Raw genomic sequence first — 120,369 nt, 5'->3', positions numbered from 1 at the left:
CAGGGCCACGCTACCTTGTTAAACTGGAGGAGAGCTGCTTCAGCTGTACGCCGGTCACAACTGCCTGCATACCATGCTGCGTTTTTCATATCAGGATCCTGCAGAAACATAACAGAGCCGGTGAAAGTGATCAATTGAAGGGTATGGCCAAGGAATGAGCGGTGCCTCTCCTTTCCTAAGAACCAAATGGACACTTCTGCTACGCCCCATCACTTTCCAACTTCACCGCAGTCCCAATCCATGGGATTCAGATTTTGATCCAGGAGTGAGGATCAGAGAAGAAAGCACCGGACAATGTTGTACATGGGCACCCAGCAACCAACCACGCTGTATCTCACTCTTTGCCCTTGGAGGGTGCCCAGTGCAAGTGGGAGGTCTATGCTCTCTCCCTGCATTTGTGAAATGCATCGACTAAAGCCCACTTGGGTCCTTCCAAATCTTAATACAACTTAATAAGCAGCAGCATCTACTGGAAGACACAAACCTTTTGCTTATTTAACAACTCGAGGCAAGAGACCGATCTGAATGGATCGCTAGAGATTGGGGTGGTTTGCAGCAGATCCACAAGAATTTCCAAGTCTCCATTTTGTCAAGACTGACAACAGCATAATAAGAGTTGGTGTAGTGTTGTAGTGGTGTTGCTGGTTCAGAATCAGGAAGACCCAAGTTTAAGGTCACCAAAAGCTCTCGTGATGGCTTTTTCTTTTCTTTTCTTTTCTTTTCTTTTCTTTTCTTTTCTTTTCTTTTCTTTTCTTTTCTTTTCTTTCCTTTTCTCCTTCCTCCCTCCCTCCCCTCCCTCCTTCCTTTCGTTCTTTCCTTCCTTCCTTCCTTCCTTCCTTCTCTGTACCTCTCTGTCTCTCCCCCACCCCTCTGGTCTGGCAGGACTGTTATTGGTGAAAATGCAGGAGGGAGACCACATGTGCTGCTTAGATGGAGAAATGGTCCCTTAAAAATCTAACTACCGTAATAAATAAAAAAATGTCACAATCCAGTCCTCCTGTTCCATTAATATAGACAATTAGTCTTTCTTAGATGGATCCTTGGCAAGGGAGGTCCAAAACTGCACAATAATCAAAGAGTTGGAGAGTAGCAGTTGGCTGTCCTGGACTGCATCCAGACCCACCAAATCTGAAGCCAGCCCATCCATACTCTGCAGTGATGTCTCTCCACAAGTGTTTCTCAATCTTGGCAACGTTAGTATTAGACTTCAACTCCCAGAATTCCTCAGCCAGCTATGCTGCCTCCCTCCTTCTGTTATGTTTGACCATCCAGAGAGTAGAGAAGTTCAACTTTCGAACATTCCCTACAATCAAGGTAACAGTAACCCAGCCAAACATTTATATGCTCACCTCTGGAAGGTTATCAGTTTTGAGACACCTACCTGAAAAATAAAAATAAAAACAGCATTTCATGGGTTCTGCAGAGGTCAAAACTCCACAGCGTTTCAATGCCAGTGCATTGAAGGTAGTCCACACTAGAAGCATACCCAGGTGTACCACCTCCATCTTTATTGTAAGGTTTCCTGAACAGAATGCTGGAAGTCTGAAAATACATCTCTCCCCCTTCACCTACACAGCCCAGGAATCTAGGCAGGGTCTCTTCTGAGACATTTGCCACGCCTCCTTCCTTCTGTGGGCTCAGCTGCCTCTTATCTGATGGCTCCTAGTCTGATCTTCCTCCCATCTCCCCAGGCCATTCCCCCATACTATTACAGGCCAACCGGAGGTCGTGGATTTTCAAAACAAATGAGTTAAATGTCAAGAGGGCAATTGGAATAAAGTCCATCTGGAAAGCGATATTTCTGCAATTCTGCAAAAGTGGAAGAGGCTCCCCAGATAAGGCAGACCTTGTAGTAACAAGTATGATTTTTGCTTTGATCTTTCTCCTCCGCTAGTTGTGCCCACACCCTCCCATGGAGAACCATAGGCCGTTTACCCTCAGTGTTGTCTTCTGGACTGCGCTGGAAAGAGAAAGAATGGAGAAGAGAGTTATTTTCCTATCCTCCAACCAGGATGACTCAAGACATTCCTCTGCCTGAGACATTCTCAAGGCATTCTTCTGCAGAGAAGAGCAACTAAGATGATCAAAGGCCTGGAGACTAAAACCTATGAACAACAGTTGCAGGAACTGGACGTGGCTAGTCTAGAGAAAAGAAGGACTAAGGGTGACATGATACCCGTATTCCAGTAGTGGAGGGGCTGCCACAAGAAGGGGGGGTCTATTTATTTTCCAAAGGACCAGAGGGCAGGACAAGAAACAATGGATGGAAATTAATCAAAGAGAGAAGCAACCTGGAATTAAGAAGATACTTCCTAACTGTGAGGACAATTAACCAGTGGATCAATTTGCCATCAAAAGTTCTGGGTGCTCCAATATTGGAGCTTTTTGAACACTGGAGCCACAAAATGCACGTGATTCAAACTTGTTTGTCTTGCAAATGTGTTTTTTTTTAAATGGGGTCAAGGAAAGAGTTGTAAGCACCTAGCAGGCCCCAATATACGTTTTTTTTAATGCTTTTATCTGATCCTTCCAAGAAGCTGAATTAGGCAAAGCTTTCCTTCCCAATATGTTATCTGCAGAATGGTGGTGTGTTAGGTGATAGCTTGAGCTTGCTTTGGTGTAATATAAACTCTGCAACCAAACTATCCCATAAATACACAAATAAAAAGTAGTTTAAAAACATAAAACACAGGCATTTTAGTCTTTCCCCACAAATCCTACCTTACTGGTCCTTATCTCATGCTTATCCACTCACCTGCTGAGATCCCAAAGAAGAAATTTTGGACCTAATAGAAAGGAAAAGAGAGAGGATTGTGCTACAAGGGATCGATCTATACTATGAATATTTATTGACCATGGCAACTTTAAGATATGTGGACTTCAATTCCCAGAATTCCATAGCCAGCACACTGTGCTGGTTTAAAGTTATTAAGGTTGAGAATCACTGCTGTAATGTGTAAGAGATAGATCTTATATGATGCGTTCCACCAGAGACATCAAAGGTTGATGACACATTTGGAAATTTGAGAACACGCTAGGGTGCTAACATGTTCTAAGCACCTGCCACGCAAGATCACTATGTGTGTATCAGCCCCCTTTATATAGAACAATTGACTATAGTGGCTGGGGAATGCTGGGAATTGAAGTCTAACTTGTTAAAGTTACCAAGTTTGAAAAAAAACTGGTTTAACCCATAATTTGCTGCAGGCCTTTCCAGAAGCAAAGACTCTGACGTCATTAGATGTTTGGATCCAACCTGACACCAATCCAGCATTACGTGGAGCTCTCCTTGGTCCTGATTCCCTGTCTGAACTCTTGCCTCACCTGCATGCTTGTCCTTAATACAGGTAGTCCTTGACTTACAATCTTCATTTAGTGACTGTTGGAAGTTATAATGGCACTGGAAAAAGTGACGTATGATTGTCTTTCATACTTATGACCATTGCAGCACCCCCACCATCACATGAACAAAATTTGGATGCCTGGAATTGGTTCAAATTTATGACAGTTGCAGTGTCTCCAAGTCATGTGATCACCTTTCGCAACTCTCTGACAAGCAAAGGGGAAGCCAGATTCACTTAACAACCACATTACTCCAGAACTGAACTGTAGCGATTCATTTAACAATTGTGGCAAGAAAGCTCATAAAGTGGGGCAAAACTCACTTAACAACTGTCTTGCTTAGCAATAGAAATTTTGGACTCAGCTGTGGTCGTAAGTCAAGAATTACCTGTATTCTTGCCAAATCATTGTCCACACAACAGACTCATGAATTTCTGGACTGGAATTACTCATAAGTAGGAATGACCCACACGCAGTAGCCGTTGCTTCCAAACTTCTGCATGGAACGTTAGGATAATTCTCAACCTTCAGCATCAGAACGAACCAATCCTTCAACTGTTGTGTGCCCTAGAGATTAGGTTCATCCAAGAATAGAACTAGTTTCCAGACCACGGGGCCTTTAATTCCAGGCCACCAAATCTGGAACATTGATGGGTAAACACAGACCTCCATCTTTCCTGCCCTCCTTCCGTGGATATATCATACTCACTTGGCTTGTTTCAAGAGGCAGGTTAGAGGTTCCAAGGCTGGAGAAGAAGGCCCTTTGCAGGGCACCACGCCTTGTAAGAAATGAAAAACAAATCAGGCCTAGGAGAGAGATGGCTTGCAAGAAGCACAGGACCACTCTCAGCAAGTCTGGAGCATCTTGTCTCTAATTAAGTTTGTAAAGGGCCAGCTTACTTACGAAAATACCTCTTCTTGATTACATCTGCCTGGCCCCACAGGTCCAGCAGAAGCAGCACATTACAGGTCCCGTCCACTGACGAATGTCATCTAATGGGATCCAGGAGGAGAGCCTTTTCTACTGTGGTTCCTGCCCTTTTGGACGTCATCTCCCTCAGGTTGGATTGGCTCTGACCTTCTTGGCCTTCAGACCAGGCCTTCAGACTTAGAACCATAGGAGCGGAAGGAACCTTGGAAGTCTTCCAATCCAATCCGCTGCCCATGGCAGGAGAGCTTATACCAGTCATGGCGAACCTTTTAGAGACCGAGTGCCCAAACTACAACCCAAAACCCACTTATGTATCATTGGGTGCCCGGTGGGCATGGCCGATTGGGTGGGCATGGCCCATTGGTTGGGCATGGCTGTGGTGGTAATGGTAGACTGGGTGAGACTAAAAAGTTCAGTCAATCAATTCCAACTTTGCGAGATCTTTTTTTTCCCCGCAAGAAGTTGAAATTGATTGATTGATTGAACTTTTTTTTTTGCACATGGCAGCGGAGGCCTAAAGCAAAAAGGTTTTATAAAACCCAGCAAAGGCCTAGGACTGGGGCAACGGCGCGCGTACCCACAGAGAGGGCTCTGCGTGCCACCTGTAGCACGCGTGTCATAGGTTCACCACCACGGGCTTATACCATCCCGGACTAATGGATGTTCATTTTTTTTTTGAAAACCTCCAGTGATGGAGCACCCACAAGTCTGAGAGGCAAGTGGTTCCATGGATTAATTACTCTCAGTGTTAGGAAATTTATATGGGGATCTGTAGTGGTGATACGGAGCCAGCAAAATTACTAAATTGTTATTAAATTCAGATTTTGTTTTATCAATAAATGAGAATATTCGTAGATCAGGGTTGAAATGAGGGGTCCTAGGTGCTCTCTGAGCTTGGTGGTTTTCTTGCAGACATTTCATTACCCAACTAGGTAGCATCATTAATTAAATATTCCACCGAATAGCTTGTAACGTATCCATAGCCAAAGCATACGAGGCTCCACTGAGCTCTCCAAAAGTGCTACCTTGGAGAAGATAAGGCACCAAAAGAAGGAGCTTCACCTGTGCTGGCCTCACATTCCAGATAGATAGGTTGATCTTGAGGTTCATCCTGCAAAGGGAGAGAGAATTTTGAGCCTAGTAGAAACTGGTGCACTGTGTTGTGTTAGAGTAGGAGTACAGAACAATAACTGGAATGTTCCAGATCAGGGGTAGGCAACGTTGGCTCTTTTATGACTCGTGGACTTCAACTCCCAGAATTCCTGAGCCAGCATGTCCACGAGTCATAAAAGAGCCAAGGTTACCTACCCCTGTTCCAGATGAACTAGAATGAATTTGCCATTTGATGTAAACTTAGTTACCTTGTCATCTTTTGAAGCCAGGAAAACATCTGTAAAGAAGTTCAAAGAATAAGAATGAACAACACCAAATGAAGAACTGTCAGAGAGATGATGTCCACAGGTCTTAAAGTAGCCAAGATTGGACAAGCCTGGGCTAGACCACACAGTAGAACCAGGGATGCTAAAACACCTTCTGATTTGTTACATCTTCAACACTGCAATGTCGGTCAAGGATTCCAGTGGACCCCAAATAATTTTTTGGGTAAATTAAACTCACCTTAAAGTTACAGGGAAGATAAATAACATTTAAAAAGATGCATAACATTTAGGAAATGGTTAAAATAGCAAACTCCAATTCTCTCTTCAAATTTCTGGTAAGTTGTCACCATTTATTGCAGTAAAACTTTTTAATTGCCAATGCAATTAGTTGGTTTAGTAAAGTTCATTAAAAAAAGTTTAATATGTCCCAAATCCTGGAAATTTCCAAAGGTGCCAATCACCAAGTAATAGACTTTGCTACACTTTTACATACTGTTGTTTATGGCCACTTTTGATTGATGTCCAGAGAAGGCCGAGGCAGGCAAAGACACCCGTCGAGCTGAGGGCGGAAGAGAAGGAGGCTGAGGAGACTTCATCAATCCCTTTTTCAGTGCTGTAAAGAAGAAAAAAAAGCTATCCAACCTTCACAGCATTGGAGAATCTTCAGCTGCTCAACAGAAGCTGAAAAAAGTGGAATCTATAACATATTGAAATATACTAGGTATATGGTGCTGTCTTGTCCTTCTCTCACATTTCCTGTCATTTCCTTTCCCCCAGAAGTTATTTTTTTCTCTTTCCTTTGATTTGAGGTGGAGTCGGGGCGGCTGAATGGAGTTGAGCATTTACTAGCCAGATGCCCTTCCTGACACCTATGCAGAGTTCACAGCAGATTTTTTTTTCTCTGCGCCCAGAGAGAGAAACATCTCTCAATGTCTAGGATTCAATTCTTAACCCTTCAAGTGGGAGGCGAGTGTCTTCACCTCCAGGTCACCAGTCTGCTCTCCCCCCACTCAAAATTAATGATCTATCAAAAAGCTCATGTCAACGCTGCTAACATCGGATGTTTTTGCATTGACAACAAATGGAGATGTAGCCATTTTCTTCCTTTCGCTTTTAGAGTTAGATGATGCTGGGGATCGGGGGATGTGCATGAGAGTTCAGCTAGACATAAAAAAACTGAACCCAGCGTGAGAACCAAGGTTGTTGAAATAAAGAGATGATAAAGAATTGGCGGGCTGGAGAGCTGGAGGGGAAGCATTTCTCACAGACATAAATTGGTCAAGTCCTTGGAGAAGTCAAGGTCCCTTCCAACTCTGTTTGTTCTGTTATTTATCCAGATGTATGGGAAGAGGCATTAGAAGGCTAAGAGAATTGGTGTGGTATCAGACTAGGAGATCTACTGTAGATACGTAAGTTTGGTCTGCTAGCTGGAGAAGGGAGGAGTGTAGACTTCTGGGAACTGTAGTCCCCACTTATCTGGATACCTGCACTGGATAAATCTTAATGAGATGGCAACCTTGGAGGCTCATGTCTCAGCAGATGGACTGGCACCTATTCGGTAATGGAGGCATCTCTTTCTGCATGGCGCCACTTTCAGATTGCTGAACATGACTTACACATTTTTAGCATCCAAGGAAAACAAGGTGTTGAAAGCTTCCTTTTGCCTGGGTGAGGGAGAGGCTGGGGTTTTAAAAGTGGACAGAGGATGCAAGTACAGGATATCCCCATCAGCATTTGAGGGTAGCACAGTCTGGCTTTGGCCCTAGAGTTTGCTGGGTGTTATCTATTCCAGAACTACTAAGAAAATTGGGTGCTTCAGAAAAGGAGGTCAAGATTGACTCATGCATTTGACTCAGGCTCAAGTCCCAGACCAGCCCTGCTGCTAAAGGGCCAGCCATGTCACCCTGGATTCTCAAAATAAATTCATGTCCATGGTATAGACACCAAAGCCATGAACCTCCCTACAAATGTGTTCGAGTTTTTCTTCTCTTATGAAAAGTGTCAGCATCTGGAACTCCAAACCCAGGCAACAGCCCCAGAAGAGCCAGTGTGTTATATGAAGACAGCTTATGGTTCAGTATAGGCCCTCCGCATTGGCTGAATTAGATAAATCATGGTTTTGTTAGCCAAGGATGATACATTCTGTATGAACACAACAGGCTTCTCTAAAAATAATTCTAGTGCTTTGAGGAGTGTGCTTTAGAGAGACTGTCATCGACAGGGGTCTCCAGACTTGGCAACATTAAGACTTGTGGATTTCAACTCCTAGAATTCAATTCCCCCTGCTGGCTGGGGAATTATGGGCATTGAAGTCCACAAGTCTTAAAGTTGCCAAGTTTGTAAACCCCTGGTCAACATGATGCTCAAAGGTCCCAACATGCCTACATAAGCTCTCTTGGTGCCCAGCCAACTTGCTGCCTACACCATTGTGTCTTTCCCTAGCCAAAAGAAAAGCAATGGCTAGAAATCTGGATTAGGCCACCTTAAAAGATGCAAGCCCTCCCATCACAGAGTTGCCTCCCCTACAAGCCCATCCCTCCAATAGTCCCACAGGCAGCCCCTTCCTCTGACCTTCCTCAAGGGCTTGGATGTTGATTCTCCCTTCATCACCACTATCTTCAGCTCCGGGCTTTGTGAGCAACTGTAAGGCATAAGAGGGGAAGTTTGGTAGGACAAGCAAGAGAACTGCCCAGAGGCTCTTCCAGATGTGGTGGTACCCGTTGCTGTGGGCCAAGGCCTCAGTGAGGCGCAGAGACATCAGTTTCTCTTTCGATGGTCCAATCCTACATGTACAGTATCAATGAAGCTTATTCCTACTAAGGCAGGGATAGGCAACCTTGGCTCTTTTATGACTCGTGGACTTCAACTCCCAGAATTCCTGAGCCAGCCATGTTTTCCAGGAGAGACTGGACAGCCATTTGTCCATAATGGTATAGAGCAGGGTAGGCAACCTTGGCTCTTTTATGACTTGTGGACTTCAACTCCCAGAATTCCTGGGCCAGCTGGCTCAGGAATTCTGGGAGTTGAAATCCACGAGTCATAAAAGAGCCAAGGTTGCTTACCCCTGTACTAAGGGGACAACAATACACCCTGTTTAATTGTTTAAATCAGGGCTGTCCAACCTTGGCAATTTTAAGACCTGTGGACTTCAACTCCCAGAATTCCCCAGCCAGCCAGGGGAGTTGAAGTCTACAGTCTGCAGGTCTTAAAAAGTTGCCAAGGCAACCTGGCTTAAATTATGTGAGCAGAAGCAAAAGCTGGCCGCAGGGATTGCATTTGCAAGTTATCGAGCTTCTTTTGAAGAGAAGACCAAAAGGACTTCACAGCTTGCTTGCTTTCTGCCTTCCAATCATTGGCTTGAATAAGCAAAATATCCACAGAAAATATGTTCATAGTTTATTCCTTCACCTTCACACCTTAGAATTTCAGGGGCAATATCTGCATTCGGCCCATAAATCTCCCTGCCTCTGCTTCTAGCCTTCCCTGAGTTGTTACAGTTGTAAATCTTGAAATCTTGGTTGCAAAGAGAACTTCAGACGAAAAGCTGAAAGCATCGATTTAGCATTATCACTTTAGTTTCCCCATACAGTTTGTCCTCGACTTACAACCGTTCATTTAGTGACTGTTTCAAGTTACAATGGCACTGAAAAAAGTGACTGAGCATTTTTTACACTTACGACCATTTCAGTATCCTCATGGTCACGCGATCAAAGTTCGGCCGCTTGGCAACCAGCATATACAGAGAGTCCTCAAGTTAGAACCACTTATTTAGTGACTGTTCGAAGTTACAGTGGCGCTGAAAATAACTTATGACCGTTTTTCACCCTTAGGACCGTGGCAGCCTCCCCATGGTCACGTGATCAAAATTCAGAGGCTTGGCAACTGGCATGTACCTGTGACTGTTGTGGTGTCCCAGAGGCCACGTGATTCCCCGTTTTGCAACCTTCTGACAAGCAAAGTCAATGGGGAAGCCGGGTTCGCTTAGCAGCCGTGTCACTAACTTAACAACTGCAGCTGAATTCATTTAACAACGGTGGCAAGAAGAGCCATAACATGGGCCAAAACTCACTTAACAACCGTCTCACTTAGCAACAGATGTTTTTAGCTCAGTCCTGGTCATAAGTTAAGGGTTACCCCAAATTATATGAAAAAGTTCATAGTTTCAGGAATAGGGGAAAGAGGAATACTCAACTGGTACAATGCAACGAATAAAAGCAGATTTGGGGAGGAGGCTATGAAATCATTCAGTGCAAGGTTGTAGGATTCAGCCCTTTGGCTTCACTGTTGAAAAATATAGTAGTTGAGTGATAGATAATTAATCATCATCATTTTCATAAACTCTGACAAGTCTCTTACCATGCAGGGCTTGGAATGCAAACTGATCGGCACAGAGGAGCGCCTCAAATTTGGACCATCTAAGGACAAAGAAATAATCTGAGACAGTATTTGCTCCTCCTCGCTCATCATTTTTCTCTGCTGTCCCTTCTCCTTCTTCTCCTCCTCCTATCCCACCTTCTCCACCCATGAAACCCCTTTCTCTGGTTACACAGAGGTCCTCCGTGGATTATTTAGTCCTACCTTGCAACATAATAATTTACGTATCTTCACTTAGAGATTGCCCTTTTTCTGAAGGCATCGTTTACTTCACCCCTGGGCTACCCAACAGCTGCAACCAACATCAAGCCAACTTTATTCCCAATTCCCCCCTTTTTGACAAACCTGGAAGCTTCCAGGTTGCCCTGTCAAATACCAGTGATAAGATTTTCCATCAGGTTTCAGTAAGAACACCAGGAAGAGAGTTGTGTTACTTAACATATTGATCTTTGTTAAAGAAAAGAACTTCCCCCAAATGTGCAAAAAGAGATCTATAGTCCATCTCTTGCAGGGATGTGACCGAGTTATTGCCCTGCCCCCTGTAATCCTTGACCCCAGAGAATGAATGGATGAATGAACACAACAAAGAATGAATGCTGAGATGGATCACTCGTGGTCATCCTTGCTAATATGTGTCCTGTTTTATTTAAATTATTGTAATTCACCTTAGCTCACTGAGCTAATGTCAAGTTTCAAGGTTTATTGCCCCTAAATAAGGATCACAATGCAAGCAGGTAACCTCTTGAATAGAGAATTGAGAAAGAATCAAGCGGTCAAGAACCCCAAACCATCCAATCAAAGTAAACTCCTGATGACCTCATGGATATAGCTGCATGGGGTTGGCTGTTTTTGTTTTTTTAATTTTTGCAACAGTGCAGAAGTAGTTTGCCGTTGCCTTCCTCCTGATCCAACTCTGTGATTTCTCAGAGGTCTCCCACCCAAGCCCAGCCCAAACCAGTTGAAACCTATTTAGGTTTTTGAATCCGCCAAGGGCAGCAACTAAAGCACAAATGGAGACCGCAAAATACTAAGAATTTGTTGCATGTCTCTTTATTTCAATTGACTTCTCGGGGATTAGATCAATGAGCCAAGTCTGTCTCTCTGCTTCTGGCTCTGTCTGTCTGTCTCTTTCTCATTCAGTGTGTGTGTGTGTGTGTGTGTGTGTGTGTGTGTGCGCGCATATATGAGAGAGAGAGAGAGAGAAAGTGAAAGAGAGAGAGAAAGAGAACAAAAGAAAAAGAGAAAAAGAGAAAGAAAGAGAGAGAGGAGAAAGAGAGAGAAAGTGAAAGAGAGAGAGAAAGAGAAAGAAAAAGAGAGAGAGAAAGAGAAAGAGAGAAGAGAGAGAGAGGAGAAAGAGAGAGAGAGAGAGAGAGAGAGAGGAGAAAGAGAGAGAGAGAGAGAGAGACTGGTTTCCAAAATCTAAGGTAAAGGTAAAGGTTCCCGCACACATGCGTGCTAGTCGTTTCCGACTCTAGGGGCCGGTGCTCATCTCCGTTTCAAAGCCAAAGAGCCAGCGCTTGTCCGAGGACGTCTCCGTGGTCATGTGGCCGGCATGACTAGACGCCAAAGGCGCACGGAACGCTGTTACCTTCCCACCGGAGTGGTCCCTATTTTTCTACTTGCATTTTTACGTGCTTTCGAACTGCTAGGTTGGCAGAAGCTGGGACAAATAACAGGCGCTCACTCTGCTACGCGGCACTCGGGATTCGACCCGCCAAACTGCCAACCTTCTGATCGACAAGCTTAGTGTCCTAACCCACTGAGCCACCGCGTCCCTTTTCCAAAATCTAGCATGTGCCAAAATATCTCTAGTATAACATCATGATTTGGTCTGCCAATAATCCAGCAACTAAGGATAAAGGAAACTTTTCCATTATTACGACCAGCCCTGCATGCTTCTCTCATCTTTGCGCCTTACCAAGGTATATGCCTTCCTCAGGCTCTTGCGGCTGGACTACAGACCCTTCCTTAGTCGGTTCTTCTCTTGGGGGAGGTTCGTAGATATTCAGAGCTTCCTCCTCCTCCTCCTCCTCTTCAGCAAGGGTGGGGGGAACCTAAAGGAGCACCCCAAGAAGACTGCATGAGGTCCTGATGCTTTCCCAGGCCAGGGCTTCCAAACAGGTGCAGAGAAGCCAGGAAGAGACCCAAACAGAGGAAGGAGGGCAAATATCATATGCGGAAATTCAAAGTGGCAACCCTGCCAACTCCAGATAAGAGAAGTTCCTTTGTAAAGATCTGGAGCATGGAGAGCAACTCCCAAGCACTTCCAGAGCCAGTCTTCCCCCCGTGAGATTTGCCAGATGTGCTGGGACTACAATTCTCATCCCAGCTCAGCTGGAGAGAGTGGTGTGGTAGAGGGGAATGTCATTGAGAGGAGCGTAGAAATGACCTTGGAGAAGGTTTTCATACCTTTAAATCAACCACCCTTGAGCCTAAAATTTCCATTGTTAAGCGAGGCTATTCTTAAGTGAGTTTTGCCCCGTTTTACAACCTTTTTGCCACTGTCGTTAAACCAGTCACCGCCGTTGTTAAGCGAATCATGCAATTGTTAAGTGAATATGGCTTTCCCTACCGATTTTGCTTGTTGGAAGCTAGGTGGGAAAGGTCACAAATTGTGATCACATGACCGCAGGACAGCGCAACTGTCATAAATACACATCAGTTAACAAGTGCCCAAATTCTGATCACATGATCACGGGGATACTACAAAAGGCATTAAGTGTGAAGACCAGTCATAAGTCACTTTTTTCAGTGCCATTGTAACTTTGAACAGTCACTAAACGAGTGGTTGTAAATCAAGGACTAGCTGTAACTAAAACATGAGCATAGGCCAGGAAAGCAAGAAAGAGTGAGAAAGAGGCTTAACATTGCTCCACTTTGAGTCTCTTTGGTATAAAAGGCAGGAAAGGGGAACTCATATCAGGCTTTCTAGATTCTGTGATTCCAGTCTGTATCAATAGAGTCCTACCATTTTTGGTAGTGTCTATTTCCTAATAAGGTCTAGCCCAAAGATGACATTCGCACCAACCCTAATCCTCATTTTTAAATCAACCTACTTTACCCAAGGCCTCCATAACCTATCCCATAAACTTAGGCCACAAGGAAACTCCACAACAATAGTAACGAAATGCATCTCCAAGAGCTTTTTTTTTTTACTTTTTACAGCATGTTTATTTATTTATTTATTTTATTTTAATTCCATTTATATCCCGCCCTTCTCCGAAGACTCAGGGCGGCTTACAAGCTTAGCAGTAGCCTTCATTCTATGTATATGCCTGCTTATTAGGGCTTTCACACACACCCCAAGCGGCATTATTACAAAGACAGCTTAATTGCCCCCAACAATCTGGGTCCTCATTTTACCTACCTCGGAAGGATGGGAGGCTGAGTCAACCTTGAGCCTGGTGGGACTCGAACCTGCACTAATTGCAGGCAGCTGGGAGGAGACTCTGCCTACAGTCTACAGTCTGTCCCTGATTCCCTCCCCATTGCAGGAGAAAATAGAGGCCACTTTGCTTTCTTGCTATTATGAATTTAAATAGCGCACTATTGCCTCCATTCAATATGCTGAACCCCGCTTAATTAAATACAGTTCCTGTGTACTCCTGTCACAATGCCTAAGCAAATACAGCTTAATGTGATTGCTAGATTAACATGTCAGGACAATGCCTAGGTTTTCACAATGTCCTGAACACAGCTAACCATCTCATTTTAGTCTAGTCTAGCATCTTGTATAAACCCAGCTGTTAAGTCTTTAAATAACCTGGCTCAGCATATTGTGTGAGCAAAGCCATAAAAAAAGAATTTAAAAACATCTCTTACAGCTATGGCAATCCTATACTTATTTACTTGAAAGTCACTGATACAAACAGAGATACATATACAGCATTATATCCTTAACAGAGCTTGAATGACTGAAGGAGAGGAATCAGTACTCTTACATTTTATTTGAGGCTGCATGAAAAGGGCTACTATCTACCCAACCTTTGTGGAAGAGGTCTAGAGAGAGGTTCCCCCTTAGCTTGTACTAGATCAGTCCTAAGGGTCTCATAAAAGGATTGTCTCTGTGATCCCGAAGACTATATAACAAACTTTTCTCAACTGGATGTCCTCTAAACGTAACTGGATTACAGTTATCATCTATGAATCTTAACAATACAGATCCAGGGACTGAAAAAGTTCAGGAGAAAGCTGACCACAGGGTGTGGCTAACAAAGTCAATTCAATGGTGTGTTCAAAGCCAGGGCTTTTCAACCAGTGGTACGGGTACCACCTGTGGTACATTGGCACCTGGCAGGTGGTACATGACCATCCTAGAAAAGTGGTAGCGGGAGAGGGGAATGAGCTGAACCGGTGGCAGCACTGCACAAGCCTAAGTGAGAGACGGCTGGAGCTGCAGGGCTGTCAGGGCTCAGCGGAAGGGCCAGGATAAGCACCAGGCTCCAGCTGGAGCTCAGCGCTGATCCTGGTGCTTCTGAGCCCAGAAGAAGCGCCGATCAGCTAGAATGTTGCATCATCTCCAGGGTCTTGTGATTTACATTCAGATGCTTGGCAACTGATTCATATTTATAACGGTCACAGTGTCCCAGGGTCATGTGAAGTGACCAAAACCTGCTGCAACCACCCAGCAGATGGGGGGAATAAAAACCAAACACCCCCCCACACCCCACCCCTGCTGCCAATCCTCAACAGAAATGCTCACAACAATGAAAATCTTGCCTGGGTTGGCAGGCAGGTGTCTTGCTCGGCTGTGGCTTGGGGGGCACTTTTTTCAGTACCATTGTAACTTCAAACAGTCACTAAGTGAACTGTTGTAAGTCGAGGACTACCTGTACTTCATCACTTTTTTCCTTTTTTTTTTTTGGTCATCAAGTTTTTGACACTTTGCTAGGCGACTGGTGGTCCTCGGATGTTGCCATATCCTGAAAGTGGTACAATGGGTGAAAAGGTTGAAAAGTCCTATTCTAAGCTCTACCCATTAAAAACAGCTTTGATTGCAGCCTCATAGCTGCTATCTTGACTTTTTTTGATTACACCCTGGGACATTTCTGGTTCAAGGGCCCCAGGCAGCTTGCAATCTTGATTCTATCACATGAAGTGTTAATACCACTTTACAATGCCTTGGTAAGACCACACTTGGAATACTGCATCCAGTTTTGGTCACCACAATGCAAAAAATATTTTTGAGACTCTGGAAAAAGTGCAGAGAAGAACAACAAAGATGATTATGGGACCGGAGGCTAAAACATATGAAGAATGGTTGCGGGAATTGGGTATGTCTAGTAGTTTAATGAAGAGAAGGACTAGGAGTGACATAATAGCATAATGGCAGTAGTTCAATATCTCAGGGGCTGCCCCAAAGAAGAGGGAGTCAAGCTATTCTCCAAAGCACCTGAAGGCAGGACAAGAAGCAACGGATGGAAACTAACCAAAGAGAGAAGCAACCTAGAATTAAGGAGAAATTTCCTGACAGTGAGAACAATCAACCAGGGGAACAGCTTGCCTCCAGAAGTTGTGGATGCTCCATCACTGGAGGCTTTTAAGATTTTAGATTTAGATTTTATTAGATTTATATACCGCCCTTTCCCGAAGGACTCAGGGCGGTTTACAGGGCATTTTAAAATCATGCCAATACAAAATACAAAGTTAAAAGACAAATAAAAGATTAAATTATCCCTGAAAATAAAACCCAGTTAAAATTCTCAGCCTGGGTCAGAGAGCTCAAAGAGCCAAGTCTTTCAGGTCTCGGCGGAATGAACATAGGTCAGGGGTAGTCCTGAGCTCCACGGGCAGCTGGTTCCAGAGGGCAGGCGCACCCACAGAAAAGGCCCTCCCCCTGGGTGTTATCCGCCGGCAATCTTTTACCGGCGGCACCCTGAGAAGACCCTCTCTCTGCGAGCGCACTGGACGAAGGGAGCTTGATGCTGACAGCATCAAGATCAGACCTTTTTAGTACTCCAATAAAATCTCAGGCTCGCTCATTTGGGAAGCTCAATCTGGCTCTTGCAGGCTGGGAAGCTAAGGAGGGACAAATAGGCAGCAACCAACAACTTTTGCATCACTGCCAAGAAAGCTGCAAATATGTGTCTGTGTAGGTATCAAGAGGCGAGCTCAACAGGTGAGTACATTTTAATGATGGAGGGTTTGGGGGAAATCTATTTACTTACCACCTCCCCCTGGACATCTGAAAGACACAAAAAGAGTTTGGGTCAATTGCATTAATTGCCTCAACTTGGGCAACACAATGAGTTCTTTCACTCTTCAAACTATAATGACTGTACTCCACTTTGTTATGCTGGGTTATGTCTGTAATAATGCTTGTCTTGATATACCCAGATCAGAACAGGTATGCCTGCCACTCTATTCAGCTAGGAAAAAAATATATCTGGAGCTTTTATGTGTTAAACATTAGCAAGCAGGAGAACAAAATTAGCTTAAAAACAGAACAAAAGGCAGACAAAAAGAGGGGAAGAGAAAGCGTGAACAAAGCCAATGATTTGCATTATCTCTATATCTCTATATCAAAAAGCACAGAACTTTCCAGAACTACTGTAAACAATTCCGAAGTAATCAGCTTGGAAAATATTTCAGCCTTTACGTATTTCAGTTTTTAGCTCCATAAAAGCAGCAGAAGAGAGACAGAAGTGAGAACACAAAGTGATTATCTCCACTATTAAAGTCAGGGACAAAAGACCAGGTCTACATGTGAAAGTCTAATTAAACTGATTTATTGCTAATCATGTCCTCACACAAAAAACTTTTCAATCTGCTTGGATTAGATAAGGGTCCATGGAATTCAAGAAGTTGGACTTAATTCTTTGTGACTGTGTAAGGATTCTAGGCTGATCCCTCTTTTAACTCTACCCCAAGGTTCTTGCACTCCTATTACAATTAGGCATCATTTGAGAAATAATTTTGCTGGGTGGGTCTGGCACAATCAACAAAATCTTCCTTCATAAACAAACTGGATAGTCTGCTTTTTCATAGCATGCTCAATTTAGCTGTTAAACCATTTTCAGATGTGCAGAATGTATAAAGCCATAAAATAACCAAATCATTTCGCTTTCCACAACATGCTTAAACCTCAAAATAACAGACCCCAACTTAGAAGAAATCAGGCTTAACAGTTGCATGGATGCATCTGCTACATCCCCAGCTGATCTTGGTTAAGTGTGTGTGTGTGTGTGTGTGTGTGTGTGTGTGTGTGTGTGAAAAAGTCAATGGGGCAGTTTAAATACGAAGTTTAAATAAATTCAGAGAAAGGGCCCCTAAGGGGCCCCTTAGCACTACAGGTAGTCCTCGACGAACGACCACAATTGAGCCCAAAATTTCTGTGGTTAAGTGAAACATTTGTTAAATGAGTTTTGCCCCATTTTACAATTTTTCTTGCCACAGTTAAACGAATCACCGCAGTTGATAAATTCCTGTAGCAACCCAGTTCTTAAGTGAATCTGACTTCCCCCACTTTGTTGTCAGGGGGCAAAAGGGGATCATGTGACCACCACCCCCGGGACACTGCGGCCGTCATAAATATGCACAAGCCGCCAAGCATCTGAATTTTGATCATGTGACCATGGCGGTGCTGCAAATGTCGTAATTGTGAAAAATAGTCACAAGTCACATTTTTCAGTGTCTTATAACTCTGAACAATCACTAAACTAACTGCTGTGAATCGAGGACTACCTGTAACTGCATCTGACCTCCAGATCTGGTCTTGTGTAGGCAACCACTTCATCAAAGCTCTCCACAGGAACAAAGGTTCCCTTGTCACTTCCTGTACAAAGTTGTCCCAACCCTTGTGGGTTTGGTGAGCGGGATCGTCTTCATTCTTCAGAGGGCTTAGAAGGGTCCCACTCAGACTGCTGAGTGTATCTCACTCCTCACACAAAGGAATGAAAGAGGAATCCCATGGAGTCCTCTCTTCACCTTTTCTGGCGTCCAAGGGTAGGGTAAATCAAAAGTCAAAGTGGTAGCTATGATGAGGGTCTATCTGCTTTTTATGCGAGTTGCAGGCATTTCTGACTACCATCCCCCCCCCCAAATCCTGGGCTACAGAGGGCTTCCCGTAAGGTCCTCCTGGTCTGGTGGTGTCACGTAGAGAAATTCTGCCGTTTTGTTGGCTGGGATTCAAGCCCGCTTTTAGGAGGCCTCTTAAGTGGTTAATGAACATTGTGCTCTTTTCTGTAGGCTGAGGAAGATGCCACGTACACTACTTGCTAAGGAAGTTGAATTGTCAGTATTAAAAACCACAGGACCATTCCAATGTGATGGCATCCATAACCTACCTGGTCTCTTCGGAGGTTCTGGTGGAAGTTCAGACCTTTAAGGACCACAGACGAAGATGGTGAGTCCAGAGCCTTCCTGAAAAGTTCCTATTTCCTACGTTCATCACTAGAAATAGTTTGCAACCTTACTACCATCTCATTCTCTTGCCAGAGCAAAGAAAACCTGTCAATTAACCTGGGTTGTATTTTATTGGGTCAATTTATATCTGCAAGAGCTCCAGAAGGCATGTGTGACACCTCCTCCTCCTCCCTTGCCTCATTGGCCTCCAACCTGAAGCCATGCTCATCTGGCTTCCATAAAATTCTGGAACATTTCTGAAAATCTGCGCACAGACAGAATATGAAGAACACTAGGTGGCAACCAGCATCATCTTTCACAATAGCTTAATGGTCATAGAAGGCCAAAAATGGCCAAAATAATAGAACTGGACTTAGAATTAGAATCGATTGGACACACAAGGAACAGAATGTCTTGTGTGTCCAATCACACTTGGCCAATAAAGAATATAAAGAAAGAATATTCTATAAATAAAACAAATCAATAATTGGAATTAAGGCACATCCTGCCTCAGAAGGTAAAAATCAGCAAATTAATTATGGTAGCTGATTTTGTAGCTGATTTTGAACAAGATATCCTGCCCTTTCTTTTATCTCTTCTTTCTCCCTCTTTAGACCCTGCACCTAATGTCTACAGTTTATTCCAGTATATTTCCTGATCTGACTTTATGCCATAAAATTCCATAGAGATCGCTACTCACGGAGCCTTACTCTTCCCAGATATATTCTGTAAAGAGAAAGAGAAATCAGAATGAAAATGTCGTCAACATCTTCCTCTCCCAATCATTGATGGGGCCACATACCAAACTTTACTAGCATTGACAGTCTGGAGATAAGTGGAGCTAATTCGAACAAGTTCCCAACTGTTCTTTTGTTACACCCAGGTGTTTCCAAATATGCAGATGTATATGATACTTAAAGGGATCAGAAAAGCACACATGTATGTAAAAATGGCCAACTTAATTACAGTAGGTATCATGCCAGTTTCAGATTATAGTAGGACAAGCCAGGGTACGTACAGGTGTAGTGGTTGTAGAAAAGATATTTTTTAAAAACATATAGCTTAGTTATTACTTGGTGTCCCGGTATATAAATCAGAATACTTGAGTTTGCACAACACTATCTTTGAGCAGTGTGAATTTGGTCATTGGATGACTTGTGTACAAACAATACTGAAGTGGCCAGAAAATGGAAACTTCCAGAAGACACGAGTTGGTGATGTACTTGGTTGATCAGGAAAAGTTCCCAATCAGGGCTGCAAAAGTATCGACAACCACAGGATGAGAGAAATGGGACTTTGGACATCTTAACATTTGCCAAATTTGAAAAACACTGATTTAATGCGTTGTGTGAACCTAATTATGGGGACTTGTTCTCAGCACGATAGCCACTAAAATCCCACCATGATACAGACCAAGATTCATTCTCACATCAACAGGCAGCTAGTGAGGTGGACTTAATTTGAGGGATCTTCCTCACAGGAAAGTCCTTGTGCAATTCCACAAACATTCCGTTTCCTTTAGGAGTATTTCCTATCCATCATCCTCAACCCTTCCCCCCCAAAATAACGGCACGATCTCTTACCATGCTGAAGCAAAGCAGGTCCTCCGTGCTCAGTTAAATCTCCTGCACGATAGAGACAGCGAGCTTGTTTGCCCATTTGCATAGGCTTTCTGCGGGCACCGAAAGCGGAGGTGGGAAAGGGAGATGGCTTCAGATAATGGGTATGGCAGGGCTGGGTTGTTGCAAAGGTGTTTTTTGAAAAGGCAACTGTGCTTTTTTCTTTTTTTCTGTTCTGCCTTGCAAATGTTTAACTTCTCATTCAAGAAGCTTCACTGGCTCTGACAGGATGATGGGGGAGACGGAAGGCTAAGTTCTGACAGGATAGGGACGTTAAAACTTTGGAAAAAGTGCACAGAGGAGCAACTAAGATGGTTAAAGGCTTGGAGACTAAAACATGAAGAACGGTTGCAGGATTTGGCTATGGCCGGTCTAGAGAAAAGAAGGGCTCTCCCCACCCCATTGATTATATTCTAATCTCATTAAGTAAATGTTGGAGACTGGATTTCTGCATGCCGCGTACAGGTACGGTAGCCCTCAACTTAATGGCCGCCATTGATCCCAAAATTTATATTGCTAGGCAAAAAGTGCAAAGAGGAGCAACTATGAGGATTGAAGGCCTGGGGACCAACACCTATGAAGAACGGTTGCAGGATTTGGGTGTGGCTAGTCCAGAGAAAAGAAGGACTAGAAGTGACATGATAGCAGTCTTCCAGTATTTGAGAGGCTGCCACAAGGAGGAGGGGGTCAATTTATTTTCCAAAGCACCAGAAGGCAAGACAAGAAACAATGGATGGAAACTGATCAAAGAGAGAAGCAACCTGAAATTAAGGAGAAACTTCCTGACAGTGAGGACAACTAACCAGTGGAACAGCTTTGCCTCCAGAAATCGTGGGCGCTCCATCACTGGAGGTTTTTAAGAAGAGACTGGACAGTCACTTGTCTGAGATGGTGTAGGTTCTCCTGCTTGAGTGGAGGGCTGGACTAGAAGATCTCCAAGGTCCCTTCCACCTCTATTCTGATTCTGACTATCCAAGATGGGTTTCCCCTCCCCACATGCTGTCAGAATTAAGCCTTCCATCTCCACCATCCTGCCAGAGCCGATGAAGCTTCAACTCTCGTAACAACTGTCTCACTCAGCAGTCGAAATTTTGGTCTCAGTTGTATTTATTTATTTATTTATTTATTTATTTATTTATTTTTGGGACTTATATGCCGCCCTATCTCCCGAAGGACTCAGGGCGGCTAACAATAAGAAACAACAATACAAAAATTAAAGGATTAAATAACAGCCCCAAAATAAATTAACTACACAGTTAAAAATTAAAACATATTTAAAAACCCATCATCAATCCAGGTCAGCCTGATGGAAGTTGTAGTTGTAAATCAAGGACTATCTGCGTAACTTAGAAAGGAGATTGCTGGACACTTAAGTTTTGTTGCTCTTAAACCTTGGAGATCATTTCAATTGGCCTGAATGCTGCAGTTACGTTTGCTAGCATTTATCCCCATTTTCCTTTTCAAGTTCTCTTCAACCTACCCCTCCAGGCACTTCCCTATCAACAAGGTTTGTTGGTTGTAAACCATGCAAATAATTACAAACAAACCAACCTTTCTCCAAGGAAGTAAGGATTAGCTTTGACTTAAAATATTCTGCCCTGAAGAATTTTACAGAAAATGACCAGGCTCAAATTATCCTACTTCATGATGCCAAGACTCACCTCTCTGGAGAAGGCTCAAAAGCTGGGAAGGATGAAAAGAAAGAGAAGAAGACCACCAGCAGAAGGGTAGATGGTGGTGATGGGCTGCCGTTGGAAGTCTCCCGGGGCCAAGTTAGAGATAGATGATCATGGAGAAAACGCACAGAGAAAACAGAAGGAGCCGTGCAGGCGCCACGGTTAGAATGCAGTATTGCAGGCTAACTCTGCCCACTGCCAGGAGTTCGATCCTGACCAGCTCAAGGTTGACTCGGCCTTCCATCCTTCCAAGGTCGGTAAAATGAGGCCCCAGATTCTTGGGGGCAAGATGCCGACTCTATAAACCGCTTAGAAAGGGCTGTAAAACACTATGAAGCGGTATGTAAGTGTAAGTGCTATTGCTGTTGTTATCTATGAGTTGCTAAGCAGTCTTTGGTTGCATTCATACATTCTGCTAAGCTACGGTTCACTTCACAAATTAAACCAAGATAGCCAAGTTGTTGTTTAATGAGATGTACAAGCTCATCTTGCCGCAGTTGTAATGTCAGTGCCAGTGCTGCCCCATCTCTGCTTCACACCATCTGTGCTTCGCTGGTGCCAGACTGCCATGAGCCCCAAAGGAGGGAGGGGAAGCCAAAACAGGGGGGGGGGAAGGGGGAAGACCAGAAATCGAATCGGCTGGCTGACCCCAAGGCTAAAAGTGTGGGAATGGAATGCAGATCATCCCCGAACCTGCCAAGAATCAGACCAGTTACCAAAACAATTTGTTTGAATCCCATTGGACACTAAACAGATAATGGGGGGGGGGGGAAGGGTCTGGGAAAGTAAGTAGGCAGTTTTCACACGCAAATGTCAGATCTGGTTTTCCCTACCTTGTAACCATTTGGCTTTAGTAAAAGTACGTCTTTCACTACGAATGCACTCAAAGGGTCTTTTCTAAATGGCCAGTTGGGACAAGTCCAACGGTCAGGAGTCTCCATATCAGGGACGACACAAAAATGCAAGACCAGCTTTACTAATGAGAAAAATGCTTTATTCCATTTTTTTTTCACAGTATGAAGACACAAAGCAACTGCAACAATCACCACGGACTACACGAGAGGACCTGGTAAAAGTGTCCAACTAAGGCACAAGGATCGCTGGAGGGATGTACAGAGCCTCCAAGATCTCAGCCAGCAAGAGCAAGGAAGGAGATGATCACGGAGGTAAACCATCCCATGTTAATTCGTTCTGTGTTAATCAATGTCTAAACGGAAATAATCCTCCCCACACCTCATCTAACCAGAGCAGAGGAAGGTGGGGTATGTAGGCACAAAGGTGACAGTTGCTGCAGGATGCTGTAGCCCAAGAACATTCGGACAGCCTCAAATTGAGGTGGTCAGCCCCTGGCTGGGTCAGATATGTTCTTCACTCTGAAGTGAGACCTCATTGCCCACTGCCTGGCCAAAAGGAGACAAGATAAGCAACGAGGGGAGACAAGGCACTAGAATTTCACAGGGTGTCTTTTAGAGTTGTTACAGCAAGGGTGTGCAACCTTGGCCACTTTTAGACTTGTGGACTTCAACTCCCAGAATAACAAGGTTGGCCACTCTTGGCTGACAGCCTTTGCTCTTCACCCATATTTTTCCCTTCTGCTCTACCCCAATACTATCCCAGCACAGCAAATTCCAAACTTGGGGTTAAAGACCGAGCAATCCTAAATTAAAAGGCAGCACCAGATTGGCTTCAGTTTGGAGGCAGAAGGAAGCCAGGCCACAAAATCACAAGGAAAAGGGAGAGGCGTCTTGGATTCTTGGTCATAGCGAAAGTGCTCAAACCCTCAGGAACGGCAGCTGACACCGGAACAAGCTTGCAACTGTATCAACTTCTGGTTCATCTGCACAAGCACCGAAGGGTCCACGGACTTGGCTACATTAGAAAGCTGATGTGGGTCTGCAGTCAGATTGTAGACTTCCACAAAATTCTGCAAAAAAAAAGTAGGATGTGCAGTCATGGTCAGGAGGCAGAGTCTCCAAATGGAAACCCTGCCACAGAGGGGAGGACTTCCACTCACAGCCTCATTGAGAAGCCAACATCCATCCACACTGTCTCCTTCTTACATGGTGGCCCCAATTGCCTTCATACCTGGAAAAAGACTCCATCCACTTGGCAGAACCAACTTGGGAGAATCATCCCTTTGAACTTCTTGAAGTCACCATAAAAACAAGACTCGTCTCTCACTCCTGCCCACCTTCTTAATCAGGTCTTTGGGGACTGTTCGCTTCAGGATCAGGCTGGTCTTTTTTTATTGATCCATGAACCATTTGGGGAACACATGGTGTCTTACCAACCGCACTGCTTAATCACACATTTTTCAATCCCACTTGTGGTAGTGAGCTGAGGACTGCCCGCATGCCCCAGAGCAGAGGTCCCCAACCTTTTGGGGACCAGGGACCGGTTCCGTGGAGAGAGGTTTTTCTATGGACCCAAGAGTGCGTGGTTTTGTGTGCTGCCTGCATCCCACGGATGGGGCTTTGCTTGTTTATGCAGCCCGGTTTCCGGCATGCTGCAGCCTGGTGCCAGTCCATGGCCCGGGGGTTGGGGACCCCTGCCCCAGAGCACCTGCCCAACAGACTTTGCTAGCAAACAGAATCCTAATGGGAAGGTATTTTCCTGATGCCAGAAGCTCTGAGCATTACATGATCGTTCTTGAAGGCCACGGACCCAGCTCTTTGGACCTCTTGACACTACAGAAGACAACCACGGCTGCTTACCTCTTTATCGGCAAATTCACAGTATTGCATGTTCGCAGCACTCAAAGTACGCACACAGGCATAGGTGTTGTTGTAGGCGTCTTCACACACGCAGTCAGGGAAACATTGCTGTGCAAAATAAGAGTTGGAAAACCATTCATGAACTGAGCATCTATCCAAGAACTTGCATTCTACTGCCAAGAACAAACACGGCCGGTGGGGGCCGACCGATCCACATCAAAACAGCCACCAGGATCGAGAGTTATCAGAATGCTGAGATAACTGTTTGTCTGAGCTTTGCAAAAATGCAGGGCCTCTTTTGGACGAACAGAAACTCTTAGCAGAGCAGTCAGATGTCAATGCAACCTCACGGAGGCTTAGCTTCTTTCTTGGTAAAGAGGGCATAGCTAGCTAGATAGCTGGCTGGCTGGAGCAGTTCCTCCCCCCCATTTATTGATATAAGGGGTGGCACAGTGGCTCAGTGGCTAAGACACTGGGCTTGCTGGCTGGAAATCCGGCAGCCCCGGTTCGAGACCCGAGCTTCACATGTCGGGGTGAGCTCCGTCCTTGTTGCTCCCAACCTGGCAGTTTGAAAGCATGCAAATGCAAGTAGATCAATAGGTACCACTTCAGTGGGAAGGTAACAGTGCTCAGTGACATTAGGCTGTCCACAGAAATGTCTTTGGACAGTGCTGGCTGAATGGCCTTGAAACAGAGATGAGCACCACCCTCTGTAGTAGGCAACAACTGGCGGAGTAAAATCTGAAGGGACTCCCTTTATCTTTCCATTGATCTAATCAATTGATACAGCTGCTCATTTTTCAGCAGCAACTCTTACTGGCTTATGCACAATAAAGTTGATCTACAGCAAGTATGCATAGTGACAACCAAGAATAATAGCAATTGTAATAGCACAACCATCTCATGGGCCCAATTAACCTCCAAGTTGCCATAAATAAGAGGGAAAGGAGAAAATTCATTCCCCTCTCCATCCCTTTATAGCACATCCATTCTATTGTCCTCTATCACAGCAACTGTCCTATTCCTGCTCTCACACGGCAAGCTAGGTGCTGGTGGGGGGAACGGGGGACACCATGCCAACCCAGGCTTGTGAGAATGCAAGAAAGCGTCTCTCTCAACAGCCTTTTAGGCCCGTGTCAGCTGCCACCTTACGCTTGCCTGTGCTTTGCTGTTATGCCGTGACGGTCTGCCATGAACTGTGGGGAGGGGAAATGAAGGGAGGGGGAGGCTTGGGGGGAAAACGAAGATGGAGATGCCACTCCAAGGTCACCCAGCTGGAAGAAGGGAGCTGCATGCCAACCTGGGTTCCAACGGAGCGTTATGGAAACATCTTGCAGGAACTTGATTGGTGGGCAGCGAAAGGTAGACAAAGGTGCGGGGTAGACTTAAGTGATTTTGGCACGCGAATCTCAGTTTTGGCTCTGCATTGCTGAAATACACCTGACTTCTACTAAGCTGTATCTTTCTCAACAAATGGAGCCAAGGATCGTCTTTATGTAGAGGTGCAAGCTGTTGCAGTTCTGACAGCCTGAGTTGGACTGTAGGGAAATGATGGGGAGGGCTAAGCAAAGACCTGTTTTGCCTAGGCAAATGTGCCAGCCTGGTCTGGTACAGAAATGCCATTCCTGAACGGAATTGCTTTCGGGAAGGCGAAAAAGCCTGTTTCTCGGAAGTCAAAGGAGACAGTGTTCATTTATTGGATGTTTCTCCCATCCTTCCTCCATGATTTTGCTCTGCTGAGCACCTAAGTAATGGTCGGCCATTATGGGAAAACAGCATCAACAGAGATAGGGGTGCAACTAGACACAACAGGGTTTTTCTAAGACCTGTCCTCTTGCTCATAGAGAGGGAACGACTTTTTTAAAAGAACGATCACATTCTACTACCCAGAGCTTTCGCATCCCAACTCCCATAATCCCCTGCCACTGGCCATGCTGGTTAGATAGGTAGGGGAACTTTTAGTTTTCTACAGAACGGCCTACCATTTTTGTTGGGGTCTTCTGCAGCTACCTATTAAACCAGAACTACACATTGTCTCCTATTCCTAGAAATGTTTTCTTTACATGCAAAACAAATGGAAATTTAGCCAACTAAAATTACCTAGATGAAAGTAAGCAGTGTCTTTCAGAACTGAAATAAATATTTGTAAATGAGGGAGCTGTCTTCTGAGCACGTGTCATATGTGAAAATTAGAGAAGTATGGTCACTTACGGATACTCCTGGTCCCAAGACCGGACACTTGGGGTCCTTGGTTGTGTAGCCTTCTCCAATATATTGAACCAGGAAGTCTGACCGCCACCCAGATCTCTGTGTCTTGTTCACCTGCACGAAAGGAGACACATTTCAAGAAGCAGATGTGAATAAAAAACTCTCTCTCTCTTTCTGTAACAATTTCTAAATGTATTTTAGACATCTCCTTTGGTGCCCTATCAGGCTTCGTTGCCCACCTAACCTAATAGGGAAAGATTAAAAGATTCTTTAACAAACTAATTAAGTGGAAACCTGCCATACTATTGAGGAAATTCCAACCAACTTTTTGTTGGACGATCCAGAAAAGTCCCAATGAAGAGTCTTCTCAGAGGCTAATTTGCCTGCTGATAAATGGTGTGAATCAATAGTGGTTACAGTCTCTGTAACCCAGACACCATGTTGCTTTTTAAAGATATTATTGTAATATTGGAAAATCAATAAAAAAACTTACAAAAAAAAGAATAGTGGTTACAGTCTCAGGCTACAAACTAGGAGGCTGTGAGTTCTATTCCTGCCTCAGGCAAGTCAGCTAGGTGATCTTGGGCCAGTTTCTTTCTTTCTTTCTTTCTTTCTTTCTTTCTTTCTTTCTTTCTTTCTTTCTTTCTTTCTTTCTTTCTTTTTTTCTTTCTCTTTTTCTTTCTTTCTTTCTTTCTTTCTTTCTTTCTTTTTTTCTCTCTCTCTCTTTCTTTCTTTCTCTTTCTTTCTTTCTTTCTCTTTCCCTTTTCTCTCTCTCTCTCTCTTTCTTCCCCTCCCTCTCTCCCTCCTTCCTTTTCTTCCTTTCTTTTTTCTTTTTTATCCTATTCCAATTTTCCCCCCAGTCATTGTATGTTTAAAATACTTGGAAGAATATTTAAAGTTATGGAAATGGCACGGTGGTCTCTACCCATGCGGGACCCTCAAGATTTGTTTATTTGAATTTCTTAAGAGATCTGCTTAGACCCCATGAGTCTTGAGTTCACATTCTGCGGTGTGATCCTGCAACACATAAAAAGTGCCACATGCAGGTTCTCAGCAAAGCCCTCCGTTGTAAACACTGCAAGTGCTGAAAAAAAATCCCTCCTCTGTTCCTGTTTCTAACTGGACTCTCCCATCGGACTGTATTCCAAAGTTCAAGGCAACTTATTACCAAGAGGGACAAAAAGGAGACACCATCCATGTTGGTCTGAGAAGCATTGATTCCTGCAATGTCCAAGAAAGTAGGTCCCAGGTCGATATTCAGGATGGGTTCCTGAGAAGAGAAGACGAGAGATGTTTTGAAAGGAACTCGGGACAACGGTTCCCTAACCAACAAGTCTCATCCTCACCGGATCAGAAACTCTGTAGGAAGTGAATCCTTGACGTACAACGGTTCCATTAGTGACCATTTGAAGTTACAACGGCACTGGAAAAGTGGCTTATGACTGGTTTTCATACTCATGACCATTGGAGCATCCCCCTGGTCACATGATCAAATTCCAGACGCTCGGCAACTGACTCATATTTATGACGGTCGCAGTGTCCCGAGGTCCTGTGATCCCCTTTTGCGACCTTCTGAGGAGCAAAGTCATTGGGGAAGCCAGATTCACTTAGCAACCGGGTTAGTAGCTTAATAACTGAAATGATTCGCTTAACAGTTGTAGCAAGAAAGGCCATAAAATGGGGCAAAACTTAAGAAATGTCTCACTTAGCAACATAAATATGGGGCTCAATTGTAGTCGTAAATCAAGGACTACCTTGACTTTCCGTAACATGGCAGGAAAACTGCAGAGGTAATGTCCTCGGGCGATGAATTTCCCCCACGTGCCTTTCCTTCCCCTTTACAATTACACAAAGAAAGCTGTTATATAGAAACTCAGACCATCTAGGTCAGTAATGTCTATCACAGGGGTCCCCAACCACCGGTCCGTGGACCGGCACTGGTCCGTGGCATGCCAAAAACCGGGCCTCGCAAACAAGCAAAGCCCCATTCACGGGATGCAGGCAGCACACCAAACCACGCCCCCTCCGGCCTGCGGAAAAACCTTTCAACATGGAACCAGTCCCTGGTGCCCCAAAGGTTGGAGGCCGCTGGTCTATCTCATCACAACAAGATGCTCTCCAGCTTCCTGGTTCAGTTCCCTTGCTCTCCAGCCACATGTTGGCTGGGCAGAATGGAAGCTGCAGACCAGGAACGAGCAGCATCTGTAAAGCCTTAGAGCCACAAGGGGCCATTTCAGTTGCAGCCCTTAGAGCTGCTTCCAAGCACGTCAGCTGAAAATCTGCGGCAGAGTTTCTCTTCATTTTGAATCAGGAAACCTATCAAAGCGGTTGGGCCACATAAGCCTATAACCTGATGAAGCAATAAAGGAAAAGGTTACACCCAGGGGAAAACCAGGAAATGCTGGTCCCATCCTCAAGGATGCTGCCTTCTGCAAATGACCCCACAGGACACTATCATGTGGGGCTTCAGGACTGCAGACTCTGTTGCTTTTAAATCACGGGGGGGGGGAGAAGGGGGGAGGCACAAATGAAGCCTGGTTGGCCTCTGCTTTTTCCTACACTCCAGTTGACCTTCTACCAGCTGGATGATGTGGATAACATGGCTGGGTTTACTCCAGCAAAAACACTTTGCTACAATTAGCAATGGGAGAACCACAAGCAGCATTCTTGATTGGGGTGGGACTGGTCAAGGTGGAGAGACATGAATTGTGGTCTAGCCAAGCAACCTGATCTTCAGGTATCTTGGAGGCCACCAATAGCCCTTCCCTTGCCCAACACAATAGGGGGAATGTACTTCTCCAACCCAGAACTCTTCATGCCTCCCATTTTAACTGAAGATGCCCTCCACAAAGCCTGTGCTAAACCTTCAGTTGAGACCCTTCCTCTGGAACAGGGGTCTTCGAACTTGGCCCTTTTATGACTTGTGGACTTCAACTCCCAGAATTCCTCAACCAGGCAGGCCTGGAGCATGCCTGGCTGAAGAATTCTGGGAGTTAAAGCCCACAAGTCATAAAAGTGCCAGGCTTGAAGACCCGTGCGCTGGAACAAGTAAACCTACCAGGTATGTTTGATTTCCTTTAACACCTGGTCCTCGCACCAGCAATGGCACCCGGATATCAAACTCGTAAAGCTGCCGTTTGTCAATGGGCAGTGAGAATTGTCCTGCAGAAAAGCCCCCAAAGAAAGCAAAATAGACAAAAAGGGGGAGAAAATAAACATGGATGATTTGCAAAGATGAAAAGGAATCATTCTTTAGCAAGCACAAATATTCAGTTTGGAGATCTGATTCAAAGGCAATTCAATCCAATCTCCGAAGCGAATTTCCAGATCAGACTGAGACAAGAAATGGAGCAGTGGGCTAATGCCTCCTTAAGTAACACCAGCTGCCTGCAATTAGTGCAGGTTCGCATCCCACCAGGCTCAAGGTTGACTCAGCCTTCCATCCTTCCGAGGTAGGTAAAATGAGGACCCAGATTGTTGGGGGCAATTAAGCTGACTTTGTAATAATGCCGCTTGGGGTGTTTGTGTGAAAGCCCTAATAAGCAGGCATATACATAGAATGAAGGCTACTGCTAAGCTTGTAAGCCGCCCTGAGTCTTCGGAGAAGGGTGGGATATAAATGGAATTAAAATTAAAAAAATTAAATTAAATTGGTCCAGACAACTCACATAAGAAAAGATTGGACAATCATTTGACTGGGATGTGTAAGGGCTCCTGTAGTTAATGGCTTATTATTAAATCTAGTTTTGAATGTTGCTGCCTATATTCAGAACACTGATTTCTGATGGAATGATTATAGATTCCCAATATTATCTGTGGGCCTTTTAAAATAATTCCCTATCACTCTGCTTCTACTCACCTGTGTGGTAACCATGATCTGAGGTATAGAACACGTATGTGCTGTCCAGCAATTTAAGGGATTTCAACTGATCCATCACTTTCTGTACCATATCGTCTACTGACAACAGAGTTTGCCACCTGTAGATAAAAGAGAAACGATGGGTTGTATAAACAGAGGCATAGAATCAAAATACATGAAGTATTAATATTGCTTTATAAATCCTTAGTAAGACCACACCTGGAATACTGCATCCAGTTTTGGTCACCACATAAAGATGTTGAGACTTTGGAAGAAGTGCGGAGAAGAACAACTAAGACGATTAAAGGCCTGGAGGCTAAAACACATGAAGACATAGGAAGAACGGTTGCAGGAACTGGGTATGGCTAGTCTAGAGAAAAGAAGGAATAGCAGTATTCCAGGATTTTGAGGGGCTGCCATAAAGAAGGGGTCAACTTATTTTCCAAAGCAGCAGAAGGCAGGACAAGAAACAACGGATGGAAACTAACCAAGGAGAGAAGCCACCAGGAATTAAGGAGAAACTTCCTAACAGTGAAAACAATTAACCAGAGGAACGGCTTGCCACCAGAAGTTGTGGATGCTTCATTACTGGAGGTTTTTAAAAAGACTTGTCTGAAATGGTAAAGGGTCTTGTGTTACATTGACTAGAAGATCTCCAAGGTCCCTTCCAGCTTTATTCTTATTGATTGATCAGTCTATTAATAAAAGCGATCTGAATTATTACTGTGTTCAAGTACTTTGCTGGTTTTACTGATAGCCAGCTCAGGGTGGGTCAAGAAACACAACAGATAAATTGTGACTATTTTCTCCTTAATGATTGAGTTTCCATGTCCAGAGAGATTCTCAATCATCTGAGTCATGGTTGCCCCAAAGATGCTTTTTTTCAGAAGGCTATTGGTCTCGCTTCTCATCCAGTTCTTCTGGGAAGCGAAATATTTTCAAAGAAAAAAAAACCAAGAAAGTAAACCCAGTCGCCTTTTGGAAAAAGGACCTTTGGGGCAACCATAACCTGGGATGATTGAAAAAGCACCTGGGGGATGACTGGGCTCACATGTCACACTAAACCATCTGGTGGTTTGTGTTCCTTTGTGGCTTCACAGCTTAGGGGAATCCAATGACGGTGGCTTTGTAAACTGCACTTTATGGCTTATTGGGACCTATGAAAAGCCGTTTTAAAATTGCAAGCTATGAGTTTATGACTTACTACAACGTGTGAGCCACAATCAATTATGGACACTTCAAACCACAGTTAGGCCAACTTTGGCTTGCAGAAATGGGCAGACGGTGCTCCTGGTTTCAGATAATCTTTTCTTTCACCCCTTTTGGCAACAAGAAAGCAACATTTCCTTACCGGGCTCTATAAACGTGGTCCAAGAACTCAATGGAGCTGTTGGACATTGGCGTCTTTGCTTGTTTTATCAGCCAATGCTTGTCCTACAAAAGGGAAAAAAACCCAGGAGCAACTTCCAGAGATACCAAATGGCTCAAGGACGGATGTTAGATAAGGAGGATCTATAAAACGACCCCCCCCCCACCTTATTCAGGTAGTCCTCGACTTACGACCACGACTGAGCCCGAAATTTCTATTGCTAAGTGAGACAATTGTTAAGGTTTACCCCATTTTACGAGCCTTCTTGCTGCTGTTCTTAAGTGAATCACTGCAGTTAAGTTAGTAACATGGTTGTTAAGTGAATCTGGCTTCTCCATGGACTTACTGTAAGCTTGTCAGAAGGCCACAAAAGAGCATCATGTGACTCCGGGACACTGCGACCATCATAAATATTAGCCAGTTTCCAAGTGTCCGAATTTTGATCATGTGACCATGGGCCATAAGTCACTTTTTTCAGTGCTGTTGAAACTTCAAATAGTCACTAAACGTGGTTAAGGACCAGCTGTAGTAATCTAAATGGGGTGTGCAAATGTGGACCCGAGTGATACCCTCTCACAGAGCTTCAGAACTCCATCACTAAATAAAAAATGTTTTTTAAACCCTGGAAAAAATCTTTATGAGGTTGCTGATTTTCATACAGTGTGTGCATTATTCATTTATGCTATGAATATAACCACCATGTTCAAGTGATTCTCATGAGATATTAAACAAGAATGCCCAAAATCTCATGGGCTGACAGGATGTGTTTTAGCCGTTTTTATTTATTGGCTGATTGGGCAACCGGCACTTTTAAATGCTGCCAATCGACTCTGCAATAGATTAGGACTTTGACTCGTGGAAAAGCACTTTTGGCATGACTTTGTCTATGTTTGGAAAAACCCAACCAATGGTTTCCAAATGTTATTCAGGATACTGCTTATGAGCACCTATATGTGCTTAGAGATCGAATCATTGTCAGAGACCCCACACACCCACTTCACGGTCTGTTTCTGTTGCTCCCCTCTGGGAGGAGGTTTCGAAGTATTTACAGCAGAACTACTAGATTCTCTAACAGCTTTGTTCCTTATGCCATCCGTCTTGTAAATTCACAGGATATTTTTTTTGCCATGTATAGTATACATTCGAACTATACTGATGTTTCTCTGTGTCATATATGTGTGTGTATATGGGTATATGCATAATATTTATTTATTTATTTTATTTTATTTTAATTCCATTTATATCCCGCCCTTCTCCGAAGACTCAGGGCGGCTTACAAGCTTAGTAGTAGCCTTCATTCTATGCATATGCCTGCTTATTAGGGCTTTCACACACACCCCAAGCGGCATTATTACAAAGTCAGCTTAATTGCCCCCAACAATCTGGGTCCTCATTTTACCTACCTCGGAAGGATGGAAGGCTGAGTCAACCTTGAGCCTGGTGGGATGCGAACCTGCACTAATTGCAGGCAGCTGGTGTTACTTAAGGAGGCATTAGCCCACTGCTCCACCAAAAATAATAGTATTTTTGAGAGCTGAATGTAGCACAATTTCATTTTAATGTATGCTTATTAGGGTACATTTAAAGTGACAACAAAGTTATTCTATTCTATTTTATTCTAATTCTATTCTATTCTTTACTCTCTCCTATTCTATTCTATTCTATTCTATTCTATTCTATTCTCTATCTTCTATTCTAATTCTATTCTATTCTATTCTATTCTATTCTATTCTATTCTATTCTATTCTATTCTATTCTATTCTATTTATTTATTTCTAATTCTATTGGCATTCATGGAACTCAGATGAAGAGTTTGAATGGTGCCAGATTTCCAAGCTGTGTTTTAGTCTGCCTCAAAGGCCACCGAGGTCACTGACCACTTAGGATGCGCTGGGACTCACCTTCCCGTGCACATTGAAGCTGCCATCGCGAGGGGCCTGGAGAGTACTGTAAGCGGACTTGTAGTGAGGAGCCGCTGTCCAGGGCGAGTGCGCAGCAGGTGGGGCTAACACCATGAGAAAGGGAGGGTGCGACAACTTCCTTAGGAAATTCAGGCTCCGGTTGGTCTGCAACACAAGACGGATTGGGGAGGGTGGGAGAAGATGGCAAAGGACGTAAGTGGAGAAAACAGCTGTCCTCAGTCTTACTCAGATGCAAGGCCGGCTGTTCCAGGCCCTCACTTGCCCCCCCTCCCTCAAATAACCAAGACTTCCCCTCTCTCTTGATTTGGCATTGTAAAGCTTCAGCTTGACTTTGGACTGCCAGACTTGGAATCTACATTGCCCAGCTGTTCCTATCTACAAATAATTGCTATTTTCTGCTGGCTTGCAATGGAAGCTTTGCAGAAACAAGTTTTCCTACTGCGTGCCTAGGAACCGTGCACCACCAGAGACTATCGGAAGGAATCCAGCAGCACTTTTTCAGATCAACACTTTTGTAAAACAGGCACACATTTCACAAGCTGCACAAGCTTGTGTTATCATAGGATAATGAACTAGATCAGAGGTCCCCAACTTATGGGCCGTGGCCCAGTATCGGGCTTTTGGCCACAGAAAGTCCAGTTGGCTTTTGGAAAAAGCACCTGTGGGAAAACCATGACCTGGATGATGGGGAATCTCCACAGGTGCTCAGCTGTGACTGGCAAGGCTATTGACCCTCTAGCAGTCAACCATACCATCTAAACAAAGACAAGAGCACCCACACAGGTCATCCCCATTTAGTGAGCCCTTGTTGGTATTGGCTGGTGACACAAAACAGATATATTCAGAGCATAAGCAAGGGTTTTATCTCCTAATGCCCCAAAAAGCCTAGTTCTTTGCAGAGGGCAGCTGAAGATGTGGGACCAGCGCGATTTGCAGGGATTGGCGAACAAAAGTCAAGATGGCAGCCACAAAGCTGTGATGGAAGCTCCGCCTGTTCTTTTTTTTTTAAATGCACTGTGGCCGCCATCTTGACTTTTTGGAGCCTACCTTGTGGCCACCTCTGCAGGGCACCACAGTGAAGGTGAAGCCGAGGAGGAACTGGAGTGACTCACGAGCAGGTCCGTGAGATAGTCCTCTTCATAGTGGTCCCCGTGTTTCTCCTCATGCCCGTTCATTGAAAGGGTGTAGTTGTAATACCTGGAATTGCCCACCTGTGGGAGGATGCACACTGGCCTGTTAGACACCAGGGTAGTTATTTATTTAAAATATTTTTACATTACTTGGTCTTAAAAAAACCCTCACGGCAGTTTACATTTCTCTCAAAATGATGAAATGGCAGTTAAAACAAATTGAGATAAAGGCTATGTTAAAGCATTATATAACTTGGACAAGATAAATAAAGGTCATCCTTGACTTACAGCCATTTGTTTAGTGACCATTCAAAGTTACAACAGCATTGAGAAAATTGACAGGTCCTAACACTGCATTCCCCAGGGTCACGTGATTGAAATTCAGGCACTTGGGATCTTGTGATCACCATTTGTGACCTTCCCAGCCAGCTTCCAAAAAGCGAAGTCAATGGGGTAGACCAGATTCACTTAAAAACTGCAGTAATCTGCATAACTGTGACAAAAAAGGGTTGCAAAATGGGGAGCAACTCATTTAACAACTGTCACTCAATCAGAATAGAGATGGAAGGGACCTTGGAGGTCTTCTAGTCCAGCCCCCTGCTCAGGCAGGATATCCTATACCATTTCAGACAAGTGGCTGTCCAGTCTCTTCTTAAAAACCTCCAATGATGGAGCACCCACAACTTCTGGAGGCAACTTCTGTCCCCCTGGTTAATTGTTCTCACTGTCAGGAAATTTCTCCTTAATTCCAGGTTGCTTCTCTCCTTGATTAGTTTCCATCCATTGTTTCTTGTCTTGCCTTCAGGTGCTTTGGAAAATAAGTTGATCCCTGTCCTCTTTGTGGCAGCCCCTCAAATACCAGAATGCAGCTATGAGTCCTTCTTTTCTTTAGGCTAACCAAACCCAAATCCTGCAACTGTTCTTCATATGTTTTAGTCTCCCGCCCCCTAATCATCTTTGTTGCTCTTTTTCTGCACTTTTTTGCCTAGTAATGGAAATTTTGGGCTGAATGGTGATCATTAAGGACTTCCTGGACGTGGCACGTAGAAATCCAGTCTCCAACATTTTCTTAATGAGATGTCAATGTTATCAGTGGGGGGGCGGGGCGGGAAATCTCTCAGTGGATTTTGGAGATGCTGGACTGGACAGATCTAGTCTAAACCTAGAAGGAATCTCCCCCTATTTATATTCTAGCTACTAAATCTAATTTTTAGCATGTTTCTACCCAGCCTCAAAGTGTCCTAGGACAAGTAGTTCCCGACCTACAACAGTCCATTTAGTGACAATTCGAACTTACAACAGCACTGAATGAGTTATGACTGGTTTTCACACTTACAACTGCAGCATCCCCACAGTCATGTGATCAAAATTCGGCCTCTTGGCAACTGACTCATATTTATGACAGTTGCAGCGCCTGGAGTCACGTGATCGCCTTCTGTGACCTTCTGACAAGCCAAATCGATGGGGAAGCCAGATTCACTTAACCATGTTACTAACTTAAGAACTGCAGTGATTCACTTAACAACTGTGTCAAGACAGGTCATATAATGGGGCAAAATTCACTTAACAAATGTCTCCCTTAGCAACAGAAATTTTGGGCTCAATTGTGGCCGTAATACAGGACTACCTGTATTAAGGCAAATCTAACTTCTTTTTAAAACTTCTGTGGGTAGTTCTTCTAGCAACACTGAGAAGGGAGACTAATCTAGCTTTCCACGGTTCTCCATTCCATTCAGAATTCCAGCTCCTATTAATGCAAAAATCAGTCACACCAGTTGTGGTTGATGGGAGCTGGAATCCAACACTTGTGGGATGCAACTGTTCCCCCCAGTGGATCTGTCCTGCGGGATGTCCTTCAAGGATTCTCTTCCATGGGAAACCTAGAACAGAGGTGTCCAACCTTGGCAACTTTTAAGACTTGTGGACTTCAACTCAACCATGCTGGCTGGGGAATTCTGGGAGTTGAAGTCCATAAGTCTTAAAGTTGCCAAGGTTGGACACCCCTGACTTGGAGGAAACCGTGTGCTGTTCTACTCACCAGACCGAGCCAATATGTCCATCCCATGGGAATGTGCTGAATACCACCTGCTTTCGGGTGCCCGTACTGTAAGAAAGGAGATACGTTAGTGAAAGCACACCAGGCACATCTGCACAATCGCTAAAAGAAAAGTGTTTACAGGGAAACACGGAGCTCTACCTGGTTGAGGTATTTCCCAGCATAGAAGGTCTGGTAACCTTGCTTCTGCAGGTAAACCGGGAAGGTTAAGGGTTCCTGGAACTTCTGCCAGGCAGAGTTGCTGCAATTCCCTTCCAAGGAATTGTTAGTCACTAAGTGGTTGTGGGGATACAAGCCTGTCAAGAGGCTGCTGCGGCTGGGACAACACAGGGGGGTCACTGAAAACTAAAAACAGACAAATCAATAGCAATAGCACTTAAGTCTTACATACTGCTTCATAGTGCTTTACAGCTTTCTCTAAGCAGTTTACAGAGTCTGCATATTTGCCCCCAACAATCTGGGCCCTCATTTTATCAATCTCGGAAGGATAGAAGGCTGAGTCAACCTTGAGCAGGTGAGAATCGAACTGGTGGCAGTTGGCAGAATTAGCCTGCAATACTGCATTCTAACCACTGCTCCACCATGGCAATTGGACGAGGAGATTGATTATGTTCCCTGTCTACTCCAAAGTAGCACAACTCCAGAGGTTTTCCAAGTTTCTCTTCCAAGATGCAGCCTGGCCACCTTGAAGGTAGCTGGGACCCTCTAAAAATTAACCGAGTTATTTCCAAGAGATGGCAGAAGCTGATAAATTGATGAAGGGTTCAAATATCTCTATCCAATGTTAATTAAATGCACGCTTACAAGAAGTAAAAACGGGTTTTGCCAATGCAGGTAGTCCTTGACGTACGACAAAAATTAAGCCCAAAATTTCCATCACTAAGCAAGAGAATTGTTGAGTTTTGCCCCATTTTATGACTTTTCTTGCCACAGTTGTTAAGTGCATCACCGCAGTTGTTAAGTTAGTAACATGGCTGTTAAGTGAATCTGGCTTCCCCCTTGCCTTTGCTTGTCAGAAAGTCGCAAAAGGGGATCACGTGATCCCAGGACACTGCAACCGTCGTAAATATGAGCCAGTTGCCATGCGTCCGAATTTTGATCACATGACAGCGGGGATGCTGCAACGGTTCTAAGTGTGAAAAACAGTGATCAGTCACTTTTTTCAGGGCCGTTGCAATTTTGAATAGTCACTAAAGGAATGATCGTAAGTCAAAAACTATCTGCACCTTTGCATCCTGGCTCCAAAACCGTGACCTAGATTCCCAGCTGTAATGGGGCAAACAGGGTTTATGTCTTAAAAGCAGTAGCTCTTGGGGAATGGATCAGGTTGGAATTTTCAGTCCTGTTGCAAAGTCAACCCAATTCTCTAAATCAGCCTTCCCTGCTCTGTCACCCTCCAGATGTCAGACTACAGTTCCTATCCTCCCCAGAGGAAGGCTGTTGTGGCTTCTACACTACACTACACTTGCAAGAACCCTGAAGACAGGAGGAGATGCGTTTGCTATTCCCCTCCTACAGATGAACCTAAATACAAAGCAATTCCAAAACCACATTTTGGAGATACTTACTGCATTAGCAAAGGTAGCCCCAAACTGACCAATCAGCATTTGGGTCTTCTTCATCGGGGTCTGAAAATTGGAAGCCAAGAATCCAAATGAAGCCTTCAAAACAAGATTACTAAAAACAGCCCTTCCCATAGGAGAAAATCTACTCTTCTACCCTTGTGACATGTTTGCAAGTATCTAGCACAGGGGTGACAGCACAGAGCACTTTGAGATCTATTTTTTTAAGGGTAATTCCTGTATATTTCTTCTTTTTGTATTAATCCTTACAGGTTCCTTTACTTTCGTCCTCTTTTTTGGTAAATTATCCTGTGAAAACCTCAAGTGATGTATTCAAATGTCTTCTTACTCAAAATATTTTAAAAAACAAAGAAAATGTCAGATTAAGCGCCTTCAAGAAAGAGGGGTGGAGAAACATCTTGCCAAGGGTCCAGTACCATGGTGGTGAACCTATGGCACGGGTGCCACAGGTGGCACGCAGAGCCCTCTCTGTGGGCACGCATGCCATCAGCCCAGTCCTAGGCCTTCAGCTGGGTTTTATAAAACCTTTTCGCTTTAGGCCTCTGCTGCCATGTACAAAAAAAAAGGTTCAATCAATCAATTTCAACTTCTCGCGGGGGAAAAAAAAGTTCTCACAAAGTTGGAATTGAACTTTTTAGTCCCACCCAGTCTGCCTTTACCACTGCAGCCACGCGCACCTGATGGGCCACGCCCACCCAATGGGCCACACCCACTCAAAGGGCCACGGCCACTCGGCACCCGATGATACATAAGTGGGTTTGGGGTTGCCGTTTGGACACTTGGTCTCTAAAAGGTTTGCCATCAATGGTCTAGTACAGGGGTCGGCAACCTCGGCTCTTTTATGACTCGTGGACTTCAACTCCCAGAATTCCTGAGCCAGCATAGCTGGCTCAGGAATTCTGGGAGTTGAAGTCCACGAGTCATAAAAGAGCCGAGGTTGCCTACCCCTGGTCTAGTAGGTCTAATCCTGACACACACACCCGAAACTGACCATGATGTCTCAAGTGAAACTTCCCCCTCCCTTGCACCTCTTGGATGCTATGTGGTGAAAACTTGCATTCAAAGCTTGCTGTCATATGCCAGACCGTGTATTTATTTGAAAACACATCTGGCAGAGATAGTCATGATTTTTGCAACTTTAAAGACCTGCTCAAATCAGATAATGATTGGGAATGGATGGGAGAGGTGGCCAACATCCTTCCAAGTCTCTTCTAAGCCCTGAGCAGGGAAAGTATATGGACTTCAGGTTCAATCTATTCCTTTGGAATCTTCAGAAAAAAGAAGGTTTGCAGCATTTCTTGAGGGTGCTAAGAGGCCATCAAGCCAACTCATTACAGTATCACGCCTGGGGTCAACCTATTCTCCAAAGATCTAAAAGCAAGACAAGAAGCAACGGATGGAAACTAATAAAGGAGAAAAAGCAACCTAGAACTAAAGAGAAAGTTCCTGACAGTGGGAACAATTAATCAATGGAACAACTTGCCTTCAGAAGCTGTGGGTTTTTAAGAAGATACTGGACAACCATTTATCTGAAATGGTCTACGGCAGGGGTAGGCAGCCTTGGCTCTTTTATACTTGTGGACTTCAACTCCCAGAATTCCTGAGCCAGCCATGCTGGCTCAGGAATTCTGGGAGTTGAAGTCCACGAGTCACAAAAGAGCCAAGGCTGCCTACCCCTGGTCTAGGGTTGGACTGGAAGACCTCCAACGTCCCTTCCAAACTCTCGTTACTCTGGTAGGGTCATGCATCAGAAAAGGAACCAAATTGGTCTGTGCTTTCACATGGAGATGAAACATCCTTTATGACTGGAGAAAATCAGAACTGAAACGTCCTACACAGCAACTTGTGGTTTTTTTTCTAAACCGCACGATCCACACTAAACATTTCCTTCATCTGTTGGACCCTCAAAGCACTGCCTTCCAAAATCTATGAGCAGCAGTGATTAGAAGGGCCTTTGGATTAGAACTGTTTTCCTTTCTCTTGAAGTTGGGCAAGCATCCATGGAGTTACTGTTGAAAAGAGGTGGCATAATTTTTTCCCTCTTCTGCAGCAGAACACGTGCACAAAAGTGGGATGCAAGATCCTAAAACAATGTTAAGAGAATGGACTGATCTTCAAAGGTAGTAAGTAGCAAAGTAAGCTTGGCTGATCTTTACAAAGCCAAACAAGGTCAAAACTGGTAAATATATAAAGATAATAAGGGACAACTAGCATTTCAGACAAGAATAAAATTTAAAAAAAAATTCTGGAAGAAAGTAATACAAATGAGGAATCCTTGGTGTTCTCCGAGTTTGTTTTCTTGCAGATGTTTCATTACCCACTGATGTTACCTAGTTTGGGTAATGAAACATCTGCGGTGGGGGGGGGGAACCAATCAAACCCAGAGAATAACAAGGACGCCACAGTTCAAGGCTGAGCCACAAATATTTTCCTTTATAAGTAATTTAAAAAATGCCATGTTTGAACTGGACTCTGTCCAAAGCACTCAAAGGAAACAACATAACGTTGTCCTTTTAGTTACCAGAAATCAAGTTTGATTTTAATCTTCCTAAGAGACAAGGATGTTCCAGGGAAATAAATCAACAAGATAAATACTCTGCCAGTAAGCAGAGTTCAGTAGGAGCTTTTCAAGAAGCAATCAGCTTTCTGTGTTAAATCAAATGTTAATTTGCAGAATTTATTCTTTACTCTTTCCAAGTCAAACAGCCCTCTGCATCACTCACCTAACCTTTATATTGCTGTGTTCATGTCCTTCCTGTATGTATTAATATTAACATTAATGAATTATTTATATGAGTATGTTTTGGAGTATTTTTTCCTACATATTAGGTAGTGAGCAAGTTATCCTTTAATTGCCACTTGCCATTCGATATTATGGAACACTAATATAACTAACATTGACAATTTATTACTTTTAAATATCATTGACGAGCAAGTTGCCAATTAATGTTATTCATTTGCACTGCTATTAGGCTATTTGTATATGATTTCTATGCCGTGGAGGGGGCGGGACAGGTTTTCAAGGACTGTTCTGCTTAAAACCGCAGCAATGTTTTTTGCAAAATGTCACCCCTTTAAATTAGGCAGTGGCTCAGTGGGTTAGAAGGTCGGCAGTTTGGCGGGTCAAATCCCGAGTGCCGCGTTACTTGTTACTTGTCCCAGCTTCTGCCAACCTAGCAGTTCGAAAGCACGTAAAAATGCAAGTAGAAAAATAGGGACCACTACGGTGGGAAGGTAACAGCGTTCCGTGCGCCTTTGGCGTCTAGTCATGCCGGCCACATGACCACGGAGACGTCCTCTTCGGCTTTGAGCACCGGCCCCTAGAGTCGGAAACAACTAGCATGCATGTGCGGGGGAACCTTTACCTTCTTTACATTCAAAAACTACAGTGCTAGAATGTTATTGTTGCCGGGTACAATACACAAATCTCCAAAGGCAGATGGATTTTCTGTCTATTCCTCTTACACCCAAGAGCAGGGGGGAGGGGGGTGTCTCCAAACTTGGCAACTTGTCAGGCTTGTGGACTTCAACGTCTGGGGAATTCTGAAAGTTTGAACTCCACAAGTCTTAAAGTGGCCAAGGTCGGCGACCTTTGCCCAAGAGAATCAGGGCAGGGCCATCTTGAGTCACTTTCTCACCCCTCCTCCCCTTCCAGAACTAAGGTTCGAGATTATTCTTCGGGCTTCTCTCTGAATCCTTTAGGCGAGAGGAATTTACCCCCCCCAGGGAGCAATCGTGGAAACCGCAGTCCCCACCTTCCCTCACTAGCGGTTCACTCTCTCTGCCCCCCTGGCCGTTCCCAGTTCAACGCCCACCTGAGCCAGCAGGTAAGGTTTCGCCGGGCCGGGAGCGCCAAGAGGTTTCCCGTGGGCGCCCGGTCGGAGAAACACGCCACGGAGGTCCGAGTCTTACCATTCCGCCCAGCACCAGGTCCTGGTCGTCGGTCAGGATGAGAACGATGTTGGCTCTCTTGGCACCGCCGGTTTCTCCGCGCCCCGCGCTCAGGAGGAGGAGCAGCAGCAGCAGCAATCCGGGCAGAAAGCCCCCCCGGAGCCCCTCCCGCCCCGCCAAACCCCTCCCGGGCGGCGTCCTCGCTGGCATCCTGGCTCCGTGGAAAGCCACTTTCCAGCCGCTGCCCGAGCCGAGCAACTTTCAGGAAGTGCCGAGGCGCTTTTGCTCATATGACTGGCGAAACGCCGCACCGGCCGCCCCCGCGGACCTTTGCACCGCCTGCCCCCCCCCCCGCAGGGCTCCAGAGATACCTACCGGCTGCGGCCCCTCCCGCAAAAAAAAAAAAGAAGAAGAAGAAGAGGAAGAAGAAGAAGAGGAGCGCGGAGCCGAAGAAAGTGCGGCGCTTTCACTTTCGCTTCGCAGGGCTGGAATCGCGGCGGGGAGGGGCGGGGCGCTCTAAGACCGCCCCCGGGAGCTGATTGGCCCGAGTGGGCGGGGACAAGGAGTCGGCTGCCTTCAAAGCGCAGCTGGAGCAGACGTTGCAGCTGGAGAGGGCCCCCTCCCTTCCCGCCCCGCCCCTCCCCGCCTTGCTTTGCATGGCCTCGCACTTTTTCGGCGGCTGCAGCAACACTTTCGCTGAGCGGATGCGGCAGAGAAAGGCGCGTGCAAGCTGGGAAAGCGGTAATTGCTTTATCTCCAAAGCGGGGTGGGGGTGGGGGTGGGGGGGGATGATTTGCAGTTTTGCGTCCGCCCGTCCTGCCCCAGCATCCTTCTTTTCCTAAGCTGGCCAAGAAGGGAAAGCAAAGGAGGCTACCCCAAGCTGGCTGAGTATCTCACTTGGGAGAGGGGGGGGGAGCTGGCTGACTCTCGTTTTCCTTCTCTCTTAAAAAAATAACGTGGGGAATGTGGCTTGCTGGGTTCCGTGCAGGTGATTGGGTTTCTCACTGCAGTGTATGCCTCCCAGCATACACAAAGGACAGCACAGCAGGAGGCTGATGGTGCAGATCAGCAGAGGGGTTGGACAGCTCCGGGCGATAACTGCTCACTCAGGATAAGCCTAATGAGTTAAGCTGTTGACAGCTCCAGGCATGGTCAGCCTGGTGGGAAGCCAGGATCTACACCCATTGTCACCTGCACTGGCAGGAAGCCCAGGTTTGAACTGATTGGATGCCATCCACCTGGGCAGGTACAAATAGACGCCAGGCTTCCCTGTTTCCCCAGTTCGCTCTGTTCAGAATAAACTCATCTTTACCCCAGCTCTGTGTCCGTCTCTATGTGAAGCCCGCAACTTTACACTCACTGCTTTTCCTTGCTGCCTATTGGTTACCTGCCCTCTTGCGAGAAATGAACTTCTGTGCTTTAAAAAAGGCAAAGGCAAAGATTGCAGATGGGAGGTTTGAGGTGTGTTCTTTTTTCCCCCCAGTGTTGGGCAGGAGTGTCTGAAGGGTTCCGGCTGGCCTAACTACGAAGTTTGTTTATTTATTTATTTATTTAATTAGTTTTCTATACCGCCCTATTCCCGAAGGACTCAGGGCGGTTTACAGGGCAGCGTATAAAAGACAATATAAAAAGATAATATAAAATTAAAATGAATTAAATTAATTCAAGCCCAACAATTAAAACAATATTAAAAAAGCTAAAACCCCTTCAATCCAGGCCTGATAGATCAAAAAGCCAGGTTTTCAGGTCCCGGCGAAATGAACGCAGATCCGGGGCGGTCCGGAGTTCCACAGGTAAATCATTCCAAAGGGCAGGCGCGCCCACAGAAAATGCCCTCCCTCTGGGGATCACCCGCCGGCACTCCCTAACCGGCGGCACCCTAAGGAGGCCCTTTCTATGGGAGCGCACAGGACGATGGGAAGTTGATGCTGGCAGCAGGTGCTCCCTAAGATAATCCAGACCCATGCCAGTTCAAGAGTTGAAAACTCTTCCCGGTTCTTCCGTTTAAGAACTGTAACAAGCCTTTTCCTTTCCTGTTCTTTCCCTCCCCCCCTCTTCTCTTTCGTTCTCTCTCTCCTTTCTGCAGCTGAGATTTTTTGGAGAAGGCAGAGGAGGTCCCCTCGGCGGGCGGATCATGGCCCAGCTGCCCATGAAAAAACGGCGTCCTCCTCGGGCTGAGCCTGGTCATCAGCCAGCTAACTCAGAGGTCCCGGGGCGTTTCCCCGAAGTGGTGCTTGGCCTGGTTGAGAAGAGGATGGGCAGTAGCCGGAAAACGTTCCTGACCTCCTTGGCTCGTAGCAGAGGCTTTTTTGTAGATGATCCCTGCAGGTAGGTGTCCCAATGGGAATGGGGTGAAGGGCCAGGAAGAATGGGAACCAAGAGGAATCCCGCCTTAAAGTGGAGATTGGTGGGGTTTCTACTGACCAATCTTGCAAGCCGAGCAGTGGTTCACATGCTTGCTTGTGCTGAAACATGGGGCCTTAGATTCCTCAGACAAGGAGGTAGGGAACACCAGAGTCAATTGGTGTGGCTTTCTGCTTTCAGCAGAGGATGGAGAGATATTTCCAGAAAGCCTTCAGAAGGGACCATTACATATACAGGTAGTCCTTGACTTACAACCATGTGTTTAGTGACCATTCAAAGTTAACAACAGCACTGAAAAAAGTGAGTTATGACCATTTTTCACATGACCATTGCAGCATCCCCATGATACCTGTGCTTTCCTGAAAATAAGACCAGGTCGTCTTCTTTTTTTTGCCTCCAAAAGAGGCACCAGGTCTTATTTTCAGGGTAGGCCTTACCTCACCTCTGGCACCGACAGCCCCACCCAGCCGTTCCACTTCTTCAGGGGCCAAAGTTCTGCAGCTGCATTCAGGCCTGCATTTTGCAGTCAGGCCTTTCCAGAAGGCCTAAGCAACCAAGTACCGAGCTATGCATTCAATCCATAGCTTGGTGCTGGGCTGCTGAGGTCTTGCAGAACCAAACTATGGATTGAATCCATAGCTTGGTTCTTGGCTGCACAGGCCTTCTGGAAAGGCCTGTGACTGACAAATGCAGGCCTGGCTGCAGAAGAGGCCTTGGAAGAAGTGGGCCGGTGAGAAGAGGCCTTGGCTGCAAAGTAAGCAGGTGCGGGGTGGTTTACACACCCACCCTAGCTTGATTTTTAGCTGTGCACCTCGCCCCAAAACTAGGGCTTATTTTCAGGGTAGGCCTTACTTTCGGGGAAACACGGTATTTGGTTATGACAATTGCACTGTCCTGGGATCAAATGATCACCTTTTGCAAATGTGTCACAAGCGAAGTCAGTGGGGAAGCCAGATTCACTTAACTGTATTACTAACTTACCAACTGCAGTGATTCACCTAACAACTGTGGCAAGAAAGGTGATAAAATGGGGGCAAAAGTCACTTAACAACTGTCTTGCTGACACAGAAAAATTTTGGGCTCAATTGGGATTGTAAGTCAAGACAACCTGTACACCTCTCGGTTATATGAGATTTAAACAATTGCTGTGGTTACTGGTGCTTGTCAGAAGTGGTTTTTACAGCCTTAACAACTGTAGCCAGCTAGCATGGCTTATCAAGCCATGCTTGGGCTCCTGACCTCCACCCTCATGAAGCCAAGAGAGTGCCTAGGCCGCAGGGCTAGGCAACCTTGGCTATTTTATGACTCGTGGACTTCAACTCCCAGAATTCCTGAGCCAGCCTGGAATTCTGGGAGTTGAAGTCCACGAGTCATAAAAGAGCCAAGGTTGCCTACCCCTGGAGAGCTAACCTCATCTAAACCTTAACCTGTGATTGACCTCAGCTCCATAAATCTTTAGAATGGAATGGAATAACAGAGTTGGAAGGGACTTGGAGGTCTTCTAGTCCAACCCCTTGCTAGGGCAGGAAACCCGGTACCATTTCAGACAAATTGTTGTTCAATCTCTTCTTAAAAACCTCCAGTGTTGGAGCATTTACAACTTCTGGAGGCAAGTTGTTCCACTGGTTAATTGTTCTGCCAAGAAATTTCTTCTTCTAGGTTGCTTCTCTCCTTGATTAGTTTCCATCCATTGCTTCTTGTCCTGACTTCAGGCACTTTGGAAAATAGCTTGACTCCCTCTTCTTTGTGGCAGCCCCTGAGATATTGGAGCACTGCTACCATGTCACCCCTCGTCCTTCTGTTTGTTAGACTAGACATATCCAGTTCATGCAACCGCTCTTCATTAAGTCCCTTAATTATCTTTGTTGCTCTTCTCTGTACTCTTTCTAGAGTCTCAACATCTTTTTTCCATCGTGGTGACCAAAACAGGATGCAGTATCCCAGGTGTGGTCTTACCAAGGCATTGTAAAGTGGTATTAAAGTGGTAACTTTGCTTTTGTCGTAGTGAGAAAGTGACTCACATTGTGTCCGAAGGCAATTCTGGAGATGAGGTGGTTGAGTGGCTGAAGAAGAATGGGAGGCCACCTGCCAAAGCTTTAGGAGATGGGCCAGCTCTGCTGGACCTCAGCTGGTTCACTGAGAGCATGGGTGCCGGGCGCCCTGTTGAGATGGAACCCAGGCACCGTCTGAAGGTACGAAAAGAATCCTTACAGGTGACACTTGGGACCTGTTTTTCAGAGCAAGGCTGTAGCTTTTGACCTGTACGTCTTTCATCTGGCTCTGCTCAACCTGAAGCCTTCAGGGATGGGCCATGCCTTCTTTTGTCTTTACCCCAAAGGAGATCATCCCTGTATTTATAGCAGAACTGCTACATCCTGCAACAGCTTTGTTCCTTATGCCATCCGTCTTGTAAATTCGGAGGATTCTTTTTTTTTTTTTTTGGCCATGTATATGTATACATTCGAACTAGACCAATGTTTCTCTGTGTCATATGTGTGTGTATATGTAGATATATACGCATAACGGTATTTTTTGACAGCTGCATGCAATGAAATTTCATTCTAACCTGTGCTGATTGGACTGCATTTAAAGTGACAGTAAAGTTTTTATTCTGTTCTCATTCAAGACAAAATCCTTCAGCACAACAAAAGATGGCGAGAAAAGCTTATTTGTCTCTATTCACACGTTTCTGAACTCCCAGAATTCCCCCCACCTCTTCAAGTGGCCGAAGTTGATTGGCCCCTTTTTAAGATGAATGATTGGAAGGCAAAAATCTGCCCTCCTTTTGGGATAACTGTGGCTTAAGCAACACAAGTTGTGTGTTAATATGTATTTAAACCAGCCACTGTATCTCTTAGGTTTTCCTTCCTTCCTTCCTTCCTTCCTTCCTTCCTTCCTTCCTTCCTTCCTTCCTTCCTTCCTTCCTTCCTTCCTTCCTTCCTTCCTTCCTCTTTCCTTCCTTCCTTCCTTCCTTCCTTCCTCTTTCCTTCCTTCCTTCCTTCCTCCCTCCCTCCCTCCCTCCCTCCTTCCTTCCTTCCTTCCTTCCTTCCTTCCTTCCTTCCTTCCTTCCTTCCTTCCTTCCTTCCTTCCTTCCTTCTCATGGTTTCTGGGACTTGGCTAGATTATGAATCAGAACAAAAGGCTGCAGTTTTATTATTGCTTTCATTGAAGGATGATTTGGATGTCCTGATTAGATGTCTTGCCTATTTCCTTTTGTCCAGGTGACTACTACTATGGCGCCACTAGAAGAAAAAGGCCAGGTGCCTCCCTACATCTGCCAGAGACGGACACCCCTGCTGCACCACAACTCCACACTCACGGTAATTTGACTCAGTGTAGACCGGTAATACTCTCAGCAACATAGAGTGGCATGTACTTCAATCCCCAGAATTCCCCAGCTTAGCAAGTTGCCAATGTGGAGAAACCCTGGTGTAGGATCCCCGTTCCCAACCACAATGATGGCAACAAGATAAGCCATGTTGGTGGTAGAGACTGAGCTGGCTTCAAGATACATTGATGCTCCTCCCTGCCCCAAAGCCTTGGTCACATGATCACAATTTGGGGACTTAGCAACTGGCATGTATTTATGGGTTGCAGTGTCCCGGGGTCACGTGATCACCTTTTGCAAGCTTCTGACAAGCAAAGTCAATGGGAGAACCGGATTCATTTAACAACCATGTTACTAACTGAACACCTGCAGCGATTCCCTTTATGACTGTGGCAAGAAAGGTCTTAATACGGGGCAAAATTCGCTTAGCAACTGTCTCACTTAGCAACATAAATTTGGGGTTCAATTGGGATCGTATGTTGAGGACTACCTGTGTTCTCATTTCCATTTTGGTCTTTTTAAGGGGTTGCCTTATTTTGTTTTCAGGTACCATTTTGAATTTTTTGGGAGGGGGGCTTCACCTGCAGGGAGCAGCTGGGTGGTTGAGAGGTCTAAGCAGTGGTGGGATTCAGCCAGTTTGCACCAGTTCGGCAGAACCAGTAGCTATTTTTTTTCTTGCCCAAGCCCAGAACAGACTTCTGGAAGCGGCATCCATGCAGAGATCCACACAGGCATTCACATATGTCAGGGGTCTTCAAACCTGGCCCTTTTATGACTCGTGGACTTTAACTCCCAGAATTCCTCAGCCAGGCATGCCGCTTGGGAGGGGTGTGAAAGCCCTAATAAGCAGGCATATACATAGAATGAAGGCTACTGCTAAGCTTGTAAGCCGCTCTGAGTCTTCGGAGAAGGGCGGGATATAAATGGAATTAAAATAAAAAATAAAAATTTGAATCCCATCACTGGGTCTAAGCATTTGAACCCTCTTTGGAGGGCTTGGACTTTAATGTTCCTGGCTGCCTTTTTTAGGATGCCTTAGAAACCATGGCGGAAGAGGCTAAATTCATGGGCAGTGAAGTTCGGAGCTTAGCTTTTTCCAGAGCTGCTTCGGTGCTTAAGTCCTTACCTTGGAAGGTCAGCAGAATTCAGCAACTCCACACCGTGCCCTGCATCGGAGAGCATTCGCGGAGAATTATCCAGGTAGAGGGATACTCGTGTCGTCTTATCCCATTCTAGCATCGTCACTGTCCTGTTCATTTTGCATTCTGATGCCCCTCGTTTGTGATGGGGCTCTTACTATGCACTGTACCTTTCCTTTAACATTGCTCCTCCTCTTCCTCCTCCTCCTCAGTAACAGAGTTGGAAGGGACCTTGGAGGTCTTCTAGTCCAACCCCCTGCTCAGGCAGAAAGCCCTAGGCCATTTCAGACAAGTGCCTGTCCATCCTCTATTTAAAAGCCTCCAGTGATGGAGCGCCCACAACTTCTGGAGGCAAGCTGTTCCCCTGGTTAATTGTTCTCACTGTCAGGAAACTTCTCCTTAGTTCCAGGTTGCTTCTCTCCTTGATTAGTTTCCATCCATTGTTTCTTCTCCTGACTTCTGGTGCTTTGGAGAATAGATTGACTCCCTCTTCTTTATGGCAAGCCCTTAGATATTGGAATACTCCTTCTCCTCTTTTCTCAGGACCATTGAACCTGACTTTCTCAAGGAAAGTTCTCATTTTTTAAACATTACAGCCATTGCAGCCTCCCCCACGGTCACGTGATCAATATTCAGAACACTTGGCAACTGACTCATATTTACAACGGTTGCAGTGTCCCGGGGTCACGTGGTCCCCTTTTGCGACTTTCTGACAGACAGAATCAGTGGGGAAGCCAGATTCACTTTAACAAGCGTATTGTTAACTTAACAACTGCAGTGATTCACTTAACAACTATGGCAAGAAAGCTCACTTATCAACTGTCTCGCTTAGCAACAGAAATTTTGGGCTCAATTGCGGTCGTACTTCGAAGACTGATTGTATTGTTTGTGGTCTGCCCAACAGGAAATGCTGGAAGATGGCCTTTCTGCAGAGGTGGAGAAAGTTAGACAATCGGAGAGATACCGGACGATGAAGGTGCAGAAGCTCTGTGTGGCCGATGGCTACTGCTAGATGGGGGAGGACGTGGCGTGGAATTTGGGGTACAACACTTCATGCATCCCTATTGCAAGGGAACACTGCCTGAACCCTGGGTGCACTGCTGGTTTCAGGAGAAGATTAACTTCTTAAATTTTAGAGTGCTAATGCAAATTTCTGGTCCTCCATGTACTAGGGTCCAGGTATGTGCTAAAATTTCAGTCACCGAGTAAAAAAAAACAATTGACGCTGAATATTTTATGTTCAGATAGCTAGCTCAGGAAACTACTTCTACATCTAGTGAAATCCCACCCAAATTATACAAAGTACATGTGAGCAAATGTTCACCCATCTGCTGACTGTAGAGGGCCCCGTCCCTGAATTTTATTTTTGTGAAAATGATTTAAGGGTTTTTAAAGAATGTCTCCTTGGATTCAGCCTACTGCTATAAGCCACTTGGCCAGCCTAGGGAACTTAATTGGAGCCTGTGGTTTCGGATTATCCGTTGAATGCCTTTTTTTTATTATCCCATTTATATCCCGCCCTTCTCCGAAGACTCAGGGCGGCTTACAATCTAAAGCACAACTCAATGTGCTTAGCAATTACCTTCATTCTATGTATATGCCTGCTTATTAGGGCTTCCCCCCCCTCCAAGTGGCATTATTACAAAGTCGGCTTATTGCCCCCAACAATCTGGGTCCTCATTTTACCTACCTCGGAAGGATGGAAGGCTGAGTCAACCTTGAGCCTGGTGGGACTCGAACCTGCACTAATTGCAGGCAGCTGGTGTTACTGAAGGAGGCATTAGCCCACTGCTCCACCAAGGCTTTTCATCTGAGGGGAAATGTATTGGCCCAAAGTTACCAGGTGAACAGCCAGGATTGAAAATGGATTGTAACCCATTTTCTAGTCTTAAGAATGAACCCAGCTGTCTATAGTTATGAAACGGCACCAGAGAAGTACATGAAAATGATAGTAGCAAACAATGCTTTTTGTTTCTTTTTGGAAATACGCAACCTGTACGAATTTCTTCCTCAGATAGAAGAGAATATTTGTAACAGGGTGGAAATGAGGGCTCCTTGGTACTCTCTTTTTGGTTTACTTGCAGATGTTTCATTACCAGTGCACTGATGGTGTTATCTGGGCTGGTAATGAAATGTCTGCAAGAAAATCATCAAGCTGAGTGACTGGCAAGGAGCCCACATTTCTTCTTGCGTTCCTGACCTGTTACATGGTTGAATTATGGACCTTTTTGCTTTCCCAGATCGGGATGGCGTTCTAAGGAATTTGTTTTTCTCCATAGCTTTTCACGAAGATCTTTGGAGTTGGGGTAAGGATAGCCAGCCAATGGTACCAGGAGGGGTTCAGGTCCCTTGCTGACTTACAGCCGCCCCAGATTAAACTGAATAAAGAACAGCAAGCAGGTGAGTAATTTGTGCAAAAGAAGAAGGCATTTTTATTTAACTTGGGGAGAATTGTCTTGACTGCAAAGGTTTTTTTTGGGTGAGTAGCAAATTATTTGCTATTTTATTAAGGTTTAAGACTGTTCACTTCTTTGGCAAAACTGCCTTTAGAAAGAACTCTACGCATTGCATTTTAGTTGATATAAAATTGCTTTCTTTCCAATGTGATTTTAAGTCTTGTGCTTTATAATAGGAGAGGGGGAAAAGATGAACTGAGTTAAATATTAGAAATACTTGCCTGATGTGACTGTTTATAAAGCATAATGATATACATTTTTTCTAACAAAGCATAAGCATCAAACCAGTCGCTCAAAATAGTATTTTATATAGCTCTAATAAATGTAATGCCTTAGTAATCTATAAAATTCATTAGGACACCTCTCTATCTCTGTCTTACACACATAGACTCACCAGTTAAAACATCCACCTCTAAAAACCTGCTTGATTAGGGCTGATAGCTTTTTGTAATAAGCAGCTCTGAAAGACTTATAAAATTTTTATATAATTCATTGTCCAGAGAAAAAAATGGTCCCTGTCTTGTTTGGTTTGATGTTTTTGTAACTTGAAGGAAAAGAAATTCAATGTTATTACCAATATTAATATCAATATTACCGCTTCCAAAGAACAGCCTTGCCAGTTGGGAATTATAGGACCTGTCACTTACATACCGATACATCTGGAGATGATTCTGTATTCTATAATTACAGAAGTGTTTCTGGATATGTCAAGATATGAATCTGCTCCTTAAATTACATTTCTATCCATTTGTTATAGAATAACTTGTTTCAGATGATCCTTGATTGCTTCTTAATGACTTGGGCCTGATCTTCCCTGTAGGACTTCTTCATTATGAGGACCTCAATACCCCTGTGGACCTCTGTGAAGCCGAGGCCATCAGCCAGGTGGTGCAAAAGGTGGTTGAGCAGGTTTTGCCTGGAGCAACGGTCACGCTGACCGGGGGATTTAGGAGGTGAATTGATTTGGACAGTGAACGCTGGATAAGCTGGGGAAATAGAGGCTAGTTAAATTAAAGTGGGCGGTTCCAGTCTTTCCTGCTGCTGCTGGTAGCTAGAAATCCTGAGGTCATCAATGTCAACCATCAGTGGAGAAAAACAGGCTTCAACCACGAATCGATTAAGAACCTCATGGATTGCTTTTGTGAAAGTGGCAGAGATCTAAAGATATTTTACCTAATATTTAGTGGAAACTAGTTTTCCAAGGGGCTTGTGTTTATAGCTTAAGACAGGCGTATCTCTGGTTGAGTTTAAATACTGCAGTCACCATGACTTTTCTAAAACATGGTTGGTTGACTAAGTTATCCTTTGCTGGGTTCGCAGATCCTGCAACGTGTAACCCAAGGAAAGTTGACTGTGGCTTAGTGAGGTCTGAACTATTCTTGCCTGGAACAAGAGTTAAAATGAACCATAAACGAATGCTTTCTGTGAATCCACCCACTGAGAACCTCAGTCTCCGGAGTCGGTTTTCTCCCAAACTTTAAAAGCCTGTAATGTCTGAAAAAACACACTGTGCTGCTTGTGTGGCCTACGGAAGATACAGTGAGAGTTGAAATCTTTCCTCTTCCTTTTCTTCTGACCTGATTAACTTAACTAAGCCAGACTTTTTCCAACCTGGGCAATTTGAAAGGCATCATCTGGATTCTTTTCACTTAGGATTTAGGCCTTGGTATTGGATAGAAAAGGGACGCGGTGGCTCAGTGGGTTAAGACGCTGAGCTTGTCGATCAGAAGGTCGGCAGTTTGGCGGGTCGAATCCCGAGTGCCGTGTAGCAGAGTGAGCACCTGTTACTCGTCCCAGCTTCTGCCAACCTAGCAGTTCGAAAGCACGTAAAAATGCAAGTAGAAAAATAGGGACCACTATGGTGGGAAGGTAACAGCGTTCCGTGCGCCTTAGGCGTCTAGTCATGCCGGCCACATGACCACGGAGACATCCTCGGACAAGCGCTGGCTCTTTGGCTTTGAAACGGAGATGAGCACCGGCCCCTAGAGTTGGAAACGACTAGCATGCATGTGCGGGGGAACCTTTACCTTTACCTTTATGGGATAGAAATGACATTTCTCCCACTTTTATATGATCTCTGGTGGAAGCGGAATGGCAGTTGTATATCCATCCTTCTTGATCTCTCGACGGCTTTCGATACCATCAGCCATGGTTTCCTTAGCCCACATGTCTGCAACCCGCGGCTCTGGAGCCGCATGCGGCTCTTTCAACGATCTCCTGCGGCTCCCAGTCCTCTGCCATGTGCAGTCCCCCCCCCAAAAAAGTGGGACTAAAAAAGTTCAACCAATCAATTCAAATATGCAGGGTAGGTGCATATCTTGCCTTGTCTCCACTCTTCAGTCAAACCCTGTTCTGCGCATGCGCGCATGTACGCCCATGCGCACGCATTTTTTGCGGCTCCCAGTTTTTCCTTTTGTGAGGGAACCGGTTCCGAGTGGCTCTTTCACTGTTTCAGGTTGCTGACCCCTGCCTTACCCAACCATCCTTCCAGAAATCTCTCAAAATATCACTGGGGCATCTGGGCGAAGGGTAGGTGATCTGCTGAGATGGCTCCCCTTCATAATTTCCAATGGTCTTGCCTAGCCTTTTTTAATAGCAGCATCATGTTTTTAAGGATACAGGCGGTCCTGGACCACAATTGACCCCAACATTTCTGTTGCTAAGCGAGACATTTGTTAAGTGAGCTTTGCCCTATTTTATGACCTTTCTTGCCACAGTTGTTAAGTGAATCACTGCAGCTGTTAAGTTAGGAACAGATGTTAAGTGAATCTGGCTTCCCCATTGACTTTGCTTGTCAGAAGGGGATCGCAAAAGGGGATCACATGACTCCGGGACGCTGCGACCGTCATAAATGCAGTACATGCCACTTGCCAATCATCTGAATTTGATCATGTGACCACAGGGATGTTACAACGGCTGTATTTGTGAAAAACAGTCATAGGTCACTTTTTCCAGCGCCGTTGTAACGTCAAAAGCTCACTAACCAAATGGTTATAAGTCAAGGGGTACCTGTAGTGTGTTTTAATGTTGTTATTATATAGTTTTATTGTATACCACCCAGAGTCATGTTCTGTGAGATGGGCAGCCATATAAATATGACTGATAAATAAATTTTCAGATGGGCAGACTCATTTCCCTGAAATGTTACCGGTAGTAATAATCGTGCTACCTGGGGAATTCTCTGCACTTATGTCCGTATAAGCTGGAATTTGCTGATGCTAGGAAATCAGTATGAAAGGATGAGAGATTGAAAAATCATCATGTCTGCATGGGATTTAAAGCCCATTAAAGCCACACTCATTTTGCACATTTTTTTTGAGTCCTTTCAATGAATGGGTCCCCCACTGTGCTATGTTATAATTTGATTGTAATGGTTTGTCTGAACCCAGCCAATGGTGGTTGAGGCAGCCGTGTTTAGCACTGTTAACAATGGTAAATGCCAATAAAAACAAACTTGGCCGGAAACTTGTGGCTACAGTCTGTCTCCCCCCAACAGAGGGAAGCCGTGTGGCCATGATGTGGACCTGCTCATCACCCACCCTTCCGAAGGTCAAGAACTGGGACTCTTATGCAAAGTCATCGGTGTCCTGAAGAGCCAGGTAGGTGAAGACTTGAATGCAAGGAGGATCTGGCAAAATAGGCAGATCTGGAAGCAGCAAATGTATGTGTTTTTTTTAAAAAAGTTGCATTGAAGTCACAGATCTGCAGTGTAGAAATTTTCCAACTTTCCAAGAAGCATAAGAATTAAACCATGAATCTAACTGCTCTCTGTTTAGAAGGGTTACACTTTCTTACTGAACACAAAGAGGGCCAAGTCTGAAGACCCCTGTATTAAGCAAATCACTGCAGTTGTTAAGTAAATCATGTGGTCCTTAAGCAAATCTTGTCTTCCCCCATTGACTCTGCCTTTCGGAAGCCAGCTGGGAAGATTACAAAAGATGATCACATGACCCCAGGACAGTTGCCAAAGGCCTGAATTGTGACCGTTGGGATGCAGTGGCAGTGTGAAAACCGGTCATAAGTCACTTTTTTCAGTGCCGTTGTAACTTTGAGTGGTCAATAAATGAATGATTGCAAGTCGGGGACTACCCGTAAACTCTGGGTGTGATTCTCCTCCACGGGTTTCTCTTTTCTCAGGGCTTCTTGCTGTATCACAGTTTCCACCGAAGCAGTTTGCACTCCCTCGAAGATGAAGAGCTGTGGGTTAGCGGCGGTTCAAGCACCATGGACCACTTTGAACGCTGCCTCTCCATCTTCCACCTTGGGGATCTTGCGGGAAGCCATCCAGGGGGTGCTGGGGTTCAGAAGCTCGGCGCCTCAGTGGGGTCTGGTACATCCCGTCCCCGGACAGCTGTGCGGGTGGACTTGGTTGTGACCCCCTTCAGCCAATTTCCATTTGCTTTGCTTGGCTGGACCGGCTCACGGGTGAGTTCCATGTGGGCTGGGTCCTGTATTTGAACTTGGTTTTGTATTCATTTGGGTGTGGCCTTGGGGAAAAGGTTGGTGTCAGAGAGTTCCTAAGGAGCTTTTCATGTCAAATTAAGTAGGAGTCCGAATTGGGCAGCAGGGCCTGCCTGCCTAACTATAGATCTCTCTCTCTCTCTCTCTCTCTCTCTCTCTCTCTCTCTCTCTCTCTCTATATATATATATATATATATATATATATATATATATATATATATATATATATATATATATATATATATATATATATATATGTGTGTGTGTGTGTGTGTGTACACACACGTATATGTATATACATGTATATGTATGTGTGTATGTATATATATATATATATATATATATATATATATATATATATATATATATATATATATATATATATATGTAAATTACTAACAAAGAATTAAAGGGAAACTGAGATGCATTTCTGACTCCTTAGTCGTCCTCAGTCAGCTATACCCTTCTGAGATTCGAACCTGGGCTGATTGCATACAAGGCAGTGTTATTTGCCTCTAAGCCACAAGGTCCCTCTCGCTCTGTTAGCTTTTTTCTGCAAGGGAAGATATGTTTCAAATGTTAACTATTTAGATTACCTTGCTAGGCCCCAAACATGGGGCAAATCTTTATTTCCTGTTTTCAGCCTATCTTGAAGGCTATCAAACAGGCAGTAGTCACACCGGACAATTCATATATTTGTGTAAATTACTAACAAAGAATTAAAGGGAAACTGAGATGCATTTCTGACTCCTTAGTCGTCCTCAGTCAGCTATACCCTTCTGAGATTCGAACCTGGGCTGATTGCATACAAGGCAGTGTTATTTGCCTCTAAGCCACAAGGTCCCTCTCACTCTGTTAGCTTTTTTCTGCAAGGGAAGATATGTTTCAAATGTTAACTATTTAGATTACCTTGCTAGGCCCCAAACATGGGGCAAATCTTTATTTCCTGTTTTCAGCCTATCTTGAAGGCTATCAAACAGGCAGTAGTCACACCGGACAATTCATATATTTGTGTAAATTACTAACAAAGAATTAAAGGGAAACTGAGATGCATTTCTGACTCCTTAGTCGTCCTCAGTCAGCTATACCCTTCTGAGATTCGAACCTGGGCTGATTGCATACAAGGCAGTGTTATTTGCCTCTAAGCCACAAGGTCCCTCTCGCTCTGTTAGCTTTTTTCTGCAAGGGAAGATATGTTTCAAATGTTAACTATTTAGATTACCTTGCTAGGCCCCAAACATGGGGCAAATCTTTATTTCCTGTTTTCAGCCTATCTTGAAGGCTATCAAACAGGCAGTAGTCACACCGGACAATTCATATATTTGTGTAAATTACTAACAAAGAATTAAAGGGAAACTGAGATGCATTTCTGACTCCTTAGTCGTCCTCAGTCAGCTATACCCTTCTGAGATTCGAACCTGGGCTGATTGCATACAAGGCAGTGTTATTTGCCTCTAAGCCACAAGTGTATACATACATATACACATACATGTCAAATGCTTGTTAACTATTTTTAGATTACCTTGCTAGGCCCCAAACATGGGACAAATCTTTATTTATATATATACATATACATATATATACATATACATATAGATTATATATATACATATAGAATATATATATATATACATATACATATAGATTATATATATACATATAGAATATATATATATATATATACATATAGAATATATATATACATATAGAATATATATATATATATATATATATATATATATATATATATATATATATATATATATATATATATATATATATATATATATATATATATATATATATATATATATATATATATATATATATATATATATATATCATGTATCTCTATCGTCCTCTATCATCCTCTATCTATATCCATCCATCCAGTAGTTAAACCATGCAGATATTTGGGATATCAAATTAAGTAGGACTCCAAATTTGGGCACAGAGTCTCTCTCCCCCTCTCCCCCCCCTCTCTCTCCCTCCCTCCCTCCCCCTCCCTCTCTCTCCCCCTCTTTCCAGCAGGTGCTTTTTTGAGTTTACCTGGAGATGCTCGGTGTTCCTGCACGCAAAGAGTTTGTTTTAACCTTTACACTTCAATCCTTCTTCAACTGCGGTGAGAAAAGGTCAAGTAGTCCCTTCACTGCAGACTGGAAGAAAGAGTCACCCAGGCTTTCTTGAATGAGCTGCGGTGCCAAGGATCAGAGCTTCGAGTACAGAATGTTGGAACTGAACTGGGAACCCTCTGGGCCTCCCTTGTTATTGAATTCTTGGCTCTGATCTCTTTGAAACGTTTGACTTTCTTCTTCCTGGAATGTTTGCATGAAGGATTAAGAGCCGTCCGTCCCGTAATAGAATCTCCCATCTCTCGCTTGTGTGCACTTTGAGATAGCTTCCTTTGTTTTCTGGAGTTCAGCACAACCTCCTGCGGAAGAACAAATCTTAGGCATTTTCCTTCTGTGATCCTGCAGAAGACTGAAATCAAATTCAGAATGGATATGCTAAAGAACTAGGGTGAAAATAAAAAAAAAGAAATTTAATGCAGATAACTATGAAAAAAACCCACCCTGTTTTCATTCGTTCCAGAGTGCATGGAATAATAGATTTCAATTACAGGAAGGCAAAAGGCTTCTTCTATGATTATCTGGTTAGCGTATTGTTAGTTTTCAAAGCTTTCTTAGCTGGATATTTGAAGTACCGGATTGAAGACCTTATTCCTGCTCACTAGCAATCAGAACTGACATCTAATTTGGCAGGTCCAGGAATCTGGCATGCCTAGAAATGGCAAATTCATTCCCCAGCCTTCCAAAATTGGTTCAAAGATTGGGAGGGAACAGGTAATCTTTCAAAGATGCGTCAGGCAAATTCCTCATGTATTTCGCATTCAGAGGAGACTCTGTTGTTGATTAACAAATGGAATCCTCCTGGCGCTTTACCTTCCCAGAATTTTGAACGAGACCTCCGCCGTTTCTCTAAGCGTGAGAAGAAGATGACCCTCAACAGCCATGGCCTCTATCACCTGGAGCAGGTAAGAGGTCCCCGGAGCAAGATCTCAGGAGGAATGACTTGGGATTTGGCACCCTTGGATAGACCCTTTTTTCTAGCAAAGGTTCAGGGCAGTGGAGGCAGTTGTGGGTTTTGACCGGAGTTTGTTGAGACCTGGGTACAAATTCTGGTGCAAAAAATGCCAAGGAGATGTCCTTCTCTGCCTCCATAAGCCTTCCAGTCTTCCATGTTTCATTCTCCTTTGTTAAGCTCTGAATTTCCCATGCCTCTCTGTTAAGTGAGTATCTGTGGTTGTGGCATATTTGTGTACCCGAGAGGAATCAGAAGCTCATTAGACAAGCTCTGGGCCCTTTGAAGGTACTAAATCACCTAGAAAGAGTCCATTTGGAAGGTCTTACTTTCCCCTCACTCCCCCCGTGAGGTTGGCCATAACCCTCCTGACCTTTTGCAAGGGCTTAAAGACCTGGCTTTGCCAGTTAGCTTGGGACCCCAATGGAGGCAGTTGATCAAGCAACAACAGATCCCACCTCCCCCCTATTCTGCCCCCGCCCTCCCCATTTGGAATTGGATTTTAGCAGATCTTAGTGGTTGGTATTGTCTGTCTATGTATGTATGTATGTATATCCACAGATTATAGAGATAGTGATAGTGAAGAGACAGAGATGATATAGCTTGTAAGCCACCCAGAGATACTGTGTGGTAATATGGGCACCAATACATTTTGTAAATAAATAAACAAAACTTCCTTTTATGACCCTGTATAATCCCTTAATCTGGGATAGAGTCAGGGCAACTGGATGGAGCTGAGTGTTTACTGGCCGGATGCCCTTCCTGATGCCTATGTGGAGTTCGCAGCAGGTATTTTTTTTCTTTGCACCCTAAGAGACAGAAACATCTGCCGCTACCAAGTATTGAACTCTAAGACTTCCAGGTAGGAGGCGAGCATCTTCATCACTAGGCCACCACACCACACAAACAAACAAACATACATTTTGGCTGGCCTTGTTCTGAAATCCAGCCATTTCAGTTTGCCAGTCATGAGTTCTCCAGCCAATACAATTAAACCCTGGATCAGCACAAGGTATGAATAAAGTCCTTGTTTGTGCGCAAGTCTACATGGATGGGCAGTCACATGTATTTAGCTATGGGGAATTTGCCCAGTAGAAAAAGGGTTTTCAGTGACTGATTAATGTGTGTGTGTTTATTTTTTGCATGTTCTTCAGAAAATTTTCCTGCCCGCTGCCTCTGAGGAAGAGATTTTTCAGCATTTAGGACTGGAGTATCTACTGCCTGAAGAGAGAAATGCTTGAGCCTTTGTTGTGCAAAGCAGTTTTTTTTCACCCTGTGGAATTCACAAATGAATGAGAACCACCCAGGTTACATTTCATATAACCTTCACATGTGTGTGTGTGTGATCTAAGACATAATTTATTTCTGGATTGTGTCAATGGAACTTTAGGAAATACATCACGTTTTTTTCATGCTCTGTTGGTTTCTGTTTTGATTTTTTCCTTAACAGGCTAACAGCTAATCCTTGACGTACAAACGCAATTGGGTCCAGAATTTCTGTTGCTAAGCAATGTGGTTGTTAAATGAGTCGCACCAGTGCTGGGATTCAAATATCTGAACAACAGGTTCTCTGCGTGGATGCAGGCCTGGGCGTCCGAGCCTAAAACAGACTTCCGGAAGTGGCATCCATGCACTTTTGGTGGGCCGTTCTAGGCCTGGGAGGCCTCTTCCAGGCATCCGAGGCCTAGAACGGACTTCCAGAAGCTGTGTGGATTCAGCCGGTTCTCAGAACTCAATAAAATTTAGCTAACAGTTCTGCTGAACCGGTGCGAACCAGCTGAATCCCACCACTGAGTCACACCCAATTTTATGACCTTTTTGCCACTGTTGTTAAGGAATCCCTGCAGTTGTTAAGCGAATCCAGCATGCCCCATTGATTTTGCTTGCTGGAAGCTAGCTTGGATGGTCATAAATGGCAATCACATCTGTATGGACATTGAATAGCAGATGCTTTTAAAGAAATTGGTATTGTCCTGACATTTTATTTCTTAGTTTGCATAATTGATATAGCCCCCACCCCCCTATTTCACACAAGTGACCCTGGACAGTGTACATGTTTAAATACAAACCTCAAATATAACTGCCCCCAATGCCCAGGGACAAACTGTTAACTATTAACCATCAATAGTAGCAAAATTCGTCTCCCCCACCCCACAGCCACTCATGCAAACACCTGGGGGAAACAGCCTGTGCCTTGCAAAAAATAAAATACAAAAAATAAAAATACATGGTCATCTATCCTTAGAGCCCTGGTGGTGCAGTGGTTAGAATGTGGTATTGCAAGCTGACTCTGCTCACTGTCAGCAGTTCGATCCTGACCGGCTGAAGGTTGACTCAGCCTTCCATCCTTCCGAGGTTGGTAAAATGAGGACCCAGATGGTTGGGGGCAACATGCTGACACTGTAAGCTGTTCAGAGACGGCTGTAAAGCTCTATGAAGAGGTTTATAAGCCTAAGTGCTATTGCTATCCTGTAGAATTACCCAGATCTAAGATGAGACTCATAGGCTAATGAATCTACCAGTGCTTTGACATTCTTTGCTTAAAATATTTTAATACTGAGATGCATCATGCTATCTAAGGCTGTCATAGATGGTCACTGAAAGAACTGTTGTAAGTTGAAGACTGTTTGTATTATTTTTACAAATAAGGCAGCCAACATATCTGACACACCATCCTCCTCCTATTTTACCCATGACTTGATAGCAGTATGCCATTATTTGAGGGGCTGCCACACGAAGTGTCAACTTATTTTCCAAAGCACCAGGGGGCAGGACAAGAAACAATGGATGGAAACTAATCAAAGGGAGAAGCATCCTGGAATTAAGGAGAAACTTCTTAACAATGAGGACAATTAACCAGTGGCACAGCTTGCCTTCAGAAGTTGTGGGTGCTCCATCACTGGAGGTTTTTAAGAAAAAAAATGAACAGCTACCTGAAATGGTATAGGGTCTCCTGCGTGAGCAGGGCATTGGACTAGAAGACCTCCAAGGTCCCTTCCAGTTCTTATCCAACTGATACTCACAAAACATTCCTGTGAGGCAGGTTGGGTTGAGAGAGAGTCACTGACCCCAAGTCATCCAGCCATGATTTGTGGCTAAGGCGGGACTTGGACTCACTTAATTCTTGTTAGCCACCCAAATGTGCCTTAATGAGATCGGCAGCCATATAAATAAAAGCATCCTGCAAGAACACAACCATGTCACTTCCATTTTGCTGCCCTGAACCAAGATTTCAGCTCAATTTAAGGAAGTTTACATTTCCTCACCCCCCCCCGCCCAAAAGAATAATAACTGACAGCCCAGTGATACATTCCTGACCCATTAAATGTTACTTGGATTGGGCCATAGAAGGACACTTTGCCAGCTAGCCCAGGAGGGTAACCGGTTCTTGTGCAATCCATTCTTGACCTGAATTAACTTCCTGATGCGTTTTGTTCAGTGAGGAAGGAGATACGCTTAGGTAAACCTCAGCCAAACAAGGCATCACTGAACAGACGGTTCTTCATTTGGCCCTGAAAGTTTTGCCCTGAGGAGCAGGCCACGTCATTACAAATGCAGGTGCTTCTAAGAGCACGTGACACCAAGCAGCAGCATCTCCTCTGCTTCCTGGCCTCAACTTAACCACAGTTTGCTTAATGACTGTTCAGAGTTACAAACAGACAAAAAAGTGTTGCAATTCCTAGCCAGCCTGTGGATCGGGCAGCTGAGTCTCTCAGATGAGGAGGAGGGGCCTGAAGTGATAATAGAGTCAGAGGAAGGCCCTGAGGAGCTCTAAGACTTAGAGTCGGACGAGGAGCCTGGCCCCTCTACTTGCGCTCAGGCTGAGACACAGCTGTGCTGGGACCCTGAGTTGGACAGTGATGAAGAACAGTTGGGAGAAATCCAGGATGCACGAAAGCGCCGGCAAGAGAAGCGAGTAGGATAGAGGAATGCAATGGGGCGGCTCCAAAGGCAAAGGAGAAGGCATTAGGAAAGCCACGCCTTGGCTGCATAATAAAAGGGAAGGTGTGGGAGGTGCTGGTTGCCGAAGGTAAATGTTTGTGCTGAGGATCAGGTTTCTGTGAACTGTGTTTGTTTGCCTTGGACATTGACTCAGGTCTGTGAATAATAAAAGGGGTTTGGGTTTTTCCTGCAGTTCCTGCTTGCTTGATTAGAAAAGGGGTTTCACCTTGTGAGCATAACAAGGACTCACGTGGGCTGGGACAGAACAAAAAGTGAATTATGGCCGTTTTTCACACTTTACGACCATTGAGGCATCTCCACGGTCAGGTGATCCAAATTCAGACACATGGCCACTGACTCATATTTGTGACGGTTGCGGTGTTGCAAAGTCACGCGGTCATCTTTTGACAAGCAAAGTCAAGGGGGAAGTCGAATTACCTTAACAACCGTGGTGCTAACTTAACAGCTGCAAGGATTCACTTTACATCTAGCAAAGCTCACCTAATGACTGTCTTGCTTAGCGACAGAAATTGGGGGCTCAGTGGTGGTCATAAATCAAGGTCTACCTGTACAATGCACAATTTGGTCCTGGCCAACAATAAAGCTGTTCAGACCACTTTCTGAATAGGGCCTCAAATGCTATGTAACAGGGGTCTTCAAACTTGGCCCTTTGATGACTTCTGGACTTCAACTCCCAGAATTCCTCAGCCAGCCTGGCTGAGGAATTCTGGGAGTTGAAGTCCACAAGTCATCAAAGGGCCAAGTTTGATGACCCCTGCTATATAATGTCACGTAAGTGTTTTAAATTCCTTGTGTTTTAATTTTTATATTTGTTACATAGTTATTGAAAGGTTTTCTTTATTTAGACTATTATACTAATTTAATTATTATATTCTCTTTTCATATAAGATGTTCTGGACTTGGAAAATTAAATAAATAAATAAATCATGCCCACCTAGAGATCGGCCGAGAGGACCTTAGGACCTCTTAGGTGGGCCAAAGAAAGGGGAGACAGAGATTCTGCAAAATCAGCTTTCCACATAATTTTCTAGCAACAAAATAAAAGTGATTGGCCACTGTTTTTTCCCTAATTTTGTTTTGCTTTTTTGAAAAAAACAAAACACAAACTTTTACATCTAGCCTCTAGCCCTGGAAGTAACTAGCTAGCCTTCCATCCAACTTCTAGCCAACTTTTACCGATTTTTAAAAAGCTGAGCAGGGGCAAAATGTTGACAGAAATTATCCATGGCTCTGAGAACACAACAGAAAAACAGAAGCTTGCAGGTGCTGGTTGAGAAACTGGGCAATTTCAGCACAACATTCAATTAGACAAATTCCTGGAGGATTGCTCTCCTAACCAAGAGGTTCCATTCTGTGGGGAATAACAGTTTCCCACTCCAGTAACAGATGGACTCCAGTAACACACATACTTCATTAAATAATGAAGAAAGGGACAGTTTTGTTGGTGTTGTGTTGACTGTGTTGTCATACATGCCTATTAGTGAACCCTTAAAATGATGCCCAGAGTGTTTTGAGAAGAGATGGTCTGGACCTTAGTGGCAACTACCACAAACCCCTAGGAAGGCCTAGTGCAAATTCCCAGAGGAAGTCACTACTGCTAATTTGCATAGCCCTTTAATTATTTAGGCTTTTCTGGCTACCACTAGGAAACTGAGCTTGAGATAAAGGGGATTATGTTTAGCAACAGAAATTCTGATCCCAGTTGTGGCCGTAAGTTGAGGACTGCCTGTACACTTTGTCAAAAACAAAATCACAGCTTTGCACCATAATGTACCCACTTTTTAGTAAAACATACCTTTTAAAAGGGAAGGACCTTGTATGGTTTGCGGAGTGTGTCACACACCTGACCGCCTCACTGAATAAAGCGTTGCTTTCCCCTGTGTTCCACGAGGGATCCTAGATTGTCTCTACGATGGCCACACTCACTATATATCTTTTATTTATCTTTATATCCTGCTTTTGCTGCCCCATAGCAATGGACATCTTCCAGACTAGGGGGAATCCCCCAGCTGAGCATGGCCAATGCTGAGATTTCTGAGACCTGAAAATAAGACATCTGGAGGTCAACCCGATTGGCAGAGTTTTAGTGTCAAGGATGAAACTGTGACAGCTAAGTGCCTCTGTGTTTCGACTTGCCCTTAGAATAAGGGGGGGAGGTGTTACTTTCAAGTGGGTTAGAGGTAGAAACGAAACTTCTTTGATTCAGCTGAAGACGGTGAGAGCCTGAAGTCTCGTCAAGGACACCAGAACAGGTGTGGATTTGAAGCAGACGGTTCCCATAACAAAGCAACTTGTTTATATGGACTATGTAAGATGTTGGGGGCGTGGCTGGGAAAATTATTGTTTAAGTCTATGAATTGGTGTTGGAACCTCAGAGTTAGTTTTGCTTTGACATTACCACGCAGTGCATTCAGTAAACAGTAAGATTTTCGGAGACGGAACATACCTGGAGTTTTATTTGGAATCTCAGGCTGGACGTTGACATTTAGGAGTTTAAGGCAGCATACATGGGAAGTCTTCAGTCGTGTCATAACTGCAACTCCCACCCCACCCCAGTAATCTAATAAAGCTTCCTTGTTTCCATTTTATTCCAGAGCCCATCTATATTACCAAAGCACAAAGTTTGGAGGCCAGAGGTCCTAAGCATTTTCAGTGCTGGAGATAAGTGGTGCGGCCACTGAATGTCAGATGAAGTTGATAATGCTCCTCACTTACACATCCATTCAATGTGCAACCCCTTTCTGCAAATGGAACTGTTGTCAACACCATAGCTAAGAGGCCAGCTGCAAATTGAGGATATTCTTGCTTCTTCCTCATCCCTTATTCTTGGCAGTCTCTCTGCTGATAAAATGTTCTAGAGAACATGAGGTCTTGCACATCCCTCCATCCTAACTCAACTGTGGATACGGGTTGCTTTTCCTGATGGATGCATGTCTTTGCTCCGAATCTCGAGAGCTCTGCTCCTGCTTTCCTTGGTTGCTGCTTTGCTGTTCAAACCAGAGTTTGGTTTGTTGTTCTCCATCGCCCCGTCCCCTGAAGACTGCGGTAATTTCTCTCTTTCCCCCAAGGAAGGAAGGCAGGATGGGATTAGTGCCGGGAGACTGCCTGGTGCTGTGGGCAGGCTGGAGACTTTAGTACAAAGAAGCAGCACACCTGGACAGAAGCAAAGTGGGTCCTGTAGCTGTGGCTAACCTGTTACAGGTAAGAATTTTGGATAAATTGGGGGTAAGGCAGGGAATTGGGAAGTTCTTTGACCTATGGAAAGAATGTGGTCGCTGGGATTTTTCCATTGCTTTGCCTGTTGCTAGCAGATTAAGTGCAGATTAAGCCCCTGTCCTTTAACGCCCTATAAAAATGTTAATGTTTAGTATTGTTAATGCAAACTGAATTGTTTGCTTCTTTCTCTTTTTGATCTGCTTTGCAAAACACCTGCCAGTTTCAAGCCAGACTGGAAATCGAACAGGGTAGACAGTCTCAAAGAATTGAGAGTTAGGAGAAAGACAGTTTTCACTTCTTCTTTTTTTAAAAAAAGTGAGACTATTAATCTTGAGTTTCTTTTTCTTTTTCCCCCCTTTTCTTTTGGTCTAAATGAATGTGGTGGATTGAAGATGATATTATAGGCAGAACTCATTTCTCCATAAATCCTCAATTAGGAAAAGGGGAGTTTGTGACCTTAGAGATGTTGTTGTGACTACAATTCCCATCGCCCCTGATATCATGGGGGGTGATAAGAGCTTGAGTCCAAAATCCTGCCAGGTGAAAATTGGAAAGAGCTTTCTATTTGAACTTGCTTCTAATTGATTTATTGCAGAAATGTACTGTCTGCTCCAGGGAGCGTGATTACTCAGCGTGTGGCATATCATACCTGGACTAGCAATGATATATTAACATTTCAGCTAGATTAGTAGAACCCAATAAAATATAAACGTTTAAAAGATCTATGTTCAAATATCAATGTCTAGGGCATCTAACCATTGAAGCGCAGCATCGTCTACATTATTACATTATTATATACAGGTAGTCCCCAATTTATGACCACAATTGAGCCCAAAATTTCTGTTGCTAAAGCAAAACATTTGTTAAGTGAATTTTTTTTTTGACCTGTCTTGCCACACTTGTTAAGTAAAGCACTGCAGTTGTTAAGTTAGTAACACGGCTGTAAAGTGAACCTGGGTTTCCCCCACTGACTTTGCTTATCAGAAGGTCGCAAAAGGAGATCACATGACCCCGGGACACTGTGACCGTCATAAATATGATCCAGTTACCAGGCGCCTGAATTTTGATCACAGGGATGCTGCAATGGTTGTAACTGAAAAACGGTCATCATTCACATTTTCCAGTGCCATTGTAACTTCAAACAATCACTAAATGAACTGTTGAAAGTTGAGGACTACTGTATTAAAAAATGAGATACTGGACCCGTATTTGCCCTCCACTTACAGCCAGTCACTATGTGATCTACAGTTTGAGGTGAGACCCAGCGGGCACGAGGGGAGGATATTATGCCCCAACACAGTGCTAGGCTGCATTAACAGAGGGATAGTATTAATACCACTTTACAATGCCTTGATAAGGCCACACTTGGGATACTGCATCCAGTTTTGGTCACCAAGATGTAAAACAGATGTTGAAACTCTAGAAAGAGTGCAGAGAAGAGCAACAAAGATGATTAGGGGACTGGAGGCTAAAACATATAAGGAGCGGTTGCTGGAATTGGGTATGTGTAGTTTAACAAAGAGAAGGGGTCAGTTCTTTGATGGTCCACTATAAATTCTTTAATCGATGCAGATGGTCCTTTGACAGTGTCCAGCTCTATGCTTGATGCACCTAATTTTGAGTCCTTTATGATAGCGACCGGTTCCGTGGAGAGAGGTTTGTCCATGGACTGGAAGAGTCGTGGTTTCATGTGCTGCCTGCATCCCACGGATTGGGCTTTGGTTTTTTGCGTGTTCCAGTTTCTGGCATGCTGCAGACCGGAGCCAGTCCACAGACTGAGGATTGGGGACCCCTGCTTTATTTTATTTTATTTTATTTTATTTTTTATTTTATTATTTTATTTTATTTATTATTTTATTTTATTATTTTATTTTATTTTATTATTTTTATTATTTTATTTTAATTATTATTATTATATTTTTATTTTATATTTTATTATATTTTTATTTTATATTTTATTTCATTTTAATTTTATATTTTAATTTTAATTTTTATTTATTTTATTATTTTTATTTTATTTTATTATTTATTATTTATTTTATTATTTTTATTTTATTTTATTTTATTATTATTTTATTTGTTATATTTTATTTTATTTGTTATATTTTATTTTATATTATATATTTTATTATATTATTTTGTTCTTTTATTATGTTATTTATTATTTTTTGTCAATTTTTTCGGCCACTCATCTTGCGGCAATTTCTTACAGTGATGTTTCCTGAGCAGACACCCTCCAAGCAAACTGTCGGGGAGTACAAATAGTCACTTGCTCCTTACACTTATGACCCACGCAGCATCCCCACAGGTACATGATCCAAATTCAGGAGCCTGGCAACCAATTTACAGTGGCTGCAGCAGCGTCCCAGGATCATATAAATGCCATTTGCAACCTTTGCAGCCACTTCCAACAAGCAGAGTCAATGGGGAAAGCTGGATTCTCTTAACGACCGTGGCAATTGCTGTGATATACTTAACGGTGGGAAAAGTCGTAAAATGCTGGGTTATCTCGTGACTTTAGTGATGGTGTTCAGTGGCTTCCAACTCTTATTATTCTAATGGGTATCCTGTTGCCAGGAATGTCTTCCAGAAGATGCTTCTTAAACAGGGGTGGACAAGTTCCCAAAGGGGCTTTGTGGCTGTAATCCCATCTCCCAGAATGCCTTGGGATAAGGTTACTTCAAGGTATTGTGGGAAATTGAGGCAGAACTGGACTTAGCAGTCAAGCGTGGTTTGGGGTCTAGCAGTGGCCTCTCCTGGGTACAGAGCAGCTGTTCAAAGATGCCAATAGGAACTCAGGCCATCAGGCAATAAGGATGCCTGGAATGAACTTGGGTTGATCTTCATACCTCAATGGTCCTCACTCTCCCTCCCATTCCACCTCTGTTGGTTCCAAAGCCATTCCAAATTCAGCTTTAAGATGGGAGAATTTGGGGAAGTATTCATGGAAAAGAAATAACTGTAAATTAACATGCTGGCTCAGGAATTGTGGGAGTTGAAGTCCACAGGTCATAAAGGGGCCATAGTTGCCCAGCTGATTTTCCGCAGCCCAAATCCGAGAGCCCCGCTTAAGCCATTTTCAAGTACTTCCGCCCTTCAAGTCTTCTCCTGCCTTCGTGGAAAACACAGGAATATCTCGCATACCTCCCTGGCAATTCTCTGCTGCGGTTACCCTGGAAACAACCTCCACCTCCACGCTCTGCTCTTGGGACCCCAAACATGTCATACCCTGTCATTAGCCAGTGTTAGGAAGTGGAAAACATTCCTCATAGGAGGATCTTTCTCATTAGATCAGAGCAAGCTTGAAAACAAGTTCTAAGGAGACCTCTGCAAAAGGGCTACCCAGCCTCTGTTGCTTTTCCGTTCCATGCTTAGGACAGTTCAGGATTTGGAAAGGGGGCGGGGGCTCTTGGTGACAACATGCAGTGGGCCCCAATTCAATCTCTGCTTCTTTAGACAGGGCTGAAAAAGCCAGACTCGAACACTGGGCGCTATCTAACAAAATGAAATTCAGTGGTGAAAAAAGTAAGGTTCTACATTTAGGCAGGAAAAATCAAATGCACAGGTATACTATACAGTTGCAAGAAAAAGTATGTGAACCCTTTGGGATTACATGGAGTTTTGCATGAATTGGCCATAAAATGCGCTCTAAACGTCATGTAAGTCACAACAATAAAAAACACAGTCTGCTTAAAATAATACTACACAAACATTAGCTGTTGTCATGTTTTAATTGAACATAAGATGGAAACATTCACAGTGCAGGGTGGAAAAAGTATGTGAACCTTTGGACTTAATAACTGGTTGACTCTCCTTTGGCAGCAATAACCTCAACCAAACGTTTCCTGTAGTTGCAGATCAGACCTGCACAACAATCTGAAGTAATTTTGGACCACTCCTCTTCACAAAACTGTTTCAGTGTAGCAATATTCTTGGGATGTCTGTTGTGAATCACTCTCTTAAGGTCATGCCACAGCATTTCAATCGGGTTGAGGTCAGGACTCTGACTGGGCCACTCCAGAAGGCGTATTCTGTTCTGTTGAAGCCATTGTTTTGTTGAATTACTTGTATGCTTTGGGTCATTGTCCTGTTGCATCACCCATCCTCCACGGAGCTTCAGTTGGCAGACAGCTGGTCGTACGTTTTCCTGCAAAATGTCCTGATAAACTCTGGAATTCATTTTCCCATCAATGACAACAATCTGTCCAGGCCCTGAGGCAGCAAAGCAGCCCCAAACCATGATGCTCCCTCCGCCATGTTTTACAGTGGGGATGAGGTTTTGATGTTGGTGTGCTGTGCCTTTTTTTCTCCACACATAGTGTTGTGTGTTTTTCCCAAACAACTCAATTTTGGTTTCATCTGTCCACAGTATATTTTGCCAGTAGTGCTGTGGAACATCCAGGTGCTCTTTTGCAAACTTCAAACGTGCTGCAATATTTTTTTTGGACAGCAATGGCTTCCTCTGTGGTGTACTCCCATGTACTCCATTCTTGTTTAATGTTTTCCTTATTGTAGATGTGTCAACAAAAATGTTAGCATGTGCCAGAGATTTCTGTAGGTCTTTAGCTGACACTCTAGGATTCTTCTTTACCTCATTAAGCATTATGCGCTGTGCTCTTGCAGTCATTTTTACAGGACGACCACGCCTAGGGAGAGTAGCAACAGTGCTAAACTTTCTCCATTTGTAGACAGTCTGTCTTACCGTGGACACATGAACATCAAGGCTTTTGGAGATACTTTTGTAACCCTTTCCAGCTTCATGCAAGTCAACAATTCTTGATCGTAGGTCTTCTGAGAGCTCTTTTCAGCAAGGCATTGTTCACATCAGACAGTGCTTCTTGAGACCAGTAAACCCAAAACAGGTGTGTGTTTTTAAAGGGCAGGACAGCTGTCAGCAACACATCCAATATCATCATACTGATTGGAGTCAAGGTTGGCTCACTCCTGGCTCCAATTAGCTCTTGGAGAAGTCATTAGGCTAGGGGTTCACATACTTTTTCCACCCTGCACTGACAACAGCTAATGTTTGTGTATTATTATTTTAAGCAGACTGTGTTTTTCTATTGTTCTGACTTACATGACATTTAGAGCGCATTTTATGGCCAATTCATGTAACTCCACGTAATCCCAAAGGGTTCACATACTTTTTCTTGCAACTGTAGGTGGTACCTTGCTCAATAGTAGTAACTGTGAGAGGGATCTCGGAGTCCTAGAAGACAATCACTTCAATATGAGCCAGCCGTGTGCTGCAGCTGCCAAAAAAGCCAACACAGTGCTAGGCTGCATTAACAGAGGGATAGAATCAAGATCATGTGAAGTACTAATACCACTTTACAATGCCTTGGTAAGGCCACACCTGGAATAATGCATCCAGTTTTGGTCACCACAATGTAAAAAAGATGTTGAGACTCTAGAAAGGGTACAGAGAAGAGCAACAAAGATGACTGGGGGACTGGAGGCTAAAACATATAGGGAACGGTTGCTGGAATTGGGTATGTGTAGTTTAATGAAGAGAAGGGTGAGGGGTGACACGACAGCAGTGTTCCAATATCTCAGGGGCTGCCACAAAGAAGAGGGAGTCAAGCTGTTCTCCAAAGCGCCTGAAAGCAGGACAAGAAGCAACGGATGGAAACTAGTCAAGGAGAGAAGCAACCTAGAACTAAGGAGAAACTTCCTGACAGTTAGAACAATTAACCAGGGGAACAACCTGCCTCCAGAAGTGGTGAATGCTCCAACACTGGAAGTTTTTAAGAGGAGACTGGACAGACATTTGCCTGAAATGGTATAGGGTTTTCTGCCTGAGCAGGGAGGTGGACTAGATGACCTCCAAGGTCCCTTCCAACTTACTTATTATTATTATTATAGATGTGTGAATGGTTAATTCAAGTGCAGGCCAGTGTTCTTCATGTTATTGCCTTCTGACATGACACTTTCCGTATTTATGAAGCCAAGTCACTGTTTTTCCCTAAGATCCGTTCCTGTCTAGTCGCTATCCTATTCCTACAGGAATAATAGCAAGAATCCTGGAAAAATGAAGTATTAGTACTGCTTTATACTGCACTGGTGAGAGCATGCTTGGAATATTGCATCCAGTTCTGATCAACACAATATAAAAAGATGTTGAGACTCTGGAAAGCGTGCACAGAGAAGCGCAACAAAGATGATTAGGGGCCTGGAGACTAAAACATGAAGAAATGATTGCAGGAATTGGGTATGTCTAAACTAGAGAAAAGAAGGACCAGGGGAGAATGTTAGAAGTGTTCCAATATTTGAGGTGCTCCTACAAAGACAAGGGGGTCAAACTATTTTCCAAAGCACCAAAAGGCAAGACAAGAAACAATGGATGGAAATTGACCAAAGAGAGAAGCAACCTAGAACTAAGGGGAAAATTCCTAACAGAACAGTTAACTGGTGGAACAGCTTGCCTTCAGAAGCTGAAGGTGCTCCATCACTGGAGGCTTTTAAGAAGAGACTGGACAGCCACTTGTATGGAATGGTACGGGTCGTCTACTTGAACAGGGGGTTGGACTAGAAGACCTCCAAGGACCCTTCCAACTCTGTTATTCTATGTTCTATGAGTCCATAGAAATAGAGCGCAGAAAAGAGCAACACATTTTATTAGGGGACTGGAGGCTAAGATATATGATGAACTATTGCAGGAAGTGGATATGTCCAATCTCACTAAGAAAAAGACTGGGGATGACATGATAGTAGTCTTCCAATATTTGAGGGGCTGTCACAGAGAAGAGGGAGTTTACCAACCTATTTTCCAAAGCACTTGAGGGCTGGACAAGAAGTTACAGGTTGAAGATCATTACAGAGACATCCAACCTAGAGCTTCTTGACAGTGAGCAGTTTGTCTCCAGATGTTGTGGAGGTTTTTAAGAAAAGTCGGGACAGCCGTTTGTCCTGAATGGTATGCAGTCTCCTGCTTGAAGACTAGAAGACCTTCAAGGTTCCTTCCAATCTTGTTATTCTATGTTGTATATTTGATATGCCACCTATCTCATTATTCAAATCGATTCTGGACAGTTTACAATATCTATCATCTATCTATCTATCTATCTATCTATCTATCTATCTATCTATCTATCTATCTATCTATCTATCTATCTATCTATCTATCTATCTATTATTTATTTTGAAATTTAAATTTTATTGAAACCTGGCCCTTCCTGGAATCAAGGTAATGCTGTTACCTTAGAGCAGGAATGTCCATCCTTGGCAACTTAACAATCTGTGGACTTCAGCTCCCAGAATTCCCCAGCCAGCCATGCTGATTTAATTTATTTAATTTTGTAATAGAGTAAATATGGAATAGAATGGAAATGAATGGAATGGGAGTTGGAAGGGACCTTGGAGGTCTTCTAGTCCAACCCTCTGCTCAAGCAGGAGACCTTACGTTAACCGAAACCCCTCCGACCAACGTTTTAGCAGTGTTGAAATTGTTTAGAGCTCAGCAGAAGCAATTTGTGAAACGGGATGGGCCCTTGAGGGGCTGCCTTGAACTTCTCATCATGCTGTTCAAGGCATCCAAAGGCCCGGAGTGACGCCAGGCTGAACTCTGGGGAGGAATTTCAGCACGCAGATCCACGCAAGTAAGAATGCTAGTCTGACCCCTGGGGTCTCATTTAACAGGAAAATGAGGTGAGGCTTCCATGAATCTTCTGGGGGGGGAGGGCGAGGAGGAGAGAAAGCGGGGGGGGGGGATTCAGCACCTATGAGAATGCCGTATCTTTCATTCTTTCTGTTTGTGTGAAATTCACAGAACTGGACTAATCAGAGGTTGAGGCAAAAATGGTGCCGCAATTAACACAGAGATAGGCAACCAAGCACGGGGACCGCCAGAGGTTTCCTCTCTCTTTTGAAATTGCTGCTGCTTTTTTGTTTGCATAAACAAATAAATAAATGTTGGCCAAGGGCCAAAACTGAGCATCCTGCGATGCAGTTAAAATAAACCTGGGTGTAGTTTTGTAGAGGGAAACATTACAGAGAATTATTTGTTCTTTCTGATGTTTTTATTTATTTATTTATGTACAGGTAGTCCTCGTCCCGGGTTCACGTGATCCCCTTTTGCCACCTTCTGACCAGCAAAGTCAATGGGGGAAGCCAGATTCACTTAACAACCGTGTTACCAACTTAACAACCGCAGTGATTCACTTAGCAACTGCAGCAAGACAGGCCGTAAAATGGGGCAAGATTCCCTTAAGAAATGTCTCACGTAGCAACATAAATTTTGGGCTCAATTTCGATTGTAAGTTGAGGACTGCCTGTGTGGACCGAAACTTGAGAGCTGGAAGGCCAGTTTTCGTTTCCACCCAAAGTTGGAAAATCAAGCATTTCCCTGATGTTTTGTTTAGCTAATGCAATGCAATTGAGTAGTTGTGCAATTCGGCTCAGTTCACGCGGACCCAGGAATTCTACTTGGCACCGAATCTGCCGAGCCGCAGCATCCAAGTGGAGGTTGGTTTGCCTTTGTTTGAAGGACAAAAAGTACAGCCAGCTATGCTAGGAGGCCTTGGAGCGTTAAAAAGAAAACATTACAGCTTGAAAGCAACAGGGGAGGGATGCTTCCCAGACAGCAGGGAGCCAAGTGCCATCTGAGGAAGAAACTCACAGGTGTGGCTGCTCTTATGTTCAGATTTCTCCTAACCATAACAATTGAGAGTGCAGCGTTTCTTTAATGTGAGCTTCCTAGGAATCCATTTCTCAGTCAGAGACTCCATTTTAGAGACGAGAGATAGAATCCTAGGTCTGGAAGTGACCTTGGAGGTCTTCTAGTCCAACCCCCCTGCCCAAGGCAAGAGGTCCTATCCCATCCCAGACACATGGCTGTCCAATCTTTTCTTGAAAACCTCCAGGGATGGAGCACTCACTAGCTCTTCCATTGATTAATTGTTCTCCGTTTCAGAAATTCCTCCTTAGTACCTCTGACAAGCTTCCGCCCTTGGCTTCTTGTCCTGCCCTCGGGTGGTTTGGAGAATCAATTGATCCCCTCATCTCTGTGACAGCCCCTCAAGTGCAGGAAGTCGGTAGCTATCGTGTCACCCCTAATCTTCTCTTCCTGAGACCAAACGTACTAGTTCCCTTAACTGTTCATCATACGGTTTAGCCTCCAGAACCCTGATCATCTTTGTTGCTCTTCTCTGCACTCTTTTTAGAGTCTTAGCATCTTTTTGTATCATGGCGACCAAAACTAGACTCAGCATTCCAATTGTGGTCTCACCAGCGCAGTCTAAAGTGGTACCATCACTTCTCACGATCTTGATGGTATCCCTCCTTTGATTCAGCCTAGGACTGTGTTGGGTTTTTTGGTAGCTGCAACTCACGGCTGGCTCATACTTAAGTGATTGTCCACTAGGTTTCCTAGATCCCTTTCACGGTTAACTACTGCTGAGCCAAGTCCTGCCTATTCTATATCTGCATTTATTTATTATTTATTTTAATTTTTTTATTGGTTTTCTAATCTTACAACTACATAATTGAAAAGCAACCTGGCGACTGAGTTACAATAATCCAATTACATACAAATATGATTGGGACAAATCTCAACCTAATGCAGTAAATATTTCCTCTCTTTTTCTCTTAATATACGCTGTCTCATATTTGAATTAACAATTTTTATTCGAATAATGACATAGAAGCAACTTTCTTACATTTTATCAATAGTTTTTAGTTTATATATATCTTATTTATATTAACACTCAAATCTTTTAGACAATCAATAACCTAATGACTTTTTCCCCAGTTTTAATTTACCATTAATATTTAGATTTAACATTTAATATTGTTCATTTCCAAATAATAAATGACCCCAATTCCCTTTATCACAATTCCTCACGAAATCTGATGTTCAGGATACATGTGTTATCTATTTCCGTTCTTGCCATTTATATCAACAAATTAATAATACGGTATAATAATCTTATTTTCTAATAATTTCCAAATATCTTAAATTAGTAACCAAAATTTCTTTTATTTCAATGTTTAATATTTTCTCTCTCCTCCTCTTTGTATCTACTTGTTGTGATTCAGCATCAGCCTGTGGTACTGGCAGCTGAGTCTGATGATTCTGAAGAGGAGGATGAGGAGGGGTTTGGGGAGCCTTTGGTGTCAGAGGGAGGCTCTGATGCACTGCAGGACTCTCAGCCTGGCCCCTCCCATCATGTTCCTCATCAGACTCAGCCATGTGAGCACGAAGTATTGGACGTAGATGATTCACAGCTGGATCAATTCCGGGACACTAGGAGCAGGAGGCAATCCAGCAGAGTAGAACAGAGAAAGGCAATGAGGCAACTCGGGGAGAGGAGAAGGCAACGAGAAGCCACACCTTGGGACTGCTGATAAAAGGGGAAGGTGTGGGAGGTGCTAGTTGCTGAAGGCAACCGTTTGAAGATCTTCTGCTAGAGTCCTGGTCTGTTATTCCTGTTTAACTCGTTTGAACTTTTGGTTTAACTCGTTTGAACTTTTGATTTCTCTGTAAATAAATTTGGTTGGGTTTTTCCAGCCTGTTGACTATAAAAAGGGGTTGTCCCTGACATTCAAACAGGGCCGGTCGTAGGCTGGAACAGAACACTACTTTCTTGTATTTGAGCTAATAATTTTTATTCTTAATGCTACATAAAAACTCATTAATTACATTCTTCAATTTTCTTTAGCTTATATATTTTTAATCACCTTTACATGACCATTATGAACAAATCAATATTCAAATTTAATTATCAATATTTGTACCTCTAAATTTTAAATGGCTATAATTTCCTTTATCTCAGTTCATATTCGAAGTACACATCTTATCTATTTAAGTCTATTCCATTTTAATTCTCATAAGTAGGCTGAAATCTCATTCTTCTTCAATCTTATTCTAGCTTTTTTCTTTGCCAGATCGTCTTCCATGTCCATGCTTTTGAGTCATGAAACAGATCTCCTTGTATTGTTATATTTTTTATTTGACATTGAAGATACCATCGTCACCATTTTTTTGAGAGGACTAGCCGTTCTAGAAGGTCGTCTCTTTGGTTTTCCATCTTGACGTGGTTGTCTTGAGCTGTTTGTCTTCTTTTCCATCTGTTCTTCTTGAACCTCAGGTTCCTTCTGGTTTATATAGAAAATCTTCTTTTTCCCATATTATGTTTATTTTCTGGATTTTCCATTATCTGTATTTGCTGAGTAATTAAGTCTTCTGTCGTAGTATTTAATTGTTCCACCTTTTCTGTTGCGTTCCGTATAGGTAATTCTTTAATTGTGATTAAAGTTTGGTTTTGCAAGTCTCGACTGCCTTCTTGTTTTTTTTCTGTAGTCTCTTATTTCTTCACCAGCTATAATGAGAGTTTGGAGAAATTCTTTCAACATGTAAAGAATTTGCTCCTGATCCTCCTCCATCAGAAAAGTCTCTTCCTGATTTTCTTCCATGATAGTGTGCTAGGCTAAAGGTTTTACAGTCAGGTATTTCAAAAAGAAAGTTTTTTTGTTTTTTCCACACTAGTTTGGGAGCATAGCTGAGCTTCTAATGTCAAGGTTGCAGGTGTCTTATCTATTTTCTGGGCTGTCAGCCAAATCTCTTTTAGACGTTAACAGATTGAAATATCAAGTTTGGCCACAAGATGTCGCCCTACCATTAGAAGCTGTCCTTTAAACCCCAGAGTTATTTTAATCTTTTCAGTTTTACTTCTGTTTTATAAAAAAAAAACACCAGATCTTCAGTAAAAATGAAAACGGGGAATAGAGAATAGAAAGTCTTTTTAGTCCACAAATCTTAGGAAATAAAATTCCAATTGGGATCCAATTAGATTTTTTTCCAACGTTTTAAAACTCCCCTGGGTAATCGGTCACTGCTTTTTCTAAAGGGAGGGCTGAAATCCCCCTTCCCTCTCCACAGGGGGGAAAGTACTTAAGCAGCTTATGCAGGTACAAAAGATAATTAGGGTTTAAGAGAGGTAGATCTCACCCATCTCTTGCTTTTTTCACGACTGAACTGCATCTTGTTGGATAGGGCCCAATGCTCAAGTCTGTCAAGATCCTTCTAAATCTTTTCTGTCTTCTAAATCTTAAGTGTTGACTATTCCCCTCAGCTTGGTGTCATCTGCGAATCTACCTCCATGTAGATGTAGTTTCATTGAGGACTACACCCTGAATGCGGTTGGTCTGCCAACTGTGACTCCATCTGGTGGTGGTACCGTCTATCTCTTGTACCTTACCAAGAAGTGGGCTCTGGTCCATTTTGTCAAATGCCTTACTGAAGTCCAAGTATACTATATCAATAGCAAACTTTAATCTGTAAAAGGAACCAACGTTCTGGGATGTGTATCCGGATTTACGCCAACCAACGTAATCCATATTTTGCTGAATTAATGTAGGAGGGGGCTGTAAAACCCCAAAGATTTTTAAAAGACAGAAAAATGCACACACTGTGCAGTGATCTAAAACAGAGTTTCTCAAACTTGGCAATGTTAAAATATGTGGACTTCAATTTCCAGAATTCCCCAGCCAGCTGGCTGAGTGCAGAATTCTGGGAGTTGAAGTCCTCACATCTTAACGTTGACAAATTTGAAAAACACTGGCCCAGGTCTAGCTGGAGCATTGAAGCCTTGATACAGCCATCTTCCTCAAGATTTCCCCAACTCATTAAACCCAAAGCTAACTAGCATCCACATTTTAATTATTACATATTTACATTTATTAAATTTATATGCTGCCATGTCACCGATAAAGCAACTCTGGGCGGCTTGCAAAAAGATAAGAAATAAATATTAAAACACATAGTGATTTATGGTTTGCAGACTACCAATCTAGGCTAATACACTGTGCTAAACCAAATACGTGAGGATTTAGCGCAAGAGGTGAACCCAACCCGTATCTGCCTGTTTAGATTTGCCTTGCATCATTGGCCTTTAGCAACAATAACAGAGTTTAAAGGTACTGAGCTTTGTGGCCATATTTCTATCTTTTTCAGGGGTCAACAACTTCATCAAGCAAATATCTTTCTGCTGAAAGGCTTATCTGCATTGCTGCAAGTCTGGGCACTGGAATGTGAAATACCAGCAAGCAGCATAGTTTTCTACAGAAGGATTCCTTCCTAGCTAGAAGAACGGTGTGTGGGGAGTCAGATCGAGGCTAGAGGAAAACTGTTGCATCTGTCACTTGCCGTCTCAGAGCAGGGTCAGAAATGGCCAGAATTTACCTGCTGCTGCTATGTCTGAAGATGTGTGAAATTTATTCACAAGAAGGACGCTGGGAGACCAACTGGAAGAGGAATGACTCCGACGTCGTGAATGAGCTGCTGAACCAGTGGAAAAGGAACGACTCTGATGCCCTGGATGAGGATTGGAAGCAACGGCTACCGAAAGGCATAATTATTGGAGTGAGGAAAGGGGGCACTCGGGCCTTGCTGGAGATGCTGAGTCTACACCCCCAAATAGCAGCTGCTCACTCTGAGATACATTTCTTCAACGTGGAAGAGAACTACCAAAAGGGATTGGATTGGTACTGCCAACAGATGCCCAATTCCCACAGCACTCAAATAACTGTGGAAAAGACGCCGGGCTATTTCTCTTCCCTTGAGGCCCCAGAGCGGATCTACGCCATGGACCGTTCCGTGAAGCTCCTTTTGATTGTGCGGGATCCCGTGGAAAGGTTGGTGTCCGATTACACTCAGATCCTCTACAACCGCAAAGCCCGGCAGAAACCGTACCAGTCTTTGGAGGAAATCCTGAAAAGGGGCCAAGAGCTGAACACCAAATACAAGGCCATGCAGCGCAGCCTCTACGCGCTACACTTGGCTCGCTGGCTGGAGTTCTTCCCTACGACGCAGATTCACGTGGTAGATGGAGGCGGCCTGATACGGCAGCCAGATTCAGAAATGCGTCACGTGGAAGAGTTTCTGGGACTGGAGCCTTACCTGGGCCCAGACAACTTTTATTTCAACGAAACAAAAGGCTTCTTTTGCCTCCAGGCCAAAGGAGAACGGCACTGCCTTGACCCATCGAAAGGCCGACCTCACCCCACCGTCGATGAATTACTGCTGGAACGACTCTGCACCTATTTCAGTCAGCACAATGAGGACTTTTTTGCCATGGTGGGACGGACTTTCAACTGGTGCTGAGTCCTGCATAGAGGCCAAGTTGAGCATTCAGTGAATATTCCACCACAAATCTCCCCATTTTTCTTTCAAATGAGCTGGAAATTAAACTCTACCATATACCAACTCTGTTTATAGTGAAACATCCCAACCTGAAGTTGGAGGTTTTGAGATCCTTGGGGAACCACTTGAGGCAAAAAGCAACTTTTTGATAAGTGTTTTAACTTTTCTAGCAATCCCAACAGGTGAAGTTATGCTCTTTATGGTTATGTTCCCCCAAAAAACTTTAGTTTAAGCTATAGGATGTAGATCCACTGTTCTTCCTGAAACTCTGGTATTTAATGGGCCATTCAAAAGCGATGTTGTTGATGTATGTCCCCATATTCCTATAAACAGCTTGCAAGAATTGAATTTAGCTTCTCTTTTCTAGCCAACAGTGTGTTGACTCAAACACCGTAAACCACGGGTGTCAAACTCACCACGTCACGTGACGCGACATATCGCAACTCTTTTTGCATTGCTGGCAATGGGGTGGGCACAGCTTCGGTATGAGGAAACCGGCCCACAGGCTGGCAGTTTGATACCCGTGCTGTAAACTAAGCTGTTTGTATGCCCATTTAGCTTATACAGTTCTTACTGGTAGGGACCCCAGAGTGCCAGGTAAGACTTTTGGCATGAGAAATAATTTAATTAGAATTTGAAATCAGGCCCTTCTTCTCAGTGGCCTTTCTGTCCAAGAGACACTGGCACTTTGATTGTGGGCCTTTAGTATTTCTTTCGATTAACATCTAAGAAATGCATAACTTAAATTAATCCTGGAACCAACAGATATTCCATTAAACTCACATCCATTTCAGTTATCTGCCTAAAATATGGCCAAGTAACAATAACATTCAGGTCTTAGCAACGAGAACATTAATTTTCTGCACTGTGATTGATGCATTAAACAGTCTGGAAATTAGTTGTTTTCAACTCCTGACAAGAATAACCTTTCACTCCAATCAATCCTTTCTCTTTTATTTATCTCTTAGAAAACAACCTCTTTCATTAGCAAAGCATTGTTGACATTGTTAATCCATCAGCAAAAATAAAGTTATAGCATCTTCAGTATGGAAGTTCCAATTCCTAGAATGCTGAGCCTTTAGTAACAGGAGCCTTGACTGTTCTGTGGCTAGCAGTCCAGGTTATCAATTACACAAAGAGTTATATTAATTATTGTTCCTAAGAAAAGAAACACCCTACTCCTACTATAGCAGGAGTGGGGAAAAACTATAGCAAATTCAAAGATCTACTTTGTTATATAAATATTGCCTTGTTAGGACAGTATTTTATTAGATTACCATGGAATCAGCAAATGTAACGCAAAGTCCCAGTCCATATCCAAATTGGCCATTGCCTCTACCTTCCCTAAATAATTTCATGTCAGTTTTACCATATGTAGCATTTTGAAAGCTATTTTAATAAGGACAAAGTTCAAAATTACTTACAATGCATAGGAATATAGTGAATAGTACTTAAAAATACAAATAGCTGTCCACACTAATAGGAATGCAGAAACAACCAAAACCCTATTTGACCTCCTTCAGTCCAAAATTCTTAACAATAATCTAAAGAAAGACTACAAGTCCTTCTAGCTTTAAATTACTAATCTAAAGTCACTAATTACTAATCAAGAGTAATCCTGGAATTATAATTGAGATAAAATTTATACAAATTAATTTGAGAACAGCTATAGGTAAGCCAGGCATTTGGAGATTTGAGACCATTATGTTTAATCAGCGACATGGTGTAAAGCAGTTCTGAAAATTAATAGTGGAAAGAAACACTGGTTCTTGTTTAGAAGGGTACCAAAGTGGCAACGTTTCCAGTTGTAACCAAGGCAGCATTGCTGATTTAGTATTTTGTTACAGATGTGTTTGTCAGAAAATAACAACTGAAATAAAAGCAAGTGTGCTGGTTCAATAATATAGCAGTATTCACTGCAAAGCCACCAACTTCAGTGAGGTTATCAGCCATGAGCAGCAAAATTCAGGACGGGCATCTTTGCTAATACGACACTGCAACACTTTCCATGCTTGTGCAGTGTAGGAATTTAGAGAAAAGATTTTAGGCAAAAAGATTTTTTTTTCTTAAAAAAAAAAAGTTGTATTGTTAAAATTCATAAAAGTTATTTTAAGTGACATTAAAATCTGGACTTTGATCTCTGTGTTAATAAGTAAGAGTAAACAAAGTTAACCATGAATGTGGCTATATCCAAGTTTAGAATATGTGACTGTTTTAAACATTTCAATTTAATGCTACTGGATTTATCCCTTGTATACCAGAATGACACACAAGAATAGGTTTTGTAAAAAATGGTTTTATCAGTTCCATTTTTGTATAAAACACATGGGAGAAACCTAGCCAATCAACACACAAATTGCTGCCACATAACAAGGTACTTTTTTTTGTCAAACTTTAAATCTAGAACATACAAATGTTTTAATCTACAGTCAATTGTCTATGCTCTTCCATTTAACTATTCTTTTAAAAAAATTCCACATATCCCCATATTTCTTCTGTCCCAATTACAGTACAATGACAGGGAGGAAGCGGGCTGCCGAAAGCGCCTCTTTACGCAGTCTTCTGCTGTCCCTTCTTTCCAATCAAAGACTTGTGGATGTGCGGAATTACGCCTGCAGAGAGAGCAAAGGATGAGGAGACATATCCATGGTAATACCAAGATTTAAGATCAATATTTATACAACCATGTCAAAATCTCTTCTTCCCTCCCTCATTCCAACTTCATGTTTTCAAACAACTACTACTTTCCTTTTAATCACACACTTCAATATTTCGACTTAAAAGGGTTTTCATGGAAGATGAAAATGTCCTTATACTACTTGGGGGGGGGATCCTGAATAGATTGAGGAGTGCCTAAATGTAAAGCCAATATGCTGAAATGGAGGCTCTTAGCAGATAATACGTTGTGTGAATGTAGAGGGACACAGAGCCCAGCCCATCTGCTGTTATGTCAGTTACTACCAGAAACGTGTACCGATAATGACTTATTTTGGCCAAAAACAAAGTCAAGAAGGTGGATTCGTTCTGGCACTTTGAACTTTGATCTGGACACAGAAGCAGCACAATGGAAGAGGGAGTGTCCTTCAGGAAAGACTTCACAATGTTTGCTTTGTGCTTCTATTAAAATTAACATTGGGAATATAGCACTGCTAAACTGTCTTAATTAAAGACAAATAATGACAAAAATACAGAACTGATGTTGTGTATATAAAGTAATATTGTAATACCCTGTACAAAAATAGGAGCTGGAATATTTTGTAATAATATATTTCACTTCAGGAATGTTGGGCAGCTTCAAACTTGTAGTGTTTATAAACTGTCCCGAAACATTAAAAGTTCTGTAAGTTTCACTGTGGCTGGACGTTGTTTCCAACAAATATTGTTCTCCATATAAAATAGGTTGGATTTCATTTTTTTCACATCAAAGAATGTAGTCCAAATAGTAGTAGTAGTCATGGACTTATAACCACAATTGAGCCCAAAATTTATCTTGCCAAGCGACAAATTTGTGAAGTGAGTTTTGCCCCATTTTGTGAGCTTTCTTGCCACAGTTGTTAAGTGAACCATTGCAGTTGTTAAGTTAGTAACACCGTTGTTAAGTGAATCTGGCTTCCCCCTCGACTTTGCTTGCCAGAAGGTCGCAATAGGGACATTGTTGACCATCATAAATATGAAACAGTTGTCAAGCATCCAAATGTAAATCACATGACCATGGGGATGCTGCAACAGTCCTAAGTATGAAAAATGGTCCTAAGTCGCTTTCTCAGTGCCACTGTAACTTCAAATGGTCACTAAATGAACTGTTGCAAGTGGAGGATTAGCTGTATATTGAAATGGGAACCTCTGACACGGGCATTACTGAATTGCCCTTGATAAACAGTTCAGAAGCTATGATAGCACCTACCTCCACCAGCAATGGTCGCTTTAATAAGAGAATCCAACTCCTCATCACCACGAATAGCCAGCTGCAAATGACGAGGAGTGATACGTTTTACCTTAAGATCCTTAGAGGCGTTGCCTGCCAACTCCAAAACCTGTTGGAATAAATACAGCTGCATAATTTAGCTTACTAGTTTTTTTAAAACTAGTTCAATTTTCCTATTTTAATTTTTGCAAATAGTGGTAAGCATTCTATAGTTCTGTGAGAGGAGGGGTGGCAGAACCTAGAGGCAGAGTTAAAGGAGGGATCAGCTCAGAATCCCCATGTAGTCTTGAATTCCATTGATCCTTATCTAACACCAACCAGGTGCGGGTGAGAAGAGTCCTGTGCATAGACTTTAAGCAATAAATCAGTTTAATGGGACTTTTGCATAGGTAGCTGGCCTTTTGTGCCTGACAAGCTCAGAGTAATGATGCAAAGAACTAATATCTCTGAAAGGAACGTCCGTTTGTGTTACAGTATGACTGTTGCAAACGTGATAAACCCTTTCTTGTGATAAGGCCAATCTAAAATGTTGATGAGTATTACAATTATACTTATTATTAAGATCCACATTAATATGTTGCACAAAACTGCTAAGCACAACAAATTCTGGATTTAAAGGGTGGAAATAGTTAAATAAAGGCCACAAGTGAATTAAACTAGGGGGGAAAAACGGCAAAGATCTGATAGCCTTTTATGGATTTTGAAAGCCAATGCATAGTTGGATACTAGTATGTAATTGGTACTTTTGGAATGATGTTTATATTATTATAGCAGTATAAAATCTAAATGTATCTGTCTGGGTCATCTTTTTTTAATCTAGGAAAAATATTAATTTTCTTCAATTAAAAACATGCCTCCTGAAGTTCAGTTCAAAAGAATAGAAGCACTGATGAACAATACCTTTATTATTAAATATGTTCTTTTCTTCAGAAATATTTGTAATGAATTACAAGGAAGACCTAAGCTCTTCTAACTGGAAAATGTATACAACGGGGTTTGCTATTCCAATATTTTGTGTTCTAAACTTTCTGTGTATTTATTATGATACTTTGATATAGAGACATAAAGGTGTACAATAAAACAGTTTTTGCAAAAAAAAAAAAGCTTACAAACCACTATTAAAACAGATCAAATGAAATGTTCAAGAAAATGAAGAAAGGGTACACATAAAGAATTGAAGCATTCGAAACCCAAACATTAGGGGAATATCACATATTCCAGCAACCTACCTCAGCAGTGAGGTATTCAAGAATTGCAGCACTGTACACGGCAGCTGTAGCACCAACCCTTCCATGGCTTGTGGTGCGAGTCTTCAAGTGTCTGTGGATACGGCCCACTGGGAACTAGAAGCAAAGGACTGTTTAGCGTACATGCACTTTCAAGAGGCTTTAACTGACAGTCTGTATCTCTGGCCTATTTCAAGAGAGGTAGAAGACACTTGATCCAGGCATACCCTATAATAATGTATAGTCAGGATATAAGTGGCTGTTTGTTTTTTACACTAGCCAACCAAATGCCAAACTACGCAAGTATATTACTGGAAGTGCAATTAAGAAAATGACACAATTTGGCAGAATTCAAGGTGTAGGCATAAAAACCAAGTTCTCTGATATAAGATTTATTGATAATGTTGGCAAACTAGCATTGACTTACATTAAGGCCATTCATTCGTTCATAAGCTTATTTTTTGTAACTTTAAAAATATTAATTTGTGTTCTACAAGCCTAAGGCAACGCAGCAGATGTTGCAAGACACACAGGATTAAAATCCCAAGTCAAAATGATATGAAGTATAAACACAACTTTATAATACAACCAGAATGCTTTTACTATAGGAAAGAACATGATTCAGCAAACACATTTTTATTAACATATTCTAATTTCCAAATAAAGAATAAGATCCCAGTCTGTGTTTACGAAAAGAAGAGCTTCCTCCTTAATGCCACTTTGTTATGAATCAATAAAAGAACAAAAACCTGTACAAAGTTCAGAAACTTGGGGCTTTTAACTATAAACAGCAAACAAAAGGCACAAGAGAATGGAAACATTCTTTGGGCAGTAGCTTTTGAAATAAGATTAAAATATGGAATTAAGGAGCTTCCTCCTAGAAACTATAGGTAGACTTAATTTAGGAACCCAGAGGAGTTCTGGAATGAGGACAAAACTAAAGAGAAGTTTTTTCTCTCTTAAAAGGTGTACATGGAACTCAATGAAACAGCTACGTTTTAGACAGGACCAAAACAGCCTCCTGAACTTGAAAGATCTGCAGAAGCAATGGCTCTGATGGAAAGCCAAGGAATACAGCCAAGGATGATGAGCTGCTTCTTAGGCATGGCTGCAACTGCCAGAGAACCAGCATCTTCCTGAGAAACTGTTCTAAATACCCAGTGAAGTACGTTTCTCCCTCAGGCGCTGTTAGGTAGTACAAAGTACAAAGTCCTGCCTGCTTTTAAGTAGCCCATTTTCGTTGCAAGCATTCTGATCTGGGCTTCCTCTTCTGGCATTTGATTCGGAGCGTCTTCTAGAGGAGACTTTGGAAATGGGGCATTCTTCATTCTCCTGGGTCACTAGTGCACGGATAAAGGATTGTGGAATCCCCTCTTGCCTTGGATGACTCTGGGTCACCGTTTTAGTGCAAGCATTCTGATATATAAAATAGCTAGCCTTAAATTCCTTTGGTGGAAGGAAAAGCACTGCTCACATTATTCAGCCTCTCTTAGTGTCTTAAGGCAGATCATCTTTACACAGCTGAAAATCAGCTTCTGAATGGCATGAGGAAGAATCCAGTCATTCATCTTTTTCCCCCCTCTGGTTGCATTAAAAATTATAATCTGTTATTAGGGTGAGGGGGGGAGGATTGCATTTAAAGCTTCAACAGGTCAGACCTAACCCCATGGCCTAAAGTTGTCCACCACCATCAGAAGCATGGAAACATCTTTGCACATCTTCCCTCTAATTAATGACTAACTGAAAAGACACACAAAGACTAGGATCAGACCATAAAAATTCTGGGCAACCATTAGATGCTGCCATCTAGTGCCATTTGAATTTTTGCAGCCCAGATCTGATAGCTAAAAAAAGGGCAACTTTCTTGCTGACCGAATAAAGCATAAGGAAAGGCGATTAAAAAGAGCAAGAAGTGGTTAAAAAGAAAGGCAAGTCACACTCCAATCACCTGGAAAAAATATCCACTAAGACTTGGTTTAGTACAGACATAAAACCAACCAGAATGTTTTTTAAAAAAATAAAAATTGCTAGGACAATATAAGCCACAACCATAATAGGGCTTAATTTTATGTCAATCAACCTTGGGGGGGGGGGGGTGTTCAGTTCCAGCCTTCTTTTATCCAGGTAAAGAGACTTTTACAGATGCTTAGAATTCTGTCTGACTGAAAAAATAGTTAAAACAATCTATTACAAAATTAAATAAATTAAATCAGCATGGCTGGCTGGGGAATTCTGGGAGTTGAACTCCACAGGTCTTGAAGTTGCCAGGGATGGACACCCCTGAATTAAATAATAAACAATGAATTCTTCTATGCCCCAAACAGAGAATGCTGTACTTCCCAAATTTAACTAGGACTGAGAGAAAATACAAATCAACGTGTCTGTGAAAGACTTACCTGAAGCCCAGCTCTTTGCGAGCGAGATACTGCCTTTGCCTTTGCCTTGCCACTGTCTTTGCCAGCCTTGCCTCCAGCCTAAATCAAAAAGCATAACAAGAGTTCGGTCAGTTCTAACATATCTTCCATTTAATGCCCATTGTGTTACTACTTTTGAAATGCATGTCACATGTTCAAATTTAATAAAGATCTTTCTCTTGCTACCAACTCATATTTACAATCTCGATGGAATTTTTTCAAAAGGAAGTACATTCTTCAGACTTTTCCTGTCACAATGCAAGCAGGCAGACAAAAGTATTTTGAAAAAACAAAGATCAAACACTGGCCACTAGTAAAGCTCGGCATATAGCCAATTTAAAACGTAAGCATGTATATTTTGGGACAATTAATGCAAGAAAGAGTTTTAGGACAGCAACATTAGCCTATGCTTATACCTACAGACAATGGCTGATTCTCTCAAGACAACCAACCCTGCAGGTTGGGTTGGGTTGGTCCAAGACCAGGTCACAGAATTTGAAAATATAGCACATCATTTGAACATGCATAACTAACCAATATATACATATACTGTATACATAACTTATATGTAAAAAAAGAAACTCTATAAAGTTAGCTCTGGTTTCTCTTCAAATCACAAAAATCACAACCTGATAGGATTGTTATTGTGAGGAAAAATGGGAGGAGGGAGCACTCCGTCTATGGAGTTGAGCTCTTACAAATCTTATTTTTGCAAAATTCAAAACCATTTTGTTCTTGTGTCATTCTGGGTGGGGAGGGTTTTTCATCTGAGTCTAACCTACAGCCAAGGAATTTCCTAATGGTCTTATAATCTAAGCCTTAACCAGGTCTGACTCTGTATAACTTTACGAGAAGGACCAAACTCTCAGGAAGTTGCTAAGTTGCAGGATAAAACCAGCTATTTTAAAACAAAATCTTATATATATCAAAATATCAAATCTATCCAAACCCTAAAACTATATTTTAGTTTTATTATTAAATTATACATGTAAGTAGATTCTTTTACTAAACTTTTGCTCAATTTTTCTAAATGTATATGGCTAGGTATGGTACTGTTATGAAACACGTGTAGAACAGACATGTCAAACTCGTGACGTCGCGCGACATATCGGGACTGTTTTGCCATTGCTGGCAATGGGGTGGGTGTGGCTTCCATGTGACGCATCCGGCCCGCGGGCTGGCAGTTCGACACCCCTGATGTAGAAGAGATAAAGCCAACACTCAATGAACCTTTTTTCCCATTTTCATCATTTATGCCCCAAAGAAGATAGTATGGCTTTCAAAAAAACAAAAAGGCATATTTAAAAGCAATTAATTCTTGAAAGCAGTTGCTTATTTAGTGTTAGCATACAAGCACAGATATCCAGAGAGATAAATTATGGGAAGAGTTATGAACATATTAACCAATTGATTCACATATATGTAAAATGGCCCATATTGACTTATTTACATGTCTAAAAGGTAAAGGTAAAGGTTCCCCCCGCACATGCGTGCTAGTCGTTTCCGACTCTAGGGGCCGGTGCTCATCTCTGTTTCAAAGCCGAAGAGCCAGCGCTTGTCCGAGGACGTCTCCGTGGTCATGTGGCTGGCATGACTAGACGCCAAAGGCGCACGGAACGCTGTTACCTTCCCACCGTAGTGGTCCCTATTTTTCTACTAGCATTTTTACGTGCTTTCGAACTGCTAGGTGGGCAGAAGCTGGGACGAGTAACAGGCGCTCACTCTGTTACGCGGCACTCGGGATTCGACCCGCCAAACTGCCAACCATCTGATCGACAAGCTCAGCGTCCTAACCCACTGAGCCACCGCGTCCCTTTACATGTCTAGTACTGCGTTATTTATTTACTTGATTTCTATAGCCACCCAACTCAACAAGTGACTCTTATGACCCCAAATCCTCTTATTATATTGCATCTCAAAGTTCCAACCAAGCACAGAACATTTAATAGTCTCTTTGCCTTGGATTTGGAGAAATTTAAAACATGTTTACCAAACTTCTTAACATTTTATTGCATACACTTTCTTCAAGACATTTTATTCCCACATAGAATAATCCTCATTCCAGGACTTGATAGTTCATGATATACATATGCAATGTGCAAGAATACACTGGAATTAGTCCCAACCAAAATATTCTCTGCAATTGTCCTCCTCATGCAGGAAAATCCTGCAGTTAGATTTTCATTTTTTCATCATTCTCACATATACTTTTCCCAAAACTTTCTCCCCAAATCTGCTAAGCAAAGCATCTCCTACTACAATTATTGGATGAAAACATTATTTTATTGCTAACAAAAACAAATAAGAAATCCTCCACTTTTAGTTTATATAAAGCTGACTGCTTTTTCTACACTATTTATCCTTCCAATCTCCAACTAAATACAGGTTGTTCTCAACTTATGACCAGTCATTTAACAGCATTCAGAGTTTTCAATTATATAGTCAATTAAAGTCCTATTTTTAATGACTGAATTTCCATTTGTCTCATGACCACACTCCTGTTTGATATGGATCATATCCCTATTTCTCTGAAGTTAATTTCAAAGTATACCTTTTTAAGGAAAAGTAATTAACTACAGTTGGTGCTAAGAATCAATGAAAACAAGCAGGGGGATATAATTACATTTAGTTTTATTTGAATTCTAATACTAAAAAGCCAGATAGTTTGCTGAACTAGAAAGTACAACCTGAAATATGATTATAAAAATAGGATATGAATATATTGATCTAAAATTGTTGTCCTATAAATGCTATGCTAAATATTTTACAGAAAGAATAAGATATAAATGCAATACCTGGGTATTATTCATAATGTCTGCCGTGAAATACATTTTAAAAATGTTCAGATCACAAAACTTTAAAGACAATATTAAATGTAAAAACTGTAAATGTTCAGGGTACAATAGTAGGGACTCGAACACTCATCCACAATTTCTTTGATACTAGGAATTGTTCCTCAATGGCCTTAATGCAGAAGAGGAATGACTGAAACTATAGTTACTTTATCAAAAGGTAATGAAGAATCCCACACAAGTAGCACATAGTGTGGATGTTACTGAATTACAATTCCAAATAGCCTCAATGAACAGCAGTGAAGGATGCTGGGAAAGTTCTACAATCCTGAAAAGCTATCACTGTGCAATCATATGACCAGATCTATACGCATGTAAATTTTTCAGTACATAGATACCATTTGGACATTTAAAAAGGGTCAGTATCCTAGCACCCAATACCAAAAAAACCATTCAAAACAACTAAGATATTCACATACTTCATAACCACTTGCTTCCAACTCTCAGATATAGATTGCTATGGCATGTATGCACTCCAGAGGCAAGGTCTTATCTCGTTTTGACATTTGAGCTTTCCCAAGTTAATTTTTGCCCTGGTTTTACAGATAATATTAGCATGTAAATGTCTACATTTCTCTTATTTATCTAAACTAAATTAGAGAGCTGTTCAGTCTGAATAAATCTCCTAGAGACTAATTTATGATAATGCTGCTCACTAAAGACCTTTTGAGGATATTCTTTTGATCAGCTCAGGCAGGTGGTGTTGCAAAAAGGAAATTTGAACCATAACTACTTTCCAAAGAATTCATTCACCAAGGAGATTTGTTTAGAACCAAGTACATCAGAATTTAGGAGATTCTGCTTTTTTATTACAATTTCTACCTGGCTGATTCTAACCCTATGAACTTTCCCCCAGAAATCTAGCAATGCAGAATCTTATCAGTTAACAGCAGCTATGCCTAAAAAGGAGGTCCTATATCAGACATCAACTAGACAGGCTGCCTCTTCCCAGGCTACTGGAATCACCTGAACAGCAGTCAGCATCAGAGGCATCAGCAACGTTGTCAAAATGACAAACTCATGCATAAATTCCACTCCTTTTATTCAGGTAACACCAGAATGCACACACAAAAGTGGGGGAGCTTGCCTTCTATTGGTGCAAATATTTGCATTTGCTCCCACTCCCCCACTCTGGAAAGCCTCTGGTCAATACTGGCGGTTTTATAAGCTATTATTCATTTTGAAATTTCAAACAGTGAGATGTGCTTGCGGATATCAGAACATGAGTAAAATGACATTCAAACCACCATTATCAAAGGCCAGTATGTAAGAATATCCTGCTTATTAGAAAGTACTTGCAATCCCATCCTAATTTAACCGAAGACAAAAACTCAGTTTGCTGGGGGTGGGGGTCATTTCCTACTTTGTACATTTGGAATCTTGCGATTTTCTCTTTAGTTATTCTTGCATCACCTAATTTTTTCATATCTTGCCCCTTTACACTTCCCAGTTGTTACATGCGCAAATAGTAGCCACATTTTCAAAATGCTACAAGAAACCCTTTTTCTGGTTATACAATTTTTCATTATATGGGGGGAAAGTTCATTAGTAAATAAAAGTGACAGTGAATTATGAAAACATCAGTTCTTTAAGCCCTAGACTAGACATGTATGTCAAAACTCCTCTTCAAAAATAAAACAGGTGGTCAACTTTAGTTTTCCCTAATCAGCCTTCCCTGCATTCATTCTTCAAGCTAAGCTTTAATGGTAAGATATTTAATTCATGTGCAGATAAAAATGTGTCCCAAGATAGGTTTTGGGCTACAATATCCTTAATTGCTGTCAGCTATTATTATCAGTATAGCAATTGTTATAATTAGTTTATTAATCTGCAACAGTGCTCTAACAATGAAATTGTGAAATTGATTGTTGCTGCATTCTATACTCTAAAATATAATCCCAAACCAGATTCCCTAAATACACTGTTAAACCCAATTACTCTAATATGCAATGCTAATTCTAAATATAAACAGGCAATTGCCAAGTTGTTTATTTTTGTAACACTATTATTGAACCTACTCTAATTTCAGTAATTTTAAGCATAGACACAAGATAGATGACAAGACTTAAAACTGACGTAAAACAAGATTTAAATATATTTATTTTTGAAAAATACTGTAAATGTAACAAATTAAGGGGACTGTATAAAAAATCTTATTTCAGTACTGTCTCATAGTGATAGTTATAACTGAAAGTTTGTTGTACAAATACAACGAAAACAGCTTCCTAATGTGCACTCTACTATTAGGTACGTCATATTCTAATATTATTGGATAAATTAGCTACATCCCAAGCAAATGCCAATACACTGGATACTCCATGAAATGCAGGCAACCATATATTGTTTTTGTAAGATAGGCTCTAGATTCAAGGTCCTAGCTTCCCGCAGAAAAAATAATGTAAATGTTTTTGGCATAAAACAGGCATTTATTTCATGCATCATATTGGCTAAAATATCCAATGAATGAGCAGTACTATTCTTATCATTAACAGAGAACGCTCCATGCAGTGTTGATATAACTTAGGTTGGTAACTTAGTCTGATTCTTTAAATTCCTAAAAGCATAAAGTAAAAAACCTTGATTAACCAACACCAAGTCTCAATTTTCCATATGTGATAGGACCACAGATACTGACCTAGGGGCCTATATATAGTAACCTGCATAACATATGGAAAACTGAGACTTGGAAAGCAAATGGCTTAAATGATAAACAACATGAATTAGCAAATGAAAAGAATGAAAGAAAATAGATATGTTGTGTACCTGTGAAACTAAGAGAAAGGAGAGGGATGTAATCGATGTGAATGAGGGTAGTCTAATGTTGTTGAGTGGAATTGAATGAAAAATAAAAATACAGGTTTCATTATGAATGAAAGTGCTAAAATATATCAGTTAAGTATGAGTAAATGACATCTAAATTACAGATGCATATAAAACAGGAATTTTAATTGGGGGGAAAAATAGTTGCATGCAGCATTCTAGTGAATGGTGATAATGAAAGAACCAAAGGTGAATTTTGGAAAAAGTGCACATTTTGAAGAAATGCACTCATGGGGGAAAAAACCCATGATTTTGATGACATAAATGGATAGTTGAGAACAAGTCAAGACAGTAGATATTGGACAATCTTGAAATCCAAGAATGAATGAAAGTAATTACTGCTTTGGTATCTGATTTTAAAAAGATGTTTGTTTTCAATACATGGTTTAAGAACTGTATTCATAAGTACACACAGAAAGAATGAATATAAACCTGTAAGTATTTTTTATTATTCATAATGAAAGGCTAAAAAAATAATGAAAGCTACAATGTTGACAAGAACTTCTGAATATGAGACACGGTGTTAAGAATGGATTTTGGAAAAAATGGATACGAAAGAAAAAGACCGGAAAGAAAGTAGAATGACCACATGAAAAAATTATGGGTCCTGTATGTAAGAATACAGATTAATTTCCCAACTGAATGTATAAAAATGAATTTAAGGAAAGAGGATATGGATGCAGCTTGTAACAGAGTAGAAATAATATTATAAATCACCACATAAGCATGTGAAGTTATAGTAATGAGAAATATGCTTGGTGGGATTATGAAGTCTGTCAGGCTTTAGACATGAAAAAATGCAAAAAGAGAATGTGTTGCAAAAAATGAAGATGAAATATTGTGTAAAGCATATACCATAATGACAAAACATATTGCTGTAAATAGAAAAAGGAATTATTTTCTCATATTGGAGGCTAAAATGCACAGTAATAGTAATAAAAAACTTATAGTATATATAAAATATAGTATGTATAAAAGTATGTATTTTTAAAGTGGCAATGAGAGAACTGAGAGGAATGGTATATTTCATGGGAGTGTTATTGTTATGTCAAAGTATGGAATTGAACCAAAAGCAGTTAACTGTTACTGTCACAAAAAAAATGGCTGAGAAGAAAAGATGCTATCTGGATGAAGCTGTGGATGGCATAATTGGGAAAATCTTAAAATGTGGCATGGTTTGTTTATGGAATGGCTGTGCAACTTTTTTAACATGTGAAGACTATAGCTATGCCTGATAACTGGAAGAATGCTGATAATTTTCTTCTAGGTAAAAGTAAAAACAAAACTACTTGGGGATTAGTTGATGAAATATCCTTGAAATTTTTTTTGTTAGAATTCTAATTACAAGATTGCAAGAGGTAATAAGGGACAAAATTTGGGAAGCACAATGCAGCTTTATGCCAAGCTTTAGCAATCTTTCAAGAAATGTATCAATGAGAGAAATAAATTATACTCCATGTTTGTTGATGGGGGGGGGAGGAGTATGATAGCATGGATAAATTTGAATTAAGGAATGTTTCATATGGGTATGGAAAAAGACCGCTGAATGTGATGAGAAAAATACATTACAGAAGTAAAGCATATGTGTAAACTGATGGAATGCTTAATGAAAGATTAAGTATAAGATGAAAACGTGATATTTCTGTGGTTAACATATTTATACATAAACACTTATGGTACTGTACTAGCAGAGATGTTTTAACTGCATACACAAACATGCATGCACTTTTCTCTGCAGATGGCATGTTATTAGTTGAGAATCTAAATTATTCTCAATAATTGACAGAAAAACTATGTGACGTAACAACCAATGTTATCTCAAAATTATACATCAAAGATAAATTTGAATGGAGAAAGTTTAAGATGTGCACAAATTGGCAGAAATGTGTGCAATATATGGCTTGCTGTAAAGAATATTTGTCAAAACCCCAAAACAACTTTATAAGAGTGTGCTCATATTACTATCTAGAAATGAGAACTGAGTCTGTAGGAAGGCTGACCAAAAATGGAGCCTATAAAGACAGGGTGTGAATTAAAATGAGAAGAGATTAGAAAATGTGCTGGTGCTGAATGAATTAGAACGATGAGCTACCAATATAAACCCGTACATTAGGGTGGCATCCTCAAACAGGATCAAACGGCAAAGCAAACGTATAAGAGTAACCGAACGGATAAAACTGGAAAAAGTTGTGGTTGGTTGATGAGACTCAAGCGTTAGACTTGCGGACTTCAACTCCCAAGCTGCGCTGGCTAGAGAATTCTGGGAGTTGAAGTCCACAAGTCTTCCAAGTCGCCAAAGTTGGACACCCCTGATCTACGCTGATCCCAGATGTCCCCTTGCCGCAAGCTATTAACCGAAAAAGAGAGACCACCTTGAGCCTTCCAGCCAAAAGTAACCTCTCCTTAAACGAGAGCCAAAAAGCACTTGACAGAAACCACATTCGGAGACCTCCAGCTGGAAAGCCAAAGTGCAGCTGCGGCTTTTCTGACCCTGGGAACTTATTGGGAAGAGAAAGCTGGACTCCGCCGCCGCCCACAAACTTTCCCAGCGACCCCAACGCCACCCTCAGCCAAAGCGGACGAGCGAATTAGCCGGGGCTGGGCGGGAATAAAGCGTCTCCCGGCGCCGTCCCGTTGAGCAAAGGGCGAGCGGGCTGCGGAGAGGGAGGGAGGGAGGAAGCGCCGGGCGGCGCGCCACTTCCCGCCGCGGCAGATAGGGGCTGCAGCGTGCCCGGCTGTCACCGCCGGAGCTGCCAGGGCCGTCACCCCGGCTCAGCCCCGCGCGGGGAAAGCGACCCGCCCCGGCTCCAGCGTCCCGACAAGCGCCGCGTGGCTGGGGAGGCGCCAGGCGCGGGAAACCCAGAAGCGCCGGCCGCGGCGTGGCTCGGACCGAGGCTCTTTAAGCGGCGGGGCGCTGGCGGACGCTCAGGCCGGGGAGCGAGGTTCGGCCGTCCGAGGGGAGCCGCGGAGTCCCTCTCTCCGCTCCGGGCTCCGGCCGGGATGAGGCGCTCCGGGCGCGCTGGCCCCGCGCCCGAGCAAAGCCAGGCGGGCAGGCGGGCACCCCCCCCCCGCGGTGAGCGAGAGGCGGGGCTTCCCGGGCCGCTCGCCAAACGGAAGAGGGAGCCGCCAGCGGCGCCTCTTCACCCTCCGCCGCCCCAACGAGTGACGCGCCCGGGGCAGCCCGCGAGAGAGGACGGTTTGGCCCGCCGCCGCCTACCGGGTGCCGGAGGGACTCCCGCGGAGCGTGGCCGGCGGCAGCTCGTAGGGCCCCGGGAGCTCTCCCGCCCGGCCGGCCGGCGTGAGGAAGAGCGGGGAGCCCCGCACGGGCTTCCCGCCGAACGGGAGCGGGGCTTTCCCTCACACGCTTCGCTCGGGCCCGCTCGGCGCGCGGCTTTTCGGCCCCCTTACCATGTTTGCGTCGCCCCTGTGCGAAGTCCGGTCCCGATTCCGCGCGAGAGCCGCCTGCGAAAGTCAAGAGACAATAACCCGCCTGGGCGCGAGGAGGGAGCCTGGCCTGCCGCGGCCACCCCGAGCCAATCAGGACTGCCCATGCTAGTTTGAACCTCCCGCCTTGACCAATCCAATTAAGGCTTCTTACTTCCTCGCGGAGGCCCCGCCCCGCGGCCCGTTTAACGGCTGTTTTTTTCACCAACACCAACCTCCCCCCCCTCTTCCTTTGCACACGGCACGTCAGAGCGAGAGCGAAAGGGAGAGGCGGAACCAAAGGTTGCTCCGCGCCGAAGGAAAGCGTGGAGTGACAAGCTTGAGCTCCAGTAACCGTTAGAAGCCGCCGTTTCGCGGGCGGCACCAATTGAGTAGCAGCGCCGAGAACCAATCGGCAGCAAGCCGAGTTTCCCGCCCATATTGTGACTTTCTCTCAACTCTCCCGTTTGTTTGAGCTTAGAGGGTTACAAATGGATCCCGGGGCCTGTTGACAGATCTGTTCCTCGCACGCAGGACAGGGCGCTCGGGGGAGGCTCTAGCCGGGGTGCCCCGCAAGCTGATGTCCGCGTGGGGACAACAGTCCCGTCGCTGACGTGAATCTCTTCGGGAGGTGGAGCTTCCATTTCTTTTTCCCCGCCAAAAACGGGCTCCATCAACCTGAGGCGAAAACATCTGACGTTGAGAGGGGAGAGGCCCCGCGGGATCCCTCCCCCTCGCCGCCTTTTCGCGTAAGGAAGCCCCGTCGAGTCCACCGGGGGGGGGGGAGAGAAGGGGGTCTTCAGAGGGGAGACGCCTAAAAAGTGAAGGGGTCGCGGGAGTCCCCGATGCCTTCGCGTGGTGTTGAACTTCAACTCCCATCATCCCCAGCGCCTTCCCGAAGCCGATCCTAGGCTGCATAGCCTCGCTCCTTCCCTGGAAGGAGAGAAAGCGGCGAGGCGCAACGTCCGGGGCCTCGTACGACCGTCTTGGGTCTCTGGTTTGAGGGGGTCGGACTAGAAGACCTCCAGAGGTCCCTTCCAGCCTTGCGATTCTATGTTCTGTGATAAAAAGGGATGGGTCGCCTTCGTTTTTAATCACCTCGTTACACAGGTAGTCCTCGATTTACGACCACAATTGAGCCCAAGATTTCTGTTGCTAAGTGAGATATTTGCTCCATTTTGTAAACTTTCTTGCACAGTTAAGTGAATCACTGCACTTGTTAATAATATGGTTGTTAAGTGGCTTCCCCATTGACTGCTTGTCAGAAGGTTACAAAAGGGGGTCACATGTCCCCCGGGGCAATACAATGAGAAAATGGTTTAAATATTGAATATATTAGTTTTATTTCACCAATGCAATGAGTGGTTTCTGTCTTGCAAAAAGTCAGCTTTGAAGGACTGGAGCCAAATAGAGCTTTGGACAGAAAAAGTCTTATGCACTAAGCTATAAAGTATGGCAGTGCTACTGATCAAGCTGTATTTTAATGCTTGCTCCAAACTACCAAAGATTTGCTACAGAAAGTGTAAAAATCCCACAGAATTTAGCCTATTTAGGGAAAGAAGAGGCAGTCATTGTCTTTAAGCTGTATGCAGTAATTGAAAATTAAAACAACTGACTTTACATACTATGCATTTTATTTAACTTGGCATATGGATTGAACGAAATGTTCTTATACAATGTTATTAGATTAGTATGTGATAGGAACCCAGCCATTCTGGTCTTCCTACTTTAATTCAGCATGCAAAGATTCAGTGTGAATCCTACGTGTCTAATTTTATGTGCCTATTTTAAAAAAAATATCCACATATCTGGAAGTTACAGTGTTATGACTCACTACACTAAGCCATTGTTTTATTAACTATGATTTATTGAATAAACCACAGTGTTACATTTACAATGCTAAGCCACAAGGTTTGGCTTAGAATTCAGTCAGTGCAGTATATTCACCAAAGCCTGGTTAAATTTAACCATGACTTGGTGTGATATGTGAATCTAATGCAGTCAAGATAGTCAACTTAAGCCATTTAAAGCTGTCAGACCACACAAAAAATTCTTGAGAAAGAAAAGTTATTTTGACTGTAAGAAGTTGTATATATAATCAAACCATATTTAACATTAATTGTAAGGTAAAAATGTGTCACTAATGTTTTAAGCCCTTTACTGTAGATTTAGTCTTTGTTGCAGCAAAAAATAAAACTGCATTTTTCTTGTTGGTATAAAGTCCTTTGACTTGTTCTTTTTGTGTTAACCTTTTTTAACATTTATTTATTCATTATCACCAATGATAAAATACAAAAGAAAGAAAACAGACTAAAAACACCCAACACTAACAAAGAAAAAAGGGTACAAAAAAAAAGAAAATAGAAATACCCGAAATATATTGGTAAAAGGTAAAGGTTCCCCTGCACATGCGTGCTAGTCATTTCCGACTCTCCGTTTCAAAGCCGAAGAGCCAGCGCTCGTCCAAGGACGTCTCCGTGGTCATGTGGCCGGCATGACTAGACGCCAAAGGCGCACGGAACGCTGTTACCTTCCCACTGTAGTGGTCCCTATTTTTCTACTTGCATTTTTACGTGCTTTCGAACTGCTAGGTTGGCAGAAGCTGGGACAAGTAACAGGCGCTCACTCTGTTACGCGGCACTCGGGATTCAACCCGCCAAACTGCCAACCATCTGATCGACAAGCTCAGCGTCCTAACCCACTGAGCCACCCTTTTATATTTATATTTATTTATATTTTATATATTGGTACTGCCTTTTAAATCATTTCCAATTTTTTTATATCTACAAGTGCAGCACTCCAAATCAAATAGTACTTCAGTAAAATTATTACTTCTTATGAACTATGGTTCCAGTAATACAGCCACATCTACAATTTTTTAAAAGCACCTTACACTGAAGCCTTGCATTCAGCTTTGGATCAACCACAGTTTTGTTGCCTTTTATATTTTTAACAGGCCAAGGAGTCCTTCATCCTAAACAGTCCTTTATAAGAGTATTCATTGAGTCTAAATGCAAAACTTTATATTTTTCTTGGCTGAATTCAGTTTTCATAATACCTAGCGTATTCTGTGGTTGTCAATTTTATTCCCTGTAATCATCTACAGATTTGTTCCTTAATTTCCATCAGATGCAATAAAATTCACTGGCCATGAGGGGGCACACCATACCAATGCAAATGTTTAACATGGCTACTGTAATATGCTATTTGTTACTTTAAACAAGTTTGTAAGCTACTTTTAGACCTTCATTAAAGAAAAGTGAGTGAATGAATGAAATGGATATCATCTGAAAAGATATAGATTTGGAACATCAGACAAGACTAGCTTATGGTGAATGAAGTGTTTTCCTAAAATAAAAACTTATAAATAAGAGCTAAATTGTGTTCAGTGTTTACACCAGAGGTCCCCAACCTTTTAGTTACCAGGTACCGGTTACGTGGAGAGAGGTTTTTCCATGGACCGGAGGGTGCATGGATTTGTGTGCTGCCTGCATCCTGCGGATGGGGCTTTGCTTGTTTGTGCGGCCCGGTTGCTGGCATGCGGCCCGATACTGGTCCACAGCCCAGGGGTTGGGGACCCCTGTTTTACATCACCTGGCTGCTGACTAGGTGGCTTTCGGCCATTCATCCTCTCTCAGTCCAGCCCACCTCACAGGGTTGTTGTTATGAGGGAAATAGGAGAAAGAAATATTAGGCATATTCACCACATTGTTATTTTTTAAAATAATAAAGGGATAAAAAAGTTTTTTTTAAAGAAAACACTTTCATTATCACCATCAGCCTCCTATTTATCCTGTCAGTTTTACAAGACAACATTTCTATTTAAATGCATTAGAAGGACACTCTGGATTATATAAATAGATGTCTAACAATGTTCATTTGAATTTGTAACCAGCATTCTTACCATACCACTATTACTATCATGGATAGGCACAGCTGTCCAGGATTTCAGATATTAGGACATGTCTTAGATCTATGTATCACAATATGGCTGTTTCAGATAGCTATCAGGGAGAAAACATTTTGGATGATACAAACACTAATGCCCACCACTGAGTTATAATTCTTGCAGGTAAATAGAGGCAATTGATCATTGCAGTATCCAAAATAAAGGAGCAGCGCCAAAGCTGTCAAGTTCAAAGTGATGCCAAAGGAATATGAAATTTGGTAAGATCCTAAGGCCTACACTACTGGACAGAGCATGGAAGGTATTTGATAATTATGTACTCATGGGCTGCCAAGGCAGTTGATCATCCTGGGGAAAGGGATTCTGTAGCTGAATTTCCCCCGCTTAGTCAGGAAAAACTCTTAGCAGCTGTATTCACTCATGGAATGCTTAAACCGTAGATCTCTCATCATCTATCAACTGTTGGCTAGAGATGCCTCAATGGGTATGTTTAGCATTCATAAATGGATGACATCAGCCATGGCCCACCATGGAGACTAACTTCATTCAGTTCTCCCATTTTGCTTTTAAAGTGTTTTTCAAGTTCGTTCAGCACAAACCAATGATTGCAGAATTGGCCAATGATTGCAGAATTGGCCATGATCAACTTTTTCGAAGGACAGAGCAGCGGAGGATTTGGCCACCTAGTAGTGCAGACTTTGATGATGTAATACACTATTTCATCCCTGCCTTCGGACTGTTCTCTATTGCCATTCACATATCGGCCCCAAAGGATTCAGAGTTCCCTGGGTACTGGCCACAGTGAGAGGGTGGCCTGAACTTACATCTGCTGCCCCTAGAGGTGAGAGCTCTAGGGGACGTGCTGTACCCAGGATGGATGTTTCGGACTATTCCCCCCTGGTATAGGCTTTCCAACTGTCGTGAGAGGGCGGTGGTTGGCCTGTCCTGGGGTGACACCCAGCTGAGTGGCAGTGGCTGGGTGGAGGCTCGGGACATCTATTTGCTCTCTGTTTGGTTCCTCCTTAAATCAACTGATTATGGACTGCCTATATCTGGACTGCTTTATGCCTTGTTTTAGGTACTCCTCTACGGACTTGCTCGCCCTCAGGGGTGCTCCCCCTTCCTGGAGGCGGCCCGCCTTTCCAGCCGAGTATAATCTCGAGGAAGGTCCCATCTATTGGGATCCTGAGAGATGGCCGGGCACGGTTATGGGCCTCCGACGTAAACCTAACAGGAGGTCCTTGATTTGTTTTTTGTCAAAATTTTTTTGGGGGTTAGGGAGGAGGGAGGGTTCTTCTTTTGGTTGTTTGGACGAGGGGGGCAGTCCAACTACCTTTGTTCAGGCTAGTGCTGAGGCTGATCGCGGAGGGGAGGAGCGGGGGTCGGCTGCTTCTGGGGCTCCAGGGCCAGTCGTGGGATTGTCCATTCCCACGACGATAGGGAATGGCAGCAGGTGTAGGAACAGAGGGCCGTATCGGTCTCAGGGAAGGCCTCTCCGCTGCTTACAAGCGGTGAGGCACTCCGACCCTCTGGTTCCGCCCCGAGGTCCCGGGAGTGAGGATGTGCAGCCTCCTGAGCTCCGGCTGGTGTATTTGAATGCCAGGTCGGTCGTTAATAAGGCTCCTCTCGTTCGAGACTTGGTCGAGGGTGAGCAGGCTGACCTGGCTTGCATCACGGAGACCTGGTTGGGCCCAGAGGGCGGTGTTCCTCTGGTTGATCTTTGCCCACCAGGTTTCCGGGTGCTGCACCGGCCTCGGGCTCAGGGTAGGGGTGGGGGAGTGGCTGTTGTGAGGGAGACCTTGTGTCCGCGGGAGGCCACCGTTCCCCAGACAGTCGGGTGTGAGTCTCTCTTTTTGAGATGCGGCCCTGGTGCGCAGTTGGGCTTGCTGCTGGTGTACCTTTCGCCTAGTCACGCAGCAGCAGCCCTGCCTGAGCTGCTTGATGTCCTCTCTGGGCTGGTGGTTGAGTTCCCGAAACTTATAGTTTTGGGGGACTTCAACCTACCATCGCTGGGAGGATCATCTGAGTTGGCTCGGGAGTTCATGGCTTCCATGACGGCCATGGACCTGACGCAAGTAATTACGGGACCGACTCATGAAGGAGGCCACACCCTTGACCTTGTTTTCTTGTCTGGACGGTGGTTAGATGATCTTGGTGGGGGCTCTCCAATTATTATGCCCCTGTCATGGACCGATCATCATCTCCTGCGGCTGGTCTTCCGTTTTGCCACCCCCCGTCGTGGGTGCTTGGAACCACTTAAATGGTACCGCCCCAGACGCTTAATGGATCCCCAGAGGTTCCAGGCGGCGCTGGGGTCCCCACCTGCCTCCCTCGCTCACAGCTCGGCCGAGGCCTTAGTGGAAGCCTGGGAAAGGACGGCCACTGAGGCCCTTGACCGAGTTGTACCCTTGCGGCCCCTGACCCGGTGCAGATCCCGCCGGGCTCCATGGTTTTCTGCGGAGCTCCGGGAGATGAAGCGTCGGAGACGGGGCCTAGAGAGCGGTTGGAGGTCCAGCCGATCCGAACCCGACCGATTGCGACTAAGAGCCTATATTAGGTCTTATCTCGCTGCAATTAGGGAGGCGAGGTCCAACCACTTCGCCACCCTTATTGCGTCCGCAGATAATCGCCCGGCTGCCCTGTTTAGGGTGACTCGCTCCCTCCTAAATCAGGAGGTGAGGGAGGATCCCTTGCAGGGACGTGCCGAGGAGTTTAACCAACATCTGTCGGACAAAATCGCTCGGATTCGGACCGGTTTGGACTCTGACTGGGCAGAGTCTGACGATCAGGACACGGGTGGTCTTGTCGATATCATCTGGGAGGAGTTTGATTCTGTGACTCCGGAGGAAGTGGACAGGATCATGGGGAGGCTGAGCACCACCACATGTTTACTGGACCCGTGCCCTTCCTGGCTGGTTTATGCAGCCCGGGAGAGGACACGCAGCTGGTTCCAGGCAGTTATATCGGCTTCTTTGAGTGAGGGTATCTTCCCCGCCGTCTTGAAGGAGGCGGTGGTGAGGCCTCTCCTCAAGAAGCCTGCTCTGGACCCGGCTGTATTGAACAACTTTCGTCCTGTCTCCAACCTTCGCTTTCTTGCGAAGGTTGTTGAGAGTGTGGTGGCGCATCAGCTCCCTCTGGTCCTGGATGAAGCGGATTATCTAGACCCGTACCAATCGGGTTTCAGGCCCGGGCACAGCACGGAGACGGCATTGGTCGCGCTGGTGAATGATCTCTGGAGGGCTCGGGACAGGGGGCATTCCTCTGTCCTAGTCCTATTAGACCTCTCGGCGGCTTTCGATACCATCGACCATGGTATCTTGCTGCGGCGTCTCAGGGGATTGGGAGTGGGAGGCACAGTTTTACAGTGGTTCTCCTCCTATCTCTTGGGACGTTCGCAGTCGGTGTTGGCAGGGGGGCAGAGGTCGACCGCGAGGTCTCTCATTTGTGGAGTTCCTCAGGGGTCGGTCCTCTCGCCTCTCCTGTTCAACATCTACATGAAGCCGCTGGGTGAGATCATTCGTGGCTTTGGAGTTGGGTATCATCAGTACGCTGATGATACCCAACTTTTCTTTTCGACCCCAAACCACCCCAGTGATGCCCTCAACGTGATGTCCCGTTGCCTGGAGGCGGTTCGGGTCTGGATGGGGAGGAACAGACTCCAGCTCAACCCCGACAAGACTGAGTGGCTTTGCATATCTTCATCCCGGGTTTATTCGGACATTCCACCTCTAGCTATGGGGGGTGAATTATTACCCCCCGTAGATAGGGCTCGCAACTTGGGGGTCCTCCTAGATTCACGGCTCACCTTGGAAGATCATATAGGAGCCGTGACTAGGGGGGCCTTCGCACAGGTTCGCCTGGTGCGTCAGTTGCGGCCCTATCTTAGCCGGGATGATCTATGCACGGTCACTCATGCGCTCGTGTCCTCTCGTCTGGACTACTGCAACGCTCTCTACATGGGGCTGCCCTTGAGGACCACTCGGAAGCTCCAACTGGTACAGAATGCAGCCGCGAGAGTGGTGTTGGGAGTCTCCCGATACTCCCACGTTACACCTCTGCTCCGTGAGCTGCATTGGTTGCCAGTTGTCTTCCGGGTGAGATTCAAGGTACTGGTAACGGTATTCAAAGCACTCCATGGCATGGGGCCGGAGTACCTCAGGGAACATCTGCTGCCGGCATCAAGCTCCCTGCGCCCTGTGCGTTCCCACAGAGAGGGCCTCCTCAGGGTGCCACCGATCAGAGAATGTCGATTGGTGGCCCCCAGGGGGAGATCCTTCTCTGTGGGCGCTCCGGAGCTGTGGAATCAGCTACCGGTAGAGCTCCGGATGGCGCCCGATCTTCGCTCCTTTCGTCGCGATCTCAAGACATTTTTGTTTGTACAAGCCGGCCTAGCCTGAGGGGGGTGTGTTGGGGTTGTTTTATCTTTCGCTTTTTAATTTTTCTGGGGGTTTTTAGCGTTGTATTTATATTGTTTTTAACTAGGGCAATTGTTTAATCTTTTTTAATGTTTGTATTTGCTATTTTATTCTGCCCTGTGAACCGCCCTGAGTCCTCAGGGAGAAGGGCGGTATATAAATGTTATTAAATTAAATTAAATTAAATTAAATTAAACCGTGCCATGCAGTCTATTTGCATCACCTCCCTTCGCTTTAGGCAATAGCCCTGCTCTTATCAGCTGTTGTGCTATTGTGGACATGGCCCCATTCCCTCCCCTTGTCCATGGTCACTACTGTTAAGTAATTGGGGTGCCTGAATCTCTCCAGAGTATTCCCTTTGAGCTGCTTTAGGTGCCAGGTATTATGTGATCTCTCTCCGGATATGTATGGATGAAGGACTGGGACATTTGCAATTAAATGTATTTTGGTGTAGCAGTTTATATGAGTGCAGCCATTATGGCATGTCTAACATACCATGGTTAAAACATGGTTTACTATATATGACATGGATAATGATTGCTAAAGATATAATTTAGCCTCATGGGTTTCTCCTGTCATATGCTAAGTGCAAGGAACGAAGTTATTTTTTAAATGCTGTACAGTATTTGAATGCTCATGAGTAATTTAATAAGTGCCAAACTGCGAAATATCCACAAATTTTAAAACAATTTTGAGGGCAAAAAGATTCACATCACTGATGTAAATTCCAATTTTTATTCAAAAGATGAATGCTAGGCTAGAACTTTCAAAAATTATTTCAGCCTTGGGAGTATTTAGTTGAGTTCTGCTCAAAACTATTTCTAATTGTCACAAAAAGGATCTCACTATTAGTGGGCAAACTTCAGACTAACACATTTTCTTAAAAGGCAGGGATTTCTTGAAATACCGTTTATTTCAATAGATCTGTAGAATACCTAAACTGATGAAATCAGTGGAGAAAAGGGGAGGAAAATCACACAGCTCTCCTATCATTTCTGGGAGGACTCTTAGATGCAAAAGACTATACAAATAGTCCTCAATTCACACTAGAGACTCCACAATAGGCTTTATTTGGAGGATCATCATGCATCTGCCCTTCTGGGAGAAGAGCCAGCATCTGTGACCACCCCACCCCACCATCAGAGGTCATGGCAAGGATTGGCTCAGCCGTGGCAAGAGCAGCATCCATTACTCAACAGGCATCCTGGCACCTGTTGCACATTCTCTGCTTTGGTGGGGATAGTAAAGGTATAATAAAAGGCGGGGTGGGAAATCCCACATTGTGGAGAAGACAAGTGGGAAGACAGCTGCCCTTTATCTGTCAGGTGCCTGAATGAGCTTCTTGTCCAAGATCCATAATCTCTGCACAATTGCTCAGATTTTAATTCCTGCTTTGGGCCTCAATCAAGTGCTGGAGGTGGATACAAATAAGTTTTCAAAATTTGCCAACATAGACAAAGTGCCCCTTTCACCCCTGATTTGCAAGGAATGGGGAATCAAATCTCTGATATTTGTTCCAAGGCAAAACTCAGCACTAAGAGTGACAGTAGTACTACTAATTAGAATATTTTCTCCTCCCCCCACACACACATCCCAACAGGAGTTCCCCCTTGAAGTCTTCCCCTCCACTTTGAATGAAGTGTAAGAAGCCCAAAATATGATGATAAAATGAAAGAACATTCACATACATTTCTCAATCACCTTATGATTAAAAAAAAAGAAACACAATTTCCACCTGTTAGAAAAACGCAATGTTTTTCCTCCTTTAAAATAAGCTCTGGAAGTCAATCCTCTGTCCTCAGATTGAAAGAGATGGATAGAGAAAAAAGACCGGCTTGGGGTGCAAGAATGCAACCATTAAATATTAAAAACCAATTTGCCACTTATCTGGCAGGGGGAGATATTTTGATCACCTTGAGGCCTCTCATTCCCTCCCAAGTACCACTGGTGCAGCTGGCACACATGGGGGTTATTAAGAAAAAATTTTTCTAACAAAATGGGAAACCTAGGGCAAAGTAAAAAAAAAGGACTAAGGTTGACATGATAGCCATGTTCCAATATTTGAGGGGCTGCCACAAAGACGAGGGGGGTCAACGTATTCTCTAAAGCACTCAACAGCAGGACAAGAAGCAATAGATGGAAACTAATCAAGGAGAAAAACAGCCTAGCACTAAGGAGAAATTTCCTGACAGTTTCAGCAATTAACCAGTGGAACGAATTGCCTTCAAAAGTTGTCCTCCCATCATTGGAGGCGTTTAAGAAGAGACTGGACAGCCACCTGTCTGAAATGCACTGGTAGGTGGTCGGCCACCATTAGACTGAAAATCCTGAAGTTCTGACTATTTACGGGTGATCACAAATGTGTTTATTTAGATTTAGACACTACCCAAGTCCAAAATAGACTCTGGAATGCTCTGAATTACTGTAGACGTTCAGGAATGGTGTATGGCTCTCAATCATCCAGTCAGGATGAGAGCACAACTCACCAAACTCTGAACAAACAGGGACCATTTTGGCTGGGAATCTTGAGAGCCACGGCGACACATCCAAGGTGAGGAAGACTGGCTTGGCACATTAAGGTGCTAAGACACTCTCCTCTCCATATCCTTCATCCTGGAGCATCCTTGTTTTGACTTCAGCAACATGGAAGCCCGAAGACCAAAATGGAGAGCTAAGGTGAGGAATGTACAGAGTACCGTATCCCTCTCTTGCAGACAGAGATTGCTGTTTCCCCCCAAAATCAGCTTGGAGCCCATGGACCTCTCCTAGCTGCTCTGGATTTCTCAGAGCTAAGCAGAAGAGAGAACAAAACACAACCATCTTAGATGTTCATCCGTTCGTTGGGAACTCATTCGCAAGAGCCAATCTGGGTCAGCCACTGGGGCCAGAGGTTTACTCTTCAGAGTTTTCGGACTCCTGCTGGTGCCCATCTTCAGGAAGCGTCTCTTTACTGGAATGTGTCCTTTGTTCTATTCTGTGCTTCATATTGATGTGGTACCTTCCTATTAGTTGATTGGTGTGTTGTTGGCATATTATTTCCTTGTGCTGCCAAGTCCTTGGCTCCTAAGTACCCGATAAGCTGATGGTAAATCAACATCCCTGTTGACTGACAAGGGGACCGTTTCCCAGGCTTCAATCATTTCCCTGGCTATCTTTGTACCTGCTCAGCCAACAATCTTAGTAGCTGTGAAATTGAATGTATGTCCTTATTCATTGCAGCGTGAGGCTACCAATGATTTCAGGTCTCCTCGTCTGACGCTCGCTCACTTGCTGTTTACAAAGGGGCAGAGGGAAGCCCTTGCATATTACTAGGTAGGAGGAAACTGAAAAGACCAGGAAGCCAGCCTGGATTCCATCATAATGTCTATAGTGCAAAAAGATACAATAGCATCGTATGCCTCACCAGCACAAATAACATGAATTATGCAATTGATCTTAGTCTCAATGGATGCAAATTACAAAATGCGTTCCATTTTGATTTATGAGACATGGGGCATCATTTGCACCCATCCCATGGATGTGCCTGGATTCCAAGGAGCAGAAAATGAGATTGATTATGATTAAGAAACAGATTTCTTTTAAAAAAAGATCACTGGGGATAATGTTCCCACCACCTTCAATCCACTTTCCTCTTCAGTGATAATTTTTATTGGATTAAAGTAGAAATAACACAGTGATTATGTTTGTACAACAGACTATACTCTTCCTTAATGAATTCATTTCAAAGGACTTGTTCACACATGCTCTCTCTCTCTCTCTCTCTCTCTCTCTCTCTCTCACACACACACACACACACACACACACACACACACACACAGACACACACCAGGGAGGCTAAACTCTCTAAGATGAGCATGCCATGCAAATCTACTCTGGTTAACCTAGTTAAGCCTGTAGCATACAAGAATCCAAGATACGCCCTTTGATGTTGCATTAGAGTGACAACAGCCGTGTATTTCAACACAAATTGTGTTAAGTATAAATGCTGTTTTTATTCTGCTTTAAGGATGTTGTGACAAGGGCTGGTTCTATCATTTGAAAAAGAGAGGGGAAAACCCACAGGGGAAGATGCCAGTTGGCTACTGCTCATAATTCTTAACTTCTTCCTCTGATACATAAATGTCCACAACAGTTTTACAACATTAAAAATGTTGGATCTTTAAAAATATAATCCTCTAGAAAGACAAGCATGAATAGATGTACAGTTGGTTATTCCATCGAAAAGAACCAGGATGGCCAACATGTCCCAAATGTTGATGCTGGCTGGAGAATTCTGGGAATTGAAGCTCACAAGTCTTAAATTTGCCAAGATTAGATATCTCTGTTCTAAACCCTTCTCTGGCCGACACCCATCAATCACTATCTCCCCACTCCAATTTGTGTGCAGTTCTACTTCTTCTCAAATCAAGATTTGTTGTTTAGTTGAGAAGTCATGTCCGACCCTTCACGACCCCATGGACAATGTCCCTCCAGGCCTTCCTGTCCTCTACCAACTTCTGGAGTCCATTTAAAGCTCATGCCTACTGCTTCAGTGACTCCATCCAGCCACCTCATTCTCTGTCGTCCCCTTCTTCTCTTGCCCTCAACCTTTCCCAGCATTAGGCTCTTCTCCAGTGAGTCCTTCCTTCTCATTAGGTGCCCAAAGGATTTGAGTTTCAACTTCAGGATCTGGCCTTCTAAAGAGCAGTCAGGGTTGATCTCCTCTAGGGCTGACCGGTTTGAACGTCTTGCAGTCCAGGGGACTCGCAAGAGTCTTCTCTAGCACCATAGTTCAAAGGCCTCAATTCTTTGGCGCTCAGCCTTTCTTATGGTCCAACTTTCACAGCCATACATTGCAACTGGGAAGACCATGGCCTTGACCCTGCCACTTTTGTTGGCAGGGTGATGTCTCTGCTTTTTAGTGTGCTGTCTAGATTTGCCATGGCTTTCCTCCCCAAGAGCAAGCGTCTTTTAATTTCTTGGCTGCAGTCCCCATCTGCGGTGATCTTGGAGCCCAGGAAAATAAAATCTGTCACAACCTCCATTTCTTCCCCATCTATTTGCCAGGAATTGAGAGGGCCGGATGCCACGATCTTGGTTTTCTTACCAAATGCTTGAAACACATTTTCAACAGTCCCTTAAATTCAGCACCAGATGGCAGTATTTGTCTACAAACAAAAGAGGCCCAGAGAAGTCAGCTGAAGAAGTTTCCAGGAAATATTTCAAACCAATGGGCAGAAATTTCCCTGGATATAAGTAAACTCAGAGCTCAGAGTAGGTAGGAAACAGAGAAATCTGCTTCTGAGCGACCACTGATTTCATAGGGGTGAATGGATGAGAGAAAGGTTAAAAGAGAGCAGAGCCACAAAGATGTTAAAAAGTCTGGAAGCTAAACCATATGCAATGAATGCTTAAGGGAACTACTGTAGGTGTGCTGTCAAGCACAGGGAATCAAGAGTTCAGGCACTTCAAATGAATATATAGAAAGATTTAGGTAAAGGTAAAGGTTCCCCCGCACATGCGTGCTAGTCGTTTCCAACTCTAGGGGCCAGTGCTCATCTCCGTTTCAAAGCTGAAGAGCCAGTGCTTGTCCGAGGACGTCTCCATGGTCATGTGGCCGGCATGACTAGACGCCAAAGGTGCACGGAACTCTGTTACCTTCCCACCATAGTGGTCCCTATTTTTCTACTTGCATTTTTTTTTACGTGCTTTCGAACGGCTAGGTTGGCAGAAGCTGGGACGAGTAACAGGCCTCACTCTGTTACATGGCACTCGGGATTTGACCCGCCAAACTGCCGACCTTCTGATCGACAAGCTCAGCATCCTAACCCACTGAGCCACCGCAACCCTTCATATAGAGATTTATTGTATGCTAAAGCTCTCTGTAAGAATCTGAACTACTAACCATCAAAACAAGTTGGCGGTAGATAAGAATCAACAGAATTCAAGGTGGGCTGGACGCCAAAAGAGGGAACTAAAATGCTAATCAAAACTAGTTGTTATGTTAAATGATTAAGTAAATGTAAATAAATTACAATAGAGAAAGCAGAATCTAAACATTAATGAATATATAAAGATACATTTCACATAGTCCTCCAAATACTGTAGGACTTGATGCAGTAAGCTGAAGAAAGAGAAGCAAATTTTTAAGATGGTTGAAATAATAACTGACAGAGAATGTTATGTCCAATTTCATAATATCAACTTTTGGCCAGTCATAAATGTGTACATAATCCATTTCCATTGTCTTCATTTCCCAGCCATAAGTACGGGACATAACTCAAAAGAATATGAGCATCTGCAAAAACCAAGGAGACTCCTAAGCAATTTAATATCTGCAGTATCTGCCCAAACCGAAGACAATAAAACATCAGGAATACGCTGATTTACATATCAGGAGGTTTAGGTGTGGGAGTGTAAAGTCTGATAATGGAATACCATTTGGGAGCATGAATGTGATTACTTGCTGGCAAAATGGTAGCATTTTTAATACATGATCCAAGAAGTAAAAATACGCACACCAGAATTCATAAATGGGACAGGAGGGTGGAAAACCACTTATTACAGACCTAAGTATTTATCCATAACATTTTTCCTAGGACTTTAACCTTTCAAGTTGCAACCGAGGTAGATGCCTGAAAAAGCTCCTTGAATGTGGAAAAAAGACACCTCTTTTTCCTGTCTTGCTAGTTTTTTTCAGCTGAAAGGAGTGACACTTGTGGCCTATGCACACACTCTTAATTACAATCACCCAACCTCTATCGAGTTGCACAAGGCCAGTCATTTAATGGCTTCATCTGTTGAGCCAACACAACCTGTTTGATTAGTTTATGGCTAAGACACTCATTTTTAAAGCTCTGAAGGGCTTTGGGGCAATTGCTGGCTTTTGGCCAACTAACTTTAGAAAATGTAAAGTTTACAAGTTATTCTCATGACGGTAAAACGGAGGGATGATAGCTTGATATGCCATGTGGATAATGAGAAACATTGTGTACCGAGGATGGGACAACCACTACTAAGCAGTAGCCATTTCTTAGTCCTTCTCGCAAATATCTGATGATCACCCCAATATTTCTGGGAAGGTCTAAGCCAGAGATCCTCAACCTTTTGGGCACTAGGGACCGGTTCCGTGGAGAGAGGTTTTTCCACGGACCGGAATGTGCGTGGTTTTCTGTGCTGCCCGCATCTCGCAAATGGGGCTTTGCTTGTTTGTGTGGCCTGGTTGCTGGCAGGCCGCGGCCGGGTATCGGTCCACGGGCTGGGGGTTGGAGACTCCTGTTCTAAGCTACATGCAGGTTAAACGTTCATGGACCCCCCCAACATTAAGGGTTTAGTGTGCAAATGTTAGACTTAGTTCATTTGCATCTTAGGAGCAGCCCCAGAACACCTTCATTCACAGTTTTCTCCTGGTTCTTCCATGTTGATCTATTTGACATGGAAAAACAACAGACCAAGGCGCAAGGAACACTGTTACTTTCTCACCAAAGTGGTACCTATTGATCGACTCGCATTTGCATGCTTTGGAACTGCTAGGTGGGCAGGAGCCGGGGCAAGAACAAAAGCTCATCCCATCATGCAAGCTCAGGTCTTGAACCTGGCCTGTTAGATTTCCAGCTGACAAGCTCAGTGTCTTCAACCATGGAGTCATTGCACCTTCTGAGCAGGATATGAATGCAATAAAGCAAGCAGAGTTCTAAGGTCAACAGTATAGTGTTACAATAAAGTGCTAGACTAGGAAACGGGTGAGGGAATCTTGCTTCAAGTCTCCCCGAGTCACAGGGGCTTCTTGGGGGGGGTCTCTGGGCCGACTTCTCAGCTGAAGCTATTTCACAGAGTTGTTTTGGGGATTAAAAATAGGAGAAGGGAGTATCCTATATTGAGCTTCTGAAGGAAAAGCAGGATCTAAATCAGGGGTGTCCAACCTTGGTATCCCCATGATGGCTGGGGAATTCTGGGAGTTGAAGTCCACAAGTCTTAAGTTGCCAATGTTGGACACCCCTGATCTAAATCCAACAAATATTTAAAATACTCTTCTGCAAAGTCCCACGAGTACTCGCAAAGATAGAATAGGATAGGATAGGATAGGATAGGATAGGATAGGATAGGATAGGATAGGATAGGATAGGATAGGATAGGATAGGATAGGGTAGGGTAGGGTAGGGTAGGGTAGAGTAGAGTAGAGTAGAGTAGAGTAGGAATAGAATAGGACCTTGGAGGTCTTCTAGTCCAGCCCCCTGCTCAAGCAGGAGACTCTGTACCATCTCAGACAAGTGACTGTCTAGCCTCTTCTTAAAAATCTCCAGTGATGGAGTGCCCAAGATGGCAAGCTGTTCTCCTGGTTGATTGCCCTCACTGTTAGGAACTTTCTCCTTAATTCCAGGTTGCTTCTCTCTTTGATCAGTTTCCAACCATTGTTTCTTGTCCTGTTCTCTGGTGCTCTGGAGAATAACGTGACCCCCTCTTCTCTGCGGCAGCCCCTCAGATACTGGAATACTGCTATCATGTCTCCCCTATTTCTTCTTTTCTTTAGACTAGCCAAACCCAAGTTCTGCAGCCATTCTTCATATGTTTTAGTTTCCAGGGCTTTGATCATCTTAGTTGCTCTTCTCTGAATTTTTTCCAGACTCTCAATATCTTTTTTGTGATATGGTGACCAAAATTGGCTGCAGTATTCCAGGTATGACCTTACTAGGGTTTTATAAAGTGGTACTAATAGCTTGCATGATCATGATTCTATGCCTCTGTTTATACAGCCCAGGATTGTATTAGCTTTTTTGGCTGCTGCTGCACAAAGCTGGTTCATGGTCAAGTGATCGTCCACTAGGACTCCAAGGTCCCTCTCACAGTTGCTGTTTTCAAGCCAAGTCTCGCCCAGTCTGTATTTTCCTGCCTGAATGTAAGACTTGTCTTTTCTCCACATTGAAACTCATTTTGTTGGATAGGGCCCATTGTTCCAGTTTGTCAAGATCTTTTTGAATGCTGAACTTGTCTTCTGGGGTGTTGCGTACTCCTGCCAGTTTAGTGCAAGCCACAGCGATCTCTCACACGCAACGACGTCAGTGCAAATGACACAAATTATGCCATCTCTGTCCTGAGAGCCCAGCAAATTCAGTCACTTGCCCAATCTGCAGAGCCACCCATGGCTCCTCTCCATTTCTGAGCCGGCAAGTGCCAATGCCACGGGAGACGATGTTCCGCTTCTTCCTCAAATGTCCGGAGGCTCCTTGCACTTTGTGGTTCTGAAGGCTTGCCCTACCGAGCAACTTTCTAAGTGCTTGTTTTTCCAGCTCTCTCATTGGGTCTGGGTTTGCGTTGTGCTGCCAGTGCTGTCTTCTCTGTTGTTGTTTTTTTATAATTGCTATTCTGTATTATAATTATTGGATTTGATTGCACTTTAGCATGCCGTGCGCTAAGCAGCTTGGAGGCCTCTTCTAGCCAAAGGAGGAGCATTTACTGCTATAAACAAATTAATCAAATATAATAAAAGATGGGCCAAGGTTCTCTGCAGAAGAGGGACAAATTAAGGAGGATGCGCTATATCCACTGAGCTGACAGTTAGAACAATTAACCAGTGGAACAACCTGCCTCCAGAAGCGGTGAATGCTCCAACACTGGGAGTTTTTAAGAAGAGACTGGACAGCCATTTGTATAGGGTTTCCTGCCTAGGGTTGGACTAGATGACCTCCAAGGTCCCTTCCATCATCATCATCTTATTTATTTATTTATTTATTTATTTATTTATTTATTTATTTATTATATGGTTGCCCAGACTTTTATTTTTTTGAAAACCTCCAGTGATGGAGCCCCCACAACCCCAGGAGGTGAGTTGTCTTCCACTGATTAATTATTTTGTCAGGGAATGTCTTTAATAAACTTCCACCCGTTGCTTCTTGTCTTGCCCTCTGGTGCTTTGTAGAATAGGTCAATCCGTTCTTCTTTTTGACAGCCCCTCAAATACTGGGAGACAGCTATCGTGTCACCCTGAAACCTTCACTTCGATAAGACTAAACATGCCTAGTTCCCTCAACCATTCATCATATTATTTAGCCTCCAGAGCCTTTAATATTTTCGTTGCTCTTCTCTGCGCTCTTTCTAGGGACAGCATCTTTCTTGTATCGTGGTGACAAGAACTGGATGCGGTACAGTATTCCCAGTGTGGCCTCACTAGCGTGGTCTACTGTTGTATATACACTAGTGCGGTGTATTGCCCTATGCATGCTTACTGTATATCAGGGGTGTCAAACTCAATTTCATTGAGGGCCGCATCAGCATTGCGGTTGCCCTCAGTGGGGCGGGTGGGTATGGTCTGGGTGGGCGTGGCCTACTGGGTGGGCGTGGCTAGAGTGCGTATGGCCTACTGGGTGGGCGTGGCCAGCTCTACATCATTCACATCAAGGGTGCCTATGGGGGCCTGGGCAGGAGTGGGACAGATCTGAGGGTCTCTGGCAGAAGGAGGGTCTCTGGGCCAGGGCCAAGGCAGTGGGGGCCATTTCCTCACTGTTTCCAGGATGGCTTCAAGGGCCACATGAAACCACTTCGCGGGCCGGATCCGGCCCCCGGGCCTTGTGTTTGACATGTCTGCTGTATAGCATGGCTTCACTGGTAGTATCACATGATCTTGACGCTATCCTTCTTCTGATTCAGCCTAGGATTGCATTGGCTTTTCTGGCAGCTGCAGCACACGGCCGGCTCATACGCAAAGGGTATGAGCTAGGACTCCTAGATCCCTCTCATAGTTAAAGTATTGAGCCAGGTACCACCTATATTGTATACCCATGCATTTAGTTTTTCCTGCCTAAAGTGCAGGATCTTACTTAGTACCGTTACGTAGAAGCAACAAAACAGAACTGCCTTTGCAAACCATATTGAAGGGCACCAGGCAGGGGGGGGGCATTTTCTCAGATATGCACATAAACAATATTTGCCTGCAAAATTGATCATGCAAAGTATTAGTACCGCTTTATGAAACCCTAGTGAGACCACACTTGGAATATACTGCAGCCAGTTTTGGTCACCATAACACGAAAAAGATGTTGAGACCTTGGAAAAACTTCAGAGAAGAGCAACTAAAAGGATCAAAGGCCTGGAGACTAAAACATACGAAGAACGGCTGCAGGACCTGGGTTTGGCTAGTCTAAAGAAAAGAAGAAATAGGGGAGACATGATAGCAGCGTTCCAGTATCTGAGGGGCTGCCACAAGGCAGGGGGGGGGCAGGTTGTTCACCAAAGCACCAGAGGGAAGGACGAGTAACAATGGTTGGAAACTGATCAAAGAGAGAAGCAACCTGGAATTAAGGAGAAAGCTCCTAACAGTGAGGGCAATCAACCAAGAGAACAACCCCAGAAATCGTGGGCACTCCATCCCTGGAGGTTTTCAATAAGAGGCTAGACCAGGGGTAGGCAACCTCGGCTCTTTTATGACTCATGGACTTCAACTCCCAGAATTCCTGAATTCTGGGAGTTGAAGTCCATGAGTCATAAAAGAGCTGAGGTTGCCTACCCCTGGGCTAGACAGTCACTTGTCTGAGATGTATAGGTTCTCCTGCTTGAGCGGGGAGCTGGACTAGAAGACCTCCAAGGTTCTGTTCTATTCTATTCTATTCTATTCTATTCTATTCTATTCTATTCTATTCTATTCTATTCTATTCTATTCTATTCTATTCTATTCTATTCTATTCTATTCATTGTGAGAGGGAGATAGTTTATTGGCTTTGTCGGCTGCCTTTGAAAGAGCATAATTGGGGGCCAGCCATAGCACCAGAGGTACCACGGGGATGCTGCAACGGTTGCAAAGGTGAGGACCAGTTGTTATTCCCCTTTTTCAATGCCACTGTAACTTTGAACGGTTGCTTAGTGAATGGGTTGTAAGCCACGGATTACCCGTAGTTGATTCTGGAAGGAAGAGTCCAAAATTTAAAAGAAGGAGACTTGGCCTCCGATGGAGGCACGTAACAGGGCTTCTTTGTCGATGCGGTTGCAGCGCCGAGTCTCTCTCCGCTGCCTGGCTGCAATTCCTGGCTGCCTGCAGGTGTCTCTAAAGCGATGTGGTGACCCAGCATTCAGGACCCGCATTGATTGCATCCATTAATCTTTATCTCATTCATGGGAAAGGCTGAGAACAGATGGAAGCGCATCAGAGGGCATCTGAGGACAGTGGCTGGGGGGGGGGCTGTTGCCTGGGCTCCCTCTCTGAAGCGGAGCTACTTTTCCTCCCACCCCACCCCAGCCTCTACTGAGCATGCTCCCCGGCTGCTGCTGAAGGACGAGGCAAAGCACGGGAGCCTTCTATTCCCCCAGCTAGAAAAACAGATTGCGCACGTAAGCGCAGCAGCAGATCCGGGGAGCAGCTTGTTTGAAGAAGAGGAATCTGTGCACCACCAGCCACAATCTTTGCCTCAAACGATGCCCAAAACGATGCCCTTACCCTGCCTCTTTCTCACCCGTCAAGATGGGGGTCACAGTGGAGATTTTCTTTGGGGAACGGGTGACCGGGTCTTCTGCCTTTCTGCAACTCAGCTGCTTAGTTGTTTTTTTACTATGCCAAGGAGGGAGTGACAGAGGCCATCACGGAGATTACACACACACACACACACACACACACACACACACACACAAACCGCTCTGTTTTGAAAAGCAGGGATGCATCTAATTTGCAGTCTTTACCCCTGGCAGTGAGGATGGGCCTTTTGATCTTCCGTGACCTTGAGCAGAAACCTTTGCGGAAGGGAAGGCCCTGAAAAGGTTTTAAGAGAAGACCGGGGACCCAATATCACCAGTAGTGCTCTTAACGATAATAAAAAAAAAAGAAGAGAGGAGGAGAAGGCCACCATGTAAAAACTAAAATAAGAGTGGGCTGTCTGAACGGAAGCAAGTTAGTGTTTAGAATTCTTTTCTCCAGCCCAATTCCCATTGTGGCTTAAAATAATATTGCTTGCACCCTCCCTTCCGTACAGGAACTGTCCTTACCCCTATTTTATCTCCACAGCGCTCCTGCAGCAAAGTGCCCCTTTAAAGATTAATGAATGTATTAAGCCACATGACTCCGTGGATTAGATTCCATTGCAAGATTAGATTGAGAAACCAGTAACATTGCATAAGAGAACAGGGACTCAGGCTGCGTTTTGAGCGTGAACTTTCTCTGTACTGATTGTCTTCCACTTCTGCTTTGTATGATTTCTGTTGCTTTCGATGACATTTCATAGGGGGAAAAAAAGCAATTTTAGCTTCTTAGAGCTGCAGGAAACAAAATACATCATATAAGGGGCTACTGACACACAATATACTGAGCCAATGGTTAAAATAACCATGGTTTGCTCAGTGAACCTGATTTTCTGAATATGCATGACCAGGAACTGTGAACTAATTATACGTTCTGGATCTGTAGGACATGCTGGTCCAGGGTTTCCTCAAATTTAGCAATTTTAAGAAGTGTGGACTTCAGTTCCCAGAATTGGATTTGAAGAAGCAGGAGAGAAAGAGTATGGATGCCTTTGAACTTTGGTTTGGAGAAGATTCCAGAGAATATTATGGGCAGCCTAGAAAACAAACAAGTGGCTCACTGACCAAACTAACCCGAGTTCTCACTCCAGGCACAAATGGCTAGCCAATAAAGGCAAATATTCGTATCCCAGGTTAATGTTGCAGGATCCAACCTGTGTCGGTCACCAGGACCAAAGGTTTAGTCTTCCGAGCTTTCAGACTCGTACTGGAGCCCATCCTCGGGGAACTTCTCTCCACCAGAATGTGGCCTAGCTTGGAAGACTAAACCTCCTGGTCACCGAGCCGGATGGGATCCTGCAACAAATGGCCAGGCTCAAATTATCCTACTTTGGACACCTTATGTGAAGACCCAGCTCTGATGCCGGGAAAGGTGGAGGAAAGAAAGAAGGGTAACCAGCAGAAAGGGGCTTTCTTACAGTGTGGAGGGGGTGCACCATTGGAAGAGCTGAAGGACCAGGTTAAGGGCAGACTGTCACCGAGAAAATCTGTCTATGTGGTCACCATGAGACAACACCGGCTTGATGGTATGTAATCAATCACGTAAGAAGCAGGCAGGGTGAATTGCTTGGTTCCAGCTAGCTTCTTACATGAGCGGAGCCACTGTGGTTAGTGTTATTACGCTAATTGAATTTGAAGTGTGGTTTCACATTCCTGTTTCTCGAAATCCAGATGGTGCTTGTCTGAGTTTGGATAAAGGTTTGATTAAAGATGTGCCAGGATAAGATGGTGACCTGTTTTCATTAATTAGGCATTTGGTTTTCCTGTGGCTGGCCGGCCTGATGCACTCAGCCACTAATTAGACCACCATATTTTCACCCTAATATAATGTGTAATTCCAGTTACTATGAATAGGTAGTCCTTGACTTACAACAGTTCATTTAATGATCATTCAAAGGTACCATGGTAAAAGTTACAATGGAGCTGAGTGACAGCAAGGAAATGTGTGAAAAAGTGCTGGAGGCTGCTGAGGGCTGGATCGGGGCTGGTGCCCCATCAACACCCCTTTAACTCGAGGGTGTATTTTCGTGCAGGAATGTTAGGCTGTCTGAACTGACACGGAGATTTCTCATGAGTTTCTCATGTGCAAAGTTGGGAGGTTGCTAAGCTACCCCTTTTGCTGAAAAGATGGGGAGATAATTTCAGAGTCCTGGAGAAGCACTTACAGGTAGTCCTCGACTTAGTGACCATTCCAAGTTACAACCGAACTGAAAAAAGTGACTTATGAGGGTTTTTTTCACACTTACGACCATTGCAGCATCCTCAATGGTCATGTGATCAAAATTCAGATGCTTGGAAATTGACTCATATTTATGACTCCTGCAGCATCCCGGGGTCACGTGATCCTCTTTTGTGACTTTCTGACA

At 43.7% G+C, this 120,369-nt stretch overlaps 5 protein-coding genes across 11 annotated transcripts in view; 2 read left to right on the top strand and 3 right to left on the bottom strand.

Annotated features, from left to right (window-relative positions):
• Positions 1–4,532, bottom strand: part of LOC308671319 (B-cell linker protein-like) — a gene marked incomplete at its 5' end in the record, with an annotated part of 10,705 nt that extends 6,173 nt beyond the window's left edge. The window contains 6 exons of the mRNA XM_081333425.1: positions 15–98; positions 1,350–1,381; positions 1,936–1,960; positions 2,756–2,786; positions 4,052–4,121; positions 4,421–4,532. Of these exons, the coding sequence (XP_081189551.1) occupies positions 15–98; positions 1,350–1,381; positions 1,936–1,960; positions 2,756–2,786; positions 4,052–4,121; positions 4,421–4,532 (354 nt within the window). The remainder of the gene's footprint in view (positions 1–14; positions 99–1,349; positions 1,382–1,935; positions 1,961–2,755; positions 2,787–4,051; positions 4,122–4,420) is intronic.
• An 18,110-nt stretch (positions 4,533–22,642) lies between these two features.
• On the bottom strand, positions 22,643–42,915 carry LOC308671360 (N-acetylglucosamine-6-sulfatase-like). The gene is made up of 13 exons (XM_081333500.1): positions 42,418–42,915; positions 38,491–38,550; positions 37,064–37,267; positions 36,905–36,970; positions 34,849–34,947; positions 33,716–33,880; positions 31,797–31,879; positions 30,446–30,564; positions 29,645–29,748; positions 27,755–27,856; positions 26,590–26,700; positions 24,379–24,486; positions 22,643–23,588 (listed from the first exon to the last, which is right to left on the bottom strand). The coding sequence occupies exons 1-13, from the start codon at positions 42,604–42,606 to the stop codon at positions 23,445–23,447; spliced, it is 1,554 nt and encodes a 517-aa protein (XP_081189626.1). The 5' UTR covers positions 42,607–42,915; the 3' UTR covers positions 22,643–23,444.
• A 21-nt stretch (positions 42,916–42,936) lies between these two features.
• Positions 42,937–77,521, top strand: POLM (DNA polymerase mu). 7 transcript variants are annotated; one of them, XR_014027177.1, is made up of 15 exons: positions 42,937–43,137; positions 44,483–44,724; positions 46,766–46,952; positions 47,982–48,080; positions 49,118–49,288; positions 50,132–50,203; positions 51,507–51,627; positions 52,504–52,636; positions 55,180–55,282; positions 55,821–56,108; positions 59,095–59,178; positions 60,380–60,532; positions 65,783–66,389; positions 76,440–76,818; positions 77,289–77,521. XR_014027177.1 is itself a non-coding variant. In XM_081333493.1 (13 exons), the coding sequence occupies exons 2-13, from the start codon at positions 44,531–44,533 to the stop codon at positions 60,403–60,405; spliced, it is 1,554 nt and encodes a 517-aa protein (XP_081189619.1). In that variant the 5' UTR covers positions 42,937–43,137; positions 44,483–44,530; the 3' UTR covers positions 60,406–60,642. The 7 variants fall into 7 exon arrangements, 4 of the variants coding, with proteins under 4 accessions (XP_081189619.1, XP_081189620.1, XP_081189618.1 ...); XR_014027178.1 differs by having other exon boundaries at positions 76,440–77,521; XR_014027179.1 differs by lacking the exons at positions 76,440–76,818; positions 77,289–77,521 and adding an exon at positions 67,631–67,682.
• LOC308671358 (heparan sulfate glucosamine 3-O-sulfotransferase 1-like) lies at positions 74,697–81,704 on the top strand. The gene is made up of 2 exons (XM_081333498.1): positions 74,697–74,867; positions 79,357–81,704. Exon 2 carries the CDS (start codon positions 79,570–79,572, stop codon positions 80,503–80,505), a length of 936 nt encoding a protein of 311 aa, XP_081189624.1. The 5' UTR covers positions 74,697–74,867; positions 79,357–79,569; the 3' UTR covers positions 80,506–81,704.
• A 1,116-nt stretch (positions 81,705–82,820) lies between these two features.
• H2AZ2 (H2A.Z variant histone 2) lies at positions 82,821–97,349 on the bottom strand. The gene is made up of 5 exons (XM_081333499.1): positions 97,190–97,349; positions 88,092–88,169; positions 85,699–85,812; positions 84,449–84,578; positions 82,821–83,156 (listed from the first exon to the last, which is right to left on the bottom strand). The coding sequence occupies exons 1-5, from the start codon at positions 97,190–97,192 to the stop codon at positions 83,095–83,097; spliced, it is 387 nt and encodes a 128-aa protein (XP_081189625.1). The 5' UTR covers positions 97,193–97,349; the 3' UTR covers positions 82,821–83,094.
• Positions 97,350–120,369: the final 23,020 nt, after the last annotated feature.

Source organism: Vipera berus (genome assembly GCF_964194415.1).
Source record: "Vipera berus genome assembly, chromosome: 8".
Classification (NCBI taxonomy): Eukaryota; Metazoa; Chordata; class Lepidosauria; order Squamata; family Viperidae; genus Vipera; species Vipera berus.
The sequence above is the reverse complement of the archived record's forward strand: the minus strand, read 5'-3'. Positions and strand labels throughout refer to the sequence as shown.

What these genes read in the sequence shown, in the direction of transcription:
- LOC308671360 (XM_081333500.1), bottom strand. Translation starts at nt 42,606, where the DNA reads ATGCCAGCGAGGACGCCGCCCGGGAGGGGTTTGGCGGGGCGGGAGGGG. An exon ending in GGACATATTGGCTCGGTCTG is followed by an intron (nt 34,948 to 36,904) that starts GTGAGTAGAACA and finishes ATCCTCCCACAG; the next exon opens with GTGGGCAATTCCAGGTATTA. An exon ending in GTGAATTTGCCGATAAAGAG is followed by an intron (nt 23,589 to 24,378) that starts GTAAGCAGCCGT and finishes TTTTTTTTGCAG; the next exon opens with AATTTTGTGGAAGTCTACAA.
- POLM (XM_081333492.1), top strand. Translation starts at nt 44,531, where the DNA reads ATGGCCCAGCTGCCCATGAAAAAACGGCGTCCTCCTCGGGCTGAGCCT. An exon ending in GAATAAAGAACAGCAAGCAG is followed by an intron (nt 51,628 to 52,503) that starts GTGAGTAATTTG and finishes TCTTCCCTGTAG; the next exon opens with GACTTCTTCATTATGAGGAC. An exon ending in CTGACCGGGGGATTTAGGAG is followed by an intron (nt 52,637 to 55,179) that starts GTGAATTGATTT and finishes TCCCCCCAACAG; the next exon opens with AGGGAAGCCGTGTGGCCATG.
- LOC308671358 (XM_081333498.1), top strand. Translation starts at nt 79,570, where the DNA reads ATGGCCAGAATTTACCTGCTGCTGCTATGTCTGAAGATGTGTGAAATT.
- H2AZ2 (XM_081333499.1), bottom strand. An exon ending in CGCAAAGAGCTGGGCTTCAG is followed by an intron (nt 85,813 to 88,091) that starts GTAAGTCTTTCA and finishes CTTTGCTTCTAG; the next exon opens with TTCCCAGTGGGCCGTATCCA. An exon ending in AGCGACCATTGCTGGTGGAG is followed by an intron (nt 83,157 to 84,448) that starts GTAGGTGCTATC and finishes CTCTCTCTGCAG; the next exon opens with GCGTAATTCCGCACATCCAC.